This window comes from Cajanus cajan, chromosome 1 (genome assembly GCF_000230855.2).
Source record: "Cajanus cajan strain Asha chromosome 1, NIPB_CcT2T_4, whole genome shotgun sequence".
Taxonomy (NCBI): Eukaryota; Viridiplantae; Streptophyta; class Magnoliopsida; order Fabales; family Fabaceae; genus Cajanus; species Cajanus cajan.
Genome location: NC_138517.1, coordinates 20225100 through 20335286, shown reverse-complemented (window position 1 = coordinate 20335286; position 110187 = coordinate 20225100). Strand labels below are relative to the sequence as shown.

Below are 110187 nucleotides of genomic sequence, written 5' to 3'. Positions count from 1 at the left end.
GTGATATGATAAGTAAAATGATGAGTCCATGAAGTGTGAATGTGTGTGACATGCATCATGTGCATCTATGTGACAGGTACGATATAGAGTACATCATTAGGGAAGGCCCTCCTTGTGTAATAGCTTGGGGGAGTCCTAGGTGATAGTACAATTTTAATGTCTTGATTCCGCCCGTTTGTGAGCACGAGACGTAACTTGCATAGCTTCGCTATTCCGACCAGACCCTAGCAGTACATCCTTCTAGTTGAGAGTGTATGGGTAGCTCCTTTCATGTACTCCTAGACTACCTTAAGTGTGTTGTTTAGGCAGCACACCAGTGATATGTGATATGTGATTGGCGCCACATGCATGAATTTATGAGTCGAGTTCCTGACATCATTGCATGATAAATGAGTGTGCATGTGACACTGATTGTGTATATGTATTGTTTATATGTGATTGGTGCTTGTGACTTGTATTATGTTTATTGTGTGTGTGTTGTCTAACCTTTATTTCTGCACCTGAACCTGAGTGAGATGTTTCTCACTCCCTTGTTGCTCTTTGTATGTGTTTAACTTGTGTTGCAGATGATCATCAACATGAGGATGCTGGTGATGAGGCTTAGGCTTCAGTTGGGCGTGCTCTGATAGGATATTTGATATCAGGGCATAGTTAGGACTAGTTTAGGACTTTAGTTTCTTTCTTTTGTTTGGAAAACCTTTAATTTTATTTCTTTTGTAATTTTCGCAAGTGAAATATGATTATGTATGTGAATGTGAATCCTTTATCTCTTTGTTAATTGAGACTTATCTAATTGAATTTTTTTTTATTCATTCTAATTTTATCTTACAATTATTATGTATTATGTAAGGGGGTAGAGGGTGTCACAATATGAATTGATGGTATGTATAAGAACTTGGATAGAAAAGGAATAATAATTGGAAAGCATTTGATATTGAATGGAAACTAACTTTTCATTCATTCAATTGTGAATACACAACTACATATATATAGTGGAAATGAAAGAAAAGGGGAAACAAACATAACACAAAGGAAGGAATCATATCCCAACCATATCATTCTGTTATATGAAAGAGAAAGAAAAGAAATATTCTATATCTTCCTATACGTGCTCAATATGGGACTTGCAATGGTGACTTAGCAAAAGAAAATGTTACTACGTATCATCAACAAAGATTCACACTATGCATCAACAACCTTAACAATGTGACAAGTGGAATTCTAATAGTCCCCCTAAAGTTGGAGGCTTAAAAATGTATAAGAATCCAAGCTTGGCTAATAGGAAGTTAAAGGATTTGGGAAGTAAGGCCTTTGTGAAGAAGTCTGCTACTTGATCAAGTGAGCCTATGGGAAGCAATCTCATAAGTCCTTATTGCAGTTTAGTATGAACCACATGAAAATTTATCTCAAGGTGCTTAGTTCTCTCATGGAAGATTGGGTTATTAGCTATATGGAGAGCATTGTGGCTATCACAAAATAGAACTGGTGATTTGTGACAAGTGACATGTAGATCATTGAGAAGGAAGATAAGCCATTGAAATTCACATGTTGTAGAAGTAAGTGCTTGATATTCTGCTTCAGCTGAAGATCTAGCCACTATTGATTACTTCTTTGAGCGCCAACTAACAAGAGAATGTCCAAGGAAGAAGCAATATCTAGAAATTGATTTCCTTGAATCAATACATCCCCTCCAATCCAAATCTAAGAAACGTTGCAATTGTAAGCGTGTCTTTCTTGAAAAAAAAATAATCCTAACCCAGGTTGCTTCTTCAAGTACCTTAAAATCCTCATTGCAGCTTTATGATGAGCTTGAGTAGGTGGTGTAATGAATTGACTCACTTGTTGTGTAGCAAAAGTGATGTCTGGTCTTGTGCAAGTATGATACAACAACCTTTCCACAAGCTTTCTATATGATGATACATTTTTAAAGGGCTACCCAAAATTAGTGTACAATTTCTGGATTTCTTTGACAATCCCTAAAGGTTGTCAACTATTCAAAGTCACCAAAATTGAAAGGTTGAGGCTTCATACTTCCTGTTCCACTTAGCCTAGCAACTTCTTTCAAAGTTGGTACATCAAGTTTTATGAGCTTTCCTTTCACCACTGATTGCATTATTCCTCCGTTGCTCGAGGCAAAGCACAAAAATAGCCTAATAAGGTCAGGGTAATATGGACCTTCCAGCTCCAAGAACTTCCCAAGCTCTTGATGCTCCAAGAGAGGAGGAAAACTGAAACCCTCACTCTTGAACCACTCCAACTTCAAAGTCCTTGGAGGAATTATTCTTCTTCCCGCATACCACTCAAAATAGTAGTCTTGGGTTTCTTTGTCAGCAAACCATTTGGTAATCAGTTGCTCAACTCCTGTGGGCAGAGGTCTCTTGCTCCCCCTAACTTCAAGATTCTTGGTTCTCTTGGAAGATGAGGCCATTTTTTGATTAAAGATGGGTTCTTGGTTTGGAGAAGATAAGAAGATGAAGATGAATGCTTAAGGTTAGGGTTTGTGTGCTTATCTTGAGAGAATGAATGGGTTTTATAGAAAATAAGAGGGTTAAGTGATTTTAAAGCCCTAGACACGGATTAGGTAGAAGAGAGGTGCCACTTATGAAGGAAGGTGGGAAGTTGGGAGTTGGCGCGAATAAAACCGTTCAAAAACCGTCTGGAAAACCAAGGGTCACGTAAATAATCGATTATCTATAAAAATAATCGATTATTCCAGAGACTCATGTCTCATTTTTGCTCCTAGATAATCGATTATTCTAGAGATTGACTATTTCTAACCTTCCCAGATAATCGACTATTTGCCAAATAATCGATTATTCCAGAGACTTATGGAATTCAAATTCTTCCCAGATAATCGATTATTTGCAAAATAATTGATTATTTGCCTAGTCTTACTTAAAATAATCGCTTAAATTTTACAATAATCGATTATTTCAGAAAAGTTTTGTTTCACTACTTTAAACCTTATAAAACTTTCCTCATCCATTTCAACTCTTAAAAAAACTCTTTTATAAACCACATTTCAATGTTTTATACACACATCAATAAAGTTTTATTCAAACAATCACACTCAATTGCACATTCACAATCAATTCAAATAAGACTCATTGATAATTCCAAGTTCAATTCTCAATTTGATTAAATCTTTCTTTTGGTAGATGTTTTGTAAATATATCAGCTAATTGTTTATTTGTTTCAACAAACTCTACTACATAATCATTCTTTTGGACATGATCTCTTAAAAAATGAATTCTTATTTCTATATGCTTTGTCCTAGAATGTAAGATTGGATTTTTTTTCGAGATTGATTGCACTTGTGTTATCACATCTTAAAGGAATTTTGTTCAATTCAGTTTCATAATCTTTTAGTTGTTGTTTCATCCAAAGGATTTGTGCACAATAGTTGCCAGCAGCTATGTATTCAGCCTCAGTTGTACTTAAAGCAACACATGCTTGCTTTTTGCTATGCCATGAGACAAGTGCACTTCCAAGTAGGTGACAAGTACCACTTGTACTCTACCCCCCTCTTGGATTGAGTCATTCTTTTCTAACAATTGGTATCAAAGCTTTAAGGATCTTTACTTCAACTTAAACTTTTCTAATATGAATTCTCAAAGAAGTTTCTTGAAAGACTTGCCAATGGGAATGAGTCCTCTATACTTTCTTGATTAATCTTGATTAGGTTCAGTTTTAAGAACAACTAATATGCAATGTTTTGATTTAGTTTAAAGCAATGTTAAGCATACAAACATATTAATCAAGATCAGCCATTTTATCACTCAATTAAGATTTTGCTCAATGTAAGAGATAAGGGTGAGAGAAGAATGCACAAGTGTTTTATCCTAGTTCAGCCACTCCACATGTGACCTACATCCAGTCCTCAATCATAACCTGATCAAGATTTATTCTACTATCTCAGTGAAGAAGTTTTACAAGCATACCACACATGCATACACTCCTACATTCAAGATAGACACTTTCTTACCCCCAAGAAAGCACTTCTTGTAGAAACTCACTACAAGAATTCCTTATCACTTGAGAAACCTACTCAAGATTTTCTTACACATTAAACAAAATATTAAAGGAACGAATTCACCTGGAAGTTGAAGAAATCAGAATATGAATTCTTGACAAATCTTAATCTTTCTCTCCCAAGAATGTAGTGATGATGATGATCTCTTTCAAAGCATTTCACAAAATGTTTCTCTTCTTGGTTTCACAAAGAAAACACTCTAAGAAGGTCACAAAGACTTCACAATATCAGTTTTTCTCTCTTTTGTTTTCAGTTCATCTCACTTGTTAAGTTTCAAAGTGTGAAAGCTATTTATAAACTTTTTCAGACCCAAATAATCGATTATTTTATTCTTCGTGATTTTTGGAAACCACTTAAGAACAGAATAATCGATTATTTTGTAGGATAATTGATTATTCCAGAGAGTACTTCCTGGAATAATCGATTATTTCACAGATAATCGATTATTTCAGCAAGGCTCTTTTCACTTGTTGTTGGAATAATCGATTACATTTAATGATAATCGATTATTTTGAGTTAGCTTTCAAAAACTTGATTTTATACTTCAAAAATCTTTCCAAGTGTTTTAAATCATCATCACACTCACTCTCAGTCAATTTAGATTAAGATTAACTTATGCACAAAGCATAGACATGCAAAATAAACTGATCAAAGCAATACAACACATAAGAACTCATGAGCTACTCTTATTACACATCATGATATTCATATCTTCCTTTCTTGACTGGTTTGTGTCCTTGGTCAGCTTCAACTCCTTTGTTAACATCAAACCTCTTAGAATCTAGGGCTGAGTTGATTCATTACCCCATGAATCTCAACAATCATACCATTGTTTTCTTGTTTGTTTTAAACCATAAAGTAACTTACTCAACTTGCAAACCTTAGAGGAAGAAGGAAATTCCATACCATGAGGAATGCATATATAGATAGATGTCTTCCTTTAGATTTCCATGTAAAAAGGAATTATTTACATCTAATTGATACAAATGCCAAATATGAATTGCAGCCAAGACAAGGATTACTCTAAGTGTGATGATCATGGCTATAGGTGAGAAGGTATCTAAATAATATGAGTATATCCTTTTGCTACCAATCTTACTTTGTATCTTTCAACACTACCATTTTCCTTCCTCTTGATTTTGTACACCCACTTACTCCCAATTGGAATGGCACCATCAGGAAGGCCTACCAAAGTCCAAGTTCCATTCTGGTGAAGAGCTCTAAGTTTAGTTTTCATAGCTCTCCTCCAACACTCAAATTGACTGGCCTCAGCATAAGTAACATGTTCCTTCTCTTGAGAAATGGCTAGACTATATGTAGCATGTGAAGGGTAAAGATTTGCAAAAGAAATAACTAAGTCAAGAGCAAAGGATTTACCTGTCTGCCTTTCAAGAGATTGATCGAGCTGAGATGTAGTGGTTGAATTACAATGATAATCATCTAGGTATGCTGGTCTATGTGAAGTTCTGGTGGATTTTCTAGGAAGCACAATAGGACTAATGGAATATAGTGGATTTGATGTGTTTGTTGGCAATGTGTTAGTTACAATTTCTATGGTAGAATCTTGTGTGCTTTTATGTGTCGCAACCCAAAAATTTCTGATCTCGCGACTAATGGTTTAGACATCCTTTTAAAGATCTCATCAATTAAGGAATGCCCGGACACCAGACTAATCCTTAATTAATGGTTTTGAAAAATGAGTTCATGGAGTCGCCACCAATGTTTTACTCAAAACATTGAAGAAAGAAAGGTTTTTAAAAATCCAATAATGGCCTTGATAACCAGAATTGGGTTCGGGGCTCGGTTACGTGTAGGGAAGGTATTAAGCACCCCTACAGCGCCCTTAATTGGTACCCTATGATGAAGTTAGCGTTATAAACAATAATAATATAAATATTAAATCCCCTTTTTATTAATAACTATTTACATGCTTAAAATTTAAATTATACAATTGACCCTAAAATGTCTACATGATTGCTTTTATTATAAACAATATTTATCAAAGATAAGAAATAAAAGAGAGAAAAGAAAATTAACTGAAATACCTCTTGAACGAGCTCTATTAATCTTCAAATATGGAGAGAAATTTCGAGCTCTAAGGAGTGCTGGACGAAATTTTTGGCGTCTTGAGAAATGAGCCCAAGCTGTCTATTTATAGACTTCAGAAAGGGTCCAGAACGGCCCGTTCCAAAATCAGAACGGCCAGTTCTAGATATGGTCGTTGTGGGTTAAATTTGTAACTGGAACGGCCCGTTCTGAAATTGGAACGGCCCGTTCCAGAGACATAATTAACACATACTTGGCTATGCTGGAACGGCCGTTCCAAACAACGATTTTAGGCCATTTTCATAACTTGGAACGGCCCGTTCCAGTTTAGCAATGACCCGTTCTAGTTAAAGCTTTTGCCGTATTTTGAAGAGTTTGGAACGGCCCGTTCCAATCTTGGAACGGCCCGTTCCAAATTAGGGTTATTGGCTCTTTTAGAAACTTGGAACAGCCCGTTCCAAATTGGGAACGACCCGTTCCAAATTGGGAACGACCCGTTCCAAATTGGGAACGACCCGTTCCAAATTGGGAACGACCCGTTCCAGTTTTGGAACAGCCCGTTCCAGTCTTCTAAAATTAGCTTATTTCGGATTTTGGTCCTTCTAAAGTCCTATCTTGTTGTTTGCGTGCCCCCAGACGAAATTGGGTGTCTACAGCTGCCCCTCTTTACTTGTCCTTTGGAATAGCTGTGTTGTTTTTCTAAAGGCAAGTAAAGACGTAGACATTTCGTCTGGGTCTTCTTCTCGTCTCTGTGTTGATGCTTCTACGTTGCTTCCCTTGGATAGGTGTATTTGCTCGTATCATTACCTTTTAGAGTAGCTGAGTGTTGGGTTGCATACTCTATGGGGTAACAAGGGTGACAAACTATACACCTGATCTTTAATCTTCGAGTAGAAGCTCCATTGTTTCTCTTGTGATAGTGAGGTGAAAACTCAGATCTTCACTCTTGTTTTGACAATATATACCTTCACATTGTTTCCTTCGGGTAGACGGTGTTCCCTATATCCTTGACCCTTGGAGCAATTGAGTGTTGGGTTGTATGCTTTGTTGGGTGTCAAGGATGGTAAACCGAAACATCTAGGCTTCAAGATCCATGTGAATGCCCCATGTCACTTTCTGTATTCGAATCTTCTCCTTTACTTTAGCAGTGTAGATGCCCCCACACCATTTCTTTCGGGTAGATGGTGTTTACCTGTATCCTTGTCCCTAAGAGCAACTGAGTGTTGGTTTATATGCTCCGTCGGGTGATAAGGATGGTAAACCGAAACATCTAGGCTTCTGGTCTTGATGTAGATGCTTCCTACTGCTTCTGCTTGTCTCATGCTAGTGTGTTTCTTTATTTGTGGCTTGTTAAAGAGGGAGTATATTCTGAGCTCAGCCTCTCCAAGCTGGACTGATATTTAGGGCTTCAGCCGGCCCACTACTAGTTTTAGGGTCTAGTAACCCTTACCGATCTTGTACTAGTTTTAGGGATCTAGCAACTCTTACTGATCTTGTACTAGTTTTAGGGATCTAACAATTTTTTGGTATCTAGAGCCTAGTGCTCTTGAGGTTTTTTTTGTTCTAACTTTTTCTAATAGAATCTGTGTTGTATCTTCCTCCTATGACATGTCTTCTTATGTTTGCTGAATGGATCTAGATTTTATACATACTTTGATGGATCCGAAATGTCACATAATAATTGTTTGATTCATATTTGCTTGTTCTTCCAATTCTTGAATCAAACCGGTTTTGTTGTGCTTTAGGTTTCTTGCTTGTGCGTTTTTAATTCTTGCTTGAGTATCTCCATTCATTCACATGTGTCCGTGATTGGACAACATGCATTGAGTATAGATTTTGTTTCTTAATCAATTGTTTTGTCTTAGAAAGTAATGTGTAGTCCTTTGTATGTCAAAATTTCCTAGAATAGCTTGTTTTGACCTAATTTTGTTTTGTTATGATTGAGTCCGAAATTTTTGTGTCTTTGCTTATTAAATATGTACCTCACTATATGTGCTTTTGATTTACATGATTGAGTTCTTAATTTGCTATTAGTCCTAGCAAATTTCTTAGAGTTAGGTTTCTATTATGTCTTGTTAAGTGGCTGAACCTTATTGAAACTTTTTGAGCCTTAAAACAGAGACAAAACAGAGGTGTGAGTGTCTTAAATGCATGAGAAAAACAAAGGAAAAAGTGCTTAAAAATTTGACCTAAAATACTACAAAATTGTGAAGCATTAGAAAAGAAACATGCATGTGACCTTTGTTTTGTGTAAAAAATTTGCTGCAGTTTTTCTATATTGAAACCGAGACTTATAAGTGATTAAAAGGCATTGAAACTCCTGAACATAAAAAGAAAAACAAGTGAAAAATATTTTGCAAAAGAAAAAGAAAGAAAATAGCAAAACAAAAAGCCAAAAAGGAGTGAAAATTGTTAAGTGTTGCTCTCGGTTTTGATGTGTGATTGCCTACATATTTTGTTGGTTCAGCCATATCATTTGTGTCTTATTTTTGTTCTTAATCTTAGCTTTTGATTTGGTAATCCATTCTAGTGCCATTCATAGGTTTTTCTTGTGAGTGCTAGCTTTCCAAATTTCTTTTAATTGTTGCTTGTCATTTTTGTGGAACTCTTTCTAGTTTGTCACATCTTCTTCTACCAATTGGTGTAGCTATTCTAAATTGTTCTTTTTCAGTTTTTAGCTCTAATATTCAGTCTTGAAGGTGGTTGAGTGCTTCTTAAAAGGTGTAGGAGGCCAAGGCAAAGGACATCCACTTGAAGGCTTTGGTGGTTGCTTAGGGAGTTTGTTCTCTCTTGGTGGCTAGGCTCTTGGAAACACCTAGAAGTGACTAACCTCAAGGTTATTCTAAAAACAGGAGTGAAACACCTTTGTGAGGCTGCAGTTGGTGGCTGAATTGGAGCAAGAAGGAGTGAAGCTAATTGTGAAAATTTTTGTGAAAATTTAGAACTAAATTTAGTGACAAAAATTTTGGTTACTAAAACTAGTTTTTCCTTACAAAATCTGTCTCTAAATTTGTTCTAAATTAGTGGCTAATTTTTTTTTCTTTGAAATTAAGTGCAGCCACTAATTTCATTTGAATGTGAATTTACATTTCATTTGGAGTGTGAATTTGCATTTCATTTGAAGAAAATTTGAATTTCATTTTTCTTGTAATTTTTGATTTCCAAATTTTTGTACAAGGCCTTTATTAAAGAGTGTCTTGGAGTGCCTTTGGTGTATCTCCATCTCTCCTTAAGTGTTCTCATAGTAAATTCATTTAGTACTTGTGAGAGGGTCCTTGATGGTCTTTGGTGCCTTTCAAGCTCTCACCTAGGTTTAATTGCTTAATCGCCTAGTTTATGTTTTCTTGTCTTTAAGATTTTAAGCAATTTATGTTTTCATGCAATTTATGTTTTAAGCAATTTATGTTTTCAAGTTTTGATTGCATTGCTTAATTGTACACATTAGGCACTTGCTTGTTATTTTTCTTTTGAAAAGAACTTCGTGAAAATATTTTGTGCAAGGCAAAGTACAAAGGGGTTTAGAGATTTTTACTTGAAGAGGCTTGGTTATTAAGTGGCTCGATAGTAGCTCACCTCCCTCCAAAGTTCAATTTGTACTCTTAGACCTCCAAGTGCCAAGTCTAGCACTTCCAAAAATATTATTTTCTTAAAATCTATTTTTGTGTGAGAGAAAAATCTTGTTGTTTAAAATGTCTCAACAATCCAACTATAGTGGAAGTGATAGCTCTCCTAAAAATATTTCTTACTTAACAAAAGAGCTAAAATCACTTAAACTATGGAAGAAGCAAGAGGCCTTTCAAAAAGAGAAGGAGAAAATTGAAAAAGAGGCCAAACTTGCTATCCTAGATGAGAAGTTGAGAATTCTTAAACAAGAAGAAGAAAAATTGAAAGAAGACATGAGAAAACACAAAAGAAGAAGAAAAATGAAAATCAAAAGAAAAGAAGAAATAGAAAAAATAAAGAACTTTGTGCAGGGAAGAGTAAAGAGGAAGAAATATCTTCTAAAGGATTTATGACTAAAGAGAATTGTTTTAGTATTAAAACTCCTATGAAAAAAATTATCTTTATTCATAAAGATCTTAACTCTTGCCCTCATTCTGCCACTAGTCTTGAAGAGGAGATTCATAAATCTATTATTTTTAAAGAAAAAGAGTCTCAACTTCAAGATTTGGTGAAAGAGAAGTGGACTTCATTTAGTTCTACTTCTCATGCTACTTCCTTGGTGGTGTCCAAGGTAAATAGCCTTCCTTTGTGTAGGACTTTTCCTACCTTAGTTGTGTCAATAATGCACCCAATTTATGGAATATATTATTTGTTGGATATAACATCTGAACCTTCAAGGTTCTTTGTGACAAATTCTTTTCATAACTATCCAACAAATAATATAATCCAAAATTGTTTAGGAAATTTCTTACTAGTATTTTCCTTATTTTCTAGGAAATGCCTAGGTTACCATATAGGGTACTTTAGGCAAGATGTTTTAGTTTTTAGGATTAAGTCTTTAGTGTGCTATAGTTTTAGTTTTAGCACATTTTTAGGATTTAGAAATATACCTAGTCTATGTTTAGGAGAGGATCCTATTCATTATATTAGTAGGTCTAGTGTCATAGATTTGTTTAGGTTCCATGAAAGGATTCCTTCTAGGATATTCCTTTCACATTTATTTTTTGAAAATATTACCTCTGATGAATTTTATTATATATTTGTAGGTGTGGCCAATAATCATGAGTACCCTCGAGATTTGAGGTCAAATCCTTTTCAAGAGGGAGGGGATGATAGACTATGGCCAAGGCCAAGGAATCCAAGAGGTGATATACTAAAAGAACCAAGAGGAATGGGATAATCTTAAAGACCTTTTTCATATATTTTGTACATAGTTCCTTTGTATAGGTCTAATTTTGCCTTTGTATTTGTGAGACACTTTACTTTCTTTTCATTAGTGATTGTATATTGATTTTAGGGTGGGTTAGTTGGAGAGTTTAACTCCATTTAACCTCCTTTGTTGATACATTCATTTTATATTTTTTCAGTAGGGAAAAAGGGGTGGCATTTAGCAATGCTTGAGGGTGTGACTAGTAATTGGGCCAGAATTGGGCCTAGGCAAAATTTTGCATATTAGACTCATTTTGCTCCTAATTTTTCATAGATTTGATTTAGCTAGGTCTCATCATCATATGATGAACCTAACTAAACCAAATCAAAGAATTTCAAAATAAATCATGGAGCATTTTGGAGCCTTGACCGCCTAGCTTGTGTCATAGTTCTTGGCCAAAATTCACTAGTTCTTTCTTCAAGTTTTGAAGCTTGCCTTCCAAGTTTCTAAACCTTGGTAGGTTAGGCTGACCTTACCATGGTTCTTAAGTGAACCATGGTCAAGGTTAGCTTCTCCTACAAGTTTTATAAACCATGGAAGGTTAGCTACACCTTACCATGGTTCCTAGTGAACCATGGTTAAGGTTAGCTTCTCCTAGAAGCTACCTCTCCCTATAATTTCGTTTTCTCTTCACTTGTAATCACTTTTGGACATTAATGAGACTTAGAATTCAGAAATTCTCTCTCATTTTCAAGAGTCAAATTCGTGAGAAAAACTTCTCCTAGTTTTCTCTCAAAGTTCCTTCTCCTAGAAGCTTGGTTCTTCAAGCTTCTTCACCTCTCTAAGAGGTAACTGAACCTCCTCAAAGGTGCTTCTCCTCCATTGAAGCTTCTTCAAAGGAGAATTCCAAGGTCAAAACGTGATAACCTCATGGAGCATTTCGGTCCTTGCATGGAAAGCTTGGAAGAATATCAATCCTCTCCAAGTACTTCCATCACTTGCCGATCTTGTACTAGTTTTAGGGATCTAGCAACTCTTACTGATCTTGTACTAGTTTTAGGGATCTAGCAACCCTTACCGATCTTGTACTAGTTTTAGGGATCTAGCAACCCTTACCGATCTTGTACTAGTTTTAGGGATCTAGCAACCCTTACCGATCTTGTACTAGTTTTAGGGATCTAGCAACCCTTACTGATCTTGTACTAGTTTTGGGGATCTAGCAACCCTTTTTGATCTTGTACTAGTTTTGGGGATCTAGCAACCATTACCGATCTTGTACTAGTTTTGAGGATCTAGCAACCTTTTCCAATCTTGTACTAGTTTTGGGGATCTAACAACCCTTACCGATCTTGTACTAGTTTTAGGGATCTAGCAACCCTTACCGATCTTGTACTTGATGTCTTCTTATGGGTGTTGTGGGATGAAAGACTGCCCCTAAGTGGATGGGCAGGAGATGTTTGTTGTGCCCTTGTGTTGGTGGGCAGAGAAGTGGATGGCTAGCAAGGATTCCAGTGTTGCCCCTGCCACGTGAGTATTGTGATGCCTCTCTAGGCACCTGCTTGTGGTAGGTTTTTTTGAATTTCATTTTTTTTATTTAGCTTCGACTTTTTCATAGTTAAAGCTTGCCTTTTTCTGTTATTTTTTTGAATGCTTCTGCTTTTTCAACATTTATGAAGCTTGCCTTTTTCTGTTTTATCTTGTGTTTTCATCATTGGTGGAGGGATCCCATCCCGTGATGATGTTATTTGCTGAATCTTTATTAATGAGTATTATTTCGGAAGCCACTCCTGGCTTTGGTGAGGAAACCATTCCTAGTCTGGCATTCTCTTGGATCATCTTTCATTTGGTGAAGAAGTGAGGCGTGGTGGCCTCTTCATGCTTATAAACTTGCTTGTTTGGTCAATTCCATTCTATTCCACTGTTGATATGTCTTTGCTTAGTGGGCACATAGAATTACTTGGAGTTGCTGTTTGACACCACTTTGGCTCATGCTCGGCTATTTTGCTTTTACGATTGCCTTGTCCTGATGACTCCTTCTGACTCATAGCAAGTAGAATGCATGGATGCATGGATTCAATGAAAATGCAAGACAAAAATGATTATTTATTTATTCCATTTTTTTTTGTGTAACGCCCTTCCATATGCCCCTACCTCATATGCATGAGATGTAGTTTATGCTCATGTGTTTAGTCCTAAACATGCAATTCAATTTTTTTTAATGTCAGGAAATTAACCTGTGCTCGTTAAGGTTAATGTTGACGATTCCTTTTTATCCATGCCGTTTGTGATTAACGCCGGGATATGTTCTTTTGAACTCAAGGTTTCAGTGGCTCCTTGGTTATCTAGTCGATGTATAGTCAAGGGTCTTCGAACTCCTTTCGGGGACGTCTCGGCCTTCCCTTTGCGAGTATTCACTGTGCATTTTCCGTGTATCTTTTCGGTAACATTTTAATGCCATAAGGGTCAAGAGAAAAGAAGAAATGGGATGTTTGTATTTTTTCAGAAGGGTTGTTAGAATAAGTGTTTTTTTTTCAAAAGGGTTTTTTAGAAGAATGGCTGGCCAAGGTAGACTTTGGTGTTTAGGGTTATTAAACAAAACGTATTTACTACAAGGAAGTTATCGTTGTGTATTAATCTTTTTGGAAAGTGGAGTGATGACTTGGGCTTGTGCTCTGATTGAATGATCCCTCCTGAGCCGCCTTTTGGTTTTCAACTCAGGTCGTTGCTATCATGTCCTAACTTTTGCCTAGGTTACTTTGGATGTGTTTCCTAGCAGACATTTTTCTTTTGATCCTTAATTTTCCTAGGTTGCCTTTTTCGATTGTGAGCCCCTAGCGGATCTTGCCCTAATTTTGCATAGCCCCCCTTAGTGGGTTTCTACCAGGCTTTCATTTTTGCAATGTTTGTATGGGACACCCTATTTTATTAAACCCATTCATGTTTGGATTCCTGATTGTTCCTTTGTTATCATTTCCATGCTATTATTGAGTAACATCTTTGTCGTAAATACATCTTGTTTATTAAGGGTTAATCGATGAGGCCTAGAGTGAATATTTTAAAGGGAGAAGAGAAATGAAAGAATGTTATGGCATTTAAAACAGTACTTCCAATTTACACGTGCCCATTTAGCAAAGCTCGGAGGCCCGGGCATGCCCCGAGTTCGTGATTCGTACATAGAGAGATTAACCGAGGTTACCCCCTAGAGAGGCATGGTTGACGATTGGTTGAACTACGTTAGGAACACATTCCCACTTGCTTGAATGTGGGTGTTTCGACTTCGGAGTGAAACCTTTATGAATTCTTGCTTTCTAAAGGGAATACTCAAGTCGCCTTTCGATTTTCAACTCGAGTAGACATTGCTTTTTTTATATTTTTTTTTATGTATCCCTAACTTTTGCATAGGATGTATCCTATCAGGATTTTGATTCTTTTACCCTAGGATATGAAGTGCAAAATAGGATGCAAAGATGATTGAGAAATTCAACAAATATCGTTCTCATTGATTTGTTTGTTTAGAGAACATTCTTTGTACAAGATCTTTCGGTGCACTTCGATGATATTATTGCAGGCTACAGAAGCTCATGCTTGAATGATATCCCTATAGACATGTTTGCTCGTTCATTGATTTGCAATTAATCTTCGTTTCTTCTCAGATTCTCTTCTTGCTATTCCCATCAGAAGTAACCGTCAATAGGATCTTCGGGTTCCCCACTATTTTGGTGATTGCCAAAATTTCCATCTTTATTGACGAGTTTGATGAGTCAGAGAAGAAATATGCGGTTTGGAGTGATTTGATAATGAATTGGAGCTGTAAGGGTGCTTATTATCAAACTATGTTCTTTTGAAGCAAATTCTTTTTTTTGCTTCAATTTCCTTTTTTTTTTGTGTGCTTCCTTTTCGAAATTTCAAATAATCTCCTATTTGAATTGAGGAATGATATCTTTCTAGATTGGAAGAAGTTTGAGAAGATGTAGACATTGCCTTCTTTTGAAAGGATGACGAGAGTTCAAAGTCTAGTAGGCCTCCTTAGTATAAGGGCACACGATTCTTGTACTTTAGAATGTTCTCCTTTCTCAAAAATCTTTGCATACTATGTGTCTTCCATTTCTAATGGATGTATATGCTAAACTAAAAGATGCATGATATTTGTTTTCTACCTAAATTTTATCATGTTTTTGACTAAGGGTTATGATGCATGATTTTTTTGCTATATTTTTGTTTTGTTTTGTTTTTTTAAATAAACTATCCTATATGATGCTTTGAGGTTTGGGTATATAGAAGGGAGTTAAAATTTTATCATAATTTTTTTATTAATATTTATTTGTTTGTAATTCTTATCCATTTGAAATAAATAAACACAAACAAATGCAACACACATATGCTGAAACAAATGTACACCCGCGAACAATCACGTTTAAATCCTTGGTCTGTGGTCCCTACAAGAAAAGTGCATTGTATAGGATAGTTCTAATCTCACTGGTCTTAAGGCCCCCAAGGTGCCCCCATTATAGGGATCCAGTATCTCTGTCACCGTCACCTGGCAAACTCTAAGGTCTATCGCAGTATTTCAGGCTAGAGTAACCGGTTATCACCTTGAGTGTGATTTCTGACAAGGCTCGCAGGCTCCAAGGCCAAACTTGGGCCGGTCGTACGTCAACCACTCCCTATGTTTATTACCCTCATGCCCCCGGGTGTAGGGGGAACTGTTGTGTGCAAAGGATTGTGTACAATTTTTATTCCAAACAAATGTTGAATTTAAACAGACAAATAAATATTAAAGCCAAACAAATAAAGTAAACAAAGTAAAGGGGAAAAATATTTAAATTATTATTTTTATTTTATTAACTTCATCAATTAAATGGGTCTGACCCTCTTTAAACGTCCCCAGCGGAGTCGCCATCTGTCGCAACATGAAAATTTTCGATCTCGCGACTAATGGTTTAGACATCCTTTTAAAGATCTCATCAATTAAGGAATGCCCGGACACCAGACTAATCCTTAATTAATGGTTTTGAAAAATGAGTTCATGGAGTTGCCACTAATGTTTTACTCAAAACATTGGAAAAAGAAAAGGTTTTTAAAAATCCAATAATGGCCTTGATAACCAAAATTGGGTTCGGGGGTCGGTTACGTGTAGGGAAGGTATTAAGCACCCCTACAACGCCCTTAATTGATATCCTATGATGAAGTTAGTGTTATAAACAATAATAATATAAATATTAAATCCCCTTTTTATTAATAACTATTTACATGCTTAAAATTTAAATTATACAATTGACCCTAAAATGTCTACATGATTGCTTTTATTATAAACAATATTTATCAAAGATAAGAAATAAAAGAGAGAGAAGAAAATTAACTGAAATACCTCTTGAACGAGCTCTATTAATCTTCAAATGGAGATTTAGGTGCTTTGTGACAACCTTTCACACTACAATAAGCCTCACAAAACTCAAGAGATACAGTAGGAGAGAGAGAGAGAAATTTCGAACTCTAAGGAGTGCTGGACGAAAATTTTGGCATCCTCAGAAATGAGCCCAAGCTGTCTATTTATAGACTTCAGAAAGGGTCCAGAACGGCCCGTTCCAAAATCGGAACGGCCCGTTCTGGATATGGCCGTTGTGGGTTAAATTTGTAACTGGAACGGCCCGTTCTGAAATTGGAACGGCCCGTTCCAGAGACATAATTAACACATACTTGGCTATGCTGGAACGGCCGTTCCAAACAATGATTTTAGGCCATTTTCATAACTTCAAATGGCCCGTTCCAGTTTAGGAACGGCCCGTTCTAGTTAAAGTTTTTGCCCTTTTTTGAAGAGTTTGGAACACACACACACACACATATATATATATATATATATATATATATATATATATATATATTATAACAATGTAAATAAACTAAAGAATAAAATTTTCAACGTTGGTAAAAGGGTTCACATAAACCCTTCATAATTGTTCTTCAATAACCAAAATAATTGAAAATAAAACTTGGAAAGTAAAACTTAAGAGTTTACAAATTGTTTTCAAAAGAAAAGGTACAACTCTAAATACATATAAAAATTTATATCCTAGAATCCTCTGCCCCGGTGTCACAATACCATAGCACACCCACAATTTAATTGTTGGCATTCTAGATGCCACCCAAAGCCGGATCTTCCTCACCTAAAATATTCACAAATTATACGGTGAGAAAAGAAAACATATATATGTAAAGCACATACAAACACACAACAATGTAATCTCATTATAACTCATTACAAAATGAAATATTTACAATCATTTCTACATATCATAATTCTATCAATCATGCATCAAATTTACATCACAATTTCACAATCACATCAATCGATCATAAATATTGCATTTAACACTATGTCAATGGTCACGCCACCCCTGTAGCATCTCTTGCCCAAGGTCGTGCCACTCTAAACATAAGTGATACGTGTTAATCGTCCCACTCATCCCACACTATGCCAAGGTCATGCCATCCATGTAGCATGATCACTTACCCAAGGTCGTGTCATCCCTGGTCATATGTGTGAGGAAGCACAATCACATCACATTCACAATCATCACAAATCTTACAATTAACACTATATCAGTGGTCACGCCACCCCCCTGTAGCATCTCTTGCCCAAGGTCGTGCCACTCTAGACATAAGTGATACGTGTTAATTTCCTCACTCATCCCACACTATGCTAGGGTCACGCCATCCCTGTAGCATCACTTACCCAAGGTCGTGCCATCCCTAGTCATATGTGTGAGGAACCACAATCACATCATATTCACATTCAATACAACATTTCATCTCATAACTCAATTCCATATCACATACACACAATAGATAAGTCCAAAAAAATAGTGGTTCACATACCCCTCAAGCAATTCACCATGAATTCACATCTAGATCATCCAATTTTTACCATATAATATAACAATAAAATTTATAAATTATTATAACACTCAACTGAATCATCAATTTAATAGAATCTTAACTTAAATAGTAAAACCCCCAATTTTTTTTCCAAAACCTAACTCACAGGCACTTTTCTACAATTTCGTTCTCTCTCCCAGATCATCATTTTTACAAATTAATTATATATTCATAATCTTTAACACATACATAATCTAATAATACCAATAATTCTTCAAACAGAAATAATTATAAAATTATTAAAATTTCCACAGGAACTCTTCTCCACCCATTCCCGCATGTGACTCTACACATAAATTTCCCCTTTTTCCTCGTACCTTGATAAGCAGTAGCTGAAACTAAGCAGAATCTGGTTGGTCTCCTCCGTTGGGTTCCCCTCGGTCTTCAAAGAGTGTAGAAGGAAAGAAGAGAGTGTAGAAGAAAAGAAGTCAGAAATGAAAAATGTGCCTTTTGAGAGTGCCATAGCTCTCTATTTATAAGCATCAAGCATCGCCGAAACGACCCATTTCGAATCCAGAATGGCCCGTTCTGGACTCTTACGTTATGTGTAAAATTCACATCCAGAACAGCCTGTTCTCAAACCAGAACGGCCCGTTCTGGGGTTGCATTTAACCCATAACGACCATATTTGGAACACCCCGTTCTGAACTAGGGTTACAAGCCTTTTTAGTAATTGGGAACGAACCGTTCTAGGCTACTAAATTACCCTTATTTTAGTAGACTAGAACAGCCTGTTCCAATTTGGGAACGGCCCGTTCGGGGCTACTAAACCACTCCTGTAAATTTATGAAAATTACTTAATTACCTTAATAAATGGTATGAAAACTGGGGTGTTACAATTCTCTCCTCCTTTTAGAAATTTCGTTCCGAAAATTACCTGAACAAATAATAATGGATATGACGCTTTCATCTTTTCCTCTAGCTCCCAAGTAGCACTTTCAGGTGTAGCTCCTTCCCAAATTAACTTCACGAAAGGGATTTCCTTACCTCTAAGTTGCTTCACCATTCGATCCTTAACTCTCACCGGAGTAGTTTCCATTGTCAGGTTCTCCTTAACCTCAAGATGATCCGCGACTCGATCACATATGAAGGATCATGGATGTATTACCGAAGTTGAGAGATGTGGAAAACATCATGAAGATTTGACAGATTAGGAGGCAAAGCAACTTAGTAGGCAAATCTACCGACTCTTTTCAGAATTTGGAAAGGACCAATAAATCGAGGAGTAAGTTTTCTGGATTTTAGTGCCCTACCAACCCCAGTCCTCGGAGAGACTTTCAAGAACACATGGTCACCTTCTTGAAATTCCAAGTCCTTCCGCCACCTGTCAGCATAACTTTTCTGTCTAATCTGAGCTGCTCTCATCCTTTCTTGTATCATACTAACCTTATCGGTGGTTTGTTGCACAATCTCAGGTCCTAAGATAACATTATCACCCAGCTCACACCAACACAAAGGGTTCTTATACCTCCTACCATACAAGGCCTCATAGCGTGCCATACCTATACTAGAGTGGTAACTATTATTATAGGTAAACTCTATTAAAGGTAAAAGACTATCCCAACTACCTCCTTGGTCCAACACACAGGCTCTAAGCAAATCCTCTAAGGATTGGATAGTCCTCTCAGTTTGACCGTCAGTTTGAGGGTGGTAAGCTGAACTAAGTCTAAGTTGGGTCCTCCCTAAAGCTCGTTGTAGGCTCTCCCAAAACCTAGAGATGAATCTAGGGTCTCTGTCTAACACTATGCTAGATGTTATCCCATGCAATCTCACAATCTCATCAATATACAGTCTAGCCAATCTCTCTAGAGAATACCTAATGTTAATAGGTAAGAAATGTGCGCTCTTAGTCAACCTATCAACTATAACCCAAATGGAATCATGCCCTCTCACAGTCCTAGGCAAAGCAAGTACAAAGTCCACAGAAATGCTATCCCACTTCCACTCGAGTATACTCAAAGGCTGAAGTAGTCCTGAAGGTTTCTGATGTTCTATCTTAGCCTTCTGACACACTAAACAGGCACTCAAAAATTCAGCTATGTCTTTCTTCATCCTAGGCCACCAAAATACCTTCCTAAGGTCTTGATAAATCTTAGTTGCTCCTGGGTGAAAACTAAGCTTGCTCCTATGACCTTCCTCTAGGATCAACCGTCTAAGTATAGGGTCACTAGGCAGACACACTCGGTCTCTAAATCTTAGCACTCCATCTACACCCAAAGTAAATTCTCCTTCAATACCTTGTCCTATAGCATCACGTCTAGCCACTAAAAACGAATCCACTAACTGTGCTTCTCCAATTTCCCTCAACAAATCACTAGTCACCCGAGTCATACCTAGTCTCACACTACTAGGGGTCACCTCACAAGTCAAACTCAAGTCTCTAAATTGAACCAAAAGGTCCATCTCCCTAATCATAAGAGAAGACAAATGCAAAGATTTCCTACTTAAAGCTTCAGCCACCACATTGACTTTGCTCGGATGATAACTAAGATCAAAATCATAGTCCTTAAGGAACTCTAACCATCTCCTCTACCTCATATTTAATTCCTTTTGGTCAAATAAATACCTAAGAATCTTATGATCACTAAACACCTTAAATTTTGAACCATAAAAATAATGTCTCCAAATCTTAAGTGTGAATACCACAACTGCTAGTTCAAGATCATGGGTGGGGTAATTCTTCTCATGTATTTTCAATTGTTTAGATGCATAAGATACAACCTTTCCTTCTTGCATTAACACTCCACCCAAAGCCATTTTATAAGCGTTACAATAAACCACAAAAGTCTTACTAAGGTCAGACAACACTAAAATAGGTGCACTAGTCAACTTCTCCTTAAGGGCTAGGAAACTATTCTCACATTTACTATCCCACACAAACACAACTCCTTTCCTAGTTAAACTTGTCAAGGGTAATGCTAACTTAGAGAATCCCTCTATGAATCTTCTATAGTACCTAGCCAATCCAAGGAAACTTCTAATCTCACTAACTGACTTGGGTGCCTCCCACTTAAGCACCGCCTCAACTTTAGATGGATCTACTGCTATACCCCCACTGGAAATAACATGTCCTAAGAAACTCACCTCCTCTAGCCAAAATTCACACTTAGATATCTTGGCATAAAGTTGTCTCTCCTTGAGGGTTTGAAGTACTACCTTTAAGTTTTCCTTATGTTCCTCTTTAGTCTTGGAATAAACTAGTATGTTATCTATGAAGACAACTATAAATTTATCCAAGTACAGATGAAAAATTCGGTTCATGTAATCCATAAAAATTGCTGGAGCATTCATCATACCAAAAGGCATTACTAGATACTCATAATGTCCATATCGAGTCCTAAATGTTGTCTTGGGTACATCTTCACCCTTAACTCTAATCTGATGGTACCCCGATCTAAGGCCAATTTTAATAAATACACTAGCACCCACCAACTAGTCCATAAGGTCATCTATCCTAGGCAATGGATACTTATTATTAATGGTTACCTTATTTAATTGGCGGTAATCTACACACAATCTCATGCTACCATCCTTCTTCTTAACTAAGAGTACATGTGCTCCCCAAGGCGATACACTAGGCCTCACAAACCCCTTCTCCAACAAGTCTTCTATTTGTTTCGTAAGCTCCAGTAACTCTACGGGTGACATTCTATAAGGTGCAATAGAAAAAGGTCATGTTCCTGGTACTAAATCTATGGAAAACTCTACTTCTCTAGTAGGTGGTAAGGTAGGCATATCATCAGAGAAAACATCCGAAAAGTCACACATAATAGGTAGTTCATTCACCAAAACATTACTCTCAGAATTCAAAGAAGCTAACAACATGTACACTTGGGCATCCTCTTACAAAGATACTTTAACTTGGTTGGCAGTCAAATAGTTCTTAGTCACCTTTTCAATAGGCTCGCCAAAAATAATAGAGTTATTAGCACAATTCAAAAGGACATGATTGGAAGATAACCAGTCCATACAGAATAACATCTAGCTGACTTAGAGGCAAACAAATTAAGTCAACCATGAAATTTCTACCATCAATACTTAAAGGACACTTTAAATAGACATCAGAAGTAGAAATTGAACCACTAGTTGGTGTCTCTACTATTAATTCAAAAGACAAGGAAGAAACAGGTAATTTTAATTTGGACACACACGCATGTGATATGAAAGAGTGAGTCACACCAGAGTCATACAAAACAATTAGAGGAGTTCCATTGATGAAACACATACCCTGGATTAAGTCTTCGGATTGAGTAGCTTGAGCACCACTCAAGGCAAACACTCTTCCTGACACCCTAGGTTTGCTAGCGCTTCCTCTAACTTTTGTAGTTCCTTTATTGTTCTTGGGGCATTCATTAGCTTTGTGTCCCTTCTCTTGACAACTGAAACATGTTATTACTCTTGGCATTTGACACTCAAGTGCCCTATGATCTGGCTTCCCACAGTTTTAGCAATTGTTGTGTGGAACAGAACCCACACTCCCCCCTCTAGAAGCTTGGCTAGCCATTGGAGCTTGGCTCCTCTATTGCACAGAACCTTGGTTATTCACTTTAGAACTCAAATCCCCAATAGACTTGGTGTAAGGCTTACCCTTACTAGATGACCCAATCTTATTATGATTCTTCATAGGTCCTCCACTCTTATAATGAGTTACTCTAGCACGGTTGTCCTCATCATAGACTCAACACTTGTTCACCAGTTCATGATATTGAGTGATCCCTTGGTAATTGAAAACTTGTTTGATCTCAGGACGAAGACCACTCACAAACTTCACACACTTGTCCTCTTCATTACCCACACCATCATACATGGGACAAAATCTAACTAGGTCTTCAAACTTAGTCACATACTCAGCGACAGATTTCTCTCCTTGCTTCAACTCAAGGAATTCCACTTGTTTCCTATGTCTCACATCTCGTGGAAAGTATTTCTCCAAGAATAATCGCTTGAAATTCTCCCAGTTCACTTGGGTACCTGCAACCATCATTCTTTGCAAAGCACCTTGCCACCAGACCCTAGCCTCCCTAGAAAGCATGAAGGCAGCCAAAGTCACCTTCTGCACCAAAGGACATCCCATAGCTTGGAATATTTTTCAACTTCAAAAATCCAGTCAGCAACTCCATCAAGATTATATCCTCCACGGAAGCTTGGCGGATTATTTCGCTGGAATCTCTCCAGCCAATCTACCTCTGGTCGTTGGTTCAAAGTACCAATAGCCTGAGCCATCGCTTGTAGAGCATCAGCGCTAGCACGATCATTCCTATCTTTTGCCATTACTCTTTTGATCCCCAGAAAAGTTAACAATTATATTATAATTAAATAAACAACCAAATTAATCAATCATCACACTAGCATATCAATAAGTTCTACAATCAATTCATCTACCAAACAAGCATAGTAGCCTCATAACTCGCGGCTGATTAGATCGACCTACTCTAATACCACTAAATGTGACACCCTTACTACCCCAACACATATATATTGTTAGTCAAATAACCTCAATTAACTTAAGAGGGGGGGTGAATTAAGTTTTCCAAATTTTCCTCTTATAAAACTTTTCCGAATTACTTTCTTACAAATTCAATTCCTTATATAGGATATATAGGATTACATGTAAAGAATGAATGATGATGCAAACTACTCAATCACGATTAACAACAAGTAATTAAAAGTGTAAGGAAAGAAGAATTGCAAACTCAATTTTATACTAGTTCGGCCAATCCTGCCTACGTTCAGTCCTCAAGTCTCCCACTTGAGATTTCCACTATTCTTGTAAACCTTACAAGACTTGAATCCTCCAACACCTGGAACTCCCTTTCCTTGTGTTGAGATTCAAAAACCAACAAGGAGAAAAACCCTTTCTCCTTCATAGATCCAATGATCAATTTGGAATTACAAAATAACTCTCTTTTAAGAGTAGATATACACTTTTATGATCTTGATGAACTCTTTTAGAATAATACAAATGAAGTTGGCCAAGATGTTTTTGTATATGACTTTTTCATAATAGAGTTCGTAACCTTCCTCTGAAAAATTATAGGTATTTATAGACAATTATTTCTTAGGTTATGTCTTTTCATGAAGAGTTGTAACTCTTTATAATTTTTCAGAAAATAGGCTCTGGTAATCGATTACAAGACTTGGTAATCGATTACAACGGTTTAAGTTCAAAATGTTTGAAACGTTATATCATTTAAATTAAAATTTTAAAGTTTCATCTTCTGGTGATCGATTACAAGGTCTAGTAATCGATTACTAGAACATATTTTGTATTCAGAATTTGAACTTTGAAGTTCTTGTTCTGGTAATGGATTACAAGGTCTGGTAATGGATTACTAGAACATATTTTTTTATTGTTTCAAAAACTTTTATGTAGAAAACTTCATCTCAATAATTTCTTTCACAAATCTCTTTTAAGAAATGATTTGAACTATTCTTTAAAGATTTTGTTAAGTCTTTTGAAAACATTTTTACTTACTTTCAAAAGATTTAAAACTTGTTTAAATTTAAAGAGATTAATTTGATATTTTTGAAAACTTATTCTTAAGGCCAAGCATACTTGCAATTCTAAAAGATTCTTTTACATTGTTAGCTAAGTTGACAAGACTTATCTATGTAACACTTGAGATCTTGTTCTTGCATCAACTTGCTTTAACTCAACCTTGATTCTTCTACAATGCTTTGACATCATCAATTCTTTAATGCTTTGGCATCATCAAAACTTTGTGCATATGTTCTTCCACATATATATTATAACAATGTAAATAAACTAAAGAATAAAATTTTCAACGTTGGTAAAAGGGTCCACATAAAACCTTCATAATTGTTCTTCAATAACCAAAATAATTGAAAATAAAACTTGGAAAGTAAAACTTAAGAGTTTACAAATTGTTTTCAAAAGAAAAGGTACAACTCCAAATACATATAAAAATTTATATCCTAGAATCCTCTGTCCTGATGTCACAATACCAGAGCATACCCACAATTCAATTGTTAGCATTCTAGATGCCACCCAAAGTTGGATCTTCCTCACCTAAAACATCCACAAATTATATGGTGAGAAAAGAAAACATCTGTATGTAAAGCACATACAAACACACCACAATGTAATCTCATCATAACTCATTACATAATGAAATATTTACAATCATTTCTGCATATCATAATTCTATCAATCATGCATCAACTTTACATCACAATATCACAATCACGTCAATCCATCACAAATCTTGCATTTAACACTATGTCAATGGTCACGCCACCCCTGTAGCATCTCTTGCCCAAGGTCGTGCCACTCTAGACGTAAGTGATACGTGTTAATTGCCTCACTCATTCCACACTATGCCAGGGCCACGCCATCCTTGTAGCATCACTTACCCAAGGTCGTGCCATCCCTGGTCATATGTGTGAGGAACCACAATCACATCACATTCACAATCATCACAAATTTTACAATTAACACTATGTCAATGGTCACGCCACCCCTGTAGCATCTTTTGCCCAAGGTCATGCCACTCTAGACATAAGTGATACGTGTTAATTGCCTCACTCATCCCACACTATGTTAGGGTCACGCCATCCCTGTAGCATCACTTACCCAAGATCGTGCCATCCCTAGTCATATGTGTGAGGAACTACAATCACGTCATATTCACATTCAATACAACATTTTATCTCATAACTCAATTCCATATCACATACACACAATAGATAAGTCCAACAAAATAGTGGTTCACATACCCCTAAAGAAATTCACCATAAATTCACATCTAGATCATCCAATTTTTACCATATAATATAACAATAACATTTAAAAATTATTATAACACTCAATTGAATCATCAATTTAATAGAATCTTAACTTAAATAGTAAAACCCAAAAATTTTTTTCCAAAACCTAACTCACAAGGACTTTTCTATAATTTCGTTCTCTCTCCCAAATCATCATTTTTACAAATTAATTATATATTCATAATCTTTAACACATACAAAATCTAATAATACAAATAATTCTTCAAACAGAAATAATTATAAAATTTTTAAAATTTCCACAGGAACTCTTCTCCATTTATTCCCTCATGTGACTCTACACATAAATTTCCCTTTTTCCCCCGTACCTTGATAAGCAATAGCTAAAACTAACCAGAATCTGGTTGGTCTCCTCCGATGGGTTCCCCTCGGTCTTCAGAGAGTGTAGATGGAAAGAAGAGAGTGTAGAAGAAAAGAAGTCAGAAATGAAAAGTGTGCTTTTTGGGAGTGCCAAAGCTATCTATTTATAGGCATCAAGCGTCGCCGGAATGATCCATTTCGAATCCGGAACGGCCCGTTCTGGACTCTTACATTATGTATAAAATTCACATCTAGAACGGCCTGTTCTCAAACCAGAACGACCCGTTCTGGGGTTGCATTTAACCCATAACAGCCATATTTGGAACACCCCGTTCTAAACTAAGGTTACATGCCTTTTTAGTAGTTTGGAATGGCCCGTTCTGGCTACTAAATTACCCTTGTTTTAGTAGACTGGAACGGTCCATTCTACTTTGGGAACAGTCCGTTCTGGGCTACTAAACCATCCCTGTAAATTTATGAAAATTATTCAATTACCCTCAACAAATGGTATGAAAACTGGGGTGTTACACTACACATGACCTTTGGTGTAAAATTCCTTTTTCTTGGTATAAGGAGTTTAGAAGAAACTTTGGACCATTATTAGACCTTATTGTTTTGATGTTACTATGAAATTGGACTTCTATCATTTTTACAAAACTTTTTACAAGATTAGGAACTTCTGACTTATGTTTGAAAAATATAACCCATATGTATCTGCTAAAATCATCCATGACAATAAGGAAATATTTTTCTTTGTTGATTGTACTAGTTTTATAAGGTCCCCAAATGTCCATATGCAAAAGATCAAAAGGTTTTTCAGCTTTATGTATACTAACAGCAAAGGGCAATTTCTTTTGCTTAGCAAAATGACAAATGTCACAAATATGCCTTTTATTAAGATTTTGTAAATGTGGATACAAAATAACTAGTAATTCCATTTCTTGAAGAGGATAGATGTTCTAGTCTAAAATTCCATAAAGCTGTCGGAGGAAAATGATATGTGCTTGCAACATTGTTAATTTGATGTTGGTTAGATGAAGATTTGGATGCATGAAGATGATATAATCCTTCCACTAACTCAAATGAACCAATCGTCTTCAAAGTGCTCAAGTCCTAAATAAGACAAAAATTAGGCAGGAAAACCAAAGCACAAGTAAGGATTCAATCATTTTAGAGACAGATATGAGGTTGATAGAAAAACTAGGTAGATATAGAACTTGTGAGAGTGTAAGAGTGTTATTAATTTGAACAGTTCCTATATGAGAAGCTAAGGCTAGATTACCATTTGGTATTTTTACTGAGATGGGTTCTATTGGTCAATGGTTCTAAGGATGAAAATAATGAATGGTCTGAGCATATATGGTTTGTGGATTGAAAGGTTGTAACAAATACCTAGGTATGCAGAATTTGCATTTTAAGACTTGGTGGTAGTAAGAGAAGGAACCTAACTTGATGAAGAAGAGCCAACCGAATTTGGTGATTAAAGAATTGACATGAGAGTTTTATACTGATATGGTGTTATTGTAATTTGATTGGAGGTATATGTTTTTCCCTTTGACATGATGCTCTCATTCTCTATGTTCTCTCCAATGACATTGTTGGCTGTGATTTGATTCCTACCTCTATAACTAGGGATGGCAACGGGGTGGGTCGGGTACGAGTTTCATGATACCCGTCCTCATCCCCGCGAGTTAAACCCATCCCCGTCCCATACCCGTACCCGTCGGGTATGTGATTTTCATTCCTATCCCTATCCCCATCCCCATCGGGTATCAAGTATACCCGTACCCGTACCCGTACCCGTCAATTTTTTTATTTTATTTTTTATAAAAAAAATGATATTTTTAAATTTTTTTATTATATTATAAGTATAATTAAGTTATTTCTCTATCTCATATTTAATAAATAATCACACATAAAAAAATATTAAAATTCTTTAATATAATTAAATTGAAAGTGAGTATTAAATTAAAAATGGGAACGAGTACGGGTACGGGGCGGGTAAGCACATACTCGTACCCGTACCCGTACTCGATTTAATATATCGAGTTTTACCCGTACCCATACCCAGTCAAACCAGGTATTCCCCGTCAAAGGCGGGACGAGTTCAGGTATTACCCGCGGGTATGGATATATTTGTCATCCCTATCTATAACTAGTACAATATCCATGCTTTTTATAACATACTTCCATTATGTGCCCATTCCTTCCACAGTAGCTATAGACCTTAAAGTTTCCTCTTCCAGCAAAAACACTAGAGCCTCCTTTGCCTCTACCAAACTACCTTTTGGTTTCAGCAGCATTGATGAATGCTTGTGATTCTTCAGTATTAGGTGTGTTACCTAAGGACATAATTCTTCTTTCCTACTGAACTAACAAGGAAAACACCTTGTTGATGTCTGGAAATGGCTCCATCATGAGAATCTGAGTTTTTACAGATTCAAAATCATCATTCAACCCACTCAGGAATTTCATAATGTAGTCTTTTGATCTATAATCCTTTCCTAATCTGCTAGTCATACAAACACACTTGACTGTGCAGTTACATTCAAGAAGAGGTCTAAAATTTTCAAGTTCTTCCCACAAAGTTGTCATCTCAGTAAAATAATGGGTCACATAATTTCCTCCTTGCTTCATTGTTGAAAGTTCTTGCTGCAAATCAAATATTCGAACCCTGTCCCCTTGAGAAAATCTGTCTCTTAATAACTTCCAAGCCACAACCGCTACTTCTAAATAAACAATGCATTGAGCTATTGTAGGTTCCACAAAATTAAAAATCCATGTTAGAACAAGATTGTTACATCTTTCCCATGCATCAAAAGTGGGATCAAAAGAGTTTGGCATTCATAATGTACCATTTACAAACTTAAATTTGTTCTTTGAGATCAAAGCTCTCTTCATTGCTTTAGCCCAAGCATGATAATTTTTGACCTTGAAAAAGAGAGAAACTAATGCAGTAGAAGTATTTTCACTTGGATGTATATAATATACACTTAAAGGATTAAGTGTTGGATCCTGTGGTGGAGTTGTTGGTGTTGGTCCTCCTCCATTGCTACTTCCTCTTGCCATGATAATAAACTTTTACGGAGCTCTTGAATTCAAGAGCTCTGATACCATATAAGAACTTGGATAGAAAAGGAATAATAATTGAAAAGCATTTGACATTGAATAGATACTAACTTTTGATTCATTCAATTCTAAATACACAACTACATATATATAGTGGAAATTCATTCAATTGTGAATACACAGCTACATATATACAGTGAAAATGAAAGAAAAGGGACAACAAGTAGAACGGAAAGGAAGGAATCATATCCCAAATATATCATTCTATTATATGAAAGAGAAAGAAAAGAAATATTATGTATCTTTCTATATGTACTCGATATGGGACTTGTAATGGTGACTCAGCAAAAGAAAATGCTACTACGTATCATCAGCAAAGATTGACACTATGCATCAACAACCTTAGCAATGTGACAAGTGGAATTCTAATAGTATGCAATGAGAGATTAGTCTGCATCAATTGAGAAAATAAAAGTGAGAGAATTAATTAAAGAAGTTTGGACACAATAAAAAAAAAAGTCCAAGGAAACACTAATGAGAAGGAGGAGAAAGACAAAAAAAGAAAAATATTAAAATATGTTGGCAATAAATCTTATAGTCAATAATATCTCTAAAATTTTGATCTTTAATTAAATTGAATGATATTACATGATACACATAGTCAATCTCATTTAATAAGATAAAACATTATTGTTTACTTTTAAAAAAATAATTATTGTTGATCTTATATATTAGAAAGTATATTATTTAAAAGTAATTAATCAAAATAAAGTAGAACATAATTCCATGAAATCTTATAACGTTAGGAGTTCACGTCTAGGAATTTCACAATGATTAATCTCAATTCAAGGTTTAATTTCACAATTTTACTTCCAAAAGTTGATAAAGTGAGAACTAATTTTGGATTCATCTGATCCGATCATCATATATTATAATTTTGCTTTTGTCAATCATTTCACGATCTAATTCAAATTTCGAACATTTTCAGAAGAACCAAATCCTTTTCTAAATCTAAAACTTTTGCCCTATTTAAAATTGATTACTTGACTTCTTCCTTTCATTTTCATTCGTATAACTTCAATAATTGGAAAATATAACATTGTAGAAATATTTTTTTCTCTTGTAAAGAGATTAACTGTTGTTTCTATCATTTTACAAAAGGTTTTAAATTTGATGGAAATGTAAAACATATTCTTTATGATTTTGACACGTATGAAAAAAATAAATTGAAATTTCATTTCCACCATATTTTCAAGTAGATTAATTTTTATATATCAAAATGGAGAAAATTAATGACCCAAAAAGTCACATTCCTCTTTTTTGAGAAAAACATGAGGGTTATAAAGATCAAATTGTCTTGTCTCAGCTATTCCACTTTTTTCTGCTTAGTCACAAGCACAGCTATCTTTTTGCAGGAATTTGAGGATTCATTAACATAATTATAGGCATGAACTATAAAAATGTTAGATGCACACTTATAGCTTATTTTGAAAAACAATGATCTTTTTTAACATCTTAATAGAACTTTAAAAAGTTTATTTTTTTATTTTTCAAAAATAATCACAGCCACATGAATCTGGCATTCAGCAATCAGCTTACTGGTCACATGTGAGGTCTTCCTCCATCTAATAGTCCTCGAGATTGCTTTATAGTAAATATCTTACAATCATATCCACTGCAGATTTCATTCATTGCCTCAAAAATATCTTGGAGAAATGTTTCCAAGTAATGCAACTACAAGAACCAGCAAAAGGTTGACCCAATTCAAGTTTGCTGATAAGGCTTGAACCGTGAATTTTAAGTCACGTCTAAGGTTGTCGCTCATAAATCTTCAAATTTGTCTCAAGTTATCAAAGTCGCATAACAACTGATAAGCTCTAGGAAGTGGTGAAAGGCAAAACTCTCTTTGCACTGTGTGAATGCTGATGACACAGCTAAAGCAAGCTTCCTTGTTATAGTGACCAAACACGATACCAACAGCATCCCTAGAATGCAAACAAACACATAAAATGCCTACTTTAAAAATTCCAGCATTTTAAAGAAAGAGAATAGTAAAGTTAGCATCATTTTGTTAACAAAGGGATTAATAAGAACAGTATCATTCGTATAGCAAAATAAGCAGAATAATCTATGCTTATAAATGAATAGTATTATGACAACCATAGTTTCTACAACTGATTTTATAATAGTAACAGCGTCATAGCTATTGAAGCATTGATACTCAAATTTGATTTACCTATCCGATATCGATATTCTTGAATACTTCTCTGATACATATCAATGAAGTATTCTAGCCTTTAAAAGAAATTATGAAATTCCAATATAGCTCCATGGAACACATAAGCACTAGAATGGAAATATAGTAACATTGTCTCTTGAACTAAAAATAGAAATTGTCCTCTTTATGGATGATTCAAGAAAGTAATGAACTATTCTTACTTATAAATAATAGAAAGTAATTTATAATGACAATGATTTATAATTTATAATAAAAGGAAGTATGTTCTTAATTTAGATTTGTAGAATCACAATTATATATTTATGTTTTATAAATTTTTATACGTATCTAGATATATATCTTATACATAACATATATGATATGATACTCCGTATCATATATGTGGATCATAGTAGGCTAATGTTTCTGGTGATTTGCATACTTCTCTGCCCAAAAATTTGGAAGGACGTGAATCTGATAGAATATATTTTATAGCAGTTACCTGTATGGATTTAACCATTATAAAGGGTAGGCCTGCCTCTGTAAGTGAGCTCCTTACTTTCTTCCAAATATTTGAAGAAGGTAGATAATGCCTTTTTATCATTGAGATTGTCTCTCTTAACCAACCACTCCTCAATAAGTTGGACATTTACATCCCTGTCAGAAATTGTGATCCATATTTTATTAAAAAAACCTAGGATAAGATGGGAAGAAACAGCATATCAGCACCTATTTATAATTTATTTGCATGTTCTATAAGTGAATGAACACAAACTGAGAAAATAAAACCACAAAATCAAAGATGTGAAGGAAGATTTAGAAAGAAAGAAATACACCTTTTCAAGGCAAGAACTTCGTAGTTTCTCCGTAGGTAATCAGCATGATTTTTAAGGGCATCCTGTGCATATGGTTTGCCTACAGTCCTTATTGCAGCTGCATTTAATAAAGTTTCCAATGAACCATGCTTTTTAATAAGTTTTAGAGCAGTCTTCCGACCAAAACTAGGGACCAGATGTTGGATACCAGGAACACCATCCGCTTCATCACCTACAATACATCCTACACAATCACAGCATACATAAACAAAATTGTAAGTTATAGTGGCATTACCATTTAGCCAGTAAATAATAATACAAGTTTTTTAAGTGTAAAAAAATCCACCACATTCTAGTTTTCATGCTACAGAGTTCTATTGGATCAGTATATTTAATTTTTACTTGATGAAAAACCCATTTTAAGGTATATAATCAACATAATTTTAAACATATAGCTTATTTAAAAGAATTGAAATATTTTTGGCTTAATTAAATTTTTAGTCCTCCAAATTTGGGGTATGTATTTTTTTGGCCTCCAAATTTAAAAATTGTGTTTTTTTTTTTAAGTCTCCAAAATATCAAATATTATTGTTTTAGTCTTGAACCCAAACAGTGTTACAAATGTTGCTTGCATGGATGACGGATTACAGGTCAGTAAATCACATGTAAGAAATAGTAATAGTAGTAGTAGTAAAATTTGAGTTAACTTGAATCACATATGGCATTTACTAACCTGAAATCTGTTATCCTACCTAGGAAGCAACTTTTGTAATGTAGTTTGGATTTAAGGACTAAAACAATAACTTTTTAATATTTTGGGGCCTAAAACCTTAAGTTTTAAATTAGGGAGACCAAAAAAATACTTACCCTCAAATTCAGGAAACCAAAAAAATATATATCCCAAATTTGGAGAACTAAAGACATAATTAAATTAATATTTTTTCTAATACAAAACTTGTAAATTGGCTGTGAACCTCATAATATTTTTATATATTAAAAATAGCTATTTATGTTAAAATGTTAAAGATGGACATATCAAACGTAAATATAACTGTAGTATGTTAAACTCACTAAGGCTAAGATCAGATTGTGGGTCACAATTATACTGATCTCTGTAGTGCCTCAGGGTGTAGAAGGACCACCTTTGTAACTCTGGCAAAGGCATAACTATTTGCACATCTTCAGATATAAGTTGCTTAAAATCCTTATCAGGAGAGGCAATAACCACTCGAAACCCTTTATTGAGAACTTGTCCAGCAAGTGTAGCTACAACATCATCAGCTTCGTGTCCATCAACTTTTACAACCTGCATGGTTGCATCTTGTCATTAATGAATATGATTGAATAAAAATAAATTGACTTTTCACTTGTTTACATTTGTGAGGATGATAATTTGCATATTCTTCTAAAATGATTGATAAACAAACAATAACTTAAACAATGCTTGAGAAGAAAAGGAATGGTATATATCATTTAACTTACTAGTTTCCAAATTGTTACTTCCCTGCAATTATATTCTTACAGTAAAATAAAAAACCAAGACAAATGATACCGGTGAAGCAGATATACACATGACAAGGGGATGTGTTAAAAGTGAAAGCAAATCAGTGTTTCTCATAACTTCAAATCAAATGGGAGGGATGGGAAATTGGAACTCAAAAAAGAGTATCAAATTTAAAGTTTCATTGTTTTGTATTCTCAAGTAAGTACTAATTATTTCTTAAAACTCTTAATATAACCCCATCACTTGAAAGCTCACAAGCCATGATTTGTAAACAACACTTCACTGTGCACTAAAACTCCACACAACTTTAAGATTAGAAAATATTAATAAATATTTTCAACCAGGAGACTCTAGAAAGTAAAAATTAAACTGATTAGAAGGGTAATGTCATGTCAAAGAACCTATATCTTTAATCTTTCAAAATTCCATTTGATCTCACTATTATTTTTTAAAGTATGTCCATTGTAGTACTAGCACTACTTCACTTTAGTTCATTAATTCTCTCCTAGTTTTTTAATGAAAGATTGTAATTAAAAAAAGTATAGGAATATACCTGAAAGCAAGGTTGTCAAACTCGAGAGTCTACACAAACTCGTGGAGCTCTTGTAGACTCGACTCGTAGACTCGTAAGAGTCTACCTAATAGTAAAAGATATTAAAAAACATAAACACACACAATATGATATCACTATTTTAACATTCTAAGTCTGAAATAAGTCAAATAACAACAATAAAATGTCATAATACAAATCTTAACCATACATGAACAACCAAAAGTCGAAAACACATAAGTCCACAAATCAAAAACATAAAACAAGATCTAAATTTATCAATCAAAGTCCAATCCTCCAACAAATTCATGTGCATCATCATCATCTTCATTTTCTTCAAGCTCATCCTCTTCATTTGATGATAAGGGTTCTTCAATATTCACATCATCAAAGACCAAATCCTCAAGGTCATTTAAAGTTGGATTGGTTGAATCTCCAACTAGTTCAACATTTCCACCATCATCCACATTTTCATTTTCATCCCTAAGTGGTGGTTGGACATTCTCTCCATTAAAAATAGAATCTCCTTCCTCAGTTATCCACTCATCATCAGAATGAAGTTCATCAAAAGGAATAACAAGATTTTTTTTCACTTGTTTACTCTTTAGCTTCAAGTTATACATCACATAAACCAAATCATTCATCTTCCTTTGATGCAAGCAATTTCTTCTCTTTGTATGAACCTAGAAAATAGAACACAAAAACCAAAATTTCAAGATTACCTATAAGGCTAAAACTCTAATTTCTAAACATAAAAAATTAACAACTAAAAACAAAGACATTAATTCAATTACCATTTCAAATGAACTCCAGTTACGCTCACATCCAGAAGAGCTACAAGTTAAGCTTAGTACACGGATTGCAAACTTCTTTAACTCTGGACATCCATCCCCATAGAAGTCCCACCATTCTGCAGGAAGCATAATCTTCCTACTAGCCACTGCAGTATCAAGACCATCAACCCTCTAGCATAATGAAATTCAGCAAGTTGCATACCAATCTTGCTCCTCTCATTCAAGTCACTCACCAACCTTGTCATACAATTGTATAACCCTTGTTTAACCTCAACATCATCATCTCTAAAATTAGGGTCATAATGAAAATGGGGATTGAGGTAATATGCAGCTGCATGTAAGGGTCTATGGAGTTGTTTATCCCACCTTTCATCAATAATATTCCATACAGGTTCATAACTATAAATATGAAATAAATACAAGTTAGGAATATTGCCATTATCATATACTAGAAACATGAGTACATAACTATACAAAATAAGATCATTAAATTTCAATAGAGATATAGTTTAGAACTAAGAAAAGTTTACCTTTTCTTAACATTGCCGAAGTTGATTTTTATCTTTTCCTTGGCACAATCCATCCCATCATATATGAAACCCATGGCAGGTTTTTCATCAGAATCCACCAAGCGAAGGACAGTCATAAGAGGAACAACGGCTTTGAGACATATGATTATGTTCTTCCATAGACGACTATCTAAAGCCATGCCTTCCACCTTTCTTCCCTCCGGTGTAGAGGAAAACTTACTTGATTTCCACTCATTTGAGCTAAACATACACATCAATGATGCTTTATTATCATTGAGACAAGATAGAGTTAAATAAGCAGTAGCAAATCTAGTTATACCGGGCCTAACCAAGTCCCTCCCCTTAGTGAACTTCTTCAACATGCTAATGAGCATTGTTCTAGAGTATATGTAGGTGGTAATCTTTCTTCCTTTCTTGATAGTCACTTCATGAACCTTTAGCTTCTTCTCAAAATCCTCAAAAATCAAATCAATACAGTGAGCAGCACATGGAGTCCAATACAAATTCTTCCGTGTCTGCATTAACATTTCACCTGCTGCCTTGTAATTTGCAGCATTGTCTGTGACAACTTGGACTACATTCTCTTCTCCTACATAATTGACAACATCATCCAACATTTTAAAAACTTTATCAGCTGTTTTAGAGATGTCAGATGTGTCTAATGAATATAGGAAGACTCTCCCCTTAGGACTATTGATCAAAAAGTTACAAATTGATCGCCTCTTTTTATCTGTCCATCCATCAGACATGATTGAACAACCAGTCCTCTTCCATTCCTTCTTAAACTCTTCAAGCATTGAATCAGTTTCAATCACAGCTTGTTTCAAAAGCTTCTCCCTCACATCATGAAAAGAAGGGGGTTTATAACCAATTCCATACCTCCCAATCATCTCACACATCTTTATAAACTCTACATTTTTAATGGAATTGAAGGGAATGGCACTTGTGTAAAAATACCTTGCAACTTGTTGATCAACTTAGTCCTTGTAGTCTTTTTTCATCATTTGGTTTAATGTTATTTGAACTCCAGAACCACCAACTCCTTTTCCTTTTGTCAAAGCCCTCATCTCCATCTCTTTCTCTATGTCATCTTCCTCATCAATATCAACCAATCTCTTTTTCCTCATTGATGTCTCTTTAGCCTCCGCAACAATTTTCATCATTAGAATTTTAACTTCTTCCGGTACCATTGCACATGGTTCAGAATCTTCTCTAGTACCAGCAAGGTGACGCTTAAATCTAAAAATTCCCCCACTGACAGTTTTTGTGCAATAGTTGCACTTCACCTTTTTTCCATTGCCTAGAACATCTGTCCCATGCTTCCAACCCATGTCAGTCCAATTTCCAGGGGCATTTTTCCTTGCTCTGGAAGAAGAAACTGCATTGCTTGAAGACTTTGAGCCACCACCGGTTTCAGACATCTTGCAATTATAGGAGTAAGAGACTAAGTATGTAAATTGTGAATAACACCAACAAACCAAAAAATCAAAAAATGTTAAGAGTCAGAACTGAGAACTAACACTCACGATGACACTGGAAGCTGCAATGAGGCGTTCGTATGCGGCAGAAGATGCGGCGGAGGGAGAGAAAACAGACTCGCGTCCTTCCCAGACGCACGTTCGTATGCGGTGGCGTTCGATTGCGGCACCGTTCGTAGCGGCGGAGACGTGCGTTCGCAGCGGCAGAGACGCGCGTTCGCAGTGGCGGAGACGCGCGTTCGCAGCGGCGGAGACGTGCGTTCGCAGCGGCGGAGATGCGCGTTCGTTGAGGCAGAGTTGCGTGTTTGTTGCTGCGGAGATGGGTGTTCCAATGGTGCGGAGGGAGACTCAAAAACGTGAGAATGGTGGAGGAAGCTCGCGCGCAGGGAAAATGGTTTTCTCACTAACTAACCCTAGGCAAAAACAACGTCGTTTTGGGCCATTTAGGGGTCAAAAAAAAACGTAACCAGACTCGTGGACTCGGGCTCAGACTCGCAATTCTGACCAAGTCTACCCGAGTCTACCCGAGTCTACCCAAAAACGAGTCTATTCGCGAGTCAACTCGTTTTGCTACCCTGGACTCGTAGACTCGTACGAGTTTACGAGTTGACTCGCGAGTTTGACAACCATGCCTGAAAGTTTCTTTGCCTTCTGCAAGTGCAACAACCACTATATATTGCAACAAGTGAAGGCTAGGCAGTGCTATAAATATAATTTTAATCACAGACACTCCTCCCTCTTTCTTTCTATAACAACTCTTACTATTATTAAATTTAAAACTAGAGTCATGCTAATAAGTACTTTAAGAAAACTGGTTAAAGAGCATTAAATATATCTCATAAATACCTTTAAATATTTAAAAAAGCAAGTGTTAAATCATAAATGACTTTTGTATTTTTGATATATGAAATATGTTCTTTTCTAAAATAAAATCTACATTTCTTAATTAGTGTCCTTAGGACAGTTAGTGTTTGCTTCAAAATATTATTCAATCCTCCGAATTTTGATTTCGTAGGTTATTTATTACTCCCTCCCTCTAATCCATTTTATAAGAATCTTTCCAGAAGTTTGTCTTGATCCATTATATAAAACTCTCTCCTAATTGAGACTACATTAATTTATTTATTTTTACAACAATGACCATTTTTTGGTAAATTACAACAATGACCTTAATTCTTCAATAGTTTTTCTAGATAATAAACAGTAAATGTGGTAAATTAATTTCTTGGAGTCTCTCTCATGAGGCTAGGGGAAGATCAATAGCCCGAATTGCCTCTGTGATTCATTTCACCTATTTTGCTTCAGTGGAAATACATTATGACAATGGAGTCCCAATAACTTTAACAGTAATTCCAGAGAAGTTATACAAATTGTTGATAAATTTAATACCACTACCTAAATTAACTAAATTTTTTAATTCTAGTGCAGTAGTTAAAGGGGTCCTATATATAGGACAAGAGGTAGCATTTATAATATATTACAGATATTGTGGATACATATATTATGGTTATTATCCTCACTATCAATTAGGGATATGATTAGATTAGTTTCCATAATATAAGAGATTAGTATCTCTATCATTTATTGTATTCACTCTATAAATAAGATTGGTGTGTGTACAACAATACACACAATTCCTGAATCACAACATGGTATCAGAGCTTAGGTTCTTTTCTTTTAGAATATATTTTTCTCTCTTCTTGCAAAGGCGCCTCGGTGGGTTAAGGAGGAAGAATGTTTATAAACTACCCTTAGCCTCGACTCCTAAGCGATGTGGGACTTTTAGGCAATACCGGAACAAGCCCCCCAGTCGATGCTAAGGGGCAAGAGTGGCCTGGGCCCTCCTTCTAGCGCCAATGTTCCTACTGTAAGTCCGCTGTCATCGTTAGGGTTACCGCATCCGAGGTATTATCCGCTTTGGCGCTCGTTGGGTCGTCACGGTTTTGTCCTTGAAAAGGCGCCTCACCAGTACCCTTGATTTCTCTGTGTTGTTTGTTAATAATTCTGTTCTTATTCAGGATCGGCGTACTGGACAGACGATTGGAGCAGGACATGAGTCTGGGGGATTGTATCGTCTCTCATCACCGATTGCGTGTGTTTCCACCTCTGCCGATCTTGCTCATCAATGTCTTGGTCATCCCAGTTTGGAAAAATTACGACTTTTAGTTCCTAGCCTTTCTACCGTTAAAAACATCCAGTGTGAGTCATGTCAATTAGGGAAACATGTCCGTCAGTCTTATCCATCTAGTGTCCATAAATGTGTTGCGTCACCATTTACCCTAGTTCACTCCGATATTTGGGGACCTAGTCGAGTCTGTTCAACTTTAGGTTATTCTTATTTTGTTACCTTTATTGATGATTTTTCGCGTTGTACTTGGGTTTTCTTAATGAAACACCGTTCTGATGTTTTTCATATTTTTCAAAGTTTTTTCACTGAAATTACTTCTCAATTTGGTCAATCTATTAAAACCTTACGCACTGATAATGCAAAAGAGTATTTATCTTCAAAATTCCAGTCTTTTCTTTCCTCTCAAGGTATTCTTTATCAGACCTCTTGTGCCCACACACCACAGCAAAATGGTGTAGTTGAACGCAAAAATCGTCATTTGGTTGAGACAGCTCGTACTATTCTCCTTCATCACAAAGTTCCACTTCGATTCTGGGGTGATGCGATTCTTACTGCTTGTTACTTGATTAATCGCATGCCCTCCTCTGTTCTCAGCAATCAAATCTCATACACCATCTTATATCCACAAAAAGATCTCTATCTTGTTCCACTTCGCGTCTTTGGTTGTACATGTTTTGTCCATGATCTCACTCCAGGTAAAGATAAATTTTCTGCTAAGTCTCTCAAGTGTATATTTCTTGGTTATTCTAGACTCCAAAAAGGGTATCGTTTTTGTCCACAACTTCAACGCTATATTGTTTTCGCTGACGTTTCCTTCTTTGAGTCATCCTCTCCTTTCTTTTCTGAGGATATTACTAGTCATACTTCTTTGGATGATCAACCTATTATTCCAACTCCGGCTCCGGCTCCGGCTGTAGTAATTGATCAACCACCATTACTTGTCTATCAGCGTAGGACACGTCATCCACAGGTGGTTCCATCTACAACCCCCCCAGCTTCATCTTCTGCTCCAACCGACTCTCTGGCGATGCCTCCTGCACTTGAACATCCTTTGCCTGAGTTACCCATTGCCATTCATAAAGGTATTCGAACTACCCGCAATCCTCATCCTTTATATGCTTGTACTCTTTCCTGTCATCGATTGTCTCCTTCCTACTTTTCTTTTGTTTCTTCTTTGGATTCTGTGTCTATTCCCAAGTCTACAGGTGAAGCTATGGCTGATTCTCGGTGGAGACAGGCGATGCTAGATGAAATGGATGCTTTGCAGACTAGTGGCACGTGGGAGTTGGTACCTTTACCACCTGACAAGTCTACCGTTGGTTGTCGATGGGTGTACACAGTGAAAGTTGCACCAAATGGTAGCATTGACCGCTTTAAAGCGAGATTGGTTGCAAAGGGCTATACTCAAATCTATGGCCTCGATTATGGGGATACTCTCTCCCTTGTCACCAAGATGACTTCTGTTCGCTTGTTTCTTGCTATGGCTGCAATTCGTCATTGGCCACTACACCAATTAGATATTAAAAATGCCTTTTTAAATGGTTAATTGCAAGAAGAGGTTTATATGGATCAGCCCCCTGGCTTTATTGCTTCCAGTGAGACTCACCTTGTCTGTCGTCTTCGTCGTTCTCTTTATGGCTTGAAGCAATCTCCTCGTGCTTGGTTTGGACGCTTCAGCTCCGCCTTGACTGAGTTTGGTATGACTCATTGTGAAGCTGACCACTCTGTTTTCATCCTTCACTCCTCATCTGGACTTTGTATTTATTTAGTGGTGTATGTTGATGACATTGTCATTACTGGTGATGACTCCGATGGTATTTGTCGTCTCAAATATCATCTTCAACGCCAATTTCAGATGAAAGACCTTGGTCCACTTAGATATTTTTTGGGGATCGAGGTTGCTCACTCCACTTCTGGTATTGCAATTTCCCAACGAAAATATGCTCTGGACATTCTCACTGAGACTAGTATGGTTGACTGCCGCCCTAGTGATACTCCGATGGATCCCAACATCAAGCTTCTTCCTGGTCAGGGGGAGCCATTGGATGACCCAGAAAGATATCGTAGACTTGTTGGCAGACTTAACTATCTTACTGTCACCAGGCCAGACATCACATTCCCAGTAAGTGTGGTAAGCCAATTCATTAACGATCCTCGTAATAGTCATTGGACTGCAGCAATGCGGATACTCAAATATATCAAGAAGGCACCAGGCCGAGGACTACTATACGAGGACAAAGGCAATTCCAAAATTGTCTGTTATTCAGATGCTGATTGGGCAGGATCACCATCAGATAGAAGGTCTACCTCTGGCTATTGTGTTCTAATTGGAGGCAACCTAATTTCATGGAAAAGCAAGAAGCAAACTACAGTTGCTAGATCCACTACGGAAGCTGAATATCGTGCTATGACAGCAGCTGCAAGTGAAGTTACATGGCTACAACAACTTCTCAAGCAACTTCAAATTGGAGACACTCAGGGAACTAAACTCATCTGTGATAATGAAACTGCTCTCCACATTGCCTCCAATCCCGTCTTCCATGAGCGGACTAAACACATAGAAATAGATTGTCATTTTGTAAGAGAGAAAGTGCTCTCAGGAGAAATCACCACTGAATTTGTCCACTCTAGTGACCAGTTAGCAGATGTGTTCACAAAATCTCTTAAAGGGCCTCGGGTTGATTATATTTGTAACAAGCTTGGTGCATATGATATATATGCTCCAGCTTGAGGGGGAGCGTTACAGATATTGTGAATATATTACAGATATTGTGGATACATATATTATGGTTATTATCCTCACTATCAATTAGGGATATGATTAGATTAGTTTCCATAATATAAGAGATTAGTATCTCTATCATTTATTGTATTCACTCTATAAATAAGATTGGTGTGTGTATAACAATACACACAATTCCTGAATCACAACAATTACATTCCTTTCACAATTCTAATTTCTTTGACAAATATCTAAAAAGTCTCGCTACTAGAACTTAGAATCATCTTGCCAGTTTCTGGTCAACTAAGAACCCAAGAGACCAAGTAATCCTGGACATAAATGTATATGAATGGTAGACATAAATAAACCATTCACGAGCCTTCACCCAACAACTTAAACATTTTAGAGAGGTAGTTGTTGACGTGGTATTAGAGTGCTTATGCATTGTCCACGTGACAAGCCCTACAAATTCTTGTGTGGAGGAACATGTTAGCGATGAAATAAATCCATTTATGAGGTACATCTTATAGCACAAGCTATTGGGAGAACTAGTTCTTGACACTTGAATATGAATAATTTCTTATTATTGAATCTGAATAGGTACAATAAAATAAATAGGCATAAAACATAATCAATCCCTAAAGTTTAGGGATTTAGATAAAACTGACTAAGGAAACTAAACTAGAAAATAGGAGAAGATAAACTAGTATATCTAAACTATATCTTATAGAATTATCTTAACACTCCCCCTCAAGCTGGAGCATATATATCATATGCATCTAGCTTGTTACATATATATGTTATCCTAGGACCTCGTAAAGATTTAGTAAAGATATCTGCAAGTTGATCCTTGGAGCAAACTGAGGAGGTCTTGATGATACCGGAGAGGATCTTTTCTCTGATGAAATGGCAGTCAACCTCTATATGCTTTGTTCTCTCATGAAAAACTGGATTAGAGGAGAGGTATAAAGCTGACTGGTTATCACAAACTAGTTCCATATGACCAACCTTGCAAAACTGCAACTCTTGAATTAAGAATTTTAGCCACAAGAGCTCACATGTGGTGTGAGCCATAGCACGATATTCTGCTTCTGTACTTGATCGTGCAACAACACTTTGCTTTTTACTCTTCCATGAGACAAGATTACCACCCACGAAGATACAATAGCCTGATGTTGACCGCCTATCACTTGCATCACCTGCCCAATCTGCATCTGAATATCCAACAATGTCTGTATGTCCTTTATCATTGTAAACAAGTCCTTTTCCTGATGATCTTTTGATGTATCTAAGGATTCGAACAACTGCAAGCCAATGACTCTCACAAGGAGAGTTAAGAAACTAACTTACAACACTGACAGGAAAGGATATATCAGGTCTGGTCATGGTGAGATAATTCAATTTTCCCACTAATCTCTGATATCTCCCTGGGTCAGGATAAGGCTCCCCTTGATTAGGCATAAGCTTTACATTAGGATCCATGGGAGTGTCAACTGGCTTACAATCTGTAAGTCCGGTCTCTTCTAGAATATCAAGGGCATATTTTCTCTGAGAAATAGCAATTCCGGACTTTGACTGAGCGACCTCAATCCCAAGAAAATAACGTAGGGGACCTAAATCCTTAGTTTGAAAGTGTTTAAATAAGTGTTGCTTCAGAGCCTTGATGCCCTCCTGATCATCACCTGTAATCACAATATCATCTACATAAACAACAAGATAGATAAATCTATGTGTCGATGAGTGTCTAAAGAAGACAGAGTGGTCTGTCTCGCAGCGGATCATTCCAAATTCCTGTATAACTTTGCTAAACCGACCAAATCAAGCACGAGGTGATTGTTTGAGGCCATACAAGGACTTTTGTAATTTACATACAAGACCAGACCCCCCTTGAGCAACAAACCCAGGAGGTTGATCCATATAAATCTCCTCCTCCAAATCACCATGTAAGAAGGCATTTTTGATGTCTAATTGAAACAAAGGCCAATGCCTCATAGCAGCCATAGCTAAGAAGAGACGAACTGAGGCCATCTTCACAACTGGAGAGAAAGTGTCGCTGTAATCCAAACCATATACTTGCGTGTATCCCTTGGCCACAAGACGAGCTTTCAATCTATCCACCTGTCTATCAGGGCCCACTTTCACATTAAATACCCATCGACAACCAACAACAGATTTTCCAGGCGGAGGTGGGACAAGTACCCAAGTGTGGTTGGAGTCTAAAGCTGTCATCTCATCAATCATTGCTTGTCGCCATCCTGGATGGGTTAAGGCCTCCTGTACTGTCTTGGGAATGGTAATAGAGGAAATAGCAGAGACAAAAGCATAATAGGTAGGAGACAAATGATGATATGAAAGAAAGTTATAAATAGGATGAGGATTACAAGTAGAACGACTACCTTTACGAAGAGCAATGGGCAAGTCAACTGAGGTAGGTGGGGCCGGAGTAGGTAAGGAGACTGAAGCAGGGGCAGAATCACATGACTCAGTTGTAGAAGTACTGGGAGGAACAATAGTATGTGACCGACGCTCATAGGTTATCCCAAATCGGTGTAGAGGACGATCATACCCTGGTTGTGTGCTAGGAATCTCTGGTGCCTCTAAAGTAGTAGGTGTAGAAGGCACACCGGGATCAAAATGAGGAATAGGCAAACCTGAGAAAGGAGATCTGAGTCAACCGAAAAGACATCTGTAGAAAGGAAATATGGTGTATTTTCAAAGAAAGTGACATCTGCACTAGTGTAAAACCGATGTGTAGCAGGAGAGTAACAGCGGTACCCCTTTTGAACACGGGAGTATCCTAAGAACACACATTTGATAACCCTAGCAGACAACTTAGCACGTCCTGAGAAAAGATCATGGACAAAAAAAGTACAACCAAAGACACGAGGATGAACAGAATAAATGGGATCCAATGGGTATAATAGGGAATGAGGTACTTGATCATTCAAGACAGAGGATGGCATTCGATTTATTAAATACCCTGCAGTAAGTACAGCATCTCCCCACAACTTTGGGGGTGCATTGGCATTCAATAAAAGAGTACGTGTAGTGTCCACAATATGTCTATGTTTTCGCTCAGCTACACCATTTTGTTGAGGTGTATGAGGGCAACTAGATTGATGTAGAATGCCATGGGAAGTCATAAATGATTTGAAGCAATCTGAAAAATATTCTTTAGCATTGTCACTTCGTAAAATCCGAATTACTTTGCCAAATTGAGTTTTGATCTCCGAATAGAAACTTTGAAAAATATTGAATAACTCAGAACGATTTTTCATTAAAAATATCCAAGTACATCTAGAAAAATCATCAATAAAGGTGACGTAATACCTATGCCCTAAAAGAGAAGGAACTCGACTAGGGCCCCAAACATCAGAATGAATGACATCAAAGGGAGACACAGCTCGACTATTAATACTCTTAGGAAAAGAAGTTCTAACATGCTTCCCTAATTGACATGACTCACTCTAAGGATTCCAAGCGTGAGAGATGAGGTACCATTTTCTTTAATTTATTCAAGCTTGGATGACCCAGGCGACGATGAATTAAACTAGGAGACTCAACAGATGCACATATGGTAGAGTTAGAAGACTGAAGGTAGTAGAGACCATGTGATTCATATCCGACTCCAATTGTCTGTCCCGTACTCCGGTCCTGTATCAAGAAAGAATTAGAAGTGAAGGTTATGGTACAATTTAGTGACCGAGTCAACTTACTTATAAAAATCAAATTAAAAGGACATCCAAGAACTAGTAAAACAGATTTTAATGGTAGTGAAGGGGTAGGTGATATTTGGCCAATACCAGTGGCTTGGACTTTTGACCCATCTGCAAGAGTGATATGATGTGGAGTTTTAGGTGATGATAGGCTATGGAAAAGGGAGACATTACCAGTTAGGTGATCAGAAGCACTAGAGTCCAAAACCCAAGGTCCAATAGACGTAGAGTGAGAGAGACAGACGATTGAATTACCAGTGTGAGCAACAGTGACAGAGGAAGAGGCTTGTTGCGCTGCCTTCAGTTGAAGATACTCTTTGTAATCATCGGTAGATAATGAGATTGGATGATTGCCCTCAGATTCAATCTTGAGCTCTAGAGCCGAAGTTGGAGATTGAGCCATGAAGAGAAAAAAGGAGAAAAACAACAAAAGAAAAACTCAATCAAAAAACCACAGAAACAGCAAACAATCAACCACGGAACACCGAGGTAGCAACCAATCAACCACGGAACTCCGAGCCAGCAACCAAACGACCACGAAACTCCGAGACAACAACCAAACGACCACGAAACTTCGAGGCAGCAACCAAACAACCACGGAACTCCGAGGCAGCAACCAAATGACCACCAATAGACCACCTAGAGTGTGACCCACAACCTGAAAAGGGTCAAAACGGGAAGAGGAAGGGCCGACGAGTCCAACGGAGTGAACTGCATCGCAACAAGAATCACGCGTGAGGGCGCGTGAGACGGCGGCTGGTGGTGGCTCGCGACGGAGAGACCGATCGGCGAACTATGAATGTACAGGCGGTGTCAACTCCGGCAACCGCCAACAAAAGTCAAAAACCCTAGATGTTGGCGGCTGGATTAGGGTTCCTGGACCAGAGTGCTCTGGTACCAACTTGAATATGAATAATTTCTTATTATTGAATCTGAATAGGTACAATAAAATAAATAGGCATAAAACATAATCAATCCCTAAAGTTTAGGGATTTAGATAAAACTGACTAAGGAAACTAAACTAGAAAATAGGAGAAGATAAACTAGTATATCTAAACTATATCTTATACAATTATCTTAACATTGACAAATGGGAAAGAACCATAAAATATGGAGTTCTTGCTAATATTAGTCATATACTTTCCTTTATTACAGCTTCTGCTAGACTGCTACTGCAAGTACATAAAATTTCCATCAACAATTTATTCTTGCTGCGTTGAATGTTCAAAACCAAATGTGCACGAATACGTTTCTTAATGAGAAAATTTGTACATCAATGTTTATATCCATGTATTTAACTCAGCATCATGGTTTACCTCCAAAAAAGGATCAGTAGTAATGACAAATACCAAAACATTTGGGATCCAATTAATTTCTGTTAAGTCAGTAAACATGTCATTGACGACTACTTATTCTGGGCTATGGTCATTTTATATAAACATGTCAAATCCTTTATTACCTTTTGGTCGGCTAATGATTGCAGACAATCATTTGAGAGCATCATGCTTTCAGTGCACCGTGCTTTCTTGTTATTAATTTTGGAAATTATATTCAACCAAAAACAAGAGTTGAATATCAATATTGGAATATGTCAAAAGGTTTTGGACAATTATCAAAAATGCCCAAAACAAAAAGATATTTATCTAAATTCATAATAACTTATTACTGATCAAGACAATAAATAGATCTAATGCTCCATCTGGTATTTGAATAACAAATTGTATGATTCAAAAATCTCCCTGTCAAGTATCATCCAAATATGTAGCCCGTTTATGTTTGTAAATATGATGCCTTTACAACAGACTTCTGTTCTGCTAACCCATCTACTTACCCAGAAACCAGTGGTACGTTTAAGATTAAAATCAAACCAAATTTGTGGCAATCACTATGAAACAAGGAAGTTACGTCACACTTTTGAATGTTGAAAATGCATAGAAATTGTTAAACACGTCTACTGTCTGGAGACCCTCCAAAATGGAATCAAGGGTTAATAAACAGTAACTTTTCTGTTACTTGCAGTTCAAGAATTATATATTTGTTAATTGGAGGAATAACTAATTTTGAACTGGTAGGCATCTAAGCAAGCATCTAGTTTTGATGAAAGTTTCGGCAACAAAATAATATATTATAAGAAATGAAGCATATTACTCATCAGAAATAAAAATTACAAACAAGCATGCCTAAAACTTGGAAGGAAAATGGAGTAATGGCAATAATACAGAACGACTCACTGGCACATTGCATTTTTCAAGAACATCACTGATAACTTGAAGGGACCTCCCAACATGGCCGCTTGAAAATCTTTGCAAAGATGATACGTGTCTCGTGAATTTTATCCTATGTGCTTTATACGAAGGTAGCAACTTTCTGCGATGCTCACTGCCCCTTTCTCCATCAATCACCTGCTCAAAATTCAATCATTCAGTGCCTAAGAGACCTGCTCAAAACTCAATCATTTCAGTGCCTAAGGGAGTTAGAGATATTACAGCAATGACAGGGTCGGTGTGGCTGACTTGGGAGAGAAACAGAGAGAGCCATCGCCCCAAAGAGTGCAAGCTGGGCTTGCTTCCTTCGTAACAGAGCGGGTTAACGTCTAAGAAGAACACTCTCTTATTCTTCTTCTTCTTCTTCTTTTCGGGGAGAGGTTGCGCACCACGTGTTTGATCAAATGACCCACTGAACAAGGCCTTCTCTGTCTTATTGGGAGTGGGTAAGGTTAGTGCAGTTGCGGTCTTTTGGGTTTTGCAGGATGCGGAAAAGGCTGGGTTGCACTTGCAAGGGAAGCGGGGCTGAACGTAAGCGCCGGCGAACACGCTCATTTCTAGTGTTGTCATCTTCTCTATAGTGTTATGGACATGGTTACCGTCGCGTCGCTAGCCTCTTGCGATATGCAATGTCTAAAAAGGATTAATTTTCTTTTTAATAAAGGCTAGAGTGGGGTTTCGTCACTTTTACGAGCGAGTATGAGGTATTGGGATGTTTGTTTTCCATCATCTTCTTTTATTTATTTGGAAATATGAATATGATGATACTTATTTTTATATTAGATAGAATCATATAATAATATTTTTTAGTATTTTTTTTTATTTTGGAGGAAGTTATATTTTGATGAGTACGAGAGTTTTATTCTTGTGATGGAGGAAGTTAATTTTTATAACTCTTGTAACTTTTATTTTCATTTAAATTATTTTAAATTTTAGTAAATATTCCTAAGAATATTAAAATACTCCAAACATCTTTATTTATATTCACAGAATAACATTTTAAGCTATATTATTCTTAGGAATATGATTCTCAAGAATATATCATTATGTGAAACAAACGTTATAATACTCCATTTTTTTAAAAAGGTTATTATTATTATTATAGAGGAAAAATATTTTATATAGAATATGTATTTATTTATTTAATTATTTTGAGAAAAAGAGAAGTGAGTTGGAGGTGAAGGAAGATGGGGTGGGTTGACCTAACCTAATGAATTATTTTAAGAAATGACTTAGGCAGAGTTAACCATATTTGTCTCATTTGCATTCTGAATGTAGGAAAGAAAGAGAGGAGAAACAAAGAGTTCTAAGAAAGACGGTTCAGGTGCTCAGAAACAATCTCAGATTGTTTCAGGATTTTTCTATTTAACGCAACCGGGAAAAAGAGATTATTTATATGCAAAGTCACATGAGAGAATTGGGTAGAGGAGGAATCCCGTATGATTATGGGTAATTTTATAATTATTTTGTTTGAAGAATGGATGATCCCATTAAATTTTGCATGTATTGAGGAGTACGAATATGCAAACAATTTGTGAAAATGATGATTTGAGAGAGAGAACGAAATTGTAGAAAAGTGTCTGTGAGTTAAGTTTTGGAAAAATTGGGAGTTTTACTATTTGAGATAAGATTCTATAAAATTGATTCAATCGGGTTTTATATTGATTTATAATTGTGGTTGCTATGTTATTTGGTAAAATTGATAATCTAGATGATAGTTAGATTCATTGGGACGTGCTCTATAAGTTAGGGTTCTTATACATTGATGAACACCCTTAATTATATGAATTAATGAGTAATTGTGAGATTTTACTTATGGACGTACCTTAGTATTTTTGTAATATCTTTCTGTGTGACTAACCAAATCAATTTTCATTTGTTGGGTTAGAAAGTAAACACTTGGGGGCTATAATTTAGATAGAATCATGTAAAAATGTTAAGAATTGATTGAGTTATATGAGTTATAAGTTCAGTCTCCATTCCAATGCGCGAAATGTTAAGTTTTGTGTTGTTACCCATGCGAGGTGACCTTAAAGACATGTTTAGGCTTCGTATTATTCATAGATGTTGTAGCTTTGGGTGTTAGATTTCTAATGGCTTTGGAATCACTCAAAAAGGATGTCTAAAACTCTAGATATGGTTGTTTTTGTGAATAGTGGTCAAGCTGTCAGCGTAGATTATATCTGATTCGGATTTTGAAATGCTTAGCTAAGTAGATATTTTTTTAGAATTTCATGTCTTCATAAGAGTTGTAGATTATCCTCTTATGCTTCTTTTGAGATAGGTTTAAGCTTAATTGGATGAATATAACTCTCTGTGTGTTTTTTCTTTGACAGTTGTCAAAGGGAGACGTATGTTGTTTTGATGTTCTAAGGTGTTATGGTTTAATTAATGATTCAATTATGATGCTAGTATGTTGGTATGAATTGAATGTGATGTGATTGTGGATATCCTCACACTTATGTCAGCGTGGCATGACCTTGGGTATGAGAAGCTATAGGGGTGGCGTGAGCATGACATAGTGTGGGACGTGTGAGGTAATTAACACGTATGTCAGCATGACACGATCTTGGGCAAGAGATGCTACAGGGGTGACATGAGCATGGCATAGTGTTAATTGCAAGATTTGTGTGTGGCAATTAGTACTTATGTTGGCATGGCACGACCTTGGGCATGAGATGCTACAGGGGTGGTGTGAACTTAACATAGTACAAATTATATGATGTGATGGATTGGTGTGATTGAGAATTGTAATGTAAAGATGATGCATGATTGATAGAATTATGATATGTAGAAATGGTTGTAAATATTTCATTATGTAATGATTTATGATGAGATTACATTATGGTCTGTCTGTATATGCTTTACATATAAATATTTTCTTTTCTCACCATACAATTTGTGGACGTTTTAGGTGAGGAAGATTTGGCAATGAGTGGCATCCAGAATGCCAACAGGTGAGTTGTGGGTGTGCTATGATATTGAAACATCGGGACAAAGGATTTTTAGGACATGGATTTTTATATGTATTTGTAGTACAATCATTGATAATATAACAAGTCAAAATGAATAAGAAGATTCATACCAAGATGACGAGCTTGTAGGACTTCAAATACTACAACATGTTGACCCAAATGTCATTAACGATTCTCTTATGGATGTTAGTGGAGACAGAGAAGAAATAGACAAACAATTACTAAATGAAACAAATTTAGATGTAACAAATGAAGATGAATACAAGTCAAGTGAGAGTGAAACTAGGAGCGATTTTGATGATATAGATTCCTCTTAGGTAATTCATGCATTAAAATAAATTGCATAGATTATTTTTATTATTATTTTTAAACCTTTGCATGATTATGGTTTGTAACAATTATTTGTAGTGAATATGAGAGGGAAGATAATTGACACGTTTTGGTGTAGAAAACATGATCAGGTTTGAGTTTATTGTTAGAGTTAGGTTACTTGTTCACTAAACTTTCACTACCTTATGTTTTTGTTTATTCTTTAATGATATATATATATATATATATATATATATATATATATATATAATTTGACTTACAGATGACAGATAGAGGTAGAGATGGTGGTCGTAGGCCACCTAATTGTGGTGGTAGAGGTCATATTCGTGGGAGATCTCTATCCACCATAAACCCTCCTACTAGTATTCACATCTCAACCTCAGAGTCAACAAATCCTGTTGGACAAACTTCACAGCATGCGATTTAGGAAGAACATAATCCCACCATTGTAGGAGAATCGGTTCCTACTACTCTTTTTAGAGAAGACACACCTTCGGCAGTAGAAGGTTCACTTACACCTAAGTACCCACCACCTTCAATGTTTGGACATTCAGATAATCAGAGGCCTCGACTTTATGCAAAAAAAAGGAGAGTAAGTAAATTTTTATTTTATGTTTCTTTTTGCTATAATATTATATAAATATGACTTTGACAATATCTTTTTACACAGGTTTACACCAACCAATGGACCTTCAGTTGTCATTTCAAGGATCATTAGGCAAAAATTTGATCAACCAAGTCCTTCTTGGAAAAAAGTAACACTTGACCTTCGAGACAGATGGTTTGGAGAGTTTAAGGTATATTAAGTTGGATTTTCCATTTAAAATGTATTGTTTGTTGAATTATGTTTGTTGACTAAATCACTTTTTTTTACATAAAGAGTTTAGGTGGGATCCACAACAAGAGTAAGTCATTAGGTATGTTTTTAAAACAAAAGGTTCACGCATTCTAAAAAATGTCATGAACAAGGTCAAGAATGGTCAAGATAAGGGGACATGGATTCAAGCTAGTGTTCGAGCAGCTTTGGACCAACATTGGGGTTCTGAGAGTTTCAAAAATAATAGTTCCATTGCAAAGGCAAATCGAGCTGTTAATAAGGGGGTTTCATTTCAACCTATTGTGGTCGCTCTATATCCATAGTAGCTCATTATGAGAAATTGGTATTTTTATTTCAACTTCAATCTCAATATTGTATGACTTTGATACTATAATTAAAAATTGAGCTGCATGGTTTTATGACTTTGATACAAAATTAAGGACACACTTACAATAGGTTATTTACAAATATATGTAGAAGACTTACAATAGTTCTAGGATCTCTACAAGGCTAACTATCCCTTTTGTTTGAAATAAATATTATTAAAATTAAGTGTGGTTGCATGTCCCTTACAAAGACACAAACACAAAGTTCTAACTATATGCAATTGTTATCCCTTTTGTTTAGGATTACCATTGTAGGAGGTGCATATGTTAATCTATATTATACATTGTGCAATATTTTTTACATTGTTGCATTTATGTCTTCATGTGGGAAAGTAAGCATTATAATTTGTATAAGATAATGTCTAAGCAATATCCTTGATGCTTTATAATGGTTATGTATGCTACCTTATTTATGATCTATAAAAATTTATGAAGATATATCTTTTAAATTTGTAATGATATTGTAATTTTAGCAAGAATCTAATAAAAGTTAAACCCTTTATAATTTATTTACTTTTATTGCATGTTCTTGTAAAGAGAAATATATTTGATGTTCTTCTAGATCCATTATACATGATGTATAAAATTTCATGTTCACTCTAAAAGATGATTTGTAAAACATATTTAAATATGCAGTCTAAGGAGTTTCAACAGCCACCAACTACATGGGAGATAGTGGAGAGAACAAAAAAGTTGAAGACTGGAGCTTGGGTTAATCACAAGACCCGAGACATTGCTGTAAGTTTTACCTTTTAAATTTTCTAAATATATTTTGAAGTTTGTCTTTATGTATTAATTGTAAAAATATGATGTTTTAATTTATTTTGCAGGAAAGATATCAAAATCGTCAAGAGGAGGTCCTATAGTGTACTGGGGAAGGAACATCTACACAAGAGTTTCTTGCCTCTGTTAATGAAATGAAATATATTTAGGTGTTGTAGGAGGTGAGAATGACAAAGGACATGTGTATGAACTTGGTACTTTAAGCAAAAAGTTTAGTCATTCAACACGTGCTCAATCTACTTTAAGTCAAACTCCAATGGTAAAGGCAATAGAGGAAATGCATCAAACAATTGACAAATTGAATATTGAGCTTCTAGCAAAGGAAGATAAGGAGAGGATTCTTGAGTAAAAGATGGAACAATTAATGAAAAATCATGAGTTGCAGATTGAGCACATAAGATAACAAAGTGAGCATATGCATCACTACACTCTAGATGACCCAGACACCATGTTGAAGACGAGCAGGATGATCATGTTGATGATACACCGAAAGATTGTTGATTGCATGTGTATTTGTCTTTTATGATATCATATACTTGTTTTAGTTTTTACTATTAGTTATATGTTATATACTTCATTTTAGATGCTTTTAGTTAGTTGTGATTTTGAAGACTTGTTTTGATTTTTACTATTAGTAATATGTCATATACTTTTATTTTGGATGCTTTATATTAGTTGTGGTTTAGAATACTTTATTTGATTTTTACTATTAGATATTAGTTATATGTCATTTTTATTTTGGATTCTTTTTATTAGTTGTGATTTTGAATATTATATCATATATTATATATGTTAATTACTTTTATTGTGTTATTAGTACTATATATGCATTATTAATCTTAGTGTTATTATTTATGACTGCTAAACATGTTCAAAATGAAAATTAAAATAAAACCAAATAAATAGTGCTTCAGGTATAAATTTAGCGACCGATTTTTCTCTCTCTAAAAATAAAACAAACTTAGCGATCAAATTTAGCGACTAACATTTTTGTCTCTAAAAGTCAAACAAACTTAGTGACCGAATTTGGGATGGAATAAAACTTATAGCGACTGAATTTGCAATGAAATATAACTCATATCGACTAAAAGATGTGTCACTAATAATTTAGTGACATGAACCACGACTGAATTTGCGACGTTTATAAAATTTAATAAAATAAAAAATAAATATTTAGCAACTAATTTAGAGATTAAACTGAAAATCATTTTTATTTTATTTAAAAAACAAAAACATACTTAGTGATTGATTTAGCGGCGCCTCATTCAGTCACCAATTTGGTCCCCATATACAATAGCGACCATTTTGCGACTGAAATTTTTGATCACTAAACAGCGACTTGTGATATTTCCATTGCTAGATAGCTTTGCAACTAGGGTTTTTGTAACTACTTAAATTTGGTCACTAAGGTAAATAGTGACCAATTTGAGCAATTTAGCGATCGATTTTGGTGGTCGGTAAATGCCTTTTTTGTAGTGAAAAGAATATTTGGGTAGTGGCTTGTGTTTCGCATGCTCATCTCTAGTCTTGGAATAAACTAGTATGTCATCTATAAAAACAACTACAAATTTATCTAAGTACGGATGAAAAATGCGGTTCATGTAATCCATAAAAATTGTTGGAGCGTTCATCACACCAAAAGGCATTACTAGATACTCATAATGTCCATACTGAGTCCTAAATGTTGTCTTGGATACATCCTCATCCTTAACTCTAATCTAATGGTACCCCAATCTAGGGTCAATTTTTCTAAACACATAAGCACCCACCAACTGGTCCATAAGGTCATCTATCCTAGGCAATATATACTTATTTTTAATGGTTACCTTATTCAATTGGCGGTAGTCTACACACAATCTCATGCTACCATCCTTCTTCTTAACTAAGAGTACAAGTGCTCCCCAAGGTGATACATTAGGTCTCACAAACCCCTTCTCTAATAAGTCTTCTACTTGCTCCTTAAGTTCCGCTAACTCTACAAGTGACATCCTATAAGGTGCAATAGAAATAGGTCTTACTCTTGGTACTAAGTCTATGGAAAACTCTACTTCTCTTTTAGGTGGTAAGCTAGACATATCATCAGTGTAACCCCCGATTTTCACAAATTATATGAGGACTCAAAGCCCAATAAAGGTGATTTAGTAGCTCAGAACAGGTCATTCCCAAACTAGAACGAGCCATTCTAAACTACTTAAATGGCTTATAAATCCTAGTTGGGAACGGTCCGTTCCCAAAATGGAACGGGGTGTTCCAAACCACTAAAATGGCCTAGAACCCTAGTTGGGAACAAGCCATTCTAGATTAAAAACGGGTCGTTCCAAACATGGTCGTTGTGAGTTAAACTCAACTCCAAAACGGGTTGTTATGGTTTAAGAATGGACCGTTCTAGATGCGAATTTTACACATGACGAATGAGTTCAGAATGGGCCGTTCTGGATTTGAAACGGGTCGTTCTGAATCTGAAACAGGTCGTTCCGGATCTGAAACGGGTCATTCTGGCCACTCTTGACGTCTATAAATAGCACACTCTAGCACTACCAAAAGCACATTTTTCACTTCTGACTTCTTTTTCTTCCACACTCTAAAGACCAAGGGGAACCCAAAGGAGGAGACCAGCAAGATCCTACTTTAGTTTCATCTCCTGCTTATCGAGGTAAGGGGAGAGTGAGAAACCTCGCTCTGGGTGTGGGAATATATGTTGGGTAGTGGCACTGGCCCCCAATTCTATGTTTGTTGTATGCTCATGTATGAGGGGTTTTTCCCAATTGTATCTATTGCTCTTCTTAAATGTAAATAACTATATGATTTGAGATCTTTATGGGTTCCTATGGGAAATCCTAAGGGAATGCATTGGTGATTATAAGAGAAGATTGTTTGAAGAGGCAGTTATATGAGTAAATTGTATTATTTTAAATGTTTATTGTATGAATTAGAGTGCTTTGTGGGTTCCTAAGAGAACCTTATCAGAAACAGACAAAATATGAATGTTTTCTATTTTACTTTCTGATTGTTCTGTTGTATTCCTTATTGGATGAGATGTACGAATATGTGTTTAATTTCGCAAATAGACATGTTTTGATATGAATTAAAGTGTTCTGTGGAGACTATTTGAATATGAGACATTAGATATGAGGATATGTGATTATGTTATACGATAATGAGACATGATAATATTATATAATAATGAGACATGATAATGTGATATAAGAATGCATAGAGTCTTGATTTACATGCATCATTTACATAAATGTTTTTAAGGGTACGATATGGAACGTCAGGGAAGGTCCTCTTGTGTAAAAGCTTGTGGATTAGTCCTTGGGGATAGCTCAGTTTGTAAGTCCCAGTCTCGCCCATTGTGTGCATGGGATGTATCTTGCACGGCTTAGCTATCTTGACTAGACCCTGGTAGTATGTCCTTCTAGTGAGAGCGCGTAGAGGGTGTGATGTGTTAATGGTGCGACATGCATGATAATATGTAGTCCGTGTCCATTACATGTGCATTTTTAATGTTATATGTTAACTGGATATTTTTATGTCTTGATGTGATATTGTTGTTAATCTATCCATACTATGTACATATACATGTCTTGTTTGTGTTTGGCTATCCGGTGTGTATTCCTACACTGTGAGCCAGAGTGAGATATTTCTCACTAACTTTCCTTTTGTGTTATTTTCCTTTGACTGTTATACAGGTGATCATCAGCATAAGGCTAAGGATGTTAGTGATGAAGCTTAGGCTTCTATGTTGGGCTTTGCTCTAATAGGACATGTGACATCGGGGCGTAGATAGGATTAGATTAGGATGTTGTTCTTATTAAATTATTTTGAAAACCTTAACATTATTTCTTTGTAATTTCCGTTGATTAAGTTATTTGTTTAAGTCATGGATGTGGTACTCTTTATCTAAACACGTTTGGTATTTCAATTATGAAAGATTGTGTTATTCAAATTTTATTATTTATGTCTTATGGTATGCGGGGTAGAGGGTGTCACAATCAGAGAAGACATCCAAAAAGTCACATATAAAAGTGTAGACACCCAATTTCGTCCGGGGGCATACAAAAACAAGATAAGACATCAGAGGGCCCAAAAGCCCAAATCAACTATTTTTAGTGGCCCGGAATGGGCCGTTCCCAAGTCCGGAACGGGCCATTCTCGAATTGGAATGGGCCGTTCCGAGGCTTCTAAAAGGCCTAAAAATTGTAGGTTGGAACGGGCCGTTCTAGACCAGAACGGGCCGTTCCAAACCAATCAAATGGCCTAAAATTTGTACCCCAGAACGGGCCGTTCTAAGGTACAAAATAATACATAACGTTCGGATTCGGAACGGGCTGTTCTGAATCCAGAACGGGCCGTTCCGGCCCACATCTGATGCCTATAAATAGAAATCTCGGCCACAGTTCTCCAGACCTCCAAAATTTTGTCCAGCACTCCTTAGAGTTCGAAATTTCTCCCTTTTTCTCTCTCTCTCTCTCCTATTGTATTTCTTGAGTATTGTGAGACATTTGTAGTTCGAAAGGTTGCCACAAAGCACCTAAAATCTCCATAGTTGAAGATCTAATAAAGCTTGCTACAAGGTATTACTCATCAATCTCTTGTTCTATCTTTTTCTTCTTTTATTTTATATATTTCTATAATAAACGCAATTATATAGATATTTTAGGGTTCACCGTGTAATTTAAATTTCAAGTATGTAAATAATTATTAATAAAGGGGATCTAATATTTAATTTATTATTTCTTATCACGTTAACTTCATCATAGGGTACCGATTGAGGGCACTGTAGGGGTGCTTAATACCTTTCCTACACATAACCGACCCCCGAACCCAATTCTGGTTATTAAGGCCATTATTGGATCTTTTAAAAATCTTTTCTTTTTCCAATGTTTTGAGTAAAACATTGGTGGCGACTCCATGAACTTATTTTCAAAACCATTGATTAAGGATTAGTCTGGCGTCCGGGCATTCCTTAATTGATGAGATTTTCAAAAGGATGTCTAAACCATAGGTTGCAAGATCGAAAATTTTCGGGTTGTGACAGATGGCGACTCCACTGGGGACGTTTAAAGAAGGTCAGGCCCATTTAATTGATGAAGTTAATAAAATAAAAATAATAATTTAAATATTTTTCCCCTTTACTTTGTTTGCTTTATTTGTTTGGCTTTAACATCTATTTGCCTGTTTAAATTCTGCATCTTTTTGAATAAAAATTGTACACAAACCTTTGCACACAACAGTTCTCCCTACACCCGGGGGCATGAGGGTATTAAACATAGGGAGTGGTTGGCGTACGACCGGCCCAAGTTTGGCCTTGGAGCCTGCGAGCCTTGTCAGAAATCACACTCAAGGTGATAACCGGTTACTCTAGCCCAAAATACTGCGACAAACCTTAGAGTTTGCCAGGTGACGGCGACAGAGATACTGGGTCCCTATAATGAGGGCACCTTGGGGGCCTTAAGACCAGTGAGATTAGAACTGTCCTATACAATGCACTTTTTCTTACAGGGACCACAAACTAAAGATTTGAACGTGACTGTTCGTAGGTGTACGTTGATTGAGCATGTGTGTGTGCATTTGTTTGTATTATTTTGTTCTAATAAGATGGATTGGAATGTTAAAACTAAGCAAATAGATAATAAAAAAATAAAAATAAAAATTTATACCCCTTTGTACATTCTTAGGTCAGAATTTCATTAACATCATATAGGTAGTTTCCTTTTTTTTAAAAAAAAAAAGAAAAATCAATAAAAAAAATCTCATCTTTACCATGTACATTCCCCTTTAGATAATAGAAACATGATAAAGATTAGGCAAAAAAAAATGCATGCATTCTAGATTAGCTCATTAATTTCATTCATTTTATTTTATTAGCTAAGGAGGATTAGGTTGCCGTATGTATAAAAAGTTAAGAAAAGTGAATGCTCTAATATACAACAGTATCTGCGCTTTAAAGAAAAAAACTCAAATCATCTTTAAAATACAGATTCTTGCTTAATACTGTCAGAATCTATTTGAGCATTCACAGATAAACAAATCAATGAGACTGATATTTATTATTCTCAACTTTCTCTACATTCTGCATTACATTCATTTAGAGCATATCCCTCCTTGTAAAAGAATAAATGAGAATAAAAAGGGAAATTAACCTATGTGCGTCAGTCAGAAATAATGGAAGCAAACCGTGCATAAAGAGTTGAGGGTAAATCATCAAGACGCCAATTTTTTCCCTAAGAGGACAAAGCCGTGTTGTGCAACCGTGAAATCCAAGTGGAATTGGAATAGACGAATCCACACTCCTAACGAGTTGTAAGCTAATAAAGAGAACTTGAGGAGGACGAATCTCTCAAACACTAAGGCAAAGCGATTAGAGCTTTCTCGAAAGGTGATTTCAACAAAAGAGAAGCATTGCTTGTTAAGAAGCTGCTAGGATGAAAACCCGCAAAGGGCGTTCTAGGCAAAAGAAAAAACAAAAAAATAATGTTTGTTCGAGCTGAAAATCGAGAGACAGCTTGAATGTTCCTCTTAAGACTTCATAAAAAGCTCTATCATCGCTTCTACCCATTCCTACATCTCAGGAAAGATATGGGTTGAAAATACCTTTACGAGAGAAGAGGCCAAAGGCCCTCCCTCTACACAAGATCTTCTGAAGCGCCACATCCAAGCAAGTGGAGGACTAGCCCTACAGTTAGATGACCTAGGCCTCTCTAAGGGGAAACCTCCTTCTTTCTTTTTGTGTACGAATCACGAACTTGGGGCATGCCCGGGCCCTCAAGCTACATTAAATGAGCACGTGTAAATTGAAAATTCCATTTTAATGCCATACACTTTTCTAATTCATTTCTCTTCTCCCTTTTATCTAGTCTAAGCCTCATCAACAAACCTTAAATGAGCAAGTACATTTGAAATAAGGACGTCATCAGAAATAATGGCTTAATACACAATAAAAAAAACACATAAAGATCAATTAAATTGGGCATGACTTATGGATAAAAGTCCAAATGAAATCAGTGCAAGGGGCATCCCTCTTTATTGAAGGAATGAAAGATGATCACAAATGCTGCAAAGACAAAAGTCTGGCAGGAAACCCACTAAGGGGGCTGCGCAAAAATTAAAGCAAGGTCCACTAGGAGACCCACAAACAAAAAGGGTAGCCTAGGCAAAAGTGAGGATAAAAAGAAAATGTCTGCTAGGGAACACATCTCAAGTAACCTAGGCAAAAGTTAGGACAAAGCAACATCCCGAGCTGAAAACCGAAAGGCGGCTCGAGAAGATCATTTAATCAATATGCAATCCCAAGTCATCGCTTAACTTTGAAGGAAATAATAAGCCAATGCAAAAATTGATTTCCTCACTTTGAATGTACTTGTTCATCAACCTAAACCACTAGCCTACCTCGGCCAACCATTCTTCTATAAACCATTTTTGAAAAAAATCCTTTCTACCAAAACTTTTACAAAAAATATATATATATCCTCTTCCTCTCTTTTCTCTTGACCTATATAGCATTAAGATAAATTTGAGAGATACACGGAGTATGCACAGTGAACACTCACAAGGAGAAGATGGAGGTGTCCTAGAACAGAGTCTAGGTACACCTGATCTAAGGGCTAACGTATCATATCCGATATAAGCGAGAGGGTTGAACTACACAAATCTCAAGTTCAAGAAGCAACACTTAGAATGAATTCGACACGGCTAAAGGCTAACAATTCATGTCATTGATCAATGCGCATAGATTAATTTCTTGAAAGTAAAAATAAATTTGCATTTTAAGCATTAGCATAGAAGCATCATTGCATAACATGCATATGACCCAAGTGTGCATAAAAGGGTATAATTTCACTTTTAAATAATTGGAAAAAAATCCAATCCATTCCTGCTTTGCATTTTCTTTTGCATTCTTGCATTCTTTGTGTGTGTCTATCTATCACTTGTTGGAGGAATCAAGAGGCCGAAGCACTCGTACAAAAAAATCAACAGCTAAACAGTGCCTTAAGAGCCAAGATCATGTCAAAAAAGCATAGCCCCAACAAGGGCATTCCACACAAGTGGTTTCATACAACCACCTAGAAAAGAAAGACACGTCAACAGCAAGACGGGATAGAATTGGAAGAGGAAGAATAATCAAGCCTATAAGCATGAAAGAGGCCATCGCGCCTCACTTCTCAACCGAATGATGGAAGATCCATGAAAATGCCAAGACCAAGAATGTTTTCCTACCAAAGCCAGGAGTGGCTTCCAAAATAATACTCATCAATAAAGATTCAACAAATAACATCATCATGTGATCCCTCCACCAATGATGACAACAAAAGATAAAAACAGAAAAAGGCAAGCTTCATACACGTTGAAAAAGTCGAAGCATTTAGAAAAACAGCAGAAAAAGGCAAGCTTCAAACATGAAAGAGCCGAAGCTAAACAAAAATGAATTTCAGAAAAAATCTATCACAAGCAGCGCCTGGAGAGGCATCATAATACTCACGTGGCAGGGGCAACATTGGAATCCCTGCCAGCCATCCACTTCTCTGCCCACTAACACAAGGGCACAACAAACATCTCTTGCCCATCCACCTAGGGGCGGTTGTTCATTCCACAACCATCCATCAATAATCAAACAAGAAATCATCAAAAGGACTCAACATTACGCTTGGAGAGGCATCACAATACTCACATGGCAGGGGGAACACTAGAATCCCTGTCATCCATCAACTCCTTTGCCCACCATCATAAGGGCACCACCTACTAGTAATCCTTGTCTTCATCATACATCCTCCCATGGAAAAGGGGCAATCACATCATCATCATCAGCAGGCAGCCTGGAGAGGCTAGGCATAATAATACTCAGTATTTACTCCTTTGCCCACCATCACAAGGGCACCACCTACCAGCAATCCTCGTCTTCATCAGACGTCCTCCCATAGAAAAGAGGCAATCACATCATCAGCATCAGCAGGCGGCCTGGAGAGGCCGACATAATAATACTCACCATCAGCAGGCAGCCTGGAGAGGCCGGCATAATAATACTCACAATATCAGCAGGCGGCCTGGAGAGGCCGGCACAATAATACTCACAACATCAACAGGCGGCCTGGAGAGGCCGGCACAATAATACTCACAATATCAGCAGGCGACCTGGAGAGGCCGGCACAATAATACTCACAATATCAGCAGGCGACCTGGAGAGGCCGGCACAATAATACTCACAATATCAGCAGGCAGCCTGGAGAGGCTGGCACAACAATACTCACAACATCAGTAGGCGGCTTAGAGAAGCCGACATAAAAATACTCACAATATCAGCAGGCGGCCTAGAGAGGCCGACACAACAATACTCACATTAGCAAGCGACCTGGAGGGCCGACACAACAATACTCAACATCAGCAAGTTGAAGAACCGGATCTCCACCTCACTATCGCAAGAGAAGCAATTAAGAGCCGAAACAATGGAGCATCTACTTGAAGACCAGAGGTCAAGTGTACAATTTGTCAGCCTTGTTATCCAATAGAGTATGCAATCAATGCTCAATTGCTCTAAAGGGTAAGGATACGAGAAAATACACCTATCTAAGGAAAACAACGCAAAAGCACCAAAGAGATGAACAGAAGACTCGGACAAAATGTCTACGTCTTTACTTGCCTTTGGAAAAGCAACACATTACTATTCCAAAGGACAAGTAAAGAGGGGCAGCTGTAGACACCCAATTTCGTCCGGGGGGCATACAAAAAACAAGATAGGACATCAGAGGGCCCAAAAGCCCAAATAAACTATTTTTAGTGGCCCGGAACAAGCCGTTCCAAAATCGGAACGGGCCGTTCCCAAGTCCGGAATGGGCCATTCTCGAATTGGAACGGACCGTTCCGAGGCTTCTAAAAGGCCTAAAAATTGTAGGTTGGAACGGGCCGTTCTAGACCAGAACGGGCCGTTCCAAACCAATCAAATGGCCTAAAATTTATACCCCAAAACGGGCCGTTCCAAGGTACAAAATAATACATAACGTTCGGATTCGGAACGGGCCGTTCCGAATCCAGAACGGGCCGTTCCGGCCCACATCTGATGCCTATAAATAGAAATCTCGGCCATAGTTCTCCACACCTCCAAAATTTCGTCCAGCACTCCTTAGAGCTCGAAATTTCTCCCTTTTTTTTTCTCTCTCTCTCTCCTATTGTATTTCTTGAGTATTGTGAGGCATTTATAGTGCGAAAGGTTGCCACAAAGTACCTAAAATCTCCATAGTTGAAGATCTAATAAAGCTTGCTACGAGGTATTACTCATCAATCTCTTGTTCTATCTTTTTCTTCTTTTATTTTATATATTGCTATAATAAACGTAATTATGTAGATATTTTAGGGTTCACCGTGTAATTTAAATTTCAAGTATGTAAATAATTATTAATAAAGGGGATCTAATATTTAATTTATTATTTCTTATCACGTTAACTTCTTCATAAGGTACCGATTGAGGGCGCTGTAGGGGTGATTAATACCTTCCCTACACGTAACCGACCCCTGAACCCAATTTTGGTTATCAAGGCCATTATTGGATCTTTTAAAAATCTTTTTCTTTTCCAATGTTTTGAGTAAAACATTGGTGGCGACTCCATGAACTTATTTTCAAAACCATTGATTAAGGATTAGTCTAGCGTCCGGGTATTCCTTAATTGATGAGATTTTCAAAAGGATGTCTAAACCATAGGTTGCAAGATCGGAAATTTTCGGGTTGCGACAAAAAGGCAGTTCATTCACCAAAACATTAGTCTTAGAATTCAAAGAAGCTAACAACATGTACACTTGGGCATCCTCTTGCAAAGATACCTTAACTTGGTTGGCAGTCAAATACTCCTTACTCACCTTTTCAATGGACTCACCAAAAACAACAGATTTATCAGCACAATTAAAAAGGACATGATTGAAAGATAATCAGTCCATACCCCACATCTAGCTGACTCAAAGGCAAATAAATTAAGTTAACTATGAAATTTCTACCATCACTATGAAAAGGACATTTCAAATAGACATCAGAAGTAGAAACTGGCCCACTAGTTAGCGTCTCCACAATTAACATGAGTGCCCTCAGCTATCATCCTCTACAAGGCACCCTACCACCAAATTCTAGTCTCCCCAAAAAGCATGAAGCCAGCCAAAGTCACATTTTGCACCAAAGGACATCCCAAAGCTTGGAATATCTTTTCAACCTCAAAAATCTAGTTAGCAGCTCTGTCATGATTATAACCCCCACGAAAGCTTGGTAGATTTTTTTGTTGGAATCTCTTTAGCCAATCTATCTTTGGCCATTGGTTCATAGTACCAAGAGCCTGAGCCATCACTTGCAAAGAATTAGCGATTGCATGATCATTTCTACCCCTAGCCATCATTCTTCTAGTTCACAGAAAAAGTAAAACAATTATACAACAATTAATAAAACAATCAGCACAATCATATACCACACTATACAAACAATATGCTTAAATGTGACACCCTTACTACCCCAACACATATATTATAATACCATAAAGAAATAAAGAAATAATTTTTTTCAACATTGGTAAAGGGTCCACATAAAACCTTCATAATTGTTCTTCAATATCCAAAATAATTGAAAATAAAACTTAGAAAATAAAACCTAAGAGTTTACAAATTATTTTCAAAAGAATAAGTACAACATCAAATATATATAAAAATCCAGGTCCTAGAAATCCTTTGCCCCGATGTCATAATATCATAGCGCACCCACAACTCAATTGTTGGCATTTTGGATGTCACTAGCATTTTGGATGTCACTCATAGCCAAATCTTCCTCACTTAAAACATCCACAAATTGTATGGTGTGAAAAGAAAACATCTATATGTTGAAGTTAGATGTAAAACACATAGAAGGGGGGTTGAATATGTGTGTGTGAACAAAGGAATTTTAAAACATTTTTCACAAACAATCTCTCTTTCGTCTAATAAAATCTTATCAGCAAATGCTAAATAGAAGCTACCCAGAATAGGTTTAACAAAATCACTTTTTTGTTTGGAAGTTTCATCGTCTACTTAAAGAAAATGCTTCTTTAAATGAAAACCATTCTTTTGGATAATAAGTTGAACAAATATGGTTTTCGTCTGAAGATAGTTCTAATAGAAGATAATCATTGAATGAAGTTTTCAGTGTGTTAGATTAACCAAATAAAGTGCGTCTGAAACATTAAAGCTTAGAGCAAGTATTTTTATACTGATTCACTCAAACTAAGCTACGTCTAGTCTCCTTCAAAAGAAGGGTTCCACTAGATAATCAATAAAATACAAGTATTGTTTGTTTAGCCTCTTCAGGCTCGTAGTGAGTATTATAGACCACCAAGATCACAACCACTCCTGGTCCCAAGTATTCTTAACCACTTCTAGCTCATCAACTTCACTTGCAGACACTAGTATTCTTTACTCAATCACTTCTGGCTCCCAGTGAGTATTATCAACCAACTCCTGGCCCGCTAACTTCACCATTAGCGCTAGTATTCTTTGATCAACCACTTCTGGCTCTCAGTGAGTATTCTCGACCAACTCCTGGCCCGTCGACTTCACTCATCAACGCTAGTATTCTTTACTCAGACACTTTTGGCTCGCAATGAGTATTCTTTGACAAGCCTCTCCAGGCTTTACAAGTATTATTTCCCTAGCCTCTTCAGGCTTTACATATGATAGCTTAACTTGTTTGATTTGAGTGTTTGGGTTACTCTCATATAGAGGTTACATAAGGTTATACACTCACTAAGGTATGCAACCTTAGTCTTTGCAACAATTGAGTGTTTGGTCTACTCTCACAGAGAGGATACATAAGTTGGTACACTCACTAAGGATTTTGTTCCTAAGATACACATGCTTGGAACTCCTTAGTATATATAGAGATGAATACACTATGTGATGGAAACTTGGTGGAGAATCCGGATTGATGTTGAATCCTCTTCAAGTTCCTCCCTAGATCTTCGGCTCCTTGATTCTTCTTAAGCTTTCCTAAGGTCTCCAATGGAGGAGGAGACCTTAGAGCCACCACGGTTTGGTGGAGAACTCTCCCAAGAGACGCCACTCCTTGATGAAGAGATAAGTCTCTTCAATTCTCACCACACTCTTCTAGTGAAGGGATAAGAGAATTGGATGAATATCAAAGAGGTTTAGGGACTTTTAGAAGAGAGAAATCTAAGTAATCTTCATAAAATAAATCTCAATATATCCAAAAGTGTTTTACAATGAAGGAAAAACAAATATATAGGAGTAGGAAGCTTAGAGAGCAAGCTAGCCTTAACCATGGTTTACTAGGAACCATGGTAAGGTCTAACTAACCGTCCATGGTCTAGAGGCTTGGAGAGCAAGCTACTCACTTAGCTTGCTTGGTAAGCAAGCTAGGGAGAAGCTTGTGCTTCAAGCTTCTAAGCTTGAGAGAGAACAAGCAATATGGCCATGTGAACACAAGGCAAGGTGGGTGGCTCATGGACTTCATTTTACTCCAACCGGTTTTGAAAAATGTTGATTTGGTTTAGTTAGGTTCATCAAATGTGAATGGAACCAAGCTAAATCAAATCTATGAAAAATTAGGAGTAAAATGAGTCTAATATGTAAATTTTAGCCTAGGTCCATCTCTTGGTCCAATTTCTAGTAACACTCTTTAGCTTGCTAGTCACACTCTCTAGCTTGCTAATGCCACTCCCAATCCTACTACTAGAAAAATAAGAAAAGAGTGTATTTCTAGATTAGGTTAAATGGAGTCAAAGTGCCCAAGTAACCTACCCTAGAAACAATACACAATAGCTACTAAAAGGAAATAAAGTGCCTCTCAAATACAAAGGCAAAAATACACCTATACAAGTATCTACTATATACAAGGTACAAGAAACCAAACTATACAATGTATTTACAATAGAGACTCCTTAGATCAACCTTCACCCTTTTTGGTCTTACCTCTTCCAAAGGGATCCTTGGGGATTAGATTTCCATCACTATGGTACATTTGACTCTATACGCTCTATCTCTGGATTCGTTGCTTCGTGGGCTTGATACCACTTGGTTAAGAATGCAAGGTTAAATCCAAAAGCCAACCTTTCAAGGTTTGAGATAGTGATATATATATTGTCTTGTAGAATTTTCCTGTTGCAAGTGTCCGTTGAAGCAGATATAGTCGTTTATGACTAGTTTGATCTCTCATTTAATTCTCAAGATCGTTGCATTAAATGTTGCTTCCCGTTTATAGACCTTGCGTGAAGTCTTCTTTGCCTTGTTAGCAGCTATGTCTGAATTTAGCAGAGACCTAAGAGCCTTTTTGTCCTTTTCTGGTCACATAGCTATGGAGTGTTGTCCTTTTCAGAAAAAAGTGATGTACTTTTTCTGACACATGCATGCTTTTCCTTTTGCGTTCTTTTCTTCTTCTTCTTTTATCATGCTATCATGTTGAGAGCATTTAAGTGATTGTAGAAGATGCCTTGATTTTCATCTACGTTTGTTAGTCCTATGTGTCTCAATCTGTGATTTTCATCTGAGCATTTGAGTTTAATGCTTTGACTTTCTTTTGATCTGGTCAACATTATAGATAAACTGACTTTGTTCTTTTTCTGACGTGCCTTTCAATTTGTGTTGTCCTTTGTCTTATATGTTGTTGACATTCTTCTGTTCTGTGACTCATGCTTCGTCTAGTTCCTTATATTGCACTAAAGGTTGTCCTTAACATACCTTCGTCAGATATTGGACTCATAGTCATCTTGGTGCACATATTGTACTTTGTCTATTCAATTAGTTTGATTTGTCTGGTTCTCATGATGTGCCTTGCCTTGACTGTTCTTTTATCAGAGTTAGCCATCTTGTTTCATCCGATGTTTAATACATCTTTGTCTAGTTCCAAGTTTGGTCCTATTTTGGCTTTTCTTCTGATACTTCAATGTCTCAACTTGTAGTAGGCCTTATCTAGTGTTTGTTGAATGTTCTTTCGTCTGTGATCAGACCCAATCTTGATGCTTGACTAGCCATAATTTGATTCTCTTGTTTAGTTTGTCCAGGCTTCGTAGATCTCGCATTTAATGCATTTGATCTTGCATTAAATGTTTGCTCGGTGATATTCGGTTACCTGAAGTTTTTTTGTACCATTTGTTTACTTCTATGTCTGGGTTCAATCATGACCTAGACATCTCTGTACTTTCCTGGCATTTTAGCTATAGAGGCGTTGTCTTTTACTAACTGGTAGGTATACTTGCTCTGACACGTGCAACTTTGACTTGTGGATAAGCGCTAGTCCGTTTTTCTTTTCTCTCTTCTTCTATTTTGATGACTTCATGTGTTCTTCTAAGAGTGTGGATGCTAGGTAGTTCTTCTCCTTGTGACTTTATCCATAATCAGCATTCTTAGTTTTCGTTTGTGTATTTGAGTCTCCGTCTGGTCATCTATGCAAGCTCTTGACTCCGTCTAGGATGCTTTGATTTAGGTTTGTCCACCATCCGTGGTTTTGTATCATCTGAGGCTTCACTAATTTCCTTCTTATGTTGAGCTTGTTTTTGTTTGATCTTTTCATCTAATGTCTTGTTGCTTTTACCCTTTACCTTGGCTCGTGCTTTGTTCTTTATTTTGCGTTGTGACAAAGCAATATAAAAATATTCAGTATTCATCTGACTGCTCTTTACACTTCACCTGACTAGAGTTACTACTTCACTATGAGAAATATGAGTTTTGATACACATTATTTAACTTCTCCCTTCTAGTATTTATCTTTTCTCTACAATCACTTTCTATCAAAAGTAACCATGTAAAAACCTAAATCCTAAACTCGAATATAATGAAAAGTAGTACAATTAAAACCAAAGTTGCTTCAACCTGTCAATGGTCTTTATTTCCAAGATGTAGGATGAGGAAAATTTCTTTTTGAAGAACTCACTTTTCAATGTTGGAAGAGCTTTGATTCATGTACTCTTCTATTTAACTAGTTTCAATACCGGTAAAAAAATTCTTCTCCCATAACATTATAATGGTATTTTTGCAATTTTTAAAAATAATTTAAAATTAAAAAAAACCACATCATTATAACAACATCGACCAATTTGTAATGGACCAGGAGCAAACACCAAAAAAAAATGAAAGTGTTTTCAATTAATTTAATGTACTTTATAAAATAATATAGAGACTTATAAAATATTAAGAAATACTTTTTGAAAATCAAAATATTTCATAACTCTATAGTTATTTAAAATTATTTAAAAATTATTAATATTTATTGAATCAACTGATATTGTATTTAATCTTTGAACATCAAAATATTATGTTTAAGTCTTGAATTTAGATAATATTAAATAATATTTTTTATTATTTAAAAATATAAAGATAAAATAATCAAAATATTGCATCAAAATATTAGGTTTAAGTCTTGAATTTAGATAATATTAAATATTATTTTTTATTATTTAAAAATTTAAAGATAAAATAATCAAAATATTGTGTACACGAAAACAAGATATTTTGATATTTCTTTTATAATAAATATAGATTATTAGATCCACTTATCCTTATATAATTATCTTTACCCCGTTTTTCCTCATCCCCGATTATTCTGTATTTTATCTTTTACATCCGAATGTGATAATCATATCTTCAACACGAATGGTTTAGGTAAGTTAAAAATCTAAGTTTTAGTAGTTCAACATACATAAATCAGCTAAAATATACCGTTACCATAAAATAAAAATACTCGGAAACAAATTCTGGGAGTTAAAGGATTTGAATTTTCTGATTTCAAACTCAAACATAACTATCATTTAGTCCTCTTGTGTATAACAATTGAGTGAGTTTGATGAATCCATTCTTCTAGAGTAAGTTAAAATGGAAATATTAAACCTTGAGCAACAAAGTCCACTATGCAAAGTTGCACACACAAAAATAAGACATCCATTATTATACGTATGAGCTATATGTCTACTAGTAAACTGAGTTACTGTACAATGTTGACAAACCATAGAAGTATTGAGCAAACCCTATCCTATCATATATTCTACCTTCCATATTTTCTAGAGTTAAACAAAAATCTCTTAAATATTTATTCCAACCCTGAATAATAATCTGAGTTCATCTAGCATTTAGGAGCATGCGTAGCACACTCTTCATCTTTGGTCTTGTTTCTGGGGATGTATTAACACAAAGAAGAGCAATATTGAGAATTGCAAGCATCTGGTTTCTGACTGCTTGTGATGTTCTACTGACATTAAAATCAAGAATGTAATCATGGTTTGCCGAATAACGCAAAACCCACTTGACCAATTCCGTTCCTTCAGTCACTGCAGGTTTTCCTGTCAGAAGTTCAAGCAGAATGACACCGTAGCTGTAGACATTCCCAGCCATTGTGACAGTCATTGTGTATGCATACTCTGCCAAGAACCAAAGTAAGTTAAGAGCTTTGAGACACTAAGTGTGTGCTTGAATAAGCATTTCAAAAATTGATTTTGAAATGAAGTGTTTCTTTTTTCTTTTTTACTTTTTTATAGCCAGATTTTGAAGTGAATTAATCTATTTTTGGATGATTTTATCATAAAAGCAAGTTTGCTTGAAATTTAGTGTAAATTTTTCAACATAATACAGATTGTTTGGATAAATTTCTCCAAAAACACTCCTAAGAAATAAAAATAAGAAGGAAAAATAAACCAAGTTTCTCTATAAACTAAAATTAGTTTATGCATAAGCTAGATTGTTGAAGTTCTCTTATTAACTTCTCCAAAATCTTAATTTTAACTTGTGCATAAGCTAGTTTTAGCTTATGGAGAAACTTGTTTTGATTTTCCTTTTTATTTTTCCCTACTAAAAGTGTTTCTGAAAAAACTTATCCACATAAGCCCCAGAAATAATCACAAAGTAGAGATATGTAAATGAGATAGAGACAACTTTGCTTAAAATATTTTTGGAAGGTTGTTCACTTAGTAGAATTCAAAAACTATTTGACCCACATTGCCCCTACAATATATATAGTCATTGGTGGTGGATTATATGAAGTTAATCTATGAACAAAGAAAAACTAAAAGGGATATAAGGTTGAAAAGCTTTTTACCAGGAGGAATATAACCAACTGAACCAGCAACTGCAGAAAAATTCCCTGTACTCTTTGAGGGATCAATCACCTTGTAGTGTTCAATATCCCCAACTAGAGGCTCCTTGAGGGACTTCAGCATAATACTTTTACTTGATAGATCAAGAAGTAGTATTGGACTAGAGGCGAATCCGTGAAGAAAAGAGAGTCCTTGAGCAACCCCAACTGCTATACTGTATCTACTAGCCCAATCTAAAGAGGAATCCATGCTTCCATGAAGAACATCAAAAAGGGAACCATTTGAGATATACTCATATAGTATATAAGCAGAATCAGTGGACAGAACATAAGCCAAAGGAGTCATAACATTTGAATTGTTCAATTTTGCCAAGACTTCTAGCTCTTTCCCAAATTTATCATGACTTCCAATCGGCAATACCTTGTCAGACCAGTTCAGTTTCTTGACAAAATAGATTGATCCCGATGGCATGACGGCCTTGTAATAAGTTGAAAATCTTGTTTTCAGAGTAACATTTGATGATTTAGCAACAGCTTCCATTGCTTTGGAGAAGTCAATGCTTGACCTGTGTATTCCATTAGGAGTTAATACATTACTTTGGACTACCTGAGGATGCTGATGATCTTCTGCTGACTGTAAATGCTCGTCATTAACCCTGTAATAGTGTCGTGACACGGACACAACCAGCAGGGTGACTAGGCCAACAAGAAAAATAGCTGCTACAATTGCAATGAGAATTGCAACAGCAACAGATATTCCCTTCTTAGTGGAAGTGTTGAGTAATGGGTTGTCCTGGGCAGAAGTATTTTTCAGATAAGTTCCATCATATTCAACATGCACGTGTTGACTAAAATTTGGAATTTCACCAGACAGCTGATTGTTAGAAAGTAACAACAGTGTCAAAGCTGACAATTCTGTTAGATAATCGGGGACTGGACCAGTAAAATTGTTATTTGAGAGATCCAAGACTTCCAGACTAAACAAAGTATGAAAACGGTCAGGAATAGGACCACTAAAGTGGTTGCTACTAAGATTCAGTGAAACCTGCAGACTGACTGGCATGCTTGGAATCTCACCACTTAGCTGGTTTTGCCCAAGTTGAAGCTCTAAAAGAGATTTTAGGTTGCTAATGAATGTCGGTATGGAACCATTCAGATTGTTGCTTTGCAAGTGCAACATAGTAAGACTGCTCAAACTTGTTATCTCAGATGGAATTGATCCACCCAGAGAATTCGAGCTCAAATTCAGCGTTGACAACTTAAGAAGTTGGCCAAATTGATATGGGATTGTACCACTAAGGTTGTTTAATTGAAGCTTCAAGACTTGAAGATTGCTAAGATTACCAAGCTGTGGAGGCAATACACCACTCAAGTCATTCTGAGCTAAATTCAGCAATGCCAAATTCCTGCAAGAACCCAAACCAGCCGGTATTGATCCGATGAACTCATTGTCATCCAGCTCCAAGTATGTCAAATTTTCAACAGTTGCAAAACCATCTGAAGGAATATTTCCACTCAGATGATTGCCCCCAAACCTCAACCTGAACAAGCTTGGAGAAACTTTTGTAGGTAATGACCCCCTTAACTGATTATTGGACAAATCTACAACCAGCAACTGTGATGGAGATAAAAGGTCTTCTGGAATGGGCCCAGACAATTTATTAAAACTGAGATCCAAATTTGTGAGATATTTTGTAATCCCAGGAGGTACAGAACCTGTGAAAGTGTTCAGATTTGCTGCAAATCTTGAAAGTTTGGTGAGGTTCAAAAGTGAAGTTGGAATTTCTCCAACGAGTTTATTAGAGGAAAGGATCAAAGTTTCCAATTTAGAAAGCCTTCCAATATTGGTAGGAATAGACTGGGAAAGTTCATTTTCCTTAAAATCAATCCCAGTCAAATTTTCATAACTAAACAATTCATCAGGGATTTCTCCATTAAAGTGATTGTTAGAAAGCACAAGCCACTCCAAAACCATGGACTTTCCCAGTTTGGTAGGAAGAGACCCCATGAACTTATTGAAACTAAGATTCAAACTTTTGAGGCTAACCAACCCATCTAACTCTAAACCAACCCTCCCTGTCAAGTGATTGAAAGACATGTCAAGGGTTTCCAATCCATCAAAACCACTAAAAGTAGGTAAAACACCTTCTAAATGGTTTTCACTGAAATTCAACAGCTTCAACCCCTTAATCTTCCCACACTCAGAGATGAAACCATCTGGGATTGAGCTCAGCCGGTTGTTGGAGACATCAAGATGCTCCAAAGTTTCAATTTTGCAAACAACAGGAAGAAAGTCAGAAGAAGAGAGTGAAAACCCAGATAGAGAAACCCCTACTACAGAGAGACTGGTATTGTCACAAGTCACTCCCTTCCATGCACATGGATTTGAGTCACTCCATGGAACAGGAAAAGCAAGACTTTTGGAGAGATTGGACATGGTTTCTGTTTGGTTTTGTGACAGCAGGGACAACACCATAGGACAGAAACAAAAGAAGAACATAATACTAAGAAAACAAGTGGGGGTGTACTCATACCTGCCCATGTTCTTAGCAGTGTCTGTTATTCAGTTTTGAACTGTGCTTATATATCCTTCACTTTTATAATATACATGCACTATCTAATTGGGGTGTTTTGGTGAGTATTTTATTTGATTTGGATTCAGGGTGGAGAGAACAAGAACATGGAGGATAGAGGAAGAAGAGAATGTTGGGAAATGTGTGCAAGAGAATATCTAGGATATGTTTGGAGTTGAAGGAAGGTTGATGGAAAGAGAGTGAGAAGAAGCATGGTAAGGTAAAGTGTTTTGGAGTGGAGTTGACTGACATTGCAGGTCTCTCACTGCACAAAGACTTGTGTTGTTTGTGACATAACATTGCACTCAAACAAGAACGAATGACACTGCCTTTTGTAACACGTTCTATCCTTTTTCTTTTCTAAAGCAAAAGCATTACCATTATTAGACCAATTTTATAATCTCCTCCGATATTGAATAGCCTAAAAATACAATTTCGTGGATGTTGGGTTTTACCTAAATCAATAAAAAATATTAATAAAATATTGTTACATACATTTACCCTAATTTTATGTTAATTAGCTTATAGTTATATATTCTTTTACAATAGCTTATAAATTACATGTTAGAAATTTTAACAAAATACTATCAAATTCTTACCTGTCAACCCTAAATATTGTTTTGGTCTAACAATACTCATAGACACTAAAATGTGACAATAAAAAAATCTAAAAATTAGACTGTTTAAAATAATAATACTTAATAAAATACTTTATCAAGTTTTGAATATAAGTAAAAAAAAATCAATTTACACTAATTAAAAATAATTATTTACAACATTTAATTTTGTTAACCTCATCCAAAAATAATTTTTTTTCTTAAACTATCATTTCTTGAAACTTTCTTACCAAAAAAATATTTTCTTGAAAAATGATAATATTTTTTTTTACTTATAAAACTGAATTCAGAATAATTATTTGTTTTTTATTTGAGATTCAATTTATATTATCTCATATACTAATTATTTTTAGATTAAAATATTTCTAATTACAATATATTAATTTAATTTAAGAAAATATATTAATTATAAATTATTTATAGAATATATATCTTAATTGATAAGAAGAAATGTGAATATTAATTAGAGAAACAAATTGTATAATGAAGACATACTAATGATTAGAATGTATGTTGTAAATTAGTTTTTCTTATTTTTCTCAATCAAATAAAAAAAATACTATTATAAATACACACATATCGATAGTATGAATACCACTAATATTTTCCAAGTAAACACTATGCAGTATGTATGTACACTGATCCTTCCCTAAATTAGTTCCTTGCACTTTGACTACGACCACTATATTTTTATTACTTGCAATTTTTCTCACTTCTTATACATGCATACCAACACTATTAATATTTAATTTTCTAAGGAAACAATGTATATGTTGTATGAACACTTATTACATGATTTTCCGTTTGCGTGATCCTTACTTGCTTAATTTATTTCGATGGACTTTGACTCTGAATACGTACTTGTCATGCTAGGACCCTGTGAAGCTAATTTATTATTCAAACACGCGTTTGAGGAAATGACTCGGAATGCGAGATCCTCGTAGTCCTTACCGTGTTCTATGGACAACAATATTTTGAAACTCAATAATTAAGACTTTTCATTTTTTTTAAATATTAGTATGAGTTATTATTTTTCCCCCTTTTATGAATATGATTCATTTAAGGGATGTCAAAATAATTTTGTATGTATCTGTGAATAAAAATCACCTATTATTTTTTCCCCTTTTATGAATATGATTCATTTAAGGGTATCAAAATAATTCGTACCTGGTTGTGGATATAGAAAAGAAATATTATAAATGAATATACGTAGGTAATATGTATGAACATTTTTTTTTATACCCATATGTTAATGGAAGAATATGAATATCATAATATTTATATTCGTATTGTTAATATTCAATTTATTTGTACTTGTATGAATTTTATTTTATTTGAACTTATAATAGTTAAGTATTGTACTTTATTATCTTTTTATTTAGATTTATGTATAATTAAAATATTTTCTTTTAATAACTATTGTTTAAACAGTAAATTTATATTATTAAATGTTTAAAAGCTAGTTTTTAAATTCACTTATTGTTTTTCAGTATAATTGTAAAAAATATTTGAATTTTAATTTTATAAACTTTAAAAATAAATTATGCAAATTTTATTTGAATTATAGTTAAAATCTTCAAACTTCTTTATGTAGATTTTATTTTATAGATTTTTATAATTTTTAAAAGAAAAAATGCTACAAATAACTAAAATGTATGGTTAAAATATATTTGTTTAATATTTTTAAGATACTTTTAGTAAATACACGTGGGTACCCATAAATATTTACAAATATTGAAAAGAATATGCAAGTATTCGCTTAACAGGTGCCCACACAAATATGAAGACAAGTGTGAAACAGATGTTTATTTGATGGAGAGGTAGGGGGAAGCTACTACCTATACCCACCCTACCCTGTTGACATCCCTAGTCCATATAGTATGTCAAAACCAATGTTTTTAAAATGGATTGGTTATTAAACTAGTCTAAATATTGGTTCAAGATTCAATGTTTCAATTGTGATTGAACCGTGATCAAATTGGTATTAATAAAATAATTATTATTATTATTATAAATACAAAAAATAATATTAAATAAATATAATATCATAGTTTTATAACACTAAAAATTAAAATAAAATGTTATTTATCAATTTTCAACATTTAATGTGATATAATATTTATGTTTTAAATATAATATAATATGTAGAAGAACATATGCACAAAGTTTTGATGATGCCAAAATATAGTAGAAAATAAAAGGTCAAGTTACAGCAAATTGATCAAGAAGCAAAATCTCAAGAAATAACTAAATTAAGAAGTCTTGACTACTTAACTTAATATGTAAAATGAACTTTTAGAAATTTCAAATTTTACTTGGCCATTAAAACTAGAATTTCAAGAAAATCTCAAATAATCTTTTTGAATATAAGAGTAAGTTTTTATATCTTTTTGAAAAGAAAATAAAAAGAGTGTTAAAAAAGATTTTACAAAAATATTTTTGACTGAAAATTAGAAGTTTCCTATAATCAAAAGTTTGTGTAACGAATATAGTAATCTTTGTCTAGTAATCGATTACCAGCTTAAGTAATCGATTACCAGACCTTGTAATCGATTACCAGAAGAGGGAACTTAAAAAATTTAGAAATCTCAAGTTGGAGACTTGAGGACTAGACATAGGTAGGATTGGTTGAACCAGTATAAAACAAGTTTGCAATTCTTCTTTCCCTACATTTTTAATTGTTAAGTCAGACGAAACGCATTTGCAATTCCCATCGAGGTTTTGAATATGACAAATATAATACCTATTGTTATTGCTGACATGTGCATTAGTGTTTCAGATAAATGAAAATAAGTTCAGGAAAAATGAAGGGCAAGAATGATCAAGCATAATCGAGTTGGATGAGACATCAGACGATGGCAGGAGTTAGTATCAAGACTAAGGTCTAATCAAAATACAAGATAAGACGAATCTATCAGCTAAAGCATAAGGAATCAGATGTAAGACCGAAATAAGCACTGTATGAGTCTAAGTGAAACATGGAATGAAAGTTGGACAGACATCAACATGAAGTGATGAAAACATCAGATAGAACCAAACAAACTAGGACACGAAGTTATCACTCTCAAGACCAGACGAAGAATCCTGTATCCAAAGGCAGTTGGAAAGTAATGAAGCGCGTCTGAAGTCCACTAATTACATCGAGTGAAATCAGACAAGAAACACAAAAGGACGTCAAACTAGAATACAATAAAGAAGAAAAATAGGCAAGCGTGGAGTTACAAGTCAAAGCTGCGTATGTCAGAAAAATGACACCTACTTTTCAGAGAAAGATAGCAACCGCAACAGCTAAACTGATGAGACAAGTACAGATATGCCTAGATTATGATTGAAGTCAGACATTGGAGTAATCAACTACACAAAAGGATTTCACGTATACCAGCAAACATTTAATGCAAGATCAAATGCATTGAATGAAAAGATTTACATAGCCATGAACAAGCCTCCATCTACAACGACATGAAGCTACGCTTCAACGAAAAAATTTGAATTCAAAAAAACGGGCAGCTTTATCAAATGGCTATAAGTATTAAGGCAAAGAAGAAGAAGTAGAAGAACATAAAAAAAACGTGCAATAAGAAAAAGAAAGCAAAAAAAGTACAAACTACTTTTCTTCTCAAAAAGCATTTCTTGTATATTTGTGTAAAAAACTAAGATAGCTTATCTTAGTGAGTGTTGCTAATAGTCTATCCTCTTTACGAGAGTAAACAAAAACTTAGACATTTATTCCTATAAAACTAACGTTACGCATCTTAGAGAGTGTAGAAGCTATCCTATCCTCTTTGTGAGAGTTGAAAACACACTTAACACCTTCATTTGCTATAAAGCCTGAAGAGACTAGTAGAAAGAATACTTGTGAACCAGAAGTGGTTTGAGAATACTAGCATTGGTGAGTGAAGCTGGCGGGCCAGAAGTGGTCAAGAATACTTGGAGAACTAGAAGTGGTTAAAGAATACTAGTGTCGACAAGAGAGGTTGACGAGCCAGAAGTGGTTGAGAATACTTGTAATACTGAGTAATTAGTGGAACCCTTCAGTTGAAGGAAACTAGACATAGCTCAGATTAAGTGAAGCAGTATAAACATTTGTGTATACCTTCTCCTATACTTACTTCATTTTCATCCATTTTCTTGTCAACAAACTGTTAGACGAAAACACAACTGCTTATCTTGTTTGAGAAACAATTCCTTTTATTGGACAATAAAATCTTTCAGACGGAAAGCAAACTCACCAAATTTGTTTCTTAAAAGTAGACTATATTTTGTTAGACGAATCCTCTTTACAAGCCTACACAAGTTTTCAACCGTGACTGAACACTCTATTCATTTTAAGAGAAAAATAGCATTGCAAACCAATTTTCAAAAATCTAATGCATATAAAGATAAAAAGAAAAGAATTTTGGAACTACTTGAAGAAAACCGTTTACTGAAAAATGAAAATGCAAAACTCTTAGAAGAGACAAAAAAAAGTTTTTCAACTTCAGAAGAAGTAATCAAACTTAATAAAGAGATTGATTTATTGAAATCAGACCTATCAAAATTCACACTAGGAACCAAAAATCTTGAACATCTTTTGAAACACTCCAGGAGTGGGAAAGATAGATCAGGACTAGGATATGTTAACTCTGAATCAGAAATTAAAAAATGAACATACGCATCTTCTTCGCATGGAAAGAACGGACATTTTACGTCCAAGTGCAGTCACATGCACAAGAAGAGGGATTCCAAAACCTCCAATACTAACAATCATGGACCCAAATCCATTTGGGCACCAAAGACTGAAATAGTGTTTGTTGTAGATCTATTCAACAAAAACAAAAAGTGTCCATCATGGTACCTGGACAGTGGCTGCTCGCGACACATGACGGGTGAAAGGACTATGTTCCTAGACCTCAAGTACGTCCAAGAAAGGAGGGCAAGTCACATTTGGAGGAGGACAGAAAGGATATATCATGGGGATAGGTAAAATAGGTATCAACTCCTCTATTTCCATTGATAATGTTCTGTATGTTAAAAGATTAACGCATAATCTACTAAGCATAAGTCGATTGTGTGATAGTGGTTATGAGGTATCCTTCAACAAAAATAAATGTACTGTGAGTCAACCTGATTCATCCATGTTATTTACAGCTAACAGATGCAACAACCTGTATAAAATAATTCTTAACGAACTAGAAAATCAAAATGTTGATTGTCTAGTTTCATATGAAAATCAGTGGATCTAGCATAAGAAACTTGGTCATGCAAGCTAGAGATTAATCTCAAAGCTGAAAAGTATAACCTCGTAAGAGGACTACCAAATCTTGTACATTAGACAAATAGTATATGTGAAGCATGTCAAAAGGGGAAACAAATCAAAAGTTCATTTCAAAGTAAAAATTGTAACAGCCCAATTTTCACTGGGCCAAGAGCCCAATTAAGGTAGTTTAGTAGCCCGGAACGGACCGTTCCAAAATTGGAACAGGCCGTTCCAAATTAGTAAATAGACTTACTTTTGGTAGTCTGGAACGGGCCGTTCCGGATTTGGAATGGGCCGTTCCAAACCATTAAGTTGGCCTACGATTCTTAGTTGAGAACGGGTCGTTCCGGAGGTGAGAACGAGTCGTTCTGAAGGTGAGAACTTGCCGTTTCGGAGGTGAGAACGGGCCGTTCTGAAATATGACTGTTGTGAGTATTAAATGCACCCCAGAACGGGCCATTCTGGTTTGGGAACGGGTCGTTCTGGATGTGACTTTTGCCCATGATTTAAGGGTCCAGAACGGGCCGTTCCGGATTTGGAACGGGCCGTTCCGGCGAAGCCTGATGCCTATAAATTGAGCCTTCTGCCACTCCCAAAAAGCACACCTCTCATTTTCTGATTTCTTTTCTTTTGCTCTCTTCTTTCCCTCTACTTTCTACTTCAGACTGAGGGGAACCCAGCGAGGGAGATCAACCAGATCTTGTATAGGTTCAGCTTCTACATATCCAGGTACGGGAGAAAAGGGAATTATTTATATTTAAAGTTACATGAGGGAATCGGGTAGAGGAAAAACTCGTAGAATTATGAGTAATTTTATAATTATTTTTGTTTGAAGAATTATTTGTCTTATATGATTCTGTATTTTAGGACTATGAATATATATTTAATTTGTAAAAATGATGATTTGGGAGAAAGAACGAAATTATAGAAAAGTGCCTGTAAGCTAGGTTTTGGGAAAATTAGATTATTTCTGTTTGAGAAATTGATGATCCCATTAGATTCTGTATGTATTGAGGATTAGAAATATATATTTAATTTGTAAGAATGATGATCTGAGAGGGAGAACGAAATTGTGGAAAAGTGCCTATGAGTTAGGTTTTGGGAATAATTGGGGGTTTTACCGTTTATGTTAATATTATATTAAATTGGTAATTCCATTGATTATTATATTAATTTATGAATGTTATTGTTATATCACTTGATGAAAATTGATGATTTAGATGTGAATTGCTTGAGGTGTATGAAATCCTTATTTTGTTGGACTTATCCGTTGTGTGTATGTGATATGGAATTGAGCTATGAGATGAGATATTGTATGGATGTGATTATGATTGTGATTATGGTTCTTCACATCAATGACCAGGGATGGCACGGCCCCTGGGTAAGTGATGCTACAGGGAGGGCGTGACCCTGACATGATGTGGGATGAGTGAGACAATTAACACGTATCACTTATGTCAATTGTGGCGTGGCTTTGATATAGTGTTAATTGTAAGAATTGCGTGGATTGTGATGTGATTGTGGTTCTTCACACCTATGACCAGGGGTGAGCACGGCCCGAGATTGTTACATGAGTATCGTGACCTTGGTTAACATGTCAGGGGTGAACACGGCCCTAGGTTAAGGGTAACGTGACCTTGGCACAGTGTTATATCAGGGGTGAGCACGACTCTGGATTGTTACGAGGGTATCGTGACCTTGGTTAACATGTCAAGGGTGAGCATGGCCCTGGGATAGGGATAACGTGACCTTGGCACAATGTTATATCAGGGGTGAGCACGGCCTGAGATTGTTAAATGGGTAGCGTGACCTTGGCATAGTGTGAAGTGCAAGATTTGTGATGATTGGTGTGATTGAGAATTATGATGTGATGATGATGCATGGTTGATTGATATACGTTATGCTGAAATATTTATGAATATTAAGTTATAATGAGATAATATGTTGTGTTTTCTTATGTGCTATATATATAGATGTTTTCTTTTCTCACCGTATAAATTGTGGATGTTTTAGGTGAGGAAGATCCGGCTTCAAGTGGCATCTAGAATGCCAACAGTGGAATTGTGGGTATGCTCTGATATTGTGACATCGGGGTAGAGATTTTTAGGACATAGATTTTTATATGGATTTGGAATTGTAATTATTACTTTTGAAAATAATTCGTAAACTCCTGTGTTTCATTTTTATTATTGTGGTTATTGAAGAATAATTTCGAAGATTCTCATGTGAACCCTTTTACCAAAATTGAAAAATTTATTTGTAAGTTTTCATTATTACAATATATGTGTTGGGGTAGTAAGGGTGTCACAAAAATAATGTTTCTACCTCAACACCTCTTAAACTGCTCCACATAGACTTATTCGGTCCCACTAGGACAACATCTGTAAGTGGTAAAAGATATGGATTGGTTATTGTGGATGACTACACCAGATGGACATGGGTGTTGTTCATAACTCACAAGGATGAGTCTTTTAAGGTATTCCATGTATTCTGTAAAAGAGTTCAAAATGAAAAAGGAATATCAATTGTTTCTATCAGAAGTGATCATGGGGGAGAATTTGAAAATGATCAATTTCAAGAATTTTATGAAGAAAATGGAATTAATTAAACACAATTTTTCAACACCTAGAACTCCACAACAAAATGGGGTTGTAGAAAGATAGAATCGATTGTTACAAGAAATGGCAAGAACTTTACCAAAAGACTTCTCCACCCCCAAACATTTCTGGGCAGAAGCAGTAAATACTTCTTACTATATTCAAAACATAATATATATTAGGCCCTTATTGAAAAAGACTCCCTATGAATTGTGGAAGGGGCGAGCACCCAACATATCATATTTTCATCCGTTTGGATGCAAATGCTTTATTTTGAATACTAAAGACAATTTAGAAAAATTTGACTCAAAAACCGATGAGGGTATCCTACTTGGATATTCTGAAAAGTCAAGAGCCTATAGGGTATTCAACAACAGAACCAAAATTGTTGAAGAAGCCATTCATGTTAAATTTGATGAAAACAAGCCCGATAAAGCAATATTAGAGCTAGGCAATTTCTTCGAAAACATGCAGGTGAAAAATGATCAGATGAAGAAGCCTAAGTCTAAAGAAACAGCGACTCAACAAGACGAAAGAGAGGAAAAAGAACTAGTCAATCGTAATTGGTAGATGAAAGCTCATTACCCACAAGAACAAATCATTGGAGAAGCAAAGGATGCAATAAGAACTAGAAGTTCGTTCAAAACACAAGCACAAATTGCACTACTATCCCAAGTTGAACCAAGAACCACGGACGAAGCCCTGTCAGACAAAAGTTGGGTTCAGGCCATGTAGGAAGAACTAAGCCAATTCTAGAGAAATGATGTCTGGAAACTTGTTCCAATGCCTAAGGACAGGACGATCATAGGAACAAAATAGTTGTACAAAAATAAATTGGACGAATCAGGGAACGTGGTAAGGAACAAAGCAAGGTTAGTTGCAAAAGGGTACTCTCAGTAGAAAGGTATAGATTTTACTAAAACTTTTGCACCTGTTGCCAGAATATAAGCCATTATAATCTTACTTGCTTTTGTTGCATGTACTAGCATGAAATTATACCAGATGGATGTTAAAAGTGCATTTTTAAATGGAACAATCTCGGAAAAAGTTTACGTAAGTCAACCTCCTGGTTTCTAAAATGAACTATTATCATCTCATGTTTTCAAACTAAACAAAGCCTTATATGGATTAAAGTAGGCACCACGTGCATGGTATGAAAAATTAAGTTCCTTTCTCAAAAATAATAATTTTATAAGAGGCAAGATTGACAACACTTTGTTTAGAAAAGAAATAAAGGATGATTTCATAACAGTTTAAATCTACATAGATGACATAATTTTTGGTGCTACTAATGAAAATCTATGCCTAGAATTTTCTAAGCTTATACAGGATGAATTTGAAATGAGCATGATGGGAGAACTAAAGTTCTTTCTAGGACTTCAAATCGTCCAATCAGAAGAAGGAATCAAAATTCATCAGAAAAAATATACAAAAGAATTACTGCAAAAGTTTAAGATAGCCGATGCAAAACCAATGAAGACACCAATGCATCCCTCAACTACTCTTGGTCTGGACGAAGAATCACCATACGTTGATAGCACAATGTACCAAGGAATGGTTGGTTCTCTCTTGTACCTAACAATGTCAAGACCTGACATCATGTTCAACGTCTACATCTGTGCTAGGTTCCAAGTACGACCTAAAGAGGTACACTTACAAGCGGTTAAAAGAATTTTGAGATATCTCAAAGGAACACCTAACCTAGGCTTCAACTTCTATAGAAGCCAGAATTTTTCTCTTCTAGGATATTGTGATGCAGATTATGTAAGAGACAAATGGGAAAGAAAAAGCACTAGCGGAGGAAGTCATTTCCTTGATCGCTGCTTGGTTTCATGGACTAGCAAGAGGCAAAGCACGATTTCCCTAACACCTGTGAAGCTGAGTATGTTGCCGCAGGGCAGTGTCTTACGCAATTACTTTGGATCAAACACTATCTGGAAGACTACGACATTTATGAGAGTAGTATTCTTGTACTCTGTGATAACACTGCTGCAATTAACATCTCTAAAAATCCTGTTTTGCATTCTAGGACCAAGCATATAGAAATTAAACATCATTTTATTAGAGATCATGTGCAAAAAGGAACATTTGAACTAATTTATGTTAAAAATGAAGAACAACTAGCTGATATCTTCACTAAACCTCTTCAAGAAGATAGATATGTCTGGTTGCAAGATAGACTAGGGATGGAATTGATAGATGATCACAAAAAATCTATCAACTGAAAAGACCACAACATAAGGGGGAGAGTATAGTCTAAGGGGGAAAATCATCCTTAGTACTTTAGAAAACACATAGAAACCCCTTCATTACAAAAGAAAACGACTTGATAGGTTATATTTGTCATCATCAAAAAGGGGGAGATTGTTAAGTCAGACGAAGCACATTTGCAATTCCCACAAGGTTTTGAATATGACAAATATAATACATATTGTTATTGCTGACATGTGCATTAGTGTTTCATATAAATGACAATAAGTTTAGGAAAAATGAAGGGCAAGAATGATCAAGCATAATCGAGTTGGACGAGACATCAGACGATGGCAGGAGTTAATATCAAGACTAAGGTCTAATCAAAATACAAGATAAGACGAATCTTAGCTAAAGCATGAGGAATCAGATGTAAGACCGAAACAAGCACTGTATGAGTCTAAGTTAAACATGGAATGGAAGTTGGACAGACATCAACATGAAGTGATGAAAACATTAGACAGAACCAAACAAACTAGGACACGAAGTTATCACTCTCCAGACCAGACGAGGAATCCTATATCAAGAGGTAGTTGGAAAGTAATGAAGCGCGTCTTAAGTCCACTAATTACATCGAGTGAAATCAAACAAGAAACACAAAAGGACGTCAAACTAGAATACAAAAAAGAAGAAAAATAGGCAAGCGTGGAGTTACAAATCAAAGTTGCGTATGTCAGAAAAAGGACACCTACTTTTCAGAGAAAAATAGCAATCCTAGCAGCTAAACTGATGAGACAAGTACAAATATGCCTAGATTATGATTGAAGTCAGACATTGGAGTAATCAACTACGCAAAAGGATTTCACGTATACCAGCAAACATTTAATGTAGGATCAAATACATTAAATGAAAAGATTTACATAGCCATGAACAAGCCTCCATCTACAACGACATGAAGCTACGCTCCAACGGGAAAATTTGAATTCAAACAAATGGGAAGATTTATCAAATGGCTATAAGTATCAAGGCAAAGAAGAAGAAGTAGAAGAACAGAAAAAGAAAACGTGCAATAAGAAAAAGAAAGCAAAAAAAAGTATAAACTACTTTTCTTTTCAAAAAGAATTTCATGTATATCTGTGTTAAAAAACTAAGATAGCTTATCTTAGTGAGTGTTACTGATAGTTTATCCTCTTTATGAGAGTAAACAAACACAGACACTTATTCCTGTAAACTAAGGTTACGCTCCTTAGAGAGTGTAGAAGCTATCCTATCCTTTTTTGTGAGAGTTGAAAACAAACTCAACACCTTCATTTGTTGTAAAGCATGAAGAGGCTAGTAGAAAGAATACTTGTGAACCAGAAGTGATTTGAGAATACTAGCGCTCATGAGTGAAGCTGGCGGGCCAGAAGTGGTCAAGAATACTTGGAGAACCAGAAGTGGTTAAAGAATACTAGCGTCGACAAGAGAGGTTGACGAGCCAGAAGTGGTTGAGAATACTTGTAATACTAAGTAATTAGTGGAACCCTTCGGTTGAAGGAAACTGGACGTAGCTCAGATTGAGTGAAGCAGTATAAATATCTGTGCATACCTTCTCCTCTACTTACTTCATTTTCATCCATTTTCTTGTCAACAAACTATTAGACGAAAACACAACTACTTATCTTGTTTGAGAAACAATTCCTTTTATTAGACGATAAAATCTTTCAGACAAAAAACAAACTCACCAAATTTGTTTCTTAAAGTAGACAATTTGTTTTGTTGGACGAATCCTTTTTACAAGCCTGCACAAGTTTTCAACTATGATTGAACACTCTATTCATTTTAAGAGAAAAATAGCATTGCAAACCAATTTTCAAAAATCTACCTTCGAACACGCACACTAACATTCAACCCCCCTTATGTGTGTATTTCGGCTAACTTCATTAATTATTTGTTATTTAATTGTGTTTGAGTAGTTCTGCATCGTTAATCTTTACATACAATTTGTCTACGAAATTGAATTCATGAGAAAGCATTTATAAAAATTTATAAAAGAAGAAAAATTGGATAACTGAATTCACCCCCCTATTAAGTTATACGAGACTAAGTGACTAACATAATATAATATAATATAATATTTAAGCCTAAATTTTAATAAAATATAACAAATCCATTAATAGTAATAACAAGTTTACATTTGGAATAAAGGGTATCAAATTAATATAATATAAATTGTAAGAAATAAAGATATTAAATATTAAAAATTAACATAAATGATAAAATTATATTTATATTACAAGTATTAAAATTAAATGATTCAAATTTATAATTTTTTAAATATGTACTTTTTTTAAAAATGTTTAAAATTAAATTTTAAAAATAAAAAAAATCTTTTTTTAATTGAACAAGTTTGGCTGGCTTTTGATAGGTTCTACTAATTTTTGATCGGTTAGTTACTAAATAGTTTTGAAAACCAATTGAACTGGTTGAGGACCAGTTCTTAGTTGAACTGGTTGAGGACCAGTTCTTAGTTGAACTGGTCTGATCGACCATTTGATCAAATTTTCAAAACTATGGCCAAAACTAATATCTAAGGATTAGCCCACACCTCGCAAGGCATGACTTCCACTTCATTTTGATATTAAAAAAATGATTCATATTATACTACAACAAAAATGCTAATTTCCGACAGAAATTTTTGACGGAAACAAGTAAATTTCTGATGGAATAAAGTATTTCTGACAGATTTCTGACGGATTTAAATCTGTCAAAAAAAGGGCGTTGGAAAAAAAATTCGTCGGAAATACTTTATTCCTTCAGAAATTTCTGATGGAAATTTCCGTCGAAAATTGTTTGAAGATCTTTATATGATTCGACGGAAAATTTTTGTTTAATTTTCATAAATTTATTAATGTAACAACCCTCATATTTGGCCTCTCAAGGGTTCTATTTCACAACATTTCATTTTTTAGCGTGTTTTATCCTTACTTGTGCAATTTCTGGGAAACTTCCTAGAAGGTCACCCATCCCTTCATTATTCCAGGTCAAGCACGCTTAACTGTGAAGTTCTGATGAGATAAACTATCGAAATGTATATGCAAGTTGTCAGTATAATTTGTACAAATTAATTCATTTAAGTCATCCTCAACTATACAATATTATCATACTTGTACTATAATAATAATATATAATAATTTTATATTACAAATAATAATAATAATAATATATTTAATTATTCTTTATTTATATGTACTTACTTCTATAATTAACAATCTACTTATTTCTATTTAAAATTATAATTTAAATTATTTAATTTTATAATTTATAATGATAGTATAATGGCTTAAATATGGTTTTAGTCCCTCAAATTTAGGGTAAATCTGATTTTGATCCCTCAAATTTAAAATTATTATTTTTAGTCCCTGTAATTTCAAAAAATCTTATTTTAGTCCTTATATTCAAATTTTGTTAAGAAATTTATCAAATATTATTGCATAAAATTTACCTATTCGTGTCCCTATTAGTGAAAATATCATATTAAATCCGGTTGATATTGCATAACTGTCTTAATTAGTCACTTTCAAATATGTTATTGGTGACCTAAGGGACTAAAAAAATATTTTTAAAAATTATAGGGACTAAAAACAACAGTTTTAAATTTGAGGGACCAAAAACAAATTTATCTTAAGTTTGAGGGACTAAAAATATATTTAAGCCTAGTATAATTTATAAAATTATAAATATTTATTTATTACATACTTATAAATTAAATTTTAACATTTTAAATAATATTTTCATATCAAATTTAAAAACAGATATTAGTTATACAAAAATATTAAGATCATATAATAAATTGTCAATAAGATTCTAGTTAAATAATTTAAAATAATTAATTTTTCAACTATAATGTTTGCAAATATTTAAAATTATAATTTAAATTATTTATTTTTATAATTTATAATGATAATATAATTTATAAATTATAAATATTTATTTATTACATACTTATAAATTAAATTTTAACATTTTAAATAAATTATTAAATAATTTAATATATTTATTTATCTTAAAGCAAAGATATAAAATTCAAAAAATGTATTTATCCTTGTTTTATTTTCTAATTATCAATCATTAATAAAATACTAACTTAAAATCTTATCTAATTATTTTCACATCAAATTTAAAACTAGATATTAGTTATACAAAAATATTAAGATGATATAATAAATTGTCAATAAGATTTTAGTTAAATAATTTAAAATAATTAATGTTTCAATTATATCATTAAATAATTTATTCTAAAGCTAATTAATTTTTTCTATATTATTTATTAGTAAAATTTAATAACTCTTAATTTAACAATTGGATCGATGAAATTCAACACACATCATGAGTTATTAAGAAAAATAATTTTATCAAAAGTTACTTTGTAAGTTATTTGATTCCTCTCTCTCTCTCTATATATATATATATATAGAGAGAGAGAGAGAGAGAGGGAGAGAGAGAGGAGGGTTATACAAACATTAGTGTAACTTTTACTAAGTATTATACACTACTCAATAACTTTATATTAAATGTGAATTTTGTAAATCCAACCGTTAGATTACTCTAAAAATATAATAATATATAATAATTATATTATGAATAATAATATATTTAATTAATCTTTATTTATATATATTTACTTTAATAATTAACAATCTACTTATTTCTATTTAAAATTATAATTTAAATTATTTATTTTTATAATTTATAATGATAATATAATTTATAAAATTATAAATATTTATTTATTACATACTTATAAATTAAATTTTAACATTTTAAATATAAACTATTAATTAATTTAATATTTTATTTATCTTAAATCAAACATATAAAATTTAAAAAATGTATTTATCTTTATTTTATTTTCTAATTGTGACACCCTCTGCCCCACATACCATAACACAAATAACAAAAATTGAATAACATAATTTTTTTCATAATTAAAATACCAAACATGTTTAAATAAAGGGTACCACATTCGTAACTTAAAGAGTAGCTTAATCAGCGGAAATTACAAAGAATAATATAAGGTCTTACTAAATAATTTAATAAAAACATCTTAATCTAATCTTATCTACGCCCCGATATCACATGTCCTATCAGAGCAAATCCCAACATAGAAGCCTAAGCTTCATCACCAACATCTTCAGCCTCATACTGATAATTACCTGTAAGACAGTCAAGGAAAAATAACACTAGAAAAGGGAGTGAGAAACATCTCACTCTAGGTCACAGTATAAGAATATACACCAGATAGCCAAACACAAACAAAACATATATAACATAGATAAATTAATAATAATATCACATTTCAATCATCCAAGACATATCAATTTTTCATGTAACATTAAAATGCACATGTATGGACACGGACTACATTTTATCATGCATGTGGCGCCAGTAACATATCACATGGCGTATTGCCGCTAGCAATACACGAAGAGTAGTCTAGGAGTACATGCCGGGTCACAACCCCTGCGCACTCTCACTAGAAGGACATACTACTAGAGTCTCGTCGGGATAGCTAAGCTGCGCAAGATACATCTCATGCACACAATAGACGAGACTGGGACTTACAAACCGAGCTATCTCCAAGGACTAATCCCCAAAGCTTTTACACTAGGGGCCTTCTCTGGCAGTGTATTCCATATCGTACCCTTAAAAATATTTATGCATATGATGCATGTCAATCAAGACTCCATGTGTTTCTCATATCACATTTTCATGTCTCATTCCCATATAACATTATCATGTTTCATTCCCATATCACATTATCATGTCTCATTATCATCATGTCATTAACACATCACATCATCACATCTCATCATCACATTTCATCATCATATTCTCATCATCACATTATCACATCATATTCACCATTTTCACATAGCACTTTAATTCATATCAAAACTCATCTATTTGCGAAATTAAATACATATTCATATATCTCATACAACAAGGAATACAACATAACAATCAAAAGGTAAAATAGAAAATATTAAAAATATGCTTGTTTCTCATAGGGTTCCCACAGGAACCCACATAACACTCTAATTCATATCAAAACTTGTTTATTTTCAAAATTAGACACATATTTACACTCAACAAACATCAAGGACCACAATAGAAAACTTAGAAGGTAAAACAAAAAACATTTAAAATTTGCCTCTTACAATTACCAATGCATTCCCTTAGGGTTTCCCATGGGAACCCATAGAGATCTCAAATTACACATTTATATTTACATATAAACAGAGCAAATAGAAGAAACATATATAATTGGGAAAAACTCCTCATAAATAAGCATATAACAAACATAGGATTGGAGGCCAATCCCACTACCCAACATACATTCCCGCATCCAAAGCAAGATTTCTCACTCCCCCTTACGTCGATAAGCAGGAGCTGAAACCAAAACAAGACCTTGTTAATCTCCTCCTTTGAGTTCCCCTTGGTCTTCAGAGAATATAGAAGAAAAAAGGTCAAAAGTGAACAAAATGCGTTTTTGAAGTGCTAGAACGTTCTATTTATAGGCATCAGGTGTGACCAGAACGACCCGTTTCGAATATGGAACGGCCCGTTCTGGACTCATTCGTCCTATGCAAATTTCATATCCAGAACAGCCCGTTTTCAAACCAGAACGACCCTTTATGGGATCGCATATTACTCATAAAATCGTGTGTTGGAACGGCCCGTTCCAACCTAATCTTTTTAGGTCATTTTAGTAGTCTGGAATGACCCGTTCCAGTTTGAGAACGACCCGTTCTGAGCTACTAAAAATCAAAATGTTACAAAAATAATTTTCATAAATATTCATTATCAAAATACTAATAATTATTAAAAACCTTTAAAACATTCTATAAAACCCATTAAAATAACTATAAGAACATAATCTCCACAAATATAAAATAAATAATAATTAACTATTTACCAATAGAAAATTCGGGATGTTACACTAATTATCAACCATTAATAAAATACTAACTTAAAATCTTATCTAATTATATCATAATATTTTTATATCAAATTTAAAACCAATTATTAATTATACAAAAATATCAAGATCATATAATAAACTGTCAATAAGATTTTAGTTAAATAATTTAAAATAATTAATGTTTCAATTATATTGTTAATTAGCAAATTATTTATTCCAAAGCTAATTAATTTTTTTTATAATAATTATTAGTAAAATTTAATAACTTTTAATTTAACAGTTGGATCGATGAAATTCAACACACACCATGAGTTATTAAGCGGAATAACTTTACTAAAATTTATTTTGTAAGTTATTTGATTCCTCCTCTATCTCTCTCTCTATATATATGTATTCTCTCTCTCTCTCTCTCTTTCTATATATATATACACATATATATATATATATATGTATATACTAATATCGGTGTAACATTTATTAAGTATTACACATTGCTCAATAACTTAATATTAAATGTGAATTTTGTAAATCCAACCATTTGATTAAAAGTTCATATCACTTTATATGTTTATATCAAATTTTGTTAAAATTAAACAACAATGTCAAGGTAATCAAAATGTTCATATTTTATATATTTTGAAATGTATATATTACATTAATTTTGTTTTATAAGAAATAATCTTTGATTAATATAAAATTTTGTATATATGATTTAAGAGTAAAAAATTTTCATTTTAACGGTTGGATTTACAAAATTATACCAGTGTAATATACTTAGCAAAAATTATACCAGTGTTATTATAACCCTCCTCATATATATATATATATAAATATATATTTAAAATTTTATTGATTTTTTTTAATATATGATTGTCAATTTTTGTAAATAAATTCTTACATTTTCAAAAAATATAAATTTGTCGGAAATATTCCATCAATAATATAACTTTTCCTACAAACTATTTTTTCATCGAAAACATAAATTTTCCAACAAAAAAATTCGTCAGAAATTTTTGACGGATTTTTGACCGTCGAATATTTTCGACGGATAAAAATCCGTCGGTAATTTCTAACAGATTTTTCCGTCAGAAAATTTGTATTTTCTGACAGATTCCATCAGAAATTTACGTTTTTCTTGTAGTGTTAGTTGAGATAAATAATTTACATCATTTAATTTTTTTAATTCTATTTAAAATATATTTTATACGCTACATTTTCTTGAAACTTGACATAAAAATAAAAAGTAATATTAAATATACAATCTTAATAAAATGAATGGATATTTTGGTGGTTATCAAGGTAAATAAAGTTATTAAGTCAAAAGACGAACTTGGATCCCTCAAGCTTTCAAGTTTTAATGATAGCAAATAAAACGTTTTTACAAGAAAAAATATCTTTTACAAAATACACATTAGATGAAGCATAAGATGCAAAATTTTAGGCAAAAATGTGTCATTAGAAAAAACATACAGTGTTACTTCATTAATTCTTAAATGCATATCATTTATAATGAATATCGGTTACTTATTGCATGACTAATTAATTCCTTACCAGATCAAACTAAGAAAGATTGTTGGAACTAACAAATATGTTAAAGTAAATGAAGTCATGCTTTGCATGAAAAACAAGAACAAGAAAATCCCAAAAAATCATGAAAATAGTTAGCAAAAGTTGATGCAAAACCTGCTCTCATTGACACACACCATAAACAATCTATTTGGTATTCTAAAGTTGATAAGTAGCTTCCTTGATCAGATAAGAAGGGACAATTTGGTGAAATGTAATTGATGCAAAAATTTAATGCATTAACATATAGTTCTCACCTCAAGGAACTTGTGACGAAGACAGACACAACAAGCTTGTTAAAAACCCTTAAGGTTTTGCAATGATCAACGTTTATTTGGACTACTATATAAGAAACTTTACAATTAGAAAGAAAAATAACTTTTGAATATATTATTATTCAATCATTCTTTTTGTAAAGACTTGTTTTTAATTGGTTGTATCATGTCTTGTTTGTAAGATGAAAGAACATTTATAAAAATTTACCCAGATATGATTGTTGTCATAGAGTTGAGTCTAGAAAAACATGTTTGCAAAAGAATACTTGTTTGAGCCTAAAGATACCTACCTATAAAATAATACTTGTTTGAGTTTATAGAGACTTTCTTGCAAAAGAATACTTGTTTGAGCCTAGAGAGACTTATCTGCAAAAGAATACTTATTTGAGCCTAGGGAGGCTTGCTTGCAAAAGAATATTTGTTTGAGCCTAAAAAGGCTTGTTTGCAAAAGAATACTTGTTTGAACTTAGAAAGGTTTGTCTATAAAAAAATACTTGTTTTGAACCTGGAGAGACTTGATAGTAAAAAATTACTTGGTGTTAAAGCTTAGAAAAACTTTATGTGAAAATAATATTTGGGTAGATTGCTTGAAGATAGAATTCAAAGAACACTTAGGTTTGAGTCAAAAGTGTCTTATTGAAAGAATACTTGTATCTTATTTAAGATAGTGAAACTCAATCTCGTTGGATTAAGAACTGCATCTAGTCTCGGTGAACAAAAAAATATCATGTGTTTCGTTTGTCTCTTCTCTAACACTCTTTACTATTAGGGTTATTACTTCACTACTTGAAAAAGTGAGTTTTTGATAGACAATATTCAACCTCTAATTCTAGTGCTTGTCTTTTCTCCACAGTTTGGCATCATAGCTCAGCCTTTGATGGAGTTGAGCATTTAACCATACTAAAGAAAAAAAATCCATTATGGGAAGTAGTGAAGAAAAGTACCTACCAGAAAGAGCTTCTCTTACAAGGAAACCAACCTTTAATGGAGAAGATTACCCATATTGGAAGGATAAAATGAAGATGTTCATTAATTCCACCTAATACCATCTCTGGAAGATCATCACACAAGGAGATGTGGTTGTTACTAAGCTTGAGAGTCAATACACTCAAGAGGACTGCAACATTCTACAACTTAACACAAAAGTCATGTACATTTTGGCATGCTTCTTATCCAAAAATGAGTACGACAACTTCTACAACTACTTGGTGACCAAAGAGATGTGGAAAGCCATTAGGGTAAGTCATAATGGTATTGAGGGTGTTAGACTCAAACAAGTTGTCACTCTTTAGAGACACTATGAGTTGTTCTCCATGAAGAAGAACAAGACCATTGGCAAAATGTTTGGAGATTCTAAATAATTCTAAATGGATTAAAATCCTTGAGAACTGAGTTTTCAAAAGCTATAAACAATCTCAAGATCTTGGATTGTCTTCCAAAGATATGGGATCCCAAAACCACAATAATCTTATAGGCATATGACTTGAAGGCTTTTACTCTTGACGAACTTCTTGGAGCTCTATGAGTTCATGAAGTTCACCTAAAAATCAGAGACCATCTTAAAGATAACTAGTTCGTTGATTTGAGAAGTGGTGAAACTAACAAGAGAAGAGATAAAGGAAAGGCTCTAATGGTTGAGTTTGAGCCTAACAACTCAAATCATAGTTTTGAGAACTCGACAGACAATGATATATCTCTCATGTCTAAAAAGTTCAAGGATATGCTAGAAAAGAAAGGAAGACTAATGAGTTTCCACAAGAAGAAGGATAGGTTCAAGAAACTTGGTCAAAACAACAATAAGAAGGTCATCTACTATGCTTGTAAATTAGATTAAAAAACGCCAACGATATTTTATTGACCTTCCTCACATGTATCCACAAATTATTCAATTTTTGCATTAATCCTTGTTAACAACCCTAAATTAAATTTTAATGTGAATCTCTTAGGTGAGAAATTATAAATTTCTTAATTAAAATCTCAAATCCTTGGTAAAGTTCATTAATCAATTTGCATTAAGATTGGAGATTTTGACATTGGCTAATAATTCTTAAACTATTTCAAATAAGCATTCTTAGTGTTCCTTTTCATATCATGATTTCAAAAGTGTTTCTCAATATCAATTAATTTTATGGGTATCATGCATTAGGTGATCAAGTCAATACAAATATTAAGAAAATGAATGAAGAGAACACTTAACTAAATAAATACATCCTCGTGAATAATATGAAAGTTTATACAAAGATTAGAGTCAGTTATGTCAATCCCCAAGTTATGAAAGAAGGTGAGGGTTCCCTTGTGAAGGTTTTGATGTTACTGTGTTTTTTAAGATTGACTGAATTTTCCCTTTCCACAAGTTATGAAACGCTCTATTTTTAGGCCTTTTACATGCCATTAGATATAGGTCTATGGAGCTATACTAAGCGACTAAAATGACTTGCTTAAACAACTTTCAAGATTTCCTCCAACGGCTCTTTGGCTGCACTCACTTAAGCAAGAGTGTGGCTAGATTCAAGGTAGCCTTACTTGAAATGTCTCTAGAGCCTTTAACTTTGTTTAAGCGAGTCTATATTATTGACTCTGGTTTGCTAAAGCGAAGCTCCCTAAAATAGTTGCTCATCATCTTCCATATTTTCTAGCTCTTCCATCTTTTTATGTTCTTCATGTGTTTAATAACACTAAAAACATCTAATAAAGAACAAAATACATATAAAATATTTTTTTCTTCTAATTTTATTGCTTATTTTAAATAAAAAAAAGATTTAGAAGCATAATTGCCTAATGTTATTAATCTCCTCGCTAGGTTGGAGGCACCTCAAAGGGTGGGATAGCTGGTCCCAAGATTTAACGCGGCTACATACACAAGACAGGATTCGAATCCCTAACCTTACTTAAGCGTGGATCAATCCCTACCGCTGAACCACACGCTTGGAGTTGCCTAATGTTATTTAGAAATACACATGTAACAATTATGACATGCTGATGCATTTGAAAAAATGACGCGTAAGAGAATTCTTAGCTAGTGGGAAGATTTTGGTTTTGATGAGAATCATACCATGCTCATTTATCTGCTATCTTATATCTGAAATCCTAAACTATTACACCTACAAATTCTATTGTAATATGTACAACTAAAATAATTTCTTTACAATAATTCTTTAATTTTTAAAACTATATATTTAATATGAATTTATATAGTGATTCAAAATCTTTACTGAATTGATATTAGATCTAGATTTTAAAACATTATTTTTAGGTCATGATCATCCACTAATCTTCATTATCCAAGTCATACGAGAATGTTTTAATCACTATAATCATTTGGATCAAGTCTTAAGGTCGTTGGTAACCATTATGTTGATATCCTTGAGTGCCGGAAACCATTTTTGCTCAATGATCCATTACCATTACATTTGGAATATTGGTGACATATGCTAACGATAAGCGAAAAACAAATTTTATGGAAGCCACAACGACGAAGGAAAACTTTAGTCTTCTGAATTCAATGTCATTGGGTGAGATTTGCAACCTTTGAACGATCTGCATAACTTCTTCACAAGTTTTTCGCGGATTAATTAGTCTATTAATTGCACGGTCTATTAACCTTTTATTTTGATTTGTATGTAATCCTACTTGCTTAATGAGCTTAGTGTCTTTGGAGAGCTTGTTTCATTATTTTCTTTCTATTTTGTTCTCTTAAAAGTGCTATCAGGAAATTTACCTCAGAAGGCCCTAAATTTGCTTGTCCTATGATTAAAACTTGCAATTTTTATATATAAAATCAAAATAGTTATGCGTGGACAAGTATAAAGACTAAATTAATAATTAAGCTAAACTAATTCATGTACATTGTTACACAGCATGGAAGAATTATGCTGACCCTTTCCCTTCATTTATTCTACCTTTCGTATATATTATAGACTTAAGCATCACCCAAAATATAGAAGAAAAAAAAAAAAAACTCTTTTGAAGATTTTTTCAACCCTGAAGAGTTTGACTTCATCTGGTATTTAGAAGCATCTCTAGCACACTCTTCATTGTTGGTCTTGCTTCTGGGGATGTACTAACACAAACAAGAGCAATATTGAGAATTGCAAGCATATGGTTTCTAATGGCTTCTGATGTTCTGCTGACATTAAAATCAAGAATGTAATCTTGGTTTGTTGGATTACTTAAAACCCACTTGACCAATTCCAATCCATCAGTGACTGCAGGTTTTCCAGTTAGCAGTTCAAGCAGAATGACACCAAAACTGTAGACATTCCCAGCCATTGTAACTGTCATTATGTATGCATACTCTGCCATCCAACAAACAAAATAAGTTAAGATCTTTCAAACACTAAAATAGCTTGGTAGTCTCGTTGAATTCTAAATCATCGGGAGTATTTGCAACAATGCAGGAAAAAAAAACGATTTCGATTCCATTTTGAAGTATATGCTCAAGTGTTTGCTGATTTAGTTAAGTTTGTCTTTGCAACTAAAATTAAACAGAAATAATGAGTTAAACTAGGTCTGCAAAATTAATGGAAAAATTTAACTTGGTTTATTGAAGAACACAAATTCCATCTAGATTCAATGTGAGTGTGGACTGGGTAATGTAGTGATGTATCAATGAGTTTCCTAAAGCAATTCAAGAGACTTGTATCACATCAACCATCTCACCAAAAAAGGACCTTTTCCCCTAAGGATACAAAATAACTTAATAATCGCTTTAACTATTTGTTGGGTCACTTATCTATCCCCTTTCCTTCTGACATAGACCTATTTAATCACCCCCTCCCCTATCAATACTCCCCAAAATATATGCACCTTGTCCTCAAGGAGAAAGCATGAAAAGTTGCCTGTGATGAAGTCATTATCTCCCAAGAGTTCTCCCAGTCCTAAATAGCACCCCACTTGATCAATAACTTCGATTCACTTTTATCGTTATAGCATTAGCTCAAGACATCTTGCAGTTGATCCTATAATTTCCATTCCTCTTATAGGCTAAGGCTAGCTGGCAAGGGTAGTGGTGGTGCAATTTTCGTCCCTTGATCATAAACCCTGCCATAAAATCTAAGCATTGTAAATCCCCACACTATAATCCTATACATCCATAAAACACAAAACTCATCTTGCAATTTGATCCTAACATTTCACCATCCTCCATAGCCCTTATGGTTGCCTATTCATTGGCCCTTTGACCAATCTTGAGCAATGATTGCAATGTCAGCATCACCATTTGTGTCGCTCGTTTTCGATCAAGAGGGATGAGAAAAAGCTCTAATACCAATTTTTTTTTATAGGAATAGTGCAAAAATAACAAAACATTAAAATAAAGTGGACCTTGCTTTATTGAAGAATATACTAGGTTCAATGCAAGTGTAGATAGGGTGAAGTACAAATGAAATTTCTGGAGAAATTCATACTTTTCTATCACATCAACAAAGTTAGCCTAAGACACCATTTTTCTCTAATTGTCATAATACAATTATATACTAACAACTTCTATAACTAACTAATTGTCGAGTCCATTTGAGCCTTCTTAATAATGGCCCATCCTTTTTCCTTTTGACATAGAATGTTTAATACTGACCCCTTAGCACGGACTCGGTGATTAAAAAATTACGTAAGACTGATATTATGCAAATGATAGATTCAACTTCGCTTAAAATATTTATAGAATTTTGTTCACTTAGCGGAATTGGAAACTATTTATTATGTAATCTGCTTTGTCCCTACAATTAAAAGTATTTGGAGGTGGTCATATAAAGTTAATCTATGAATTTTGAGAAACAAATAGAAAGTAATATAAGGTTGAAGAATTTCGGACCTGGAGGAATATAACCAACAGAACCAACAACTGCATAAAAATTCCCTGTACTCTTTGAGGGATCAATCACATTGTAGTGTTCAATATCCCCAACTAGAGGCTCCGTAAGAGACTTCAGCATAATACTTTTACTTGATAGGTCAAGGAGTAGTATTGGACTAGAGGCAAATCCGTGAAGAAAAGACAGTCCTTGAGCCACCCCAACAGCTATACTATATCTGCTAGCCCAATCTAAAGAGTTTTCCATGTTTCCATGAAGAACATCAAAGAGGGGTCCATTTGAGATAAATTCGTATAGTATGTAAGCAGTATTAGTGGATAAAACATAGGCCAAAGGAGTCATGACATTTGAATTATTCAAATTTGCCAAGACTTCTAGCTCTTTCCCAAATTGATTATGACTTACCACCGGCAATATTTTGTCAGAACAGTTTAGTTTCTTGACAAAATAAATTGATCCAGATGGCATGATGGCCTTATAATAAGTGGAAAACCTTGTTTTTAGAGTAATATTTGATGATTTAGAAACAACTTCCATGGCTTTAGAGAAGACAATGCTTGATTTATCCATTCCAATAGGATTTAATAAATTACTACGGATGACTTGAGGATGGTGATGGTTTTTTCTCGACAAAACCAACAGAGTGACAAGGACAACTAAAACTAAAGGAACTACAATTGCAATGGGTATTGCCACAGCAATAGATATTCCCTTCTTAGAGGCACGGTTGAGTAATGGGTTGTCCTGGGCAGAAGTATTTTTCAGATAATTTCCATCATATTCAACATGAACGTGTTGACTAAAATTTGGAATTTCACCAGACAGCTGATTGTTAGAAAGTAACAACAGTGTCAAAGCTGACAATTCAGTTAGATAATCGGGGACTGGACCAGTAAAATTGTTATTTGAGAGATCCAAGACTTCCAGACTATACAAAGTATGAAAACGGTCAGGAATAGGACCACTAAAGTGGTTGCTACTAAGATTCAGTGAAACCTGCAGACTGACTGGCATGCTTGGAATCTCACCACTTAGCTGGTTTCGCCCAAGTTGAAGCTCTAAAAGAGATTTTAGGTTGCTAATGAATGTCGGTATGGAACCATTCAGATTGTTGCTTTGCAAGTGCAACATAGTAAGACTGCTCAAACTTGTTATCTCAGATGGAATTGATCCACCCAGAGAATTTGAACTCAAATTCAGCGTTGACAACTTAAGAAGTTGGCCAAATTGATATGGGATTGTACCACCTAGGTTGTTTAATTGAAGCTTCAAGACTTGAAGATTGCTAAGATTACCAAGCTGTGGAGGCAATACACCACTCAAGTGATTCTGAGCTAAATTCAGCAATGCCAAATTCCTGCAAGAACCCAAACCAGCTGGTATTGATCCGTAGAACTCATTGTCATCCAGCTCCAAGTATGTCAAATTTTCAACTCTAGCAAAACCATCTGAAGGAATATTTCCACCCAGATGATTGCCCCCAAACCTCAACCGGAACAAGCTTGGAGAAACTTTTGTAGGTAATGACCCACTTAACTGATTATTGGACAAATCTACAACCAGCAACTGTGATGGAGATAAAAGGTCTTCTGGAATGGACCCAGACAATTTATTAAAACTGAGATCCAAATTTGTGAGATATTTTGTAATCCCAGGAGGTACAGGACCTGTGAAATTGTTCAGATTTGCTGCAAATCTTGAAAGTTTTGTGAGGTTCAAAAGTGAAGTTGGAATTTCACCAACGAGTTTATTAGAGGAAAGGATCAAAGTTTCCAATTTAGAAAGCTTCCCTATATTGGTAGGAATAGACTGGGAAAGTTCATTTGCCTTAAGATCAATCCCAGTCAAGTTTTCATAACTAAACAATTCATCAGGGATTTCTCCATTAAAGTGATTGTTAGAAAGCACAAGCCACTCCAAAACCATGGACTTTCCCAGTTTGGTAGGAAGAGACCCCATGAAGTTATTGAAACTAAGATTCAAACTTTTGAGGCTAACCAACCCATCTAACTCTAAACCAACCCTCCCTGTCAAGTGATTGAAAGACATATCAAGGGTTTCCAATCCATCAAAACCACTAAAAGTAGGTAAAACACCTTCTAAATGGTTTTTACTGAAATTCAACAGCTTCAACCCCTTAATCTTCCCACACTCAGTGATGAAACCATCTGGGATTGAGCTCAGACGGTTGTTAGAGACATCAAGATGCTCCAAAGTTTCAATTTTGCAAACAACAGGAAGAAAGTCAGAAGAAGAGAGTGAAAACCCAGATAGAGAAACCCCTACTACGGAGGAATCGGTATTGTCACAAGTCACTCCCTTCCATGCACATGGGTTTGAGTCACTCCATGTAACAGGAAAAGCAAGACTTTTGGAGAGATTGGACATGGTTTCCGTTTGGTTTTGTGACAGCAGGGACAACACCATAGGACAGAAACAAAAGAAGAACATAATACTAAGAAAACAAGTGGGGGTGTACTCATACCTGCCCATGTTCTTAGCAGTGTCTGTTATTCAGTTTTGAACTGTGCTTATATATCCTTCACTTTTATAATATACATGCACTATCTAATTGGGGTGTTTTGGTGAGTATTTTATTTGATTTGGATTCAGGGTGGAGAGAACAAGAACATGGAGGATAGAGGAAGAAGAGAATGTTGGGAAATGTGTGCAAGAGAATATCTAGGATATGTTTGGAGTTGAAGGAAGGTTGGTGGAAAGAGAGTGAGAAGAAGCATGGTAAGGTAAAGTGTTTTGGAGTGGAGTTGACTGACATTGCAGGTCTCTCACTGCACAAAGACTTGTGTTGTTTGTGACATAACATTGCACTCAAACAAGAACGAATGACACTGCCTTTTGTAACACGTTCTATCCTTTTTCTTTTCTAAAGAAAAAGCATTACCATTATTAGACCAATTTTATAATCTCCTCCGATATTGAATAGCCTAAAAATACAATTTTGTGGATGTTTGGTTTTACTTAAATCAATAAAAAACTATTAATAAAATATTGTTACATACATTTACCCTAATTTTATGTTAATTAGCTTATAGTTATATATTCTTTTACAATAGCTTATAATTGCATGTTTGAAATTTTAACAAAATACTATCAAATTCTTACCTGTCAACCCTAAATATTGTTTTGGTCTAACAATACTCATACACACTAAAATGTGACAATAAAAAAAATCTAAAAATTAGACTATTTAAAATAATAATACTTAATAAAATATTTTTATCAAATTTTAAATATAAGTAAAAAAAATCAATTTACACTGATTAAAAAGAATTATTTACATCATTTAATTTTGTTAACCTCATCCAAAAATATTTTTTTTTTCTCTTAAACTATCATTTCTTGAAATTTTCTTATAAAAAAATATTTTCTTGAAACTCGATACTATTTTTTTTTACTTATAAAATTCAATTTAGAACAATTATTTATTTTTTAAAATGAGATCCAATTTATATTATCTCATATATTGATTATTTTTAAACTAAAATATTTTTAATTAAAATATATTATTTTAATTTAATAAAAAATATTAATTATAAATTATTTATAGAATATATATCTTAATTATTTAAAAGAAATGTGAATATTAATTAGAGAAACAAATTGATGGAAGTTGTTGAAGAATGATTGATGTTCTTCAAAACTCCACCGTCCAATCTTTCTTCTCTTGAGGTTGAACACTCAACAATGGCGGAAGTGTTGAGATTCATGAAGTGGTGAATTAACTCAAACTTGGAGTATGAAAGTTTTGATGATAACAAAAGGAGGATTCTGAGAATCAAAGTTGACCAAGGACATCAACAAGTCAAAAAACAAGTCAAGAAAAAGATATGGCTATTATGATGTGTAATAGGGATAGTTCATAAGTTGTATTGATTTGTTTAGCTTATTTTGCATGTGTGTGCTTTGTGCATGAGTTAATCTTAATCTAATTTGACTAAGAGTGAGTATGATGATGATTTAAATACTTGGAAAGTTATTTTGAGATATAAAACTGAGTTTTTGAAAACTAACTCAAAATAATCGATTATCATTAAATGTAATCGATTATTCCAGCAGCAGATGAAAGGATGCCTTGCTGTAATAATCGATTATCCCAGGAAGCACTCTATGGAATAATTGGTTATCCTGCAAAATAATCGATTATTATGTTCTTGAGTGATTTCCAGAAATTATGAAGAACAAAATAATCGATTATCCTTTAAAATAATCGATTATCTGGTTCTGAAAATTTTATAAATAGTTTTCACACTTTGAAACTTCAGAACAAAGAATGAGTTAACAATCAAAAAGAGAAAAACGTTATTGTGTAGTCTTTGTGACCTTCTTGGAGTGTTTTCTTTGTGTAACCAAGAAGTAAAAACATTTTTTGAAATGCTTTGAAAGAAATCATCATCATCACATTCTTAAAAGAGAAAGATTGAGATTTTCTTTTGGAATTCACTATCTGATTTGTTCAGCTTCCAGGTGAATTCATTCCTTAATTCTTTGTATTGTGTAAGGAAAATCTTGAGTAGGTGTCTCAAGTGGTAAGGAATTGTTGTAGTGGGTTTCTACAAGAAGTGCTTTCTTAGGGTCAAGAAAGTGGTTATCTTGAATGTAGGAGTATATGCATGTGTGGTATGCTTGTAAAACTTCTTCATTGAGATAGTGGAACAAATCTTGATCAGGTTATGATTGAGGACTGGATGTAGGTCACATGTGGAGTGACTGAACCAGGATAAAAGACTTGTGCATTCTTCTCTCACCCTTATCTTTTACTTTGAGCAAAATCTTGGTTGTTGTTAAAGGGAATAATCTTGATTAATATGTTTGTATGCACAACATTGCTTTAAATTGAATCAAGTGTTGCATATTAAGTGTTCTTAACTTTGAACTTTATCAAAGATTAATCAAGAAAGCATATAGGACTCATTCCCATTAGCAAGTCTTTCAAGGAACTTCTTTGAAAATTCATATTAGAAAAGTTTAAATTGAAATAAAAATCCTAAGAAATTTGAAAAGTTTTAAAGTGTCATAGAATCCAATTCACCCCCTCTTGGATTGAGTCATTCTTTTCTAACAATTGGTATCAGAGCAAGGTTCTTGAGTGTTATTCAAGATTTAAAAAATGGCTAACAGCAACCTACCTTATGGTGAGGGTGTGTCTATTCATAGACCTCCTATTTTCAATGGTGAAAACTATGTCTATTGGAAAATTAGGATGAGAATTCTCATTGAAGCAATTGACATTGCTGTGTGGGATGCAATTGAAAATGGACCCTATATCCCTATGACCAAAGATGATGATGGGAAGAGAGAAAAACATTGGAGTGAGTGGAGTGATGATGAGAGAAAAAGAGCCCAATATGACTATAGAGCAAAGAACATTATTACATCTACATTGTCTATTGATGAGTTTTTAGAATTTCTCAATGCAAATCTACTAAAGAAATGTGGGACACTTTGCAAGTAACTCATGAAGGAACAAGTGATGTAAAGAGATCTAGAAAGCACACTCTTATAAGAAAATATGAATTGTTGAGAATGAATAATGGTGAATCAATTTCTGATTTTCAAAAAAGGTTTACACACTTGATAAATCACCTTGTTGATCTTGGCAGGAAATTTGAAGAAGAAGAATTAAATTTGAAAGTGATGCAATGCTTGGATAGATCATGGCAAGCAAAGGTTACTGCCATAGAAGAATCAATGGACTTGACTTCATTGACCCTTGCTACTCTCTTTGGAAAGCTAAGAGAGCATGAGCAAAAACTACATATTTTTGAGGAAAATGAACAACAAGACAAAAAGGGCAAAGGAGTGTCTCTAAGAGCCTTGAAATCAGTCAAAGGCAAAGAAGTATGTGAAGAATCAAGCTTCGAAGATTCTAAGACAGAGAACTTCAACTTGCTGGTGAAGAAGTTTAGAAAATTCCTAAGAAAGAAGAGGAATTCCCCCTACAAGTTTAACAAGAAGGCTAATAAGAAAGAGGAAGCAAGTACATCCTCTTATAATTGTTTTGAGTGTGGGAACCAAGACACATAAAAGCTGAATGTCCAAACCTTTTAAAGAAGAAACAAGAGGAAAAGAAAGTGAAGAAAAGTTTCAAAGGAAAAAAAGCCTACATTGCTTGGGAAGACAATGACTCAAGCATAACAAGTGATGAATCTGAATTTGAAGAAAACAACTTATGTTTGATGGCTGGAGCTGATCAAAGCACAATAGTAAGTGATTTTGACCTTGAATCTAATCCAGATTATGATCAACTTCAAGAAACTTTCATTCAAATTCACAAAAAGGCTGTAAAATTAGATGCTTTAAATTCAATGCTTAAAAACAAGTTGTCATGGTATGAAAACGCTTTAATTAGAGCTGATCAAGAGCTTGAAAATTTGAAAAATGAGCATCACAATCTTCAAACTATTTTGAACTTCAATGAAGCTCATTGTGGAACCTTCCCTTCTTCAAAAGTTGATTGTGAAAATTGCAAGGTTTTGGAAAAAGAAAATTTCACAAATGGAAATGCAAATTTGAATATCATTTTGGGAAAACAAAGAAATACTTTTGATAGAAGTGGACTTGGTTTTAATTAAAGCATGAACATGCCATTAAAATCAAAGGAAAGTGTTTTTAAGAAAAACCAATTTTTCAGAAAATACAAAGGCAATTTCATTAAACAAACTACTTGCTATTATTGTTGCAAGAAAGGTCATACAATAAGGAATTGCTACTCTAGGAAATATGGTGTTCCAAATGAAGAAATGATTTGGATTAAAAAAAGTCAAAGGCTGAGAACTAACCACCAAGGACCCTTCACATGGATACCTAAATCAATTTTCTGATTTTGTTGTAGGAATGCTTGAGAGCTAAAAACTTATTATGGTATCTTGATAGTGGCTGCTCAAGGCATATGACTGGAGATCCTTCAAAATTCTCAAGTCTGAAGTTAAAGAATGAAGAATTTTTTACTTATGGTGACAACAACAAAGGAGGATTCTTGGTCATGGAAACATTGGTAACTTTTCCTCCTCAACATTGATTGAGAATGTATTTCTTGTTGAAGGGCTGAAACATAACTTGCTTAGTATAAGTCAACTTAGTGACAAAGGTTTCACATGAAGCACCAAGGATGGTCCTCTATCATCCCCTCCTTCTTGAGAAGCATTTGTCCTCAAATTTTTAAGCTCTTCCATTCCATTCTGTAACACCCCAGTTTTCAATAAAGTTATCATTATTATTATAATAATAATAATTATTATTATATGGTATTTGGTCATAATTATTTTAATAATTATAGAAAAATATTATTTTGTACGTTTTAAATAATTATTGTTTTGGACAATTATTTTGTACGTATTAAATAAGTAATTTTTATTAGCATATTTAAATAAATATTTATATGTTTTAAGAGAAGATTGATTTTATATGATATTTTGTTATTGAAATTATATTATTATATTTTGGGTCAGAAATATATTATTATTATAGAGGAAAAATATTTTATAATATACATGTATTTATTTTATTTAATTATTTTGAGGAAAAAGAGAAGTGGGTTAGAAGAGAAGGAAAATGGGTTGGGTTGACCCAGCCCAATGGATTAATTTTAAGGAGTCAGGTAGCGTTAACCCTATCTACCTCATTTGCGTTCTGAAGGGTTAGGGAAAAAAAAAAGGAGAAACAAAGAGCTCTAAGGAAGAGTACTCAGGAACGACCTTAGATCACACCTTTGTCTTCTGCTCATCCAGGTAAGGGGGGAGTGAGAAACCTCGCTCTGGGTGTGAGATTGTATGTTGGGTAGTGGGATTGGCCCCCAATCCTGTGTTTGTTGCATTTTTTGTATGCTTATGTATGAGGGGTTTTTCCCAATTGTATCTGTTTTACCTATTGTTTTCTTATATGTAATTAATCGTATGAATTGAGATTTCTATGGGTTCCTATGGGAAACCCTAAGGGAATGCATTGATAATTGTAAGAGGAAAATTTTAAATGTTTTCTGTTTTACCTTCAGAGTTTTCTGTTGTGTTTCTTGATATTTGCTGAGTGTAAATATGTATATAATCTTGAAAATAAACAAGTTTTGATATGAATTAGAGTGCTCTGTGGGTTCCTGTGGGAACCCTATGAGAAACAGGCAAAATATGAATATTTTCTGTTTTGCTTTCTGATTGTTCTGATGTATTCCTTGTTGAATGAGATGTATAAATATGTGTTTATTTTTGAAAATAGATCAGTTTTGATATGATTTTGAGTGCTCTGTAGAAACTATGTGAATATGATGAGATGATGTGAAAAATGATGATTATGTGAATATGATGAGATGATGTGAAAAGTGATAATGAGACATGATAATGTGATATGGGAATGAGAAATGATAATGAGATATGAGAATGCATAGAGTCTTGAATGACATGCATCATTTGCATAAGTGTTTTAAGGGTACGATATGGAATACACCACTAGAGAAGGCCCCCTAGTGTAAAAGCTTTGGGGATTAGTCCTTGGGGATAGCTCGGTTTGGAAGTCCCAGTCACACCCATTGTGTGCATGGGATGTATCTTGCGCGGCTTAGCTATCCCGACGAGACTCTGGTAGTATATCCTTCTAGTGAGAGTGCGCAGAGGGTGTGACCCGACATGTACTCCTAGACTACTCTTCGTGTATTGCTAGCGGCAATATGCCATGTGATGTTTTACTAGCGCCACATGCATGATAATATGTAGTCCGTGTCCATGCATATGCATTCTTAATGTTATATGATAAAGTGATGGTTTATGTCTTGGATGAGTGTGATGTTATTATTAATTTATCTATGTTATACTTATTTTGTTTGTGTTTGGCTATTCGGCGTATATTTCTACACTGAGCCAGAGTGAGATGTTTCTCACTCTCTTTTCTCGTGTTGTTCTGTTTTGACTGTTATACAGGTGATCATCAGCGTGAGGCTGAGGATGTTGGTGATGAAGCTTAGGCTTCTATGTTAGATTTTGCTCTGATAGGACATGTGACATCGGGACATAGATAGAATTAGTTTAAAGATTTTCTTATTAAATTATTTTAGAAAATTCAGTTTTATTTCTTTGTAATTTTACCGGCATGTTATTTGGATTAAGTTTATGAATGTGAACTCTTTACCCTTACGTGGCTAGAAATTTGATTTTTAATGATGAAATTTTTTTATATTTTTTATAATTACTGTATATGTATGTTGGGGTAGAGGGTGTCACATTAAGTGGTATCAGAGCAGGTCGATCCAATCGGCCGTGAGTTATGTACTTATCGTGATACTGTTGTGTACTCTGATTGTGTCTTATTTGTTGTGTACTTTGATGATGTTTTGCTTTGATGATGATGATGTTCTTCTTGTTAAGTTATTTTGTAATTAGAGGAATGATAATCATGATAGTGTTAGCTAATACCATTATGACCGCTTTTCTTCATTCTTATAATATCTTATTTGTTTGATACTTCTTGCTTACGTAAGAAGTAGTGGTTGAGTGATATCGCTTGTGTTGCAAGCATATGTGCGAGTAGTGGTATACGAGATATTGTACTAATATTGTAGGAACTATTGAGACCATAGATTTGGGTAAGACAATGATTTTTTTTTAGTGTATTAAGAGTTTACGATTGGTGGAATTTTTGAAAGCTATAGTTGTAGCGATTGAATCCAAGGATGATGTATGTTGAGAATTGGAGTTTTGGTATTCTTAAGGAGAGATTGAAGTGTTGATGATTTCTAGAGTTTGATGGTTGCATGTTGACCTTTTATGATTTAGGTAGCATGTGAATTTTATTTTCTAAGCCTTTTATACTGAATATGTGAATTGTTTTGGTTTAGGATTGTAGTGGAAAGCTTGAATATGAAGTTGAGGTTTGAGTTTGGAAGGGTTGAGGTGTTTTTGTGGGCTTAGATATATTGATATACTATTGCTGTTTGGTGTAGAGGATATTTTCGCTGCAGTCTTGTTGTTCCAGTATGAGTACCATATTGACAGATTTAGATTTTATGGTCTTCACAAACGTTGTAGCCTTGGACGTTATCTTTCCAATGGAACTGGAATCATGTAAAACGGAGGTCTAGAACTCTAGTTATAGCTACTTTGGTGATCAAAGGTCTAGCTGTAAGCGCTGAGTATATCTGCTGTGGTTTTTGAGATTTTTAGCTAAGAAGATGATCTTTTTAGAATCTTATGTCTTCATAGGAGTTGTAGCTTATTCTCTTAGCTTTCGTTTGAGATAGGTTTGAGATCATTTGGATGAGTATAACTCTCTGTGTGTTATTTTCTTTGATAGTTGTTGAAAGGAGAAGTAGGCTGTAATAATGTTTTTGGGTTAGTAGGCAATGCAAGGATAAGAATTGATTTTGTTAAGATGTTTTGAGGTGTTTTCATGTGGATTGAGAGGTTGTTTAAGATTGTATGATGCTATGTGGTAAGGGTTGTTCATGTACATGCTTATGGAGGGTATATTTGAAGGTTTAAAGTAGGTATTCTAATATGATTTAATATGCATGTATGTTGATATGTGGATAGATGATCTTAGGGATCAATTGGTGAATGTCGTGTGGTTAGTGAGATTGATCTTAGGGTGTGATATGATCATATTGTAGTTGAGGGTGGAGATATATTCAAGACAATTGTATATTAAGTTATCTAAGTATTACTATTTTATTTTATCTTATTTTATTTTATTTTATTATTTTTTTTATTGTATGAGATAAGTTTTCTAGTTCCAGTAAATTCCAGTTGAGGTAAACATGGATCTGTCTCAGGTAGAAGTTGTGTTTAAGTGGGGAGATATCTAAGCCAGTTAGTGAAGATAAGAGTTTTATGAGGTTAGCTTATTATTATTGGAGATTTATTGAAGGAATTTCTAAGATAGAATTGCCCTTAACTACATTCACTAGGAGGATTATTCTCTTTATGTGGGATAGTAAGTATGAGAGTAGTTCCAACTCTTAAGGCAAGATTGACTAGTGTTAATATTATTGGATTTTAGTAAGCCTTTTGTGGTATATAGTAGTACTTATAAGATGAATTTGGATGCATTGTTGATGCAAGAAGGAAAGGTAGTAGCTTATGTTTCTAGGCAATTGAAAATTCATGAGAGGAACTACCTTATCTATGAGTAAGTGGTTATGATATTACATTAAGATTTGGAGACACTACCTATATGATTTTAAGCTTGAGGTATTTAGTGATTGTTATAGTCTTAAATATCTTTTGACCAAAAGAGATAGTTGGAATTTCTTAAGGACTAGGATTTTAATCTCAGTTGCTATCTAGGTAAAGGCAATGTGGTGATAG

The 110187-nt window shown here is 34.8% G+C and overlaps 4 protein-coding genes across 8 annotated transcripts; all 4 read right to left on the bottom strand.

Annotated features, from left to right (window-relative positions):
* Positions 1-28298: 28298 nt before the first annotated feature.
* On the bottom strand, positions 28299-29003 carry LOC145952259 (uncharacterized). The gene is made up of 2 exons (XM_083064537.1): positions 28790-29003; positions 28299-28684 (listed from the first exon to the last, which is right to left on the bottom strand). The coding sequence occupies exons 1-2, from the start codon at positions 29001-29003 to the stop codon at positions 28299-28301; spliced, it is 600 nt and encodes a 199-aa protein (XP_082920663.1).
* A 1482-nt stretch (positions 29004-30485) lies between these two features.
* LOC109797927 (5'-3' exonuclease family protein) lies at positions 30486-48444 on the bottom strand. Of its 5 annotated transcripts, XM_020358097.3 has the most exons (6): positions 47945-48440; positions 47690-47860; positions 33108-33342; positions 32058-32280; positions 31724-31878; positions 30486-30988 (listed from the first exon to the last, which is right to left on the bottom strand). In XM_020358097.3, the coding sequence occupies exons 1-5, from the start codon at positions 48290-48292 to the stop codon at positions 31734-31736; spliced, it is 1122 nt and encodes a 373-aa protein (XP_020213686.2). In that variant the 5' UTR covers positions 48293-48440; the 3' UTR covers positions 30486-30988; positions 31724-31733. The 5 variants fall into 5 exon arrangements, 3 of the variants coding, with proteins under 3 accessions (XP_020213686.2, XP_020213687.2, XP_082932511.1); XM_020358098.3 differs by lacking the exon at positions 30486-30988 and having other exon boundaries at positions 31776-31915; positions 47945-48444; XR_014434392.1 differs by lacking the exons at positions 30486-30988; positions 31724-31878; positions 32058-32280; positions 33108-33342; positions 47945-48440 and adding exons at positions 34225-34773; positions 34885-35283; positions 35415-36835; positions 36941-45396 and having other exon boundaries at positions 47690-47828.
* Positions 48445-69880: 21436 nt separating this feature from the next.
* On the bottom strand, positions 69881-73945 carry LOC109796194 (leucine-rich repeat transmembrane protein kinase family protein). Its single transcript, XM_020355866.3, has 2 exons — positions 71054-73945; positions 69881-70379 (listed from the first exon to the last, which is right to left on the bottom strand). The coding sequence occupies exons 1-2, from the start codon at positions 73590-73592 to the stop codon at positions 70081-70083; spliced, it is 2838 nt and encodes a 945-aa protein (XP_020211455.2). The 5' UTR covers positions 73593-73945; the 3' UTR covers positions 69881-70080.
* Positions 73946-96872: 22927 nt separating this feature from the next.
* Positions 96873-101503, bottom strand: LOC109796745 (leucine-rich repeat receptor-like tyrosine-protein kinase PXC3). The gene is made up of 3 exons (XM_029270878.2): positions 101364-101503; positions 98878-99108; positions 96873-97363 (listed from the first exon to the last, which is right to left on the bottom strand). Exons 2-3 carry the CDS (start codon positions 98996-98998, stop codon positions 97065-97067), a joined length of 420 nt encoding a protein of 139 aa, XP_029126711.1. The 5' UTR covers positions 98999-99108; positions 101364-101503; the 3' UTR covers positions 96873-97064.
* Positions 101504-110187: the final 8684 nt, after the last annotated feature.

Excerpts from the sequence above, each read along its gene's own strand:
- LOC109796194 (XM_020355866.3), bottom strand. The coding sequence starts at position 73,592 with ATGGGCAGGTATGAGTACACCCCCACTTGTTTTCTTAGTATTATGTTC. Across the intron at positions 70,380-71,053 it reads AGTTGGTTATATTCCTCCTG|AGTATGCATACACAATGACT; the intron begins GTAAAAAGCTTT and ends GGTTCTTGGCAG.
- LOC109797927 (XM_020358097.3), bottom strand. The coding sequence starts at position 48,292 with ATGACAACACTAGAAATGAGCGTGTTCGCCGGCGCTTACGTTCAGCCC. Across the intron at positions 33,343-47,689 it reads TTGAAAAATGCAATGTGCCA|GTTGTAAAAGTTGATGGACA; the intron begins GTGAGTCGTTCT and ends GCAACCATGCAG. Across the intron at positions 32,281-33,107 it reads ACAATCTGATCTTAGCCTTA|GATGTATTGTAGGTGATGAA; the intron begins GTGAGTTTAACA and ends GTGATTGTGTAG.
- LOC109796745 (XM_029270878.2), bottom strand. The coding sequence starts at position 98,998 with ATGCTGAAGTCTCTTACGGAGCCTCTAGTTGGGGATATTGAACACTAC. Across the intron at positions 97,364-98,877 it reads TGTTGGTTATATTCCTCCAG|AGTATGCATACATAATGACA; the intron begins GTCCGAAATTCT and ends GTTGGATGGCAG.
- LOC145952259 (XM_083064537.1), bottom strand. The coding sequence starts at position 29,003 with ATGGCAAGAGGAAGTAGCAATGGAGGAGGACCAACACCAACAACTCCA. Across the intron at positions 28,685-28,789 it reads CAAATTTAAGTTTGTAAATG|CTCAATGCATTGTTTATTTA; the intron begins GTACATTATGAA and ends AACCTACAATAG.